General features: G+C 51.5%; 5 protein-coding genes, 3 non-coding genes and 1 pseudogene across 11 annotated transcripts; 5 read left to right on the plus strand and 4 right to left on the minus strand.

Annotated features, from left to right (window-relative positions):
• Window positions 1–3,019: 3,019 nt before the first annotated feature.
• LOC149522080 (uncharacterized) lies at window positions 3,020–18,764 on the minus strand. Its single transcript, XM_089770752.1, is given in 4 exon segments — window positions 3,020–4,241; window positions 4,244–6,244; window positions 16,286–16,486; window positions 18,556–18,764. Coding segments are annotated over 4 exon segments (2,586 nt in total). The 5' UTR covers window positions 18,704–18,764; the 3' UTR covers window positions 3,020–4,005.
• A 6,812-nt stretch (window positions 18,765–25,576) lies between these two features.
• Window positions 25,577–33,706, minus strand: LOC102454365 (E3 ubiquitin-protein ligase TRIM15-like; annotated as a pseudogene). The gene is made up of 6 exons (XR_016347319.1): window positions 33,417–33,706; window positions 32,612–32,846; window positions 32,309–32,331; window positions 31,074–31,189; window positions 29,195–29,254; window positions 25,577–27,977 (listed from the first exon to the last, which is right to left on the minus strand). The product of XR_016347319.1 is annotated as an E3 ubiquitin-protein ligase TRIM15-like (transcript).
• Window positions 33,707–39,413: 5,707 nt separating this feature from the next.
• Window positions 39,414–39,486, plus strand: TRNAF-GAA (transfer RNA phenylalanine (anticodon GAA)). The gene has a single exon. It is a non-coding gene; the product is annotated as a tRNA-Phe (tRNA).
• Window positions 39,487–40,649: 1,163 nt separating this feature from the next.
• Window positions 40,650–40,731, plus strand: TRNAS-UGA (transfer RNA serine (anticodon UGA)). The gene has a single exon. It is a non-coding gene; the product is annotated as a tRNA-Ser (tRNA).
• Window positions 40,732–54,491: 13,760 nt separating this feature from the next.
• LOC102455228 (uncharacterized) lies at window positions 54,492–62,949 on the minus strand. The gene is made up of 4 exons (XM_089770824.1): window positions 62,813–62,949; window positions 59,166–59,350; window positions 57,041–57,154; window positions 54,492–56,731 (listed from the first exon to the last, which is right to left on the minus strand). The coding sequence occupies exons 2-4, from the start codon at window positions 59,302–59,304 to the stop codon at window positions 55,443–55,445; spliced, it is 1,542 nt and encodes a 513-aa protein (XP_089626950.1). The 5' UTR covers window positions 59,305–59,350; window positions 62,813–62,949; the 3' UTR covers window positions 54,492–55,442.
• Window positions 62,950–63,087: 138 nt separating this feature from the next.
• LOC102455446 (uncharacterized) lies at window positions 63,088–79,051 on the plus strand. Its single transcript, XM_089770856.1, has 4 exons — window positions 63,088–63,233; window positions 63,940–64,074; window positions 71,526–71,725; window positions 73,544–79,051. Exons 3-4 carry the CDS (start codon window positions 71,539–71,541, stop codon window positions 74,641–74,643), a joined length of 1,287 nt encoding a protein of 428 aa, XP_089626982.1. The 5' UTR covers window positions 63,088–63,233; window positions 63,940–64,074; window positions 71,526–71,538; the 3' UTR covers window positions 74,644–79,051.
• A 13,180-nt stretch (window positions 79,052–92,231) lies between these two features.
• LOC102456347 (fibrinogen-like protein 1-like protein) lies at window positions 92,232–102,108 on the minus strand. The gene is made up of 3 exons (XM_075914113.2): window positions 102,005–102,108; window positions 94,685–94,786; window positions 92,232–93,047 (listed from the first exon to the last, which is right to left on the minus strand). Exons 1-3 carry the CDS (start codon window positions 102,006–102,008, stop codon window positions 92,413–92,415), a joined length of 741 nt encoding a protein of 246 aa, XP_075770228.2. The 5' UTR covers window positions 102,009–102,108; the 3' UTR covers window positions 92,232–92,412.
• Window positions 102,109–106,257: 4,149 nt separating this feature from the next.
• Window positions 106,258–111,509, plus strand: LOC112543688 (fibrinogen-like protein 1-like protein). Of its 3 annotated transcripts, none has more exons than XM_075914104.2 (4): window positions 106,258–106,426; window positions 108,231–108,371; window positions 108,981–109,067; window positions 110,334–111,509. In XM_075914104.2, the coding sequence occupies exons 1-4, from the start codon at window positions 106,408–106,410 to the stop codon at window positions 110,960–110,962; spliced, it is 876 nt and encodes a 291-aa protein (XP_075770219.2). In that variant the 5' UTR covers window positions 106,258–106,407; the 3' UTR covers window positions 110,963–111,509. The 3 variants fall into 3 exon arrangements, with proteins under 3 accessions (XP_075770219.2, XP_075770217.2, XP_075770218.2); XM_075914102.2 differs by having other exon boundaries at window positions 106,273–106,426; window positions 108,939–109,067; window positions 110,334–111,504; XM_075914103.2 differs by having other exon boundaries at window positions 106,276–106,411; window positions 108,939–109,067; window positions 110,334–111,504.
• A 7,050-nt stretch (window positions 111,510–118,559) lies between these two features.
• Window positions 118,560–118,641, plus strand: TRNAS-UGA (transfer RNA serine (anticodon UGA)). Its single transcript has one exon. It is a non-coding gene; the product is annotated as a tRNA-Ser (tRNA).
• Window positions 118,642–139,103: the final 20,462 nt, after the last annotated feature.

Here is a 139,103-nt window from a genome sequence, read left to right on the forward strand (position 1 = left end):
GGTTAACCAGAACCAGCACGTACCACCTAGTTAGGGTGATGCTTAGCAGTTAACCTTTCACAGCCCTACCGAGAGCCAGGCTCTGGGGCCTGAAGGTTGGCACCCAAAATCGAAACCTTGAATTAAAGGTCATTTGTTAGCACTGGGCCCAGCCCAACCCGGTGCTCTGGTCCTGTGGGTTTCAGGGAAGGTGAAAACCCCTTCCCCACAGCGAGGGCTCCCTCCAGCACAGGAGTCTCGTGTGTCTCTTCCCCAGCAGCTGCAGGCCCCAGGCGTGTCCCTTGAGAGGGCTGGGAATGGGGTGGGGTTGGGGAGGGGGGGGTGTGTTTGTGTGTGTAGAGGGGGGAGGATTTCACAATGTAAACCTGAGATCTCACCATTCTTAAGCTCCCCCCTCCAGGCACTCTGCCATCTGCACTGGAGGCACGAAGAGGGGAATCCCTAGGAGCGCACCGACTGCGTGAGGATGCCTCGTGTCCCCCTTGGGGCTGGACCTTATGGCCCCAGGCAGAACACGGCGCCGTGCCGCAGGACAGGGCGGCATCAGGCAGCTGGCCTGAGCACTGCTGACTAGGAGCCAGCCATGTCAAGGAGATCCATTAACCCCCCCCCCACACACACACACACTCTGCGTCTCCTCCAGGTCAGGGACCACCTCCTGCACCCGATTCTTCATCCCACACCCCACCCCTAAGCCCACAGCCCCAGTCTGGAGCCCTTCCCCAAAACTGGAGCCCCCTCTTGCATCCCAAACCCCTCATCCCCAGGGCTGACTACCCCAAGCCCTTCACCCCCTACAACACCCCAACTCCCTGCCTCAGCTTGCAGCCCCCCCCATATGCCAAAGCTCTCAGCTTCACCCCCACAAGCTGGAGCCCTCTGCTGCATCCGAAACACCTCACCCCCCCCAGCGCCACCCCAAAGCCAATGCCCACAGCCAGCGCCCTCACACCCTCCTGCACCCCACCTACCTGCTCCAGCCTGGAGTGCCCATTTACAGCCAAACCCCCATTTAGAGCCCTTACCCAACCCTTTACACCCACCCCCGCCACATGCTTTCCATGGATGGCATGACGTCTGTTCTGTGATACCGCACCTCCATACTGGTGCACAGAACAAAAGGCATGGACATAAAAATTAGAGGGAACACTGGCCAAGCCCCCCACTTTCCATTCCTCACTCCCGCAAACCCCCCTCCGGGGCTGAGCTCTGCCCCTCACACTGATTCTCTCCCCTCAGCGAATGTGACTCTGGATCTAGACACGGCTCATCCCCAGCTTGTCCTGTCGGAGCATTGGAAAAGTGTGAGATGGGGAGAGACAGAGCAGAAATTCTCTGGCATCCCTGAGAGATTTTACTCTGTGCCCTGTGTGCTGGGCCGGGAGAAATTCATCTTGAGGAGACGCTGCTGGGAAGTAGAGGATGAGGTACCCTGGGATGTGGGGGTGGCCAGAGAGTCTGGGAGCAGAAAGGGAAGGATCAGCCATAGCCATAAGGGGGGATTTGGGCTGTGCAGTGGTTTTGTGTGTGTGTGTGTCAGTTCTGGGCTCTAACCTCCCTGGCCACCCTCCTACCCCTGAGCCTAGCCCCCAGCAGGATCTAGGTTTGTCTGGACTGTGACCAGGGGCAGGTGACATTTATTGATGCTGATGACAAGGCCCCAATATTCCCTTTCCCGCTGGGCTCCCTCCCTGGGGAGAGAATCTGACCCTGGCTCTGGAGGGGGCCAGAATCCCAGCTCAGCCTGTGTCCCTGAAACCAGTCTCATTCCCCCCCCCCCAATGATCTTGAAGGACTCCCCTGTACCCAGACCCTACCCCTCATTTCTATGATATGGCAAATTCCTCCCTTCCTGCAGCCCCAGGCATGGGACAGGGAGGGGGGAATAACACCTGGGACTGCAGAAGGAACAGAGTGACCCTGAGGGGCAGAGGTGGGGAATGAACTAACAGACAGGCTGGGGACAGGCAGAGGTGGGGGTGGCAGGACACAGAATTAATTAATCAGGGTTTGGAGGGTTAGTTTCACCTTTGGACTCTTCTCCCAGTTGCAGTCACAATGGCTGGGTCCGTGTCTAGGGGCAGTGTCAGGCCACCTCCAGGTCCAATCCCAGGCTGGGTTCAGGCCGGAGAGGTGTGCCCCAGCCATGCCAAGTCCAGCCCTGGGTGGGGATGGGGGATGCAGTAGGTGTGGGAAAACTAGCAGTGGCTGGGTTCAAACCAGGTAGGGGAGCCCTGGCCCTGGCAAGGGCCTTGTAGTACTGAGCTCTGTGCAGACTTGGAGCCAATGGACCCAAAGAGTCCCGATTCTGGAAACTCTCAGCATCCCAAAGGCACTGAAAGGACCAGCATGGGGAATGTCACAGCTGTGATTTAATGGGAAAAGGGGCACCCCCAACTGGGTAACTGCATGTCCCTAAGGAACCAGCTGGACACGGTGCCTCCGACAGCCCGGGAGATAAATTACAGGGAACTCTACCTTCCCCTCTTTCCTTGTAACCCTGCTTAGCTATGGAAACCCACAGCGAGAGACTGACAGGCCAGCAAGCAGACCAGCCCTATGGGTTGTATGGGGTTGAAGGGAAAGACGTGACTGGTCAGGGCAGAAATGACAGCTGTAAGAATGAGCTAAAGCCGTTATGTGTGTCCATGTCGCCCACATGTCCCAGCACACCAGCCTCTGGAGTGAGTGCCCCAAACATTCCTGTGGGTAAGGACACCTAGTTGGACAGAGCTCAGTGTGAGTGTGAGGCCTTCAGGGAAAGAGTATTCCTGGGGGGGTGGACGGGGCATGTTGTAACAAAGGCAGCTTCCTTCACAGCCTTTCCTCACAGATCTAGTCATGCACAAGGGCGGCTCTGACTGATCTGAGGAGCCTCGTGGTGATAGGTCCAACTTTCCTGCAGCATAGAGAATTCCTCTAAGGAATTTCAGCAATAACAGCTCGTTTTCTAAACCGCTGTGAACTTTTTCACAGCTGGAATCTTCCTTGTGACAGGGTTTAGGGCTTTGTCTTTAGAGCAAATGCCCTAACTACCACTCCACTGTGGGCATGTCTGTTGTCCTCACTGCGCAGCCAATGCCGCCTCTGGGATTTGTGGGAAGGAAGAATTGTAATCTCTCGGCCCATCCCTACCCAGCACACTCCTGGGTGAATGCCCTTACATCTCAGCAAAGATGAGCTGTGCTAGAAGGCTTTCCCACACTCATGGCACCCTTTCCCAAGGGTTCTCGGAGGTTTAGTAAGGGCTGAGCTTTCACTGAACAGTTCCCAAATTCAGGGCATTTAAAGAGTTCTTCCCTGTGTGGATTCTCCGGTGGCCAACAAGGACTGACCTCCCACAGAGGCTTTTCCTGTCCGTGGCAATTCACAGAGTTCCTCTCACCGTTGGGTTATCCAATGTGCTAGAACATAGGGGCACTGAGTAAAGTATTTTCTACTTAAACATCTGTCATGTTTCTCTCTCGAGATGTTCAAGGGCGTATCAGCTCTGACAAACTTTTCCCACAGGCACAGCAGTTAAACACAGTGTTTCATACAATTTTCCCGACACACCTGTGGAATTAATTTTTTTATGGGCACATCATCTCCACACTGATGTACAGAACAAAAATAATGTGGTGGGCATTCTCAGGGGTTGGATTTTGGGAAAGGGGCTCAGGACTGGGGAACAGGAGGATGTAGGGTAGGGCTGGGGATGAGGGACTCAGGGCTGAGAGAGGGGGCTGAGATGTGAGGTGGGGACAAGTCTCCATTTGGGAGTGTGGGCTGTGGGATAGGCCGAGGATGAGGGATTTGAGGTGCAGACCACGGAAGGCTACATCAGGGAGAGAAGACTGCCACCAGCTATGTCACTCCCAGGACAGCTGCTATTCTGGGGGAAGGGGTACTACTGGGGCTGCAGGATAGCTGACTGTACCCTAGCTGTGGCAGGACCGGACCAGGGTTGAGACCAGCGGGTAGAGGAATCTCTCCCCACTACAGCCCTAAGTGCTTGCATGTCACTTAATAGGCTGCTGCACATTCATATGGCCACGTAGCTAAAAGGGAACTTAGGTTACAGGGTTTCTGTCCTATGTTGATTCTTTGATAGTCAATGAGGTTTGTGTTCCGACTGAAGGTTTTCCCACAGTCAGAGCAGCTGAAGGGTCTCTTTCCTGTGTGGATTCTCCTATGTCTAACAAGGTCTGAGCTCTGAATGATACTTTCCCCACACTCAGAGCAGTTACAGGGTTTCTGCTCTTGTGGACTGTACAATGATTGTAAAGATTTGATCGACAACTGAAACTTTTCCCACAGTCAGAGCAGTTATAAGGTTTCTCTGCTGTGTGGATTCTCCTGTGTCTAACAAGGTTTGGGCTCTCACTGAAGCTTTTCCCACAGTCAGGGCAACTGAAGGGTTTCTCCCCTGTGTGGATTCTCCGATGTCTAACAAGATATGAGTTCTGACTGAAGCTTTTCCCGCATTCAGCGCAATTATAAGGTTTCTCTCCTGTGTGGATTCTCTGATGAATAATGAGACTTGAGGGACCACTGAAGCTTTTCCCACAGTCAGAGCAGCTGAAGGGTTGCTCCCCTGTGTGGATTCTCTGATGTTTAATTAGGTGTGTGTTCTGACTGAAGCTCTTCCCACAGTCAGAGCAGCTGAAGGGTTTCTCCCCTGTGTGGGTTCTCTGATGATTAATAAGATGTGAGTGCTGACTGAAGCTTTTCCCACAGTCAGAGCAGTCAAAGGGCTTCTCCCCTGTGTGGATTCTCCTGTGTGTAACAAGGTGTGAACTCCCACGGAAGCTTTTCCCACAGTCAGAGCAGTTGAAGGGCTTCTCTCCTGTGTGGATTTTCCAATGTCTAACAAGCTCTGACCTTTGACTGAAGTTTTTCCTGCAGTCAGAACAGTTGAAGGGCTTCTCTCCTGTGTGGGTTCTGTGATGAATATTAAGACTTGAACGTCTACTGAAGCTTTTCCCACATTCAGAGCAGCTGTAGGGTTTCTCTCCAGTGTGGATTCGCTGATGAATAAGAAGACTTGAGCGCCCACTGAAGCTTTTCCCACAATCAGAGCAGTCAAAGGGCTTCTCTCCTGTGTGAATTCGCCTGTGTCTAATAAGGAGCGAGCTCCTCCTGAAACTTTTCTCACAGTCAGAGCAGTTGAAAGGTTTCTCTCCTGTGTGGGTTCGCTGATGACTAATAAGACTCGAGTGCCCACTGAAGCTTTTCCCACAGTCAGTGCATCTGAAAGGCTTCTCCCCTGTGTGGACTCTCTGATGTAAAACCAGGTGTGAGCTCTGACTGAAGCTTTTCCCACAGTCAGAGCAGTTGAAGAGCTTCTCTCCTGTGTGGATTCTCCTATGTCTAACAAGGTGTGACTTCTGACTGAAGCTTTTCCCACAGTCAGAGCAGTTATGGGGTGTCTCTCCTGTATGCATTTTCTGGTGCTCAGTAAGGCATGAGCGTCGACTAAAGCATTTCCAACAGTTGGGGCATCTGAAGGGCTTCTCTCCTGTGTGGATTCTTTGATGTACAACCAGGTGTGATTTCTGCCTGAAACTTTTCCCACAGTCAGAGCAATTGAAAGGTTTCTCCCCTGTGTGGCTTCTCCTATGCCTAATAAGGTGTGACCTCTGACTGAAGCTTTTCCCACAGTCAGAGCAGTTATGGGGTGTCTCTCCTGTATGTATTTTCTGATGGTCAGTAAGGCACGAGCGTCGACTAAAGCATTTCCCACAGTCAGAGCATTTTAGGGGCTTTTCTCCTGTGTGGGTTCTTTGATGTTCGATAACAGTAGCAAGTTGACCAAAGCTTTTCCCACAGTAAGAGCAGTTGAAATGTTTCTCTCCTGAGTGGATTTTCTGGTGCAAAAAAAGGACTGCTTTCAGTTTGAAGCTTTTCCCACATTTACTGCAAGTGTAGGGTCTCTCTTGATTGGGTATTTTCTGTCGAATGGCTTTTTTGGTTCTTTTCACTCCTCTACTCCTGTGACTGGATTTACCCTGTCTCTCCACTGCATGGTTTCCCTGCTGCCTTTCTGGGATACGCTGACTCTCCTCACAGGTGTCTCCCTGTTCAGGACTCTGGGAAACATGCCCTTCAGATCTTCCCAGTACCATCCCATGTAGAGCCACTTGCTCCGGTCCTTCCTGCTGAAGTCTCTCCTTGTTGTTCTCACTCACCATCCCATCACCTGCTGGGATAGAGAGAGAATCCAGACTGGAGTCATTCTCTATGCTGGGCTGAAAGGAAAACTCTGAAAGGGGAATAAAAAACAGGGATCACACCCAGATAACGGCTGGGAAAGTTGAATAATCATGAGCTGAGTTCATCCTCCTTCCTCATAACCCCTCCCAAAAGGAGAGTACCCAGTCTTCCATCCCATCCTCCGACTGAAAGGTCAGTGAGACTTGATGAAAATGCACAAGTGACACCTGCCATGAGGACACAGACATTGGTTTCTAAGTCAGTTTAGCTGATGGCTCACCTGTGTGGGTGTCGCTGATGCTCTCCCCTTCCTCAGAGCCCTGCAGATCTGGGTCCCCAGCTCCTCCCCTCGCTCCACCCAAGAGATCCCATGAGCTTTGGAGACTGGAAATCCTGCTCAGGGAGCAATTAACCAAGTGCTGACCTTGTCCATTAAGGTCCCTGCCATTACTGCTTCCAGAGCCAAGATCGGAGTCATCCGCCCAGAAAGGCTCCTTTCCCACCTCCCAGAAACTGGGCTCTGGTTGATCCCAGGACACACTCACCTGCAGTAAAGGTGCATCCCCCCGTGCCTCAGGAATGGGCCGAACTTATTCGCCAGGGGGAAGCTGAAAACTCTGCTGCACTCTCTAGGGTACAACAGTCTCCCTCATGGCCTGTTCCATCCCCCCATCCCAGGGCAGGACAGGAACACACTGCTCAGCAGGGGAGCTCTAGTGAGGGCTGGCAGGTCTGACACTGAGGCCCACAGGCAGGGCTCAGACTGCAGCTGCCACACGGCAGGTCACTAGGACTTGGAGCGAAAGGACCCAGCAGGGCTCTAACTCCCCAACCGCTCTGTACACAAATCCCCCGGCTGGGGGGGCTCAGCTTGCCTGACTCTTTGGCTCACATGCTCTACTTGAGCCAGGAGGAGGCAGAAGAAGTTGTCTGAGCAGTGAGGTGAACCCTTGGGTGGCTGCTTCAGACCCCGCCTACATTCCTCTTCCTGATCCCTGGCTGCCAGAGGCTGGCTGGACCCTGCCAGCTGCCCACAACAGCTGCTGCTCCCACAGCTGGCCATGGCTGCAGCTGAGTTCCCCTTCTGCTGCTTTGGTTCTACTCTGCCAGCAGCAGCAGCGTCATTATGTGGTTCCCCAACCTTCCTCTTGTGACCAGCCCAGCCTGCCACTTGTTCCCTCCCTTTGGCTGCACAAAATCTACCATTTTTTGCATCTCGTGAGCATGTTCCTCATGCCTTCAGCCTGACCCCTTCTCGGACTTTCCGGTAGCGCTGGGAAGAACCCCCCCCCCCCATGATGTTAATAGGATTCAAAAATGACCATGCAGGCTGCTGTTGATACCACTGTTACACAATCGCAACAAAGCTTGTGCAAAGTGTGTCAAGTGCAGTGTCAACGGTGTGATGTGGTGACTCTGCTTATCCTGTCTGTACGTGGGCATCGTTTTTGTACCTCACGTTATGAGCACGGTCCATGCCGCTGTATTTCAAATATGGCTGCTGTTGCGGAAACATCCACAAAGTAGTTTCTATCCAATCCAGCCAGCACATTGTCAGTGGAATATTCAGATTGAGGGTCCTTCAACAAAACTCATGAGCCAGGTGTGATGTAGTGGTGGTGTGTGTGTGGGGGGGGGAAGGTGCTATCCACTCTTGTGACCCTGAATTCACTCTGGTTTTGCATTGACTGGTTGCTGTGTGTGATCCCTACTGCCCTATGCTGGCTGGCAGACTGTGCGTGTCTGTGACACATGGGCAATGGTCCAGCTGCTTCACACCGGCCAGGGGAAAGAGTTTGAACAAAGGAAGGGGGTGGCTGCCTGGGGGGAGTGAGGGTCCGGTGGCTGGGAGAAGGAGCATTCTTGTCTGGGGGAAGCATGGAGAAAGCAGACTAAGTCCAGTACTGGAGGGTTCAGGGGCCTGTAAACCCCTTCCCCCAAGAGGACTAAGGCTGTCTGCCCTAGCTCCTACATCGAGCCTGTGCTGTATCTCGGAGAAGCAATAAATCCTTTTTACTCTACTGCTGGCGGAGAGTCACATCTGGCTGCGAAGGGAGGTGCAGAGTCGGGGGCTCCCCGACATGCCGTCACAGCATGGAAATCTCATCCAATGGACGGACTTTCCCATGGACTTTTCAGCCAGACGTGGGCAATGCCATGACTCGTCAGAGCAGGCAAGGGCACGTGGCCAGCTCATGTGATGCTAAACTCCACCTGGCCCCTGTGCTTTTCGGCTTACAGTGGTGGGGGTTTGCTTGGAACACCGGTGCCCCCAGTAAGCTGCGCAAACGTGTGGCCATGCAGGAGAGATTCACGCGCCGCCCAGCAGATCAGCAGAGACGTCAGCATGTGCTCAGGGGCCCTTCCCCCTAATCTGCACCATCCTGCAGCTACTCCGGGGAGGACTCTCCTGCCACCTGTGCAGAGCGGGGGAGGGCCGGGGGGGGAGGGCAGTGCTGATGTCAGGGTGTCCATCTAGCCCTGTACCTCAACTCCACAGACCAGGGCAGAGGGGACATGGCCTGGCTCAGGAGAACTCCAGGCTGCTGCAGTCTGAACAGCGATGGCCCGACTCTCTCACACGGGCAGTGCTCTGCGTGTCAGATGTCCCCAGCAGCCAGCTCACATGGCCTGTCCCTCACTCTCCCACTCTCCCCCTACCCCTGCCCATGTGCCCCATCTAAGCAGAATGGGGGAGGGGAGACAATAGGGATCACAGACAGAGCAGGATAGCTGGTAGTGTCTTCAACAGGGTTTTTCTCACTAGCTGCTTGCTGTGAGCTCACCACTGAGCTGGGACGGGATGTGTCTCACTGTACCTGTGCCTGAGAACTGGGACACTTAGGACCCGGCTCCTTCGACAATAAACCTGGCCGAGCACCATAGCCCCCAAACGGAGCCTGAGTCTGTCTTTAGCAACCACCCTGAGCTGTGCTGCATGGGCAAGCCGCACGCTCTGCCAGTGCCGCTGGCATCAGAGCCCCAGAAAGAGCCGCCGTAACGATGCTCTGTGGCGCTAGCAGCAATTCACACGGCACTGCAGCAGCTATGGGGAGCAAAGATGATCAGTCACAGCAGCACCTGGGATCTCCAGAGTAAATCGGTACCCCACTGTGCTATTGGGGTGCTTATGTAGGGATAACATATTAATGTATTGAAAATGATTCCCCAAATGGAAGTGACCCCCCATAATTTGTTCCCCACAACTTAAAGTGTTTAGATTTATTATTAATTCTTCTTATTATTATTATTATTTGTTAAGATTGTTAAATGTTTAGATTTATGATTATTATTGCCCCTTTAGAATATAATATATTAGGTCATGTAACTTAGAACTGTTAAAAATATAATCCTAACTGTTAAGAATATAATCCTATGTAACCAGAAACAGCCCCCCCCCCCCTCTGTGCTCCAGGGCATGCTCAAGCTTGTGCAAGGGGCTGCTTGAAATTGACATTGCAGAGATACATTGTAACAATGCATTGTCAAGCCACTAACTCTGCTATGGGAGCCAAGCCCTGTAATTGTCTAAGGGCATTGTTAACTTTACTTAGCAGTCAGAGAATGTTTTAAGCAATACCACCCAGAAACTTTCTGTAACTACAACTTTTATTATTATACAAAATACTGTATGAATGTATGAGAGAGTGCTTGGATGATGAGTGAATGGTTCTGAGAGGTGCCAGCCTGAGAATACAGCAACAAAGGGCTGAAGAAGGCGTCAGGTGCCAGTGCAACCAAAAGGTGTCAAGTGGAGAAACTGGAGGTCCACCCGATGAGATCACTGATGAGCACCTGGCAGCCACCCTGGAGACATCAGCATGATACAGCAATTTCCATAGACTGGCATAGGAAGAAATTCCTATAAGAACTGGACTAAAAATCTATGGAATCAGAGTCCAAGGTTCTGCTGCCAGCCTACCAGGAGCTTCAGATGCGCATCTGATCAGGACTTCGCTCCCCACTACCATCACTTGTGTACAGAGTACCTGGCCAGTATTCTGTCACAAGCAACTTCCAGGCTGGTAACTATACACAGAACTTGAATGAATGGATGTATGAATGAATGGTTATATATATATATATATATATATATATATATACACACAAGTGTATAAGGGTTAAGTAGTGATAGGAATAAGTAGTTAAACAACGTTGTTTGCTTCTATCTTTTCTTTATTTTTTATTATTATCTTTACAATAAATGTGGCTTTTTGCCTTATCCCCCTCATAAGATCCTGCTTGCTTTTATTTGGTACAACATTTTGGTGGAGAATGCGAAAGGGGGAATATTGGTAAAGAGCCCCAGGTATTGTGAACATTGGTGTGCACACAGCTGACTCTACAGAGAGCAGTTCTATTTTTTTTTTCTTTTTCTCTCTTTTTTTTTTTTGGTTAACCAAAGCCTGCTGACCTCCAGAGGGTAGAGGCTTCACAAAAGAGCTCATAGTAAAAAGAAGCTACAATTATTGAAATAATTTAGGCTGTAAATAGAAGCTATGGTTATTCATTGAAATAATCTAGGCCGTGTAAGAAGCTACGATTATTCATTGGAATAATCTAGGCTGTGTAACTAGAAGCTACAATTATTAAAATAATTTAGGCTGTAAATAGAAGCTACGACTATTATTGGAATAATCTAGGCTGTGTAAGAAGCTACGATTATTCAATGGAATAATCTAGGCTGTGTAACTAGAAGCTACAATTATTAAAATAATTTAGGCTGTAAAAAGAAGCTACGATTATTAATTAATAGTCTAGGCTGTGTCACTCGCTGCAAGGGTTCAGGGGTGATAAAGGAAACTACACAAGTATTAAAGATGTTTAAGAAAAGTCCAGGGAAAGCAGTCTCAGAGGGAGGAATAGAGTTTGGAGCTCAAACCTCACCTTTTATAAAGAAATAACACCCTTTAAACAAATCCTTCAGAGATATGGGCACAGTCCTGGGACAAGCCCTTGAAGATGTTTGTAATATTTTGGACCTAGAGGATAGATTGGCACAGTATATCCTCATGTACAGACCTTCTAATGCTGCCAAAGGATATGCAGCAGCAATTTGGCTATTATGGGAGGCATGTAATAACAGTTACCTCCACTTAGCTACCTGCAAAGAAAAAAAAAATCTCTCTCTGCAGAAAAAGCTAAACCCAAAAGAAAAAGGGAAAAAAAAACCCCCACAACTTCAATTTGGCTCCTATGAAACCTGTAATAAGGTGTTCCTCAAATTAACTAATTATAAAAATTCAAATAGGAAACTGCAAAATGTAAAAGCCTCTGCTGCAAAAGCAAAAAGTTGGAAATGTCTGTCCCTCAGTACCCAGACACAGTTAGAGTCCCTTAAGGATGGGTACTGAGAGTTAAAGTAGCACTCTCAAAGTTTTCAGGGATATGCTTAAGGAAAAGAACCAGGAGGTGTGGGGTTTAGTGAACAAGGCCACCCTCCTTGCTAACCTGGTAATGGGACAAAGCCTGTGTCCATGGAAAAGGGCCATTCAGCAAGAAAAACAGGATCAGGCCCAAACAAGCAGGCAGGCAAAAGATAGATTGAAGGCTTTGTGGTAGAACTAAGAAAAAGCAGTAAGTACAGGTACTGTAAATCTAAATTCTTAAAACAATACTTACAAGAAGTAATATCTGAAGCAAGGCCAGTTTTCATTTTAATAAATAAGAAAGTGTTTTAAGAAAGAAAGAAAAAAAAAACATAGAAAAGTTAACTCTACAGAGTCTGGAGGAAATTAAGCAGTTGTGAAAATGCTAAAATGTTATAGGAAAAGAATTCTTGGTTTCTTTGCAGCCTTTCTTAAGGAAAAAGGGGTCCTTTTCCAAAAGAGTGTCTGTAAATAATCCAGGCAAATTTAACTAAAAAACTTCAAGGGGGTTCTATTGGGAACTTAAGTACCCCCAAATGAATAAAAGTGAATGTAATCTTTGTACAGGTATGTAAAAATAGTGTTAGAAATATTCAGAGAATGTATCTGTGTGTAAATATAGTGTAAATAGTAAGTAAGGTTTTTAAGATCCAGAACTCCTGTTTTGTAGGTTAGTAAACTGTTGTGTATTCTTAAAACAAATTGGTTTGGTTTGTTTTCAGTAAAGCCATTTCATACCAAGTTGTTTAATAAAAGTATAGGAAAACTCAGTGAGCATAAAAGAAATAGTTACACCCGATGCAAAAATTAATATGGCTAAATAACATTATAAACAAAGAATGCACATTTTCCTGTGACATGCAATGTATATTGTAGAAGGAGGTAAAAATTGCAAACAAATCAAAATCCTGTGAAGGCTCCAGGAGCCACAACAGGTTGTAATTTCCTTTTCAGGTTGCTGTGTGAGAAAGCAGAACTTAAAGTAAAAGCTCAAAACTGTAAATCTCTGGCAAAAGTTATTGTGTCCCTTTTTAAGACAAAGCTACAAACAGCTTTTAATCTAAAAGCAAGCCAGAAAGTGTCTGTGGTGCAAATGCCCTAGCTGGCAGCACAAACAAAAAAAAATGTTTGCAGGTAAATAAATAGTTTGATTAGCAAACTACCTGAGACCAGAACAAAAAGGGGTCTGCATATGAAAAAAATTTCAAAATGGTTTTAAACACACTGGTCTCAAAGCTAAGTTGTCTAAATAAAAGGCATGCTATCACAGGATACTTAAACATCTATTGGTAAGATCCACAGGGCTACTTGTTATTTGATGCTACTGTTCATAAGTAACCCTGTAATATGTACATGATTTTCTCTTAAAAAAAAAAAAAGAAAAGAAAAGAAAAACCTTTAAAATGTTAAAATAATCATTGAAAACACATCTCACACTTAAAACCCTCCCAGCATTATAGTAATAATGCTTCCTGGCTACTCTCTATTCATAAACCTAACACAGCAGAAACTTACTAACTTAGTCTGCTGTATAAAAGAAAAACTAAAGAACACCTCCTAAATTTAATAATTACACAGTGGGGTAATTCACCCACAAGAAGGGGTACAAACCATTAAAACCTGTTTTGCCTACAAAACAAAAATATTTACCTATAGGAGTAATTGTAAGCAAAGAGACATGAAAGCATATTTGTAAAATAAAAAGAGAAAGTATGTAAATAATAATGCCACCCCCAAAGGGGTAGAAGCATGTTCTTGTTTTGTCTTTCAGAAAATCAAGACAAGATGGTACCAGCTAAATACCCTACAACACCATGGATGTATTGTTGCAACAAAGATTGTTTTATGTTTTGTGTTTGTCTCATGTCTGTCTGTCTGACTAGCTAGTATACTGTGTTAAAGATAATCTGCACTAGGCAGGAAAGGTTCAATAAGCATTAAACATTTTAACTGCATTTAGAGAAACCCAGTGTGGATGGCTGTGGAGAGATCTCAAAGGAACTGAGGGTTGTTTCAGAAGAGGCAGAATCAGCCAGGGATTTGGAGCAGTCTGGCAACCAAGTAACTGGGTATGACCAGCTTGCTGGGCAGTCAGTGTGTTTGGGACAGGAGTATTCCCAGGAGAGGCACACCCAGCCAGGCCTTTTGTCTTTGAAAGAGGGAGCTTTGCATTTAAAACAACAGGGCAATGAGGCAAGACCTATGTGGCCAAGGAAGGCTGCAGATTTTTCAACCTAAAAACCCAAAATTGTCAGCATACACTTGGGATGGATTTGTTCCTGCTACTTATGCTAACTTTCATAACCACTGTACTGCAGTTACTAAGAATGTAACAATGTTCCAATGTGAAGGATTTTGTACCAAAACCCTGGAAATGGTTTAAAAAAAAATTGTACCCAAGAGCACATTGTATGTTCAAAAGCCTTGTAACACTGGTATTTTACTGTTAGTACTTGTAATTAGTGTTGAAGCTTCTCACCTGAGAAAGGGGAATTCCAAAATTGGTGTGTGATGTGAAAAGGGAAACTGACGCACACCACCAATTTTGTTTTCAGGGCTAAATGCAAAGATGCCTACACTATGTGGGATAAGAGCACATACATTCATGCACTGTTAATTGGGTTTCAGACTGTTGCCCAAGCTGCCCCGGATAAAATCACTATTTTTTCTCTCGCTCTGGGCAAAGTCACCTAACCTGGATAAAGAGAATATTTGTTACATTACAATCACAAACACATGTTGCCTCACGATACCTTCTCTTAAACAGATTAAATACAAAGTGACACTACGAGTATACCAGATATCGTAGTGTCAAAAGGGGGAGTATGTAGGGATAACATATTAATGTATTGAAAATGATTCCCCAAATGGAAGTGACCCCCCATAATTTGTTCCCCACAACTTAAAGTGTTTAGATTTATTATTAATTCTTCTTCTTATTATTATTATTTGTTAAGATTGTTAAATGTTTAGATTTATGATTATTATTGCCCCTTTAGAATATAATATATTAGGTCATGTAACTTAGAACTGTTAAAAATATAATCCTAACTGTTAAGAATATAATCCTATGTAACCAGAAACAGCCCCCCCCCCCCCCCTCTGTGCTCCAGGGCATGCTCAAGCTTGTGCAAGGGGCTGCTTGAAATTGACATTGCAGAGATACATTGTAACAATGCATTGTCAAGCCACTAACTCTGCTATGGGAGCCAAGCCCTGTAATTGTCTAAGGGCATTGTTAACTTTACTTAGCAGTCAGAGAATGTTTTAAGCAATACCACCCAGAAACTTTCTGTAACTACAACTTTTATTATTATACAAAATACTGTATGAATGTATGAGAGAGTGCTTGGATGATGAGTGAATGGTTCTGAGAGGTGCCAGCCTGAGAATACAGCAACAAAGGGCTGAAGAAGGCGTCAGGTGCCAGTGCAACCAAAAGGTGTCAAGTGGAGAAACTGGAGGTCCACCCGATGAGATCACTGATGAGCACCTGGCAGCCACCCTGGAGACATCAGCATGATACAGCAATTTCCATAGAAAATTTCCATAGAAGAAATTCCTATAAGAACTGGACTAAAAATCTATGGAATCAGAGTCCAAGGTTCTGCTGCCAGCCTACCAGGAGCTTCAGATGCGCATCTGATCAGGACTTCGCTCCCCACTACCATCACTTGTGTACAGAGTACCTGGCCAGTATTCTGTCACAAGCAACTTCCAGGCTGGTAACTATACACAGAACTTGAATGAATGGATGTATGAATGAATGGTTATATATATATATATATATATATATATATATATACACACAAGTGTATAAGGGTTAAGTAGTGATAGGAATAAGTAGTTAAACAACGTTGTTTGCTTCTATCTTTTCTTTATTTTTTATTATTATCTTTACAATAAATGTGGCTTTTTGCCTTATCCCCCTCATAAGATCCTGCTTGCTTTTATTTGGTACAACACTTATATGGAACAGAACATCTCCCCTGTTCAATGTACGTATCCTTCCCCTGCCCTGTGAACCACGGACATACTATAATAGCTATTGAAAAGACATGGGACCAGGGCACAGACAGGCTAAGGGACTTGACCAAGGTCACACAGGAAGTCTATGGCAGAGCAGGGAATCGAACATAAGTCTCCTGATGCCAAGTGCAGTGCCTGAAATGCAAGAAAAACTCTTCTCACATGTACTACCCCAACATAACGCTCCCAGAACGTGAACAGCCTCATCCACTCTCCTTCAGCCCCAGCATCCAGCCCCTCTTTCTGGCAGGAACCAGCAAGTCACAAATCAGCCACAGGCCGGGAAAGGACGCAGGGAACCGCATCCTCCTTCCAGGGGCTCAGCCCACCGGCACGAGGGGACTCTGAAGGCACTAACAGCAGCTGCACCCAGTCCCAGATCTCTGGTACCTGCCGTTCCTGCCTGGGCCCTTCCACTGACACCTCCGGCCAAGGCACAACACGGGCAAGATGGTGGGGAAGCACATTGAGACCTTGGGTGTGGGAAGAGCAGCACCCTTGCTATGTCCCTCAACCTGTGTCCCCTGGGAGAGGGCATGGAGGGGACAGTCTCTCACACAGGACTCAGGATCATTGGGGCTCATACTCCTGACATCGGGGGCAGGGGACAATGAGGGACCCTGAACCAAACTCAACCCAGCAGCTCCAGAGCCCACCCAGGCTCTGATACCCGAAGGGACAGGAATCCTTACCCAGCCAGCTCACGGCCTCATAATTCTCCTGCATCACATCCCAGTAGAGGGCTCTCTGACCCGGGTCCAGCAGCGCCCATTCCTCCTCAGAGAAATACACAGCCACTTCCTCGAAGGTCACCGACTCTGTCACAGCCATTTCCTGTCCCTGGCTCTGCAGGCCGTGGGCTGAGCTGGAGCAAGACATGGGTGTTCTGCAGCCTGTCGGGGGAGAAGGGTAATTGGAGACATGTCAGAAGGAGCGTTAATCCTCCCCCCTCCAGCCCCACCTGCATTCTGCCCAGACTCTGTTCCTGATGACACACACGGTGAACTCAGCCATTTTAGGCAAATGCTTGAGTCTCGATATTCCATAAGCATCACACACAAGCGAGATCCCAAATCCACATTCATTTCTCTCAGTAGCTGGCTTGAGTTTCAACATTCCTGTGCCTGCAAGAATGGGATTCAGTTCTGAACACCGAGTGTTTCCAAGAAACAAGCCACACATTCTGCTGCCTGAATATGGATATTGATGTCTGAATGCAGGCTGCTATATTAAAAGCCCTTAGTCTTCTTCTATTTATTTACAGAATAGACCTAGGCGTTCACAGCAGGACTAAATTAGCTGAAATTAAGTGAAGTCAAGGGGACCATTCAGATGCTTAAAATTAAGTGCATCTAGTGCAGTGGTTCCCAAACTTTTTGGTATCACGCCCCCTTTTTATTTTTGAAAAAAACCCTCACGCCCCACCCCCCAGTAACAGCAAAACTTGTTGAGAGAGAAAAAAAAAGGAACAGACCAGAGCAGAAAAACAAAAATAGCAACAAAACTTAGGGGAGGGATTTAAAGGGGGGGCTGGGTCGCCTTGTGCCCCCCCCCCCCCGGAATTTCTTCATGCCCTCCACTTTGGGAACCCATGATCTAGTGGATGTTTAGAGGAGGAGATCCGAAGGTTCACAGGATCAGGAGGGATCGTTAGATCATGTATTCTGGCCTTATCTGTGTGACAAGCCATTGTATTTAATCCAGTCACTAAGGAACAAACCTGTATTCCCCGAAGCACATTTAGTACAAAGCCTGTCCAGTGTTGATTTGAAAACACCAAGCGATGGAGAATCCACCACTTCCTTTGGCCAGACATTCAGATGCAAATACATGGGACAGCAAAGTAGTAGTATTAGTTCCTCAATCGGTATCAAAGCTGTCATGCTGTTAAGAATAATGTTTAATTGCACATCTGAGTCAGTATTATAGTCTGTGTCCTCAGAGGTAAGAAAATATCTGTTCTACCAGTGACTAATGAACACTGGCTATTCTCCTGTAAAAATACAAGGGGAAAAGCCAGATATTGCCAAGTCAGCACTGTGCCAGAGTTGCCCACCAGCAAAGAGTTACCAATTTTAAAAAATCCTGGATTTTGGCAACCCAGAACAGTAGGATGGTCAGAAGGAAGAAGACCAGTGTTGTGTGTCATAACAATAGCCTACAGCAATAGCCTATATCAAAATGTGTGACTTTAAAATATGAAATTAGATGTATAAACAAATGAGTAGAAAACCCAACATTTATATATGAAATACATAAAATAATAAAAGAGTAAAATGCAACATTTACTTATTCCCAGAACTGGGAGATCACCAAATGAAATTAATAGGCAGCAGGTTTAAAACAAACAAACAAGTTTTTCTTCACTCAGTGCACAATCTATGGAACTCCTTGCCAGAGGATATGAAGAAGACTGGGACTTTAACAGGGTTCAAAAAGAGCTAGATAGATTCATGGAGGTTAGGTCCATCAATGGCTATTAGCCAGGATGGGTAGGAATGGTTTTCCTAGCCTGAAATGGGTGACAGGGGAAGGGTCACATGAGGATTACCTGTCGTGTTCCCTCACTCTGGGGCATCTGGTATTGGCCATTGTTAGCAGAAAAGATACTGGGCTGGATGGACCATTAATCTGACCCAGTGCTCAGAGTAATAACAACAACGGTTTAAAAAGTAAATGCCTTCAAGGAACAAAACGTTTTAGGAGCAAGGCCCTGCAATTTGGGCAATGAGCACAGCAGGTAGGACGCATTTGCAAACCTCCCTGAAGCTTTAAGCAGACTCAGAGTGGATCAGCGATTCTTTTAGACGCTAACAACCAGGCCTGGCCATGGCAGTGTCTGCAAGGGGCTGTATCTAAAACATTTTCCTGCATCCAGCCCTTTAGCAGGCGAATCCACCTTATCCTGCAGGGAGGAGTTGCCTTGGCCAAGGAGGTACAGATTATTGAGCAAGGTACAGACCTGTCAGCTTTCCGCAGCGCCTGCAAACGGGCTGCGATTCTCTCTCATACAGAATGATTCGGTGCAAAAAGGATCGTGCAGGGACGGAGGGGAAGGGAGGCGAAGAAGCGGGGAGCAAAGGAAAATTCAGCTTCGGTAAAGGAAACATGAATCCCCCGCCTCACATCTTCTCTCCGCTCCAGCCTCGCTCCCTTCAGCCCCATGATCCCCCCCCGCCGCGTCCCCAGCCTTCTCCCCCTGCATCGTCCCATCCCTTCAGGGCACACACCCCTCACCTGCAGCTCAGCCCGAGCCCCAGCGCCCAACGCAGCGTGTGACCGGGCAGCCCCGCCCCGATCTGCGGAGCAGGGGGCGGAGCCTGTGGCGTGGGGTGTGTTAACCCCTTAGCTCCCGGGAGTCACAGGTCCAGGACGGGCAGGGGCAGCCTCAGGGACGCGGAGCGCAGCGCAGGGAGCGGTGCACGGAGCAACCCCTGAAGAGCGGGGCGAGCACGGGCTGGGGCAGGAGCCAGTGACTCCCCGCGCTAGGCGCTGCTGCGGGGCGGGGCTGGAGGCTCCGTCTCTCCCTCCCTCACCCCGGGGCGGGGCTTCCCGGTCACACGCTGCCGCCGCCTCCTTGGCGCCCAAGCGCAGCGGGTCCGGACCGGGGCAGGTAGCGCGCAGAGCCTCGTGTGCTGGGCCAGCTGCACCCAACGTTCTAGCCTCAGCTGCCTCTCGGCATTCCATGCCTAGAGCGTTCTGAGCATGCTCAGTAGGAGCTACGGATGCTGCTGCCCTCAGTCTGCCCTTACGTGGATTCGCACGCTGCTCCCTGCTCTTTACAAGCATTAACAAGGGGCGGCAAGTCGCATGGGCAGGAATTTTCCAGCCTGGGGCAGGGTGATCAATTAACTTTAGGGTGGGCCAGAGCTGGGGCTGGAAGAGAAAAATGGGCCCCCACATCCCGGCTTTTCTGCACTGCTACAGTAGATGGGGCAAAATGCTGTAAGCACCCGGGCTGTGTCTACACTGGCAAGTTATTCCGGAAAATCAGCCGCTTTTCCGGAAAAAACTTGCCAGCTGTCTACACTGGCAGCTTGAATTTCCAGAAAAGCACTGACGATCTAATGAAAAATCATCAGTGCTTTTCCGGAAAAACTATGCTGCTCCTGTTCGGGCAAAAGTCTTTTTCCAGAAAACTGTTCCGGAAAAGGGCCAGTGTAGACAGCACAGTAGTGTTTTCCGCAAAAAAGCCCCGATCGCGAAAATGAAGATCGAGGCTTTTTTGCGGAAAAGCGCGTCTAGATTGGCACGGGCACTTTTCCGCAAAAAGTGCTTTTGTGGAAAAGCGTCCATGCCAATCTAGACGCTCTTTTCTAAAAATGCTTTTAACGGAAAACTTTTCCGTTAAAAGCATTTCTGGAAAATCATGCCAATCTAGACGAAGCCTCTGAGGATTTAAAAGTCTCTAATCAGTTAATACATGAAGACTCATCACAGTTCAATATTTGTCTTGCAGTGATTCCCTGAAATGCATTCCCATCCTTCTAGCCCATTTCAATACTCCTTTACAAATGTTATTTCTATTATGCTCCCTCACAGCTGCTTACAAGCATTTTGACCCATGTTTTGTAGCAGTGAAGAGAGGGAGGGGCTAGCAGGGAGACACAAGGCATTAGCAAAATACAGGACTATGTAGCACTTTAAAGACTAACAAGATGGTTTTAAGGCATTAGGGCAGCTGTACCTTTAAGAGCAAACGGGAAGCTGCCCTGTGCTCAGACACGCGCCTCCCTGAAAGGGGAAATAAAAACCCCTCTCTGCCCCCCTCTCCCAGATTTGCACACTTGGCAGGGGACTGACCCCCTTTGGGTAATTGCTACCCTCTTTGCCCCTCCCTATGTGGGGGCAAAACCCCCGCATAGGGGCTGCCACTGTCTCCCCTCAGCTCCAATCACACAACACCCCCCCCTGCCTGATTTTTCCCTTTCGGCCTCCGTTGTGCCCCACTATAAAGTAAATTGACCTCCCCCCAGGGCAGATAAATTCCTGCTCATAGCCTGCCTATCCCCCTGCTGTGATTTGCCCCTTGTTAAGGCTTGCAAAGAGCCAGGAGCAGCGTTTGAATCCACCTAAAGGCAGAGTGAGGGCAGCAGCTCTTACTGAGCATGCCCAGACCACCCTACCTAGGGAATTCGGAAGCAGCTTGCGTGCAACGCTACGCCCGACTGCGCCTGCGCACAGAGTGAGGGCAGCCGCCTCAGCGGTGGCTACTGCGCATGCTCTGCTGCTGGGGGTGGGGGCCGCTTGCGCAGCGAGCCCTGAGGCGCGAACTCTGAGACCAGCTGCTCGTGTTGCTGCAGCCCAGTGTGTGCGGGGCGTGGGCTGCGATGCAGGGGGATGAGGCTGGGGGGGATCGTGGGGCTGAGGGGAGCGAGGCTGGAGCAGAGGGAAGATGGGAGGGGGAGGGATACAAGTTTCCTTTGCAGAAGCTGCACTTTCCTTTGCGCCCCGCTTCTTTGCCTCCCTTCCCCCAGCACCGCACGATCCTCTTTGCACCTTGTCATGCTGTGCGAGTGAGAATCGCAGCCCGTTTGCAGGCGCTGCAGTGCGGCTGGCAGGTCTGTACCGTGCTCAGCAATCTGTATCTCCCTGGCCAGTAGACCTGGGACATTTGCTCCCCTCTAGGTCCCCTCTAATGCTGCTTTTAATGCCAGTTCTTATTTCTGCTGGCAGCTCAGACCCTCATTCAGTATTTCCCCCCAGCTCAGAGCTGTGTCTTTCTGGGCCTTTTTTCTTTGCCATAGGTCAGTCTCCTCCAGTCCCTGTTCTGACCCCTCACATACTGATAACACCTCTTTGGGATTGCCACAAAACAAGCTGGTCCCAGGGAGACCTCTCCCCTCCATCTCCTGGGCTGGAGACTGATGCACAGAAACTCATTCCTTTACAGCAAGGGGTCTGATTTGTCTTAATTGCTCCAGTGAGGCAAAGAGCCACCAATTATATTGCCAGCTGCCTGCTCCTGGCACATGTAGGCTACGTCTACACTGGCATGATTTTCCGGAAATGCTTTTAATGGAAAAGTTTTCCATTAAAAGCATTTTCGGAAAAAGCGCGTCTAGATTGGCAGGATGCTTTTCCGGAAAAGCACTTTTTGCGGAAAAGCGTCCGTGCCAATCTAGACGCGCTTTTCTGCAAGAAAGCCCCGATCGTTATTTTCGCGATCGGGGCTTTTTTGTGGAAAAGAAATCTCTGCTGTCTGCACTGGCCCTTTTCCGGAACAGTTTTCCGGAAAAAGACTTTTGCCTGAACGGGAGCAGCATCGTTTTTCCGGAAAAGCACTGATGATTTTACATTAGATCGTCAGTGCTTTTCCAGAAATTCAAGCAGCCAGTGTAGACAGCTGGCAAGTTATTCCGGAAAAGCGGCTGATTTTCCGGAATAACTGGCCAGTGTAGACACAGTCCTTAAGAATGTCTTGAGGTTTGTATTCACACACTGAACTATTTGTTTGTCAAATTCCTCCTCATTTCCTGTTTTTGAACTTGTTGCAGCTTCCTGCCCCTCTCTGCTGGTTTCGCTCTGGCTGGATTTTCATTTCCCACAGGGTATTTGTCTGTGTCAAGAAACGTATTTGAATATTTTACTTAGCCAGACCCTCTGCTTTACACACTCCCTTTCTGCTTCCCTTGCTGTTCAGCCTGAGCTGTGCCTGCCTCCCGAGACTACGATTTTTATATACGTAGTGTCCACCTTAAATTACAGACTAAAAGATGTTAGTGTCATTAAGGGTACGTATACACTGCCATACTATTTCAAAATAACTAGTGCTATTCCAAATTTAGTCCGCGTCTACACAGCAGGCCATTATTTCAAAATAGTATCAAAATACTGTCAAGCTTGAGGACTTCTTAACTCTGATTCCTGTAAATCTTATTGTACTCAGGGAACTCAGAGGAAGAGTGCTCTATTTTGAAATAAGTGCTGTGTAGATGCTCCCTATTTCGAAATAAGCTATTTCAAAATAAGGCACACAATTGACGTAGCTCAATTTGTGTAGCTTATTTCAAGTTAAGCCCTGTAGTGTAGAAGCACCGTAAGTTAAGTGTTTTAATCTTCCATTCTCAAGGTATTTCTAACTGTGTAAAAGCACTTAGAAGATTGCTGCATTACAGAACTTGTCACCATCATTCCAAAATAATCCTATTCACCCAATGAGATTGTAAACAGTATATTTACCAAACTCATCAGGACAAAGAAACATTCCAAATGTAGGGTCTGGTGGAACATCCATAGTTTCTGCTGTTCTGCCAGCGAAAAGACGGGTGCTAATTATATGTGCAATTACTCAAGATGCGAGAAGTCATTCTTCCGCTTTATTCTGTGCTGATTAGGCTTGAATTGGAGTATTGTGTCCAGTTCTTGGCACCACATTTCAAGAAAGACATGGAAAAATTGGAGGTTCAGAAAAGAGCAACAAAAATTATTAAAGGTCTAGAAAACATGTCCTGTGAAGGAAGACTGAAAGAATAGGGCTTGTTTAGTTTGGAAAGGAGAAGACTGAGAGGGGACATAATAGCAGTTTTTGAGTATCTAAAAGAGTGTCACAAAGAGGATGGAGAAAAATTGTTCTCCTTGGCCTCTGATGATAGGACAAGAAGCAATGCGCTTAAATTGCAGCAAGGGAGGTTTAGGTTGGACATTAGGAAAAAGTTCCTAACTGTCAGGATGGTGAAACGCTGGAATAAATTGCCTAGGGAGGTTGTGGGATCTCCATTACTGGAGTTATTTACGAGGTGGTTAGATAGATGCCTGTTAGGGATGGTCTAGATCAGGGCTACTCAACTTTGGAAGCCCCAGGGCCACAATAATACAGCACATGCTGAGGGCTGCAACTTAAGTGTACATGCAAGTAGCTTCTTTCACACTGATGAGCATGAATACAAAGATTAAGGCAAGACGACACAACACAGGCCCCATTTAAGTCAGTTCTGCTGATATTAAGAACATGCAATATTTCCCCAATTTCCACCCATATGACATCACTTTTCATGAGCAATGACAGTCCAGGAATTTAACTACTAAACCGCATGTCAATGGAAGACCATTCTATTGACTACATTTTTGTTTTGGCTTCACAACCGTCCAGAAATTGAACTACTAAACACATATCAACCCAAACTGCACTGTAAACCCAAACTGCACTGCAGGCTGCAAAGAAACGAGCCACAGGCCGCATGTTGAGTAGCCCTGGTCTAGACTGTGTTTGGCCCTGCCATGAGGGCAGGGGACTGGACTTGATGACCACCCAAGGTCCCTTCCAGTTCTAGGGTTCTAGGATCCTACTGATCCAATCATACTGCATTCGAACTGTGAAAAATTAACCGCTCATCTCTCTGCCCAGCTCTCTAACCAAAGTAAAAAGAAAGCTGCAAAAGCTGTTCAGCAGATTCTACCCTGTTCACAGGGATTTTCTCGCATCAATCAATGCTGCCATTACTAGGCCAGTGGTGGGAGGGGTGGAGGTGTGGATAAATCCCTGTAATATTATATTTTGTATTAAGATCTTGTCCTTTTAGATCTATCTTTGTTAAGTGTTCTTATAGAATCTCTGGAACATTTCTCCTTGAACTTTGTATTAAGATATATAGATCTTGTAAGAAAAAAAAAATGTCTTTTGAGCTCTCCCCTTTCCTTGATTGCCCTGTTGAAATGAATGAGGCGTGAATGGAGAATGAAAGGGGAGCACCTCCAGCAGTAGTTGCAAGGGTGGAGAAGGTCTGGGAGCCAGACCCAAGACAATACCCGAAAAGTGAGCTCATTAAGGAGACTGGACATACAGATGCCTTGGGAGTCAAGCAGCAAGTGTCTGCCCTTGGAAGAACTCTCTTTGAAGCAGCATTAAGAAAGGCCAGTTGATGACTAACTGGCTGCATGAGAGGGATAAATAGGAGGCATCTTGCAGAGGGACCCTGGGTTTTTCGTCTTGTCAAAATGGGAGCATCGATCCGGATCGGCAGAAGCCCGGCTCCACCCTCTCCCCCATCTAACTCACCTGGCCAGTGCAGTTAGGGGGAGCAACTTTTGGTAACAAGAAGATGGAGTGTGCTTGTGTGTGTGAGAAAGTTCATGAGTGTGATGTGTCATATGCATATGATAAGTATTGATTATTCTATGTGTGATCAATAAATGTGGCATGTTGCCTTATCCCTCTGAAAAAGATCCCGAGTACTTCTTTTAAGTACAACAGAGGCTCTGGGCATTCAGCAAAATGCAGGACAATGTAGCACTTTAAAGACTAACAAGATGGTTTATTAGATGATGAGCTTTCGTGGGCCAGACCCACTTCCTCAGATCAAATAGTGGAAGAAAGTAGTCACAACCATATATACCAAAGGATACAATTAAAAAAAAATGAACACATATGAAAAGGACAAATCACATTGCAGAACAGGAGGGGGATGCGGGGGGGGGGGGAAGGAAGGAAGGTAAGTGTCTGTGAATTGATGATATTAGAGGTAGGGAGAGTGGGATGTTTGTGAGTTAATGGTATTAGAGGTGATAATTGGGGAAACTATCTTGGTAATGGGTGAGATAGTTCAAGTGTTTGTTGAGTCCTTTTTGGAAAGTGTCGAATTTTAACATGAATGACAGTTCAGAGGATTCCCTTTCAAGTGCAGATGGGCATTCAGGGCACCACCAAAATTCCTACCCATCTGCCACCCTTGCAAGCTGCTACCCAAGACTGTGGCGACTCAGGCAGGGCTGCAAAAGCTGGCTGTGTCCAATTCCCACCCCAGGCCAGGCACATGCTCGTCGGCAGGAGAGCTGCAGAGATGGGGCCAGGAGGGAGTGCCCTGAGAGGAAGGGCAGCAAGAAGTGTACATGGTAAACCTACCAGCCAAGAGTCACAGGGGCCCAGAGAATGACATGCTTGTGGGTCCCATGGTGTAAGGGGCTGTACTCAGGGCATTGAATCCTGCTATCGGAGTACAGATCTGAGTGGGATCTTCTGGGGAGAAGTTTGGTGGCAAACCCTGGGTAACCAAAATGCTCGGCTTCCTTAACTGCCCCAGAGTGAGGTTTTTCCCCTCTCTTGGGTGACTGATGCCCAATAGAGTTAGCTGTTTGGCCCAGCTGGTTCTGTGGGGTGGCTGCTGTATGTTGGGGTCCTCGTCTTTAACAGCCTGGCTAGAGATTGAGGGGGGATGAGTTTGTGTCTTGCACTGCTTCACCTGATGCCCACACGTTTGGTTCCTGTATCGGCTGCTGCCAGGCTCTTCCTCTTGCCCCCAGGCTGTTTCAAGGAAGGAGCAGCAGAGCCAGACTTAATAGTCATGGCAGAGTCACAGACTGGAGCCCGACACACCTTCCTCCTCTGGGCATGTCAAGCAATGGCAGGTGAGACTGGCAGGTATCCCGGAAAAACATGCCAGTCTAGACGTACGCTGAGGGTCACAGCCCAGCCCCTTGAAAAACACTCCCTAAGAGCTAAAAGGGTTCTAGGTTTAAATTTGTAACCCTCCATATGCAGAAGGGGGAATAACAATCTGACCCATCCCCCCCGCATTCCAGCTGCCCCCATCTCCTCCTGCCATTTTGTCTCCTCGGGCCAGTCCTGAGCCTATAACCCCAGTGGGGCTGGTGCTGCTGGGGGGAAATACGAGCCAGGGCTCCATGTTGGGGTTTGTGTGACTCTGGGGGAGGCGCGTCGGCTTGGAGAGCAGGGACGTTGGGGACGGCTTGGCACACAGAGCTGCACATGCTGAAATCCCCAGTGAGCCGCGACCTGCTTCTCGGCCCAGGTTCTGAGCCGCCGGGCTCTCTGCAAATGTTCCTACCTACACGTTTGCTGCCGTGGGGCTAGATCCCGACACAGGAAGTACCCTGGCACCTTTGGCCTCAACCCCCAGCCAGTCTCTGGGGCCTCGCTCGGTTCTGCCACTGGCAGGAGACATTAATTGTAGGCGTCGGGGGGGTTTCTTTGGTGCAAACTTTATTATTTACAAACAACGTTGGCACATTCCTGTGCCCTGAACAGGGTAGAAACAAAAAGCAGCCGGCAGCTCCCTTTCCCAGAGCCCCACCTTTGTGTGGGCAGGGAGCCCTGTGCTCTAGTAGCGACTGGAGCGTAGGCGTACGGCTTTATTCTTCCTGTGTCCCGGTTGACATATGAAAATTAGGTTGGCCTGGCGACATTCCTCCCAGCTGTGAAAACTTTAACTACAGCCTCTCCCAGAGGCAGATTTACTGCGCAGATGGGAAAGCCCTTTCTATGGGGTCTGCGTTAGCCCCTCATTTCTACTGTGGTATCGGAGTGAATGCATAATCCCTGATCCCCGGGTCTCCCTCTTCCAGGCGCCCTGCGGGTGCAGAGCCTTCAGCTTCTCCCCAAACCCCAATTCATTAGCTAAAGTGGAGAGGAGTCCTGTGGCACCTTATAGACTAACTGTAGTGTTGGGGCATAAGCTTTCGTGGGCAAAGACCCACTTCATCAAATGCATGTAGTGGAAATTTCCAGAGGCAGGTATAAATATGCAGGCCAGGATCAGGCTGGAGAGGAGGTGGATCCAATCAGGGAGGATGAGGCCCACTTCTAGTAGCTGACCTGGAGGTGTGAATTCCAAGAGAGGAGAAGCTGCTTTTGTAGTTAGCGAGCCATTCACAGTCTTTGTTTAATCCTGAGCTGATTGTGTCAAACTTGAAGATGAACTGTAATTAGCCGTGGCTCTGCCACCCCACAGCTGCCTGGCCCCACATCTGCCCCTGTGGCTCGGTGCTTTCTGGGGTGGGAAAGGTCAGAGGCTGCCCAGAGCTGAGACCTGCAGCTGCCTCCAGGGTTGTCACCGAGACAGCAAGACAGCCAGTGCACAGGGAGACGAGACAGAGACTGGGGTGTGTGAGGCCAGAGTGTCCCCTGGGAGTCTCAGGGACACAGTTGGAGCCGGGATCCCAGCCCCACCCGGAACCAGGGGCGGATTCTCTCCCCCAGGAGGGAGCCGGGTGGGAAAGTGAAGATCGGGGCCTCGTCACCAGCATTTATAAATGTCACCTGCCCCCAGTCACAGTCCAGGCAAACCCGGATCCTGCTGGGGGCCCGGCTCAGGGGTAGGGAGGTTGCAGGGGAGGCGAGAGCCAGGAAATGCTCCCCACACAGCCGCACGGCCCAGATCCCCCCCTCTGGGGTAAGACTGATCTGTCCCTTCCTGTTCACAGACTCTCTGGCCACCCCCACAGCCCAGTATCCCCCATTCCCCACCTCCACCTCCCAGCAATGTCTCCCCGAGGTGAATTTCTCACAGCCCAGCACACAGAGCTCAGAGTCAAATCTCTCAGGGTTCTTGGGCCGTGGCTTCCGTGTGTCCGCCTGCCTCACACCTTTCCGATCCCCGGACAGGACGAGGTCAGGATGAGCCGTGTCTGGATCCAGAGTCACAGTCACTGCGGGGAGAGAATCAGAGTGTGAGGGGCCAAGCTCAGCCCAGGGGGATGCTGGGGCCATTTCTCACCCACCCCAGCAGCCCTGTTGTGGCTGGGACAGGCCTGGGTCCCCGGAAGCTGCCTCTGCCCTCGGCCCCTGAGGCTGAGCCGAGCTGTCACTGCAGTGCCTCACCTGGTGGAGTTGGACCCACTTCATCCGTTTCCTCGCTTGTGTGCAGAGCTTGGGGAGGGTGCTACTTGGGGAGCGGGTATCGGTGCAGCCGCCTGGGCGGGAACTCAGCCCCAACGTGGGTGTCAGGAATGTGTGTGTATCACATCAGCTGGGGATCCCCCTGGGAGTTCCGGAATCTTGGTCACATCAGCTGGGGATTCCCCCCCGGGAGTTCTGGAATCTTGGTCACATCAGCTGGGGGTCCCCCCGGGAGTTCTGGAATCTTGGTCATATGTGGTGGGTGGGTGTGTGTTGCGGGGGGGGAGGATACGAGGCTCCAGAGCCCGTGACCTTCCATGGCTCTGCCCCACTTTTCTTGCGACTGAGGCCCCACCCCTTGGCCAGACTGGGAGCCTTGGCTGCTGTGGAGAGACTCTGACTCTCTACCTGGCCTGGGTCAAGATCCAGGGGCCTTGAGAGCAGCCCCCAGCCCACGTGCCTGCTCCCTGAAGTGCCTGCCCAGGGCAGGTGGAGGGTCCAGGGCTCTTCAAAGCTGCCCAGGCTCAATGGGGACCTGACCAGCTCTGCCTTCCAGCCTGGCCAAGGCCTGGGAGGAAGAGGCGCAGAGGTGAGACCACTGGGAGGGACCAGCACAGGGAAGAGGCTGCCTCTGCCCCAGGCAGGAGCTGTATTTCATTGAGGGCAGGGGGTGGGGGAGAGAGCTGATCAGATGCCCCACCACAAAGCGCAGCCCCTGTCTGCAAAGCTCCAGCCCCGCCCAGGGCTTGCAGCTTGTGGGGTCACAGCCCCCAAACTATCCTCATGTTAAGATGTAGGAAGGCTACTTCTTAAAATGGGCAGGCCACAGGCCCCCTGGTCACATGTGACCCTGTGCCTCTGGGTCTCCTCACTGGTCAGTGAGTTAGTTTCAGGGCTGAGCGTGGCACGGTCGCTGTGGGTTTGGTTGGTAACTTTAGCTACAATCTCAGGAAAATGCTTTCACTGGAATTTTCTCTTCTTTTAAAGACATTTAAATATTTAATTTAATCTCCACTTGAAATCTCACCCTGTCTGAATGCTCCTAGGGATTTTCCTCTTGCTCCCTCCAGGGCAAATGGCAGAGTGTCTGGTGGGCAAAAGGATAAAAAGGAGGTGAGATTTCAGGCTCTCATATTTATAACAGCATCCCCCTCCACACAGACTGCATTTAAACTATGACAGAACAGGCTGGCTGTGTCTAGACTGGCCAGTTTTTCCAGAAAATCAGCCGCTTTTCCGGAAAAACTTGCCAGCTGTCTACACTGGCCACTTGAATTTCCACGAAAGCACTGACTTCCTACTGTAAGAAATCAGTGCTTTTTGCGGAAATACTATGCTGCTCCCGTTCGGGCAAAAGTCCCTCTTGCGCAAAACTTTTGCGCAAAAGTCCCAATGTAGACAGCTGAGATTTGTTTTCCGCAAAAAAGCCCCGATTGCGAAAATGACGATCGGGGCTTTCTTGCGGAAAAGCGCGTCTAGATTGGCCACGGACGCTTTTCCACAAAAAGTGCTTTTGCAGAAAAGTGTCCATGGCCAATCTAGACGCGCTTTTCCGAAAATGCTTTTAATGGAAAACTTTTCCATTAAAAGCATTTCCAGAAAATCATGCCAGTCTAGACGTAGCCACTGAGACAAACACCGGTATTTAATAATAGAAGATTTCTGGGTCTCTTGTGCGATAGTCTAGACTAGAAGATTTAGCCAGCGCCACTCAACTCCTTAACTCAATTCATTGTTGTGGGTTTATTATTGAAATAAAATGAAAATGTACATGGTGTGGAGAAAGTGAACAAGGAAAAGTTATTTACTTATTCCTGAAATATAAAAACTAGGGGTTACCAAATGAAATGAATGGGCAGCAGGTTTAAAACAAATAAAAGGAAGTTCTTCTTCACACAGCGCACAGTCAACCTGTGGAACTCCTTGCCTGAGGAGGCTGTGAAGGCCAGGACTATAACAGGGTTTAAAAAAGAGCTAGATAAATTCATGGAGGTTAAGTCCAGTAATGGCTATTAGCCAGGATGGGTAAGGAATGGTGTCCCTAGCCTCTGTTTGCCAGAGGGTGGAGATGGAGGGCAGGAGAGAGATCGCTTGATCATTACCTGTTCAGGTCACTTCCTCTGGGGTACCTGGCATTGGCCACTATTGGCAGACAGGATACTGGGCTGGATGGACCTTTGGTCTGACCCTTCTTATGTTCTTATGGTTCATTTAAATCATTGCTTGGGGGCTGAGGCTGGGGGTGAGGGGTTAAGCAGGCAGGATGCCCCAGACAACCCCAGCCATCTCTCACTGCAGCCACTTGGGGCCAGGCAAGAAGCCTCTCTCCATGGCTTCTGCAGCTCCTGGTCTTCCCTAAATTGTACCTAGGTGGTAGGAGGCTTGGGTTTGGAACAGTCCTGGGGGCCATGCCCTCAGACAGCCCCCTACACCTGCCTGGTGATTTGCTTTGTTTTCTGGTTTTCTGAGAAACAATCCCATTCTGGGCACATCCCATTGTCCTGGCACAACCAAACCCTGACCTTGCTTTAAGGGGTGGCAAGAGGAAGCTGTGCTCCGAACTGGCTGGTCCTAGCTCTTACTGTTTAGAAGGGGCTCTGTGACAGGCTGGGTGCAGGTCTAAGAAATGGCCTTTCATTGACGGCTTGTCGTTCAAGTCATTCAATCCATGTATGGAGAGCAGAGGAGTCAGTAGCCCACCCTAAAGTTGGAACCCCTGACGTCATGCTTGAGGGCTGCTTAAAACAGAGGCAGCCTTGGTTCCAGAGGCAGCTCTGAACTGTGCCAGAGTATGGGCTACTTCCAGGCAGGGGGCCTAGCCGCTCTGAGAACCAAGCCCTGGGGCCTAAAGGGCAGCCCTCAAAATCTAAACGGTCACTTTCTCCTCCTTGATCCCTTCTAGGTACCTTTGAACTCCCTCAGACTCTCCGACAGGGCAGTTGCTTTCTGGGAGAAACCACCGATTCGTTTTTCCAGCTCAAGAGAAATCTCCTCGGGCTGCTGGAACTGCCCCGTCTCACACCTGGAGAGAAACAATGTCACAGGGTGATACTGCACTGAGTGACTCACTTCTTCAGTTCTGGCTACCGAGTCACTGCTCTCATGGGCTTGGAGTTAGAATCTCTTTGCTTCTCCCCTGGCCATTCAATCTTCCCCTCAACGGATTTCTTACGCTGTGTCTACATTGGCATGATTTTGCGCAAAATCTTGCCGCCTGTCTACACTGGCCATGAGTATTTGTGCAAGAACACTGACGTTCTACTGTATGAAATCAGTGCTTCTTGTGCAAATACTCTGACGCTCCTGCTCAGGGATAAGTCCTCTTGTGCAAGTGTTCTTGCGCAAGACGCCAGTGTAGACAGGTAACATCAATTTCTTGCGCAAGAAAGCCTGATGGTTAAAATGGCCGTCAGAGCTTTCTTGCCCAAGAGAGCGTCTACACGGGCACGGATGCTTTTGCACAAAAGCAAATCTTTCGCGCAAAGGCACATGCCAGTGTAGACACTCTCTTACTCAAATACTCGAACGCAAAAACTCTTGCGTTTAGAGTATTTGCTCTAAATCTTGCCAATCTAGACGTAGCCTTAATATTCTTGAAATCTGGCCTGGGGAGACCAGCTCTGGGGACAAAAGGGGAATTGAGACTCCACGGCCAGCTCACGTGTGGGCCTCCAGGCGCTGAGGAACAGGAGGTTCCCAGGGGAAGGGCTGTGGGAATCTGCCCGCTCGGAACAAGACTGAGACACCAGCTCCCCCCTCCCCAGCTCATGCCACACAGGTCTCCAAACAGCCCTTGGGCGGGAAAGACTCTTGACCCTTACTGCCCTAGGCTGAACGGTGCCCAGTGCCCAGCAGTGACAGGCCCATGTTCCACCCCCACAGTCCCCAGGGAGCCAGTCCCCAGGGAGGCAACAGCTCTAGGAAACTCCTGAGGTCAGACTGTGCCTCTGAATGGAGAATTCCAGAGTCTGCTGTGCCAGGGTGAGACCCTCAGGTTGAAGCTGATCAGGGAGATTTGTGGCCAGCCTGTGCCCTTCCCCTCACATCTGGCTGTAGAGCCCTGGGGGGATGTGGTGCTCACATCAGCTCCAAGCTCCTTCCCAGAGTTGGGCAGCGTGAGGGGGGTAAGGGAGCCACATACCTGCTCAAAGCACTTCTGGCATCCTGGAGGGGAGAGAGAGAAAAAAAAGAATCTCAGCCCCATCGGACACACACAGGGGCTAGAGAAGGGATTTCACAAATCTGTGATTCCCCTGAGCGAATGGGGCTTTGCCATCTCTAATATCTCTGTGCCTGTAGCTCTGCAAAGCACAACAGTCACTCACATGTCAGCAGTGCACACGCCGAGTTACACCCAGATCTGACGGCTGTGACCCTAGTGCGTGTGATTCAGGAGCCTCCCTTCCCTGTGCGTGGAGCTGGGATGTTTCTCCCTCAGTCTCACCTGCAGGAATTCACACGCTGGCTGCTGACACTTCCCCTCCAGCTCCCTCCCCGATCAGCTGGCTGAGACAGGAAATCTGCGCGGAGAGTTTCCGGACATTGTCAGCCTGGAGCCTCCCAATCTCCTCGTCCAGCTTCTTCAGCTGGGCCAGCAGCAGTCGCTCTTGAACCTCCAGGAACTGCCGCAGCTGCTGAAACTCGGCCACAATCCTCTGCCTCTCGGTTTGTGTCTGATTCTGGATGAAAACAAGGAAAGGGCTGGTCAGGGGCATGAATGGAGCCCGGGGCCCTTTCATGGGGAGCTGAGTGCGCAGCAGGGACAACTTCTTGGAAAACCCTCAAATTTCTGACATTTGACTCTACTCTGTGGGAACAAGGCAGAGGAATCTCTCGAGCTTCCCCTTCGGCCCCTGGGTCCCTCTGAAAGGGACGGTTCCCTGCCCATCGTGGGCAGCGTGTTTTGTTATTCATGGGTTGTAGGAATTCACAGCCAGAGCAGCAGGAGTCAGGACTCAGCCCCAGCCTGGTAGAGATGCCAGGGGACAAAAAAGAAACAAAAAAGTTAGTGCACCAAGTGGCCAGACCCAGCCGACAGCCCTTCACGGGACCATTCAGCTGCCTGAGGGAGGATTTCTGGGAAAGTCACATTAACTCAGCTGAGGGCCTGTCCACACGTGGATCTAACCCAGCAATCCATGGTCTTGGAGAAACTCACTCTCCCACTTTTCCCAAGGCCACACAGGAGTCTGCCTCCAAACGGCCCTCCCCCTGTCTGCCCCAGCCCCTTCATAACCACAGGCACCTACCAGATACTCCTGGCTTCTCCTCTCTCCTGTCGCTTTCCATCCCAGTAGCTTTTCTCTCTCCTCCCTCAGAGTCTTCAAACGGGCCTGAAATTTCTCCTGAAGAAACAGACATGAGTGGGGAGGTTTCGTGGGGAGGAGTGAGGAACGGGGCATTTTTCCATGCAAAGCCAAAGTGAGTGTTGGTCCCAGTCGCTGTGTGACAGCCGGGCCCACCAAGGAGATGAAACCTTATTAATGGAGACAGGGGGTGTGACCAGGAGCAGCCTGAGGCCAGCTGCGGCAGCTGGTGCCCCAGGCAGAAGGTGCAACCGGCGCCCCTGCCTGCACGGCCGTCAATGGCTGTGACGTAATCAGGGGGCACCCCCGGCGCCCCGTGACATCATCATGGGGCGCCGGGGCCGGCGGCGCCCTAGGCAACTGCCTAGTTTGCCTAGGCTCACAGGCCACCCGTGAGTGTGACATCATCTGATCTGTTACCAATTCAGAGTCTTTTTAGACGGGTCTAATTAGAGAGCGATCTCAATTATCACCCAGCTTTATGGGTATCAGTGAACTGATTAGTGGCACGGCATGCAACAGGCTGTGGATCATACTGGGGGTGAATTGGGGTGCATCTAGATCACTGTTTTTTAAGCATGGTACGAGTACCCTTAGAGGTACGCGAGAGAAGTCTAGGAGGGTACGTCAGCACAACTGAAATGTGGAGAAAACTGAATTTTTGTGTTAAGTTTTACAGTGCTTTATTATTTTTGTAATTTTTACACCCCAAAAATTTCATCACCTGCCCGGCTACAATTACCGTATTTTAGCAAATATATCCCGCACCTGAATATGCCCCGCACCCGAATATACCCCGCGATTTTTCCAAATGGAGTAAAAAAAATCTTGTATACCCCATGCACGAGTATAACCAGCAGGGTTTACAAGACTTTTCTGTGCCGGGGGGGATATTCACTAATTTACGGTGCCGGGGTGTGTGTGTGTGGGGGGGGGGGAATTAGCCAGCCTAATTCCCCCTGGTTCCTGCAGGCACTCACTGCCCCGGTTCCTCCAGCCTCCGGGAGGAGGAGTGCTTATCCCCCTGGTTCCTGCGCAGCCGCAGGAAGGGACAGGGGAGTTCTCATCTCCCGGTTCCTGCACAGCCGTCAGCCTCCAGCCTCTGGGCGGGGAGCGCTCACCCCCCTGGTTCCTGTGGCTGTGTAGAAACCAGGGGGGTGAGCTCTCCCCCACTCGGAGGCTGCGCAGGAACTCACCAGGTGAGTTTAAAAAATTTTGTATACCCCGCACCTGAGTATACCCCACGGGGGAGTTGCGGGGTTTGTAAAAACGCATATAACCCGCAGGTGATATGCACTAAAATATGGTAAGTTGTTTAAACAAATGTGCTGCAATGGTAGAAAAAAAATTTGTGTGTCTGAAAACTGTAGGTACCGGGGGTACTTAACAAACATTTTTTTTTAAAAAGGGGTACTTTATAAAAAAAGTTGCGAAACACTTGTCTAGACTACATTCCTCTTTTGAAAGAGGAATGCAAATGAGGGAAATCGAAAATGCAAATGAAGTGCTGGTTTACAAATCTCGCGCTTCATTTCCATAATCTCTTCCGATCTCTTTTTCAGATTTAAAAAAAAAAGGCGTCTAGATGGGGTTCTTTTGGGAAAAAACCAACCCTTTTTTCGAAAGAACCCTTATTCCTGAAAAAAAATGAGGTTTACAGGAGTCTTTTGAAAAAGGGTTTTTTTTTTTTTCCCCCGAAAGAACCCCGTTTAGACTGCTTTTTTTTTTCCAAAAAAAATCTCTTCCAAAAAAGTGATCAGAAGAGATTATGCACACGAAGCGTGAGATTTGTAAATCAGCGCTTCTTTTGCATTTTCGATTTCCCTCTTTTGCATTCCTCTGTCGAAAGAGGAGTGTAGTCTAGATGCACATTTTGGTGTTTGAGAAGATTTAAATCCCTACGCGACACACTTCCCAGAAGCCACCAAGGTTTAAACATGGGTTGGGAATTCAGGCCCTGAGGCCCTGCGGGCTGCACGGGTTGGATAGAGCTGGTCTAAGCACCAAGGCAAACTCCACAAGATACAGGGAGCCGGGAGATACAGGGAGCCGGGAGATACAGGGAGCCGTGAGATACAGGGAGCTGTGAGAGACAGGAAGCCGTGAGATACAGGGAGCTGTGAGATACAGGGAGCTGTGAGAGACAGGAAGCCATGAGATACAGGAAGCCATGAGATACAGGAAGCCATGAGATACAGGGAGCCGTGAAATACAGGGAGCCGTGAGATACAGGAAGCTGTGAGAGACAGGGAGCTGTGAGATACAGGGAGCCGTGAGATACAGGGAGCCGTGAGAGACAGGAAGCCGTGAGATACAGGGAGCCGTGAGATACAGGGAGCTGTGAGATACAGGGAGCTGTGAGATACAGGGAGCTGTGAGATACAGGGAGCTGTAAGATACAGGGAGCCATGAGATACAGGAAGCCGTGAGATACAGGGAGCTGTGAGATACAGGGAGCCATGAGAGACAGGGAGCCATGAGATACAGGGAGCCATGAGATACAGGGAGCCGTGAGATACAGGAAGCCGTGAGATACAGGAAGCCGTGAGATACAGGGAGCTGTGAGAGACAGGGAGCTGTGAGATACAGGAAGCCGTGAAATACAGGGAGCCGTGAGATACAGGGAGCCGTGAAATACAGGGAGCCGTGAGATACAGGGAGGCTCAGCCAAGCGGACAGTGTTGCCTGGCACCTGTGCAAAGTGGCACTGGCAGGTGGGGGCTGGGAGGTGGGAAGGGAGCTCCACAATCCCTGACCGGACGGGGCCTCGGGTGGAAGGGGCAGGGCTGGGGGCATCCAGTCCTCACTGCCCCCCTGAACACTTTCCTGTGGTGATGTAAAGGGCCCAGAGCCCCGTCCGGAACCACTGTGGTAACGGTGGCAGCTGGAGTCCCGGGACCCCCAGAACCTTTCCCCTCTCCCATACTCTGTTTGCAGCCGTGCAGATGCAGTTTGTCTGGCTTTAATCTGCACAGTGCCAGCTGGGTGGGGCTCTGTCCCTGTCCGGCAGGGACTCAGCCCTGGACACGGTTTTGTCCAGTGCAAAAAGGCAGGAGGAGGCCGAGGATGCAGCAGGACGCCGGTGAGGGAGGGGGTCAGGAGGGAGGAGTGGCCCCTCCATGCAGAAAGATGCAGGTGGGGACGGTCTCACAAAGGCAGGGACAGGTGCTCTGAGGCCGACCGATACGGGTGAGGGTGGGCCTGGGCGTGTCCTGTGTTCTGGGGACTGGTCAGTGACTCCCCTAATTGAGCAGTTCTGTTAAGCACAGTTGGGGATTGCCCCAGCGCTGCCACTAAAAAGGTTTAGGACAACACCCTCGGGACCGCCGCTCCATCCCCGGTACAGCTCCTGGCAGCAGTGCATTCTGGGAGATTCCCAAAGGCTGCCTGGTGGGGCTAACGAAACCACGTTGGCTGGTCCGTGGCCACCCGCGCAGATCAGACTGGCACTGGGCAGTTCCGGCCTGGGGTTAATTTTGCTCCAACCCAGTCGGATCCCAGTGGTACCTGGCATGGCCCAGCACTGCCTGGAGCCCTGTTGTTGGCAGACTCAAGGCAGTTGGGGTCCCACCCAGCATCCAGCCCAGCGACCTCCTCTAGTGCCGGCTGCAGTAACCTCCTCTAGTGCCAGCCGCAGCATCTGAGTTTAGTGCCTCATGGAGCAGCCCAGGAGCTCAGCATCCCAGTCGGAAACCTCTTCTCCCTGCTGGGCCTGGGCTGTTATCACGGCGTCTTTCCCGCCTAAGGGCTGCACTCCATCACTACTCAGTGCTGCTAATGGGGCAGCGTGGCCTAGTGGTTAGGACACTGGCTTTTGGCCTTGGAAAATTGGGGAGGTGTACCCAGCTCTGCCACTGACTGCTGAGTGGGCTTGGACAAGTCACTTCCCCTCACTGTGCCTCAGTTTCTCCTCCCACCCTTTGTCTCTCTTGTCCAGTTAGAGTGTAAATGGCTCAGGGCAGGAATTGTCCCTCACTGGGTTTTATGCAGGGGGCCCCACAACTGAGGTCAGATCTCATCTGGGGCATGTAGGGGCTGCTGGGATGTCAACAACGACAATAAACACTGTGACACCCTTGAGAACAGCTTCCCCTTCTCCAGCCTGCAGGCAGCTCTCTCAGGCTACGTCTACACTGGCATGATCTTGCACAAGAACTCTTTTGCAGAGGAGTTCTTGTGCAAAAACTCTTCCAGAAGAGAGCGTCTACACTGGCATGTGCCTTTGCACAAGAGATGTGCTTTTGTGCAAGAGCATCCATGAATCCATGCCAGTGTAGACGCTCTCTTGTGCAAGAAAGCTCCGATGGCCATTTTAACCATCGGGCTTTCTTGCGCAAGAAATTCATGTTGCCTATCTATACTGGCCTCTTGCGCAAGAACAGTTGAGCAAAAGGGCTTATTCCTGAGCGGGAGCGTCACAGTTCTTGTGCAAGAAGCACTGATTTCATACATTAGAACGTCAGTGCTCTTGCACAAGAACTCGCAGCCAGGATAGACAGGCAGCAAGTTTTTGTGCAAAAGCAAGTGCTTTTGCGCAAGATCGCACCAATGTAGACTACCTGCCAGCCCTGGGAGCTACCTGGCTCCCACCTCTACCCTGCCAGGGCTGCAGCGAGTGCCAGGCTTAAGGAAAGCAGGACAAAACAGGTAAGGCTAGAACTTTGAGTCTTCCAGTAGCATCACAGGTAAGATGCTGGATTCTACCACTAAGGCTCATGAGTTCAAATCCCCCCAACTCCAGGGAGGTGTTACAGTGGGCTGAAGATCAGCAGGATAAGGCACCTTGGGGTGGTGAGCTACATGAATTGTGTCATTTATTTTGAAATAGTTTATTTCATAATTTGGCACTGTCTACACTGCACCAAATTTAGAAATAACCCGCTAATTGGAAATGTCCCTTGCTCCTCATGAAGGACGGTTACAGGGATGTCGGAATAGCGAGCCTGTTTTATTTTGAAATAACGGTCTTGCTGTGGAGATGGGGGAAAGCTATTTTGGGACACTCCGGTATCCCGAAATAGCGCTGCAGTGTAGACATAGCCTCACAGACTGGCCTGCAGCCCTTGTCAGTCAAACCTCGCCGATCATTTCACAGCTCCCGGTCTGCAGACAGTTGCCACCGGTCACTGCTGGGAACCGGGTTTGAAAAGGATTCAGCGGCTCAGAGAAAACTTTCCCACATCAGACAAGCTTAAAAACTTCCTCTGCTGCCTTTTTCTGGCCAGGCTCGGGTATCATTCATTTGTGTAGCGACTTTCCTGCAAAGAAGGCTGCACATGGCTGAATGATGCAGTCAGATCTGTCCATCAAATGCGAAGTTATTATCCATTACACAAGTATCAGAGGGGTAGCCGTGTTAGTCTGAATTTGCAAAAACAGCGAGCAGTCCTGTGGCACCTTCTAGACTAACAGATCTGACGAAGTGGGTCTTTGCCCACGAAAGCTTATGCTCCAATAAATCTGTTAGTCTATAAGATGCCACAGGACTTCTCGTTGTTTTTACCTGTTAAACAAGAGCTACTCAACTTTGGAAGCCCCAAGGGGCCACAAGGATACTCACAGCACATGCCGAGGGCCCACAACTTAAGTGTGGTTCCTTATAGAAGCTGGTATGTGTGAAAATGCCCCTTTTACTTCCAATCGCCTCACCAGGGTGAATGTTTGGCAGGTAGGACCCAGGGCCAAGTGGCAAAGAGAAGGCTGGGTCCTCTTACCACCAGGGTCTCGCTGCCCATCTACTTCCCTGCCACAGGCGGCCGCAGTCCCTTTTAGCCAGTGGGACAGTGGGAAAGGAGGCAGGAATGGGGAAAGTAGAGAGTCAAGATGAGGGAGGCAGGCAAATCTCGTATTGCTTTGTGGGCCACTCGCAGTAGCGTCTCGCTTTTGTGCTACGGCTGCGAAAAACTTCTCTGAGAAGTGGAAGTAGCTGTAACCACAGCTGCCAAAGTAGCTCAGTTGGGAGAGCGTTAGACTGAAGATCTAAAGGTCCCTGGTTCAATCCCGGGCTTTGGCAGATGTTTTTCTTCCTGACGCTGAGCCCCTGTTTGGCTCCAAAGCACAGAAGGGTGTCCCAGATTGGCCTTGTCTGCCTTGCTGCTGCACCTGGGACCCAGTAAGTCCTCTCTTGCTCTGCCAGGGGAGGAAAAAAGAATTTCTCCTTTAAGAAGGAATCAAATCAGCCATAGCAGGCTCTCTTGTTAAACAGCCATTCAAGGCCTCCACTCTGCCGGCTGAGCCACGGAAGGGCATCGAGGGGCGCAGTTTTGTGCAGGTTGGCCCATCTGCAAGTGTCAGGGCAAATGCCACCTGTGTGGGTGGCATCCTAGGGGAGGGGCAGAAAAACCCACCCGCACAGTGGGTTAACACGTGGGCTTCACATGCAAAAGGACCCTCGATCCAAACCGGGCAGAAACACTGTGTCTTGTTCTTGGCAGCTCCCCTTTCTGCCCTGGCAGGCGCTGCTCCGTCTCCCACTGGCCTTGGTCTGGCATTCCCGCCACCTCCTAGCACCACAGAAAGCCCCTTGGTGAGATCCTGGGCAAGCTAGGGGCCTCAGGCCTGTCACCGCTTGAAGCTTGTGCCTTGGGCTCCTCTGTCCTTGGAGGCCGGCTCGTCCAGCTGTCTCCTATGCACTGCTTGCCAAAGGAGGGGGAGTAAAGCAGGAATGGAGGGGAAGAAGCAAGTCCCACTGAGGCACACAGCTCGGGCGCAAGCCCCAGTGCAAAACCTGCAGCTGGGCCCGTGTCGCCCACCTCCGCACAAGCTCAAAGGGGACGAGGAAGCCCTGTTGCCTCAGGAGGGGGGAGGGGACAGGGGGCCTCGTCTCTCACAGCCTTGCCTTTTACTTCCAAGCCGGCAATCGCAGGTGCCCGGGGGCTCCCTGGCCGGCTGCAGCCCCTTCCTGCTTCACGGCCAAGGTCCAGGCAGCTCATTGGGGTAGGGGGGGAGAGGGTCTCAGTGTGGCTGTTGCCACAGGCACAAGGTGACCAGATTCTGCAACACTCACAGGCCGCACAGGAGGGAGCCGGTTTGATGCTTCACCCGACAGCCCAGCAATGAACCCCCCGAACACCCTCTGTGCTCTGGGAGCTGTTAGAATTCTGTGTGGCAGGTGACGTCCACACACGTGGATTATTGACCAGTTTCCCTAGTCCCGGGGGCCTTATTTAGCTCACAGCTGTGATGGCCGAGTGGTTAAGGCGTTGGACTTGAAATCCAATAGGGTGTCCCTGCGCAGGTTCAAATCCTGCTCACAGCGAGGCTGGTGTTTTGGCCACAGCCCTAACCAGAGCAACTCAGCCCCCGAGACCCTCTCCACGTACTCCCCATCCCTTTCTGCTCCTTTCAGACAGATACCTGGGATGGTGCCTCCTGCCAGGGGGGCTGATCCACTCCTGACTGTGACAGAAGCAGCGTGGGCTGGAGAGCCTGCCCTCTTATGGCTACAAGAGTTTGGGCCATCAGGTCAACCCAATGGAAGCATTGGCAAGCAAGACGAGAGCTCTGCTAGGAGCATCTTCTCCTTCCACTGATCCTTGGTCTTTGTGCCAAGATGTGTGGCTGGGAGCCAGGACTCAGGGCCCTTCCCCAAATATACGTGTGTCCCCCCTCTGACCCGCTCACACTGTCTGGCTGCCTCCAGCATGGGCTGAGCTCAGGGGCCATGTGGGTGACCTGTCCTGCAGCTGTGACAGCCCCAGCCTATCACAGCTACCCCACTGAGGCTGCGTCTACACTGCAGGCTTCTTGCGCCAGAAGTTTTTGCTGAAGAGATCTTCCACAAAAACGTCTTGCACAAGAGTGTCTCCACACTACAAAAGCGCACTGAAAAAGCGAGGTGCTTTTGTGCAAGAGAGCGTCCAGACTGCATGGACGTGTTCTCGCAAGAAAGCTCTGATTGTCATTCACAGAATGGCCACCAGGCACCTGTGCTTCTTCTGATTGGCTGTTTTTGTGCAAACCCATCCCCACCCCGTTTCCTGTCCACACACACCTTTTTGCACAAGAGCGTCTGCGCAAAAAGGAGTTATTCCTCAGCGAAAGAGGAATATCCATACGGAAAAACCCCCTGTGTCTAGACTGGCAAGTTTTTCCGCAAAATCAGCCGCTTTTCCGGAAAAACTTGCCAGCTGTCTACACTGGCCGCTTGAATTTCCGCAAAAGCACTGACGATCTCATGTAAGATCGTCAGTGCTTTTCTGGAAATACTATGCTGCTCCCATTCGGGCAAAAGTTCCTTTTTGCACAAAAGGGCCAGTGTAGACAGATGAGATTTGTTTTCCGCATAAAAAGCCCCGATCGCGAAAATGGCGACCAGGGCTTTTTTGTGGAAAACCGGGTCTAGATTGGCACGGACGCTTTTCTGCAAAATATGCTTTTGCAGAAAAGCGTCCTGCCAATCTAGATGCGCTTTTCCGAAAATGCTTTTAATGGAAAAGTTTTCCGATAAAAGCATTTTCGGAAAATCATGCCAGTGTAAACGTAGCCCCTCTGTTCTGTTGATTCACTGTACATTTTCTTACGCAAAAACGTGCTTGAGGTGTGGACGCTCCGCCAGTTTGGGAGCAAAAACTCTGCAGTGTAGACAATGCCTGAGCCAGCCAGACAAGAGACCGAGCTCCATTGGGCATCTGACACCCAGCAGGTGGCATAAAATGCACTTTGGTGAACCTCAGGACAAGGAAGCCAAAGTACATGGTGTGAGGGTTTTGTAGCAAACCAGCACGTCCTATGGAGATTTAAACACAGATTGCAGGAGCCAGAGTTCTGAGCCCTGACCCTTACACCATGGGACCTACAGCTGGTGCCTTTGGTGGGCACCTGTGATTCTCAGCTCTCAAGCTGGCCCTTCGCACTCCTGGCTTCCCTCCAGCTGCTTCATGTCTCTCTGTCCTGCCCCAGCTCTGCTGCTTTCAGGACAAATCCCGTGTTAGGACCAATCAGAATCTGGGGTCAGTGCTGGTCCATCCTACTTGAGATGTGTCTTATACAAAACTCTTTTGTTACTGCCCAGTCCCCAAGATTGGATCAGACGCAGCGATATTTGGTACATTGGCTGCTGCCCATGCTGGCAGAGAGCTGTCCTGTACTGGACCTGCAGTTCATCTACCTCCTGGAGAGGCGGCAGGTCTGTGAGAGGGAGAAACATTGCGGGTGGGTGTCCAAGCCAGGGCATTTACCTGCACGTTTAAAGTTTAAACAAACCTCATTTTGAACCCCTCTGGTCTGGAAATAGAAATGGAGCTTCCTGAAGATCCGTGAGTCAGCAGTATATCAGCTCTGTGGGTATAGCTCAGTGGTAGAGTATTTGCTTGCAAATCTAACAGTCCTTGGTTCAAATCCAAGTTCCTCCTTTTAAAAATTAGTACCTTTAATGGAAACATTTGCTTTTCCAGTTTTGTCACATTCTAGATTTCCATTGTTTGAGGATTCTGAAAATGGCTGCAAACCCTTAATGTTTCTCTGTGCCACGAATGCACATAAACCAGGCAAACCTGTCCCTCAGCCGAAACCAGTTCAAACCTGCTCTGCGTCTGGTTTCTATTTCCATCCGTTAAACAAGGGTGTGATCTAAAAGCCCACGGGCAGGTCCTTGGTCTCCATGGGCTGTGCTGTGGCAGAAGAACAAGAACTACATCTAGCGGGGGAGGAATGAACTAGTTTGTATTGCCTGGGGTGGGGAGGAATTGCCATGATATGGGACTAAAAAATCAACTGGAAGTGGGCAGGAGCCTGTTACAAAAACACACCAGGCACCTTTATCAGCCTGCCTGGGGCATATTCCTCTGTGCTCACAACATACATTGGGGCTCTAATTAAAGGCAACCTGCCTTTAACACAGATCATTCATTAATCCGTGTGACTGTCAGGTGCTTTCATACGGCAGCTGTTTAAATAAAATGTGCTTCTATTTCACAATCAGCAGCAGAGTCTCTGTGGCTGTGTCTAGATTGGCAAGTTTTTCCGCAAAATCAGATGATTTTTGCGGAAAAACTTGCCAGCTGTCTACACTGGCCGTTTGAATTTCCATAAGAACACTGACGATTTCATGTAAGATCGTCAGTGTTCTTGCGGAAATACTATGCTGCTCCCGTTCGGGCAAAAGCCCTCTTGTGCAAATCATTTGCGCAAGAGGGCCAGTGTAAACAGCACAGTACTGTTTTCCGCAAAAAAGCCCCGTTCGCAAAAATGGTGATCGGGGCTTTTTTTGCGGAAAACTGTGTCTAGATTGGCCACGGACGCTTTTCCGCAAAAAGTGCTTTTGCGGAAAAGCATCCTGCCAATCTAGACGTGATTTTTCCGAAAATGCTTTTAACAGAAAACTTTTCTGTTAAAAGCATTTTTGGAAAATCATGCCAGTGTAGACGTAGCCTGTGAGTATACCAGCAGCAGGGCTGGTAGTGTCTGCATCTCATTGCACCCTTAGGCCACCTCTTCACTCCAGGGAAGATCACCGCTGCTGTGATTGATCTTCCGGAGTTTGATTTAGTGAGACTAGCTGAGACTCACTAAATGGAACCCAGAGGGCACCCCCACCCATGTGCAGTACTCCTGCTCTTTGCTGTCCACGTACTCCCACTATAAAGACACCGCCAAGCTCAACAGAAACAAGCCAACTCCAGCTATATATCGAGGGCTGGTGGGAAGAGCAGACACATTAGTCAGGCACCACTGGGTGCTGCATCCCTCACCTCCACCCTACCTGGCTGGTGCCTTGGCCAGCTTAGCCATGGGGCTGCTCTCTGGGACTTTTCTCCCAGCTGCTCCCATTGCCCATCACCAGGGAGGTGAAAAACTTCATTTCTGCAGGAGCAGCACTCTCAGGGTGCTGACATCCCCAGGGGATCACACAAGGGCATGTATCACTGCCTCTCCTGTCCCAGCAATTGCAGTCAGAGCCCTGCCTTGCCAGTGCCAGTCCTAGCATCCTCTTCACCCGCTCCAGGCATGTGGTTTCCTTCTTTCCACTGCTCCTCTCCAATCAGCCTTTTCCTGAACCAGCAGTAACACAGGTGGCCAGGGGAGGCCTCTTCTGTGTCCCAGATGAACACAGGAAAATGTGAGCAAAGGCTACAACCAGGCACTACTGGGAGTTGAACCAAGGATCTCCTGTTCACTAGGCAGGTGCATTAGCCAGATAAGCCACAGTGCCTGCTGCAAAAGAGGGTCTGTAAAACTATTCTAGTTTATGGTCCCAGACAACACCAAGGGGCGTGGTGCTTTCTTCTCCTCTGGCTGGCTGGCAATGCAGATCAGATGCCTTTCTGGGGTGTGCTTCGGTGCAAACCTGCTGTGCCACACAGGAGGCTGCTGATATGCAGGGAGGGGTCAGATTAGAGGATCTAACTGTCACTTCTGGCCTTAAAGTCTGCAGATTGCATGTGGCACCTTGAGCAGCCTGTGAGGTTCCCTAGCCCCAGAACCTTCGGTGGTCTGGACTGTCAGTGTCAGCGTCGTCTGGTCAGGGTCGTCCTGGCGCGCTCCTGACAGGACCTCTACTCCGTTGTTAAACTTTCGGCTGCGTGCGTAACAATGGGTACTCCCTTTATCTAGAGTGTTAGACCCCGTGCACTTGGGTCAACACAGGAGATCTCTGAGAGGCCCCAGAAACGACAGATGCAGGCAAGGTTTGAAATCAATCGAGCAGGTTTATTGTCAAATGCGAAGCTCTACCAGTTGGTAACAGAGATCAGTACAATGTTACACCACTGGGCACTATGGCCCGCGTTGACAAGGTACCAACACCGGGCAGGCCTATTGCCATATAACAGATATTAACAGCAGTTAGTCAAAGTTAAGCTACTGTGCACTCTGTAAGTTTAGGCAATGACACCTGCCGTTCAGGTGCCTAGTGCACCCCCCCCCCCAAGGTCGGCCGGAGAGCACCCTCTGTGGTGTCCTTTTATAGACAGGTACAAACAACTTACATCATTTCTTTACGCACCAGGTTACCACCCTCTGTTGCCTAGTTACCACCCCTCACCTTATGGAAGGGGGACTTACTTACTATCCTTCATGCTGTCAATTCCGACCTGGTCCTGAACCTAGGTCGGTCTGTGCATTAGTTTTTAGGGAGTTTTTGTACCAAGACATTTCTTATTAAGATGTTCCATTACTCCCCTTTGGCTTACAGTCTGTACCCAGTGCCTCCCTGTGTCCTTCCATGCTCGACCTAACTTACACAATCGCACAGTTATCAATAGGGCCTCTTTCTTGGCTCCTGTTACTGAACCAAAGTCTTGCTCACTAGATTGCAGGCCTGTTGCTGTTTTCATGTTATAGGCCTCTATTTAGGCCTGCTGACTCCATGTTACTGACCTCAACTTACTACAGCCCTGAGTGGGGGTGACACAGGGGGAGCAGCTCAAGCATGCCAAGGGGCTGGCCATGAGCCTTGCAAGGCCACATGACATCACAAAGGCCTTTTGCAGCACCTCAGCTCATTGGTTGAAGGTGGTTTGGGAGGCAGTGACCTCACAGAGCGTTTGTGACAACATCCAGGTGGGACAGGGGCAATCTCAGAGAGAGCTCCACAGCTTGGTTGCCTGGAGTCTGCTTTTTGATGTTTCCCCGGCAGAAAGAATTGAGGGTCACATCTGCCGGTGTCTCTGTGGAGTTCTTCACCTTTCTCAAGGACAGTGTGAAGGGGTTTATGGGCAGGCAGCAGGCAGCATTACAGAAAGGGGCAGTCACTGAACTGAAGAGAGCTCTGTGAGAAGCAAGGGAAATGACTGCAAACACCAAAGAGGGTAGGATTCAAACTCATGCATCCAGAACACAATGGATTAGCAATCCCACACTTTAACCAGTTGGCTACTTCATTTGAACTATAAGGCTACGTCTACACTGGCATGATTTCCTGGAAATGCTTTTAACTGAAAAGTTTTCTGTTAGAAGTATTTTCGGAAAAAGCGCATCTAGATTGGCAGGATGCTTTTCCGGAAAAGCACTTTTTGCGGAAAAGTGTCCGTGCCAATCTAGACGTGCTTTTCCGCAAAAAAGCCCCAATCGTCATTTTTGTAATTGGGGCTTTTTTGCGGAAAAGAAATCTCAGCTGTCTACACTGGCCCTTTTCCGGAACAGTTTTCCGGAAAAAGACTTTTGCCTGAATGGGAGCAGCATAGTTTTTCCGGAAAAGCACTGATGATTTTACATTATATCATCAGTGCTTTTCCAGTAATTCAAGCGGCCAGTGTAGACAGCTGGCAAGTTATTCTGGAAAAGCGGCTGATTTTCCGGAGTAACTGGCCAGTGTAGACACAGCCTAAATGTCTTTTTTTAAACAACTCAAAGTCAGTGCTGCTGGGAAACTTTGTGCCACTCACTGGCTGGCCAGAGACACCCAGGCTATGTCTACACTGGCGGGTTCTTGTGCAAGAACAGCCATTCTTCCGCAGAGCGTCCACACTGCCCGCTCGCTCTTGTGCAAGAATATTTACAGTAAAGCGTGGGAAGAGAGGGCTTCTTGCACAAGAGCAACGCTCTTTTCTAACAAGTGTAAGCTCTCTTGTGCAAGAGCTCTTGCGCAAGAGGGCAGTGTGGACGCACGGCAGGGGTTTCTTGTGCAAGAAAGCTCTATGGCTAAAATGGCTATCAGAGCTTTCTTGCGCAAGAGAGCGTCCACACTGCTATGGATGCTCTTGTGCAAAAGCACATGGCCGCGTGGACATGTTCTTGAGCAAGAGTTCTTGCACAAGAACCCTTGTGCAAGATGTTCTTGTGCAAGACTCGCCAGTGTAGACATAGCCCCAGAGTGAGAAGGTTTTGGCTTTTCAAAATGTTCCCTGTGCTATTTGTACAAAGCTCAGTGTTGTTAACAAAACTCCAAACATCCCCTGGGTGCCCAGAGATGGGTAGGCTAGTCACAGTCTGTCTTGCAGTGTTCTCTGCAATGAGAAGATGCTTGTGGAGCATCAGTGGGGCAAGGGAGGAAGGCCCAGCAGCCAGAGGGTTTCAGAGATGAGCCTTTACTGACAATATCTGTCTCTGTTCTGATTTCACCATATGGTGCAATACTGGCACCTACAGCAGTATGGATGGGGGTCCCCAGACTGGGAGGCAGATGGGACAGTTTTGAACCTGCATATTGGAGATGCTCAACCCTCCAGTGAACACCCCTGGGGCGGCTCATTCCAGTTCTACTCGGCCTGGCTTGGCTTTGTCCTTAGGCAATGTCCACACAGCACCGTTATTTCGAACTTACGCTACAAGCAGTTATTCCCACATAATGTTGAAATAACGGTGAGCTGGAGGACTTCTTACTCTGACTCCTATTAACCTCATTTTACAAGGTGTAAGGGAAGTTGAAGGAAGAGTGCTTTTTCTCAGACTTCCTGCTGTGCAGACAGAGCCAAAAGCTAAGTTAAGCTATTTCGACTTAAGCTACACAATTGACGTAGTTCAAGTTGCATAGCTTATTTTGGCTTTAGCCCTGGGCTACGTCTACACTGGCATGATTTTCCGGAAATGCTTTTAACGGAAAAGTTTTCCGTTAAAAGCATTTTCAGAAAAGCACATCTAGATTGGCAGGACGCTTTTACGGAAAAGCACTTTTTGTGGAAAAGTGTCCGTGGCCAATCTAGACACGCTTTTCCGCAAAAAAAGCCCTGATCGTCATTTTCGCGATCGGGGCTTTTTTGCGGAAAACAGTACTGTGCTGTCTACACTGGCCCTTTTCTGGAACAGTTTTCTGGAAAAAGACTTTTGCCCGAACGGGAGCAGCATAGTTTTTCTGGAAAAGCACTGATGATTTTACATTAGATTGTCAGTGCTTTTGCGGAAATTCAAGCGGCCAGTGTAGACAGCTGGCAAGTTTTTCCAGAAAAGCGGCTGATTTTCCGGAATAACTTGCCAATGTAGACACAGCCCTTCTGTGTAGATGTGCCCTTACAGTGCGTTGTTAGAGGGCTGGTGCCTCTTGCCTCCTGGTTCTTCTCACCTAAACAGAGACCCACACTAGCAGAAGTCTGCAGGTGCAGATAATTTAATGTTTACTGGGTGAGGTTCCAGAAAGTACAATTCCAACTTCCTTCTTCCTTTTGGCTACCCTGGAAAAGCTCTGCTTCATCCAAGGAATGCTTCTGCTTTTTCGGAACAGTTTCCATAAAAGCAGACACGTTCTTTCAGCATCCCTGTATTCCTCATTGTATGAGGAATAAGGGATGTTCCATAAGAGGAGGTTTTTCTGAAATTTGGTCCTATGTAGACAGGCCAAATTTTGGAAAAGCCTCTTTCGGAAATAAAGCTGAAAAAGAGACGCAAATTGAGGTTCACGATTTGTGTATGTTTTTCTGATAGAACTCTGCAGTCTAGACATAGTTTTTGTCCCAACTTAGTTCCTGTTTGCCCCCAAGGAATAATCTCAGCTCCACCTTAACCGATCATTTCACAGAAATTAACTCACCAGTCCTAACATAACACAATTACCTAACTAAACATAGCCCACCTCCTTAATTAGTTTTAACCCGCAAAATTAATTATCCAGGAAGCCAAAACAATCAAAGAACCAGCCATAGGCCATACAGATAAACAACAGAGAAGTGGGGACCATAAAGAAAAAAAACAGTAAAGAAATGAGCATTTCACAACTACAAGTGTTGATAGGTGAGTTCTTGTCAGACAGAAATCTTCTTGGCTCTCTCCTTCATCTGGAGATGATAGCTTGGATCGCCTTGCCCCCAACCCCAAATTGTCTTATTTCAGTGGGGCTGGTTTGGGACCTGAGGACATAACTGTCCATGTCCTGTCTGGCTCTGGCTCAAAAGCAAGGCTTCAGACGGTCATGAGGAGAAAAGGCCCATGGTCAGATGGACGGAGATTTCAATTGCTTGTTTCTACCTCCATCACCAGTGAAGCAATAAAAACGCCCCAGTACTTCATGTGTCGACCTTCCCAGACAGGCCAGAGGATCACTACTAGGGTTGCCAGGTATCCTGTTTTGAACAGGACCGTCAGGTTTTTGAGCTTTCTGTCCGGGAAACAAATTGAGAAAATACCAGCTGTATAAATGTCCGGTATTTTCTAATTAAGTAAGCCAGGGCAGAGCGAGTATTATTCTCCCACCCTCCAGGGCCGATTCACAGCTTCCAAGGACAGCGCCAATTTCTACCTGTGCACGGACAGCCTGAGAGTGGAGGACAGCGCCGTGTGTGTTACTGTGCCAGAGACACAGCAAGAGGAAACTAATCTGGGCTCAGACACAAACCCTGCAGGCAGTAGAGGCTTGGTGGCTGGTGAGGCCAGTCCACCTCGTTCTGTGCAGGGCTCAGTGGGGCTGTGAGCCAGGCCCCCACCGTGTCCCGCTGAAGGGAGAAGCGGAACCCAAGGGCAGGCCGGGGTGATGCTGAGCCCGAGGTGCAGGTGACTTAGCTTCCTGCTTTAGCTTCCTCTTCCTGCCCCGTTCTCCTGCCAAAGACTCCTGCCTCCAGCCCTCTGACCCCAAGCCCTCTGAAAAATGAGAGGGTGGGAGGCGGGGGATTTCTATGCGTGAACCCCCAAAACAGAGCCACAGGATGATCTCGAGGGACGTGAGGTCACCTCTCTCCTCCCGTCGGTGAGAGCATCCTCAGGATCCCACCGCCCGGGCGCTGCACAGCCCGTGGGGAGGGACCGTCGGATGTTGCTCCCTAAGGCCGAGTGTAAAACACAGCGCACGAGTGTGTCTCTTATAATGGGGGGCCAGAGCAGGGAACCGAGCCTGGCCATGCTGGGTACCAGGTGCATGATTTGCCCCTGAGTGATTGTAGCCAGACAGGAACCCCCCGTCACACCCATTTTTGCTTGCCTGAAGCATACAGGGCACACAGAGCAGTAAAAGCCTTGAACAGAAGGCCCGGATATGCAGGCTGCTGCTGTGACCGTGAATGGCTGTAAACAGAGATATGCCAATTGCTGACCAAGAGGCTGCCGAGGAGTGCCCTTGACTGAAACCCATATTGATACGAACACACAGCCATCTGGGGGGGAGGAATCTCTCGCCCAGTAAAAAAAATGTCCAGTACTCACAATTTAGTTCTCTCTCTTGCAAGTGTAAATTAAGTTGAAACTTGTTTGTAAGAACTGGCGTCATAAAGACGGACCAGTACAATTTGGCATTTTAGATAAGAAAGAGGATACGGGCCCCTATTGGGTATAAAGATGGGTCCAGCAGCACACTCACTTTGAGTGTCAATCTACCATCTATCTGCTGGTCGGGTTAGGTGTTTGACCTCCTGAGGTTCCACGGGGACACCCACCTCATATTCGTCTTTCCTAGGAATTGAGGGACCAGCCCTGGCTTGACCCGCTGGAGTCGAGAGGCACAGAAGGGGGTAAAAATTGTACCTGGATGTGGTCCTTTGTCTTAAGTGTACACATAGACTTAGAGCTCTTTAAAGATTAAGCTGTCACTTGGTACCATTATTTCTATTTTCTATCTTTATTTTCTTTGTAACCATTTTTAAGATCTGTATTTGCTAGCAGTTAAGAAATAGAGCAATAGCCATTGTAACCATATGATTTATAAGCTTCTTTAATAAACCTGAAACTGTTTAAGTTTTAACCTGACTCCTTCAGTTGCTGTAACAGAACCAAGCACAATTTAAAAGAACTTCAGCAGGTCATAAGGGACAGGTATAGGAAGAGCTTGGGCGTTTTGGATCGTACCACTCCCAGGTGGCAGATCCGTTGGGGCATCTCTCAGTCTTCCCTAGACTGTCTGCTGCGAAGGGATCCTGTATCCTAGCAGCTGAAATCTGAGATGTAATAAGCTCTTCCTATAAACTCTGGGGCATGTGTCAGCCTGTTGGCTGCCCTCCGCTACGGGACCCCGGTCCTAGTGGTAAAGTCACAGAAGTTAAACCTTTTCTCGGTCACACACACACACACACACACACACACACACATACACACACGACCGTCGGCTGACAGTGATCCTCCCTCGCTGCCTTCTGCCCTGTCTGAATCCTCGGGCAATAAACTTCCCATAGCATGTATATATATTTTTTGGTTGACAAATTTTTATCAAGTGTGTCCGGTATTTTTGTTGAAACCATCTGGCAGCCCTAATCTCTGCTCTAACCAGGCCTGCGCTGAGCTAACGGCCCTATGGCCGCCTGGCCTGGGCTCTTTGCCTTGGGGGCCTGGGCTCATCCTTTGGGGCTACAAACTGCAGGGAGACATTTGGGCTCAGGCTGGAGCCTGGGCTCAGAGTCCCCCTCCCCCCTGGAGGGCTCAGGGCCTGGGCTCAGGCCGGTAGAGCTGCATGGCCATTTCCTAGCCCTGCCGCCCCAGCCCACGAGCCGGAGCCAGCTGAGCTGGGCTGTTAGCCAGGGGCCTGGGTGTGCCACGGGCAGTGCAGACAGTGCCGTGGGCTCCTGAGGCTGGGCCGTGGGCTGTAAAATCACCGTGCGCGGGTCTCGGCTCAGGCTAGCTACTGGCTCTGGGTCCCACAAGGTGGGGAGGGCATTGAGCAAGTGTCCATGGGAAGAGCGCAAGGAAGTATTGCCCCGGGCCCAAGGGCATTTCTCCATGGGTCTGGCTGCGCTGGGCAGGGGCATTCACATGGCCTGCTTGCAGGCGTTAGTTCAAAGTGATTTTCCTGCTCACATGTGGTGCACAATGCAGCTGCCAAGCTCCGTGTAACTGAGCCTCTTGCAGGTGCTGTGGCTGTGTCTAGACTGCAGGGTTTTTTTCGAAAAAAGTAGCCTTTCTTCGAAAAAACTTCACCTGCGTCTAGACTACAGCCGCGTTCTTTCGAAATTAAATCGAAAGAACACGGCTTTTCTTTCGATGGCGGTACTCCTCATTTCACGAGGAAGAACGCCTTTTTTCGAAAGTGCTCTTTCGAAAGCAGCCCCTTTTATACCCCTCTGCTGGGTCCTGATTGGCTGCTGCAGAGATAGCCACTCTATAGTGCCTGGAGGACCTCTTCTCCACTCCTCTTAGGCTATGTCTACACTCGCGGCTTCTTGCACATGAACATCTTGCGCAAGGGTTCTTGTGCAAGAAGTCTTGTGCAAGAAAACGTCTATACTGCCATGTGCACACTGTGCTTTTGCGCAAGAGCTCCCATAGCCGTGTGAATGCTCTCTTGCACAAGAAAGCTCCAACGACCATCTCTGCCGAGCATCCACACTGCACTTTTGAGCAAGAGCTCCTGCGCAAGAGGACTTACACCTGTTAAAAAAGAGTGTAGCTCTTGTGCAAGAAGCCCTCTCTTACCATGCCGTACTGTAAATTTCCTTGCGCAAGAGCGGGCGGGCAGTGTAGACGTTGTGTGGATTCTTGCGCAAGAATGGCCATAGTTGTGCAAGAAGCCGTAAGTATAGACATAGCCTTGCTGTGGTGCAGTAAGGCTGCTGGCCTCCTGTAGGGAGTGTTGGGGCCTAGTCCAGCCCATCACAGTGCCCTAAACACCAGTCAAATATGGGCATTTCCCTCTCTGTCCACCCCTAACGACTCTTGAGATTTATACACAGTGGAACGACTTCACTGGCACAGATTGAGGAACCCACATCAGATTAGCTGATAGCTGTGAGGCTTGGGTACTTGCCTGAGGGGTGGCAGATCTCTGTTCTAAACCCTTGGGCTAGGTCTTACACTGGCGCGTTCTCTCGCAAAAACTCTTTTGCGGAAGAGTTCTTCTGCAAAAGCTCTTCCAGAAGAGAGCATCTACAGTGGCATGTGCTTTTGTGCAAGAGCATCTATGCCAGTGTAGTCACTCTCTTGTGCAAGAAAGCTCTGATGACCATTTTAACCATAGGGCTTTCTTGCGCAAGAAATTCATGTTGCCTGTCTACACTGGCCATTTCTGGAAGAGCTCTTGCACAAGAGGGCTTCTTCCTAAGTGGGAGTGTCAGCATTCTGGTGCAAGAAGCCCTGATTTTATACATTAGAATGTCAGTTTACTTGCGCAGGAACATACAGCCAGTGTAGACAGGCATCAAGTTTTTGTGCAAGAGCGGCCGCTTTAGCGCAAGATCGCACCAGTGTAGACACAGCCTTGGGCTTAATTACAGGAGGGAGGACTTGAAATGGTCTTATACATCCTGGCTGAGTATCCTGACCACCAGCCAAAATGTTCTAAAGAAGATTCCCACATTGCAGAGTTAGGCAGCCTCTGAAAACATCCCTGTTGTCAGAGAATCATTTCGCTTCTACAATTCATGAGTTGGAAGAAGTCTTATGCACCTATTTCCATAAAAGGGTCATGCCACACTGGCTAATTTAAATGGCTCCCCATGTAATGTGCGGAGATTTAGAGATCCAATTCTAAGGCACGTATCCCTCCTCATGCATTTAATAAGGAACATTGTCACATAATTCAGTCTTTACTGATCCCACTGCCACTTTTCAGAGATTCTACAAACAAAAAAAGGGGCATCTGCAGTACTCAGTGTCACAAAAAAAATAGCAGAGGTGAATGAGAAATCACAGCAGACAAGAAAACGATGGGCTTAGGTATGTAACATCAAATGTACATGAAGTGACTGAGCATAAAACATTCAGATTTCCCAACAAGTCATATTCAAGTCCCGTCATAATGTGAGAATCTTATCTCAGCCCGTTGCTCTGCATGGCTCTATTTTTGGACGGATGTTTCATTCCCTACTTTAATAATCGTGCATGTTCTCACTACATGGCCAATGCAGGCATACCGGACGCTGAGATTTGTAGGGAGAATTGTATTCTCTTGGTCCATCCCTAACCAGCACACTTCTGCTTTGTGTGGATACATCTACACGACAGAGGAAGATTGAAGCTGCCACTGTCAATCTTCTATGGTTTGAATTACAGATTAAGGGAATGTCTACATTGCATTAATGGCCAAAGACAGACAAAAATGGAGAACCTTCATTGCAACCCTACACGCCAGCGGGCGTAATAGGCATTAACTAACTACATTGCATCCCTCCTTCGGGAGAGGAATGCAAATGCAGACAAGTGAAACTGCAAATGAAGCGTAGATTTAAATTTCCTGTGCTTCATTTGCATAATTGCAGCTGGCTGCTTTTCTAAAATAGTGTATTTCGAGAAAAACGCAGTGCATGCGGGGTTATTTCGAAAAGAAACCCTTCCTTCGAAATAACCCTTTCTCCATAAAAAATGAGGTTTAAGGGTTATTTCGAAGGAAGAGTTTCTTTTCAAAATAATCCCCTGTGGACCGTGTTTGCTTTCTTGAAATAGGCTATTTTGGAAAAGCGACAGTCCATGATTATACAAATGAAGCATGGGAAATTCAAATCCGCACTTCATTTGCAATTTCGCTTGTCTGCATTTGTATTCCTCTCTCAAAGGAGGAATGCAATGTAGACACACCCTAAGACAATTAATTTGAACTGAGCGGGCACTTGTCTCTGCCAATAACCCTCATTTCATGAGGAGTAAGGGAAATCGAAGGAAGAATGCTTTTCCTTTGACTTCCTGCAATGTAGTCCTGAAAAGTAATAGGTGTAATGGCATTGCGCAAGAGGGTTTTTCTTGCGCAAGAAGGGGCAGTGTAGACGCTCCTTCTTGCGCAAGAGCCTCTTCTGAAAAAAAATGGTGGCTCATTAAGAATGCAAATGAGGCTCGGCGATATTCCACACAGCCTCATTTGCATATTTCTGCCACAAGAAGCTGCGAGTATAAACATAGCCTATGGGTGTGAGGGCTCCAGTTGGGAGTGTGGGACCTTGAATGGCCAATCATAAGGGGGTTGAGGTGCAGACCATTGACAGTCTAAAGTAGGGAGAGAAGACTCCCAGCAGCTCTCTCTTCCCCAGCCCAGGTGCTGCTGTGAATGGGAGATGGGAGAGGGGCATCTCTCTCTGCCATGGCAGCTCTGAAGCAGGGGGCATGGGACAGCTGACAGTCCCCTGGCCATGGCAGCTCTGGGCTGGGGTTGAGACCAGTGGAGAGAGGCATCTCTCCATGTCACAGCCCTAAGTGCTGGTGTAACAATTAATAGGCTGCTACCTGGCCACATGGCCATGCAACTTAAAAAGGAACTCAGGTCATAGGGTTTTCTCCTGTGTTGGTTCTTCGATGTTCAGTGAGGGTTTTGTTCTGCCTGATGGCTTGGCCACAGACAGACGAGTTGAAGGGTTTCTCCCCTGTGTGAACCTGCTGATGTTTAATCAGGTGTGCGTTCTGACTGAAACTTTTGCCACAGTCAGAGCAGTTGTAGGGTTTCTCCCCTGTGTGAGTTCTCTGATGATTAATAAGATGTGAGTGCTGACTGAAGCTTTTCCCACAGTCAGAGCAGTTAAAAGGTTTCTCCCCTGTGTGGATTCTTTGATGTTTAATTAAGTTTGCACGCTGACAGAAGCGTTTCCCACAGTGAGAGCAGTTGTACGGTTTCTCCCCTGTGTGGGTTCTCTGATGACTAACAAGATCTGAGCGCCCAGTGAAGCTTTTCCCACAGTCAGAGCAGCAAAAGGGTTTCTCCCCAGTGTGGGTTCTCTGATGTATAACCAGGTGTGCATTCAGAGTGAAGCTTTTCCCACAATCAGAACAGTCAAAGGGTTTCTCTCCTGTGTGGGTTCTTTGATGTATAACCAGGTATCCATTCCCACTGAAGCTTTTCCCACAGTCAGAGCATGTGAAGGGTTTCTCTCCTGTGTGGGTTCTCCTATGCCGAACAAGATCTGACCTCTGTCTGAAGCTTTTTCCACACTCAGAGCAATCAAAGGGTTTTTCTCCTGTGTGGATTCTCTGATGTGCTATCAGGTATCTGTTCTGACTGAAGTGTTTCCCACAGTCAGAGCAGTTGTACGGCTTCTCTCCTGTGTGAATTCTCCTGTGCCTAACAAAGTCTGTCCTCTGACTGAAGTTTTTCCCACAGTCAGAGCAGTTGAAAGGTTTCTCTCCAGTGTGGATTCTCTTATGTGTAATCAGGTTTGAACTATGACAGAAGCTTTTCCCACAGTCAGAGCAGATGAACGGCTTCTCTCCTGTGTGGATTCTCTGGTGTACAATCAGAGCCTGTCTCCATTGGAAGACTTTCCCACAGTCACTGCAAGTGTAGGGTGCCTCTTGATGGGGGATTTTCTGTTGAACAGTTTCGTTGTTTCTTTTCACTCCTCTGCTCCTGTGACTGGATTTACTCTGTCCTGCCCCTGCATGGTTTTGCTGCTGCTTTTCTAGGCTACATTGACTCTCACAGGTTTCTCCTTGCTCAGGTTTCTGAGAAACATGCCCTTCAGAGCTTCCCAATAACATCCCACGTGGAGCCACTTGTTCTGGTCCTTCCTGCTGAGGACTCTCCCCATTGTTCTCACTTACTGTCCCATCACCTGCTGGGATAGACAAAGAATCCAGACAAGTGTCGTTCTCTATGCTGGGCTGAAAGGAAAACTCTGAAAGGGGAAGAGAAAATAGGGAACACAGCCAAATAATGGCTGGAAAGGTTGAATAATCATGAGCTGAATTCATCCTCCTTCCTCACATCCTTTTCCCAAAACGAGGACCCAGCCTTTCCCCGCCCCCACTCTGACTGGATTTGAAGACAGGCTGAAAGGGCAGTTAGACTTGACAAAAATGCCCATGTGCCACCTGCTATGAGGACACAGACATTGGTTTCTGAGTCTGTTTAACTGATTACTCACCCGTGTGGGTGTCGCTGATGATCTGCCCTTCCTCACAGCCATGGAGATCTGGGATCTGCAGCTCCTCCCCTCGCTCCACCCAGGAGATCCCATGAGCTTTGGAGACTGGAAATCCTGCTCAGGGGAGCAATTAACCAAGTGCTGATCTTGTTCATTAACTTCTGTGCCATTACTACTGCCAGAGCTAAAACCTAAGTCGCCCACCCAGAAAGGCTCCTTCCCCACCTTGCAGAGACGGGGCTCTGAATGGTACAAGATCCCACCATACACCCACCTGCAGTAAAGGTGCATCCCCCCCTGACTCAGGAATGACCCCGCTGATTCGCTGGGGGAGCTGAGTTCTCTGCTGCACTCTCTAGGGTACAATTCAGTCTCCCTCATGGCCCGTTCCATCTCCCCCACCATCCCAGGGCAGGACAGGAACACACTGCTCAGCCAGGGAGCTCTAGTGAGGACTTGCAGGTCTGACGCTGAGACCCACAGGCAGGGCTCAGACTGCAGCTGCCACATGGCAGGTCACTAGGACTTGGAGAGGAAGGACCCGGCAGAGCTCTAGCTCCCCAAGGGCTCCGTCCACAAAGCTTCTGGCTGGGGGGGACTCAGCTCGCCCTGCTCTTTGGCTCGGATGCATCAATGGAGCCATGTAGATGAGGGCTGTAGGCAAAGGGAAATGAAGCCGCGATTAAAATAATCGCGGCTTCATTTAAATTTACATGGCTGCCACGCTGAGCCGACAAACAGCTGATCAGCTGTTTGTCGGTTCAGCGCCTTAGTCTGGATGCTCCCGTGCCGACCTGAAAGCCCTTTATCGACATCCCCGTTATGCCTCGTAGGATGAGGTTTACCAGGGATGTCGATAAAAGGCTTTCATTTCGACAGGGGAGCGTCCAGACTAGCGTGCTGAGCCAACAAACAGCTAATCAGCTGTTTGTCGGCTCAGCGCGGCAGCCATGTAAATTTAAATGAAGCCGCGATTATTTAAATCGCGGCTTCATTTCCCTTTGCCGAACAAACAAATCTACATGGCTCCGTCGACGGAGCCATGTAGTTTAGACATACCCTCCTTGTGCAAGGCCTCTGCCTCGCTGCAGGGCCCACTCCCCGGCATACACTTGTGACAAAGTGGGGGACTTGTGGGGGACTCAAAGGGCTTGCATGCAGAAGGGAGGCACTTAGCGTGTCCCTGTAGGCTGCTGGTGTAATGAGGTGAGAGGAGAGAAAGTCTGGGGGCCAGAGAACACCTCCCAGTGCCTCCCCTCCTGCCGTAGCTGTTGGCAGAGGTGTGACCTGCCCTGCATCTCACCCAACTAGCACTGGGCAGGGGCTCCTCCCGGCTGAGGAAGAGCGTTTCACTGAGCAACAGGAGGGCCGCGCGGAGCCTGCTGCGCCCTTCTCCCAGAGGTTCAGCCCACTGGCACAAGGTAGGGATGTGAACTTATCGGTTAGCCCTATCGACAAGCTGCATTCCCCTCAACCCCCGCTGCAGCTGTGCAATATTAGGACAGTCCCTGGCCCTGCGGGTCTCTCACCTGTCAGAATAACTTCCCCCTACTGCGGCTCTGCATTGTAAGATTCTTCGCACGCTGGCTCCCCTGTCCAACACGATGCAGAGGGACAGTGGGGGAGGTTATGCGGGGACCCAGCGCGAGCCAGACTGACCACTGTAACTGCCTAACCTTATCGACTAATTGAGTAGTCGAGTTGATACAAAAAAGAACTATCGACTACTCAATTAGGAAAGTAACTGCATTTTTACATCCTTAGCCCAAAGGGTACCCTGCAGGCACTAACAGCAGCCAGATCCAGACCCACAACTCTGGTACCTGCTGTTCTTGTCTGGGCCCTTCCACAGACACCTCCGGCCAAGGCAGAACAGGGGCAAGGTGGTGGGGAAGCACATTGAGATCTTGGGTGTGGGAAGAGCAGCACCATTGTTCTGTCCCTCAACCTGCTTCCCCTGGGAGGGGATATGGAGGGGACAGTCTCTCACCCAGGAGCCAGGGTTATTAGGGTTCATACTCCTGACATTGGGGGGCAGGGAACAATGAGGGACTCTGAACCAAACCCTACCCAGCTGCTCCAGAGCCCACCAGCTTCTGGTACTCGAGAGGACAGAAATCCTTACCCAGCCAGCTCACAGTCTCATAATTCTCCTGCATCACATCCCAGTAGAGGGCTCTCTGACCCGGGTCCAGCAGGGCCCATTCCTCCTCAGAGAAATACACAGCCACCTCCTCGAAGATCACCGGCTCTGCCACAGCCATTTCCTGTCCCTGGCTCTACAGGCTGTAGGCGTGGGTGTTCTGCAGCCTGTCAGGGGGAGAAAGGCAATTGGAGACATTTTAAAAGGGGCTTTAATCCTTTCCACACTCCCATTCTCCCCAGACTCTGTCTCTGGTGACACACATGGTGAACTCAGCCATTGTGGGCAAATGCTTGAATCTAGATATTCCATAAACAGCAGACACAAGTTGGATCCCAAATCCATATTCCTTTCTCTCAGTACTTGGCTTGAGTTTCAACATTCCTGCACCTGTAACAATGGGATTTGGTTCTGAGCACCCAGTGTTTCTGATAAGCCAGCCACATATTCATCTGCCTGCATTTAGGCTGCTTTATTTAAAAACTCTCATTTTCATCCATTTATTAGCAGCACAGACCTTGGTTCTTTCATTTCACAGAGACTATATAAACCCTTTCCACAACAGAGATTAAATGAAGTTAATATGACTATTCAGATGCTTATTATTAAATGTGTGCTGAGTGTTTGCAAGATGAGATCCTAAAATTCATGGGATCAGAACATAAGTTTTGCCCATGTTCCTGTCTACCGACTTTGGCCATTGCCAGCTGCCCCAGAGAGAATGAACGCAACAGGTAATCATCATGCGATCCCTCTCCTGTCATCCATTTCCAGACAAACAGAGGGTACGGATACCATTCCTACCCATCCTGGTTAATAGCCATTGATGGACCTAACCGCCATGAATTTATCTACCCTTTTTTTAAACCCTGTTAAAGCCCTTGTCTTTACAACATCCTTTGGCAAGGAGTTCCACAGGTTGAATGTATGCTGTGTGAAGAAAAACTTCCTTTTGTTGACTTTTCCCCAACAAATTATGTTCATCTATGTGTCTGACAACTTTGTTCTTTACTACAGTTTCAAATAATTTGCCCGATACTGATGTTAGACTTACCAGTCTGTAATTACCAAGATCATCTCTAGAGGCCTTTTAAAATATTGGCCTCACATTAGCTATCTTCTAGTCATTAGGAACAGAAGCTAATTTAAAGAACAAGTTACAAACCACAGTTAATAGTTCTGTCATTTTACATATGAGTTCTTTCAGAACTCTTGGGTGAATCCCAGCTGGTCCCAGTGTCTTGTTACTGTTAAGTTAATCCATTTGTTCCAAAATCTCTAATGACACCTCAATCTGGGACAGTTCCTCAGACAAGAGGAGTGGCGGGAAGCAGCATGACCCAGGCCGCTGCTAAACAAATGTGGGGTTTACAGACATTGATGAACATGCATTAGCTGTTCCCCTGCAGAGACACAGTGAAGAGTCACCTCTGGTGAGGTCAGCACTGTGCTCTGGACGTTTGCAAAAAAGAGAGAATTCATTTTAAAATCTCTGGATTTTGGCAACACAGAACAGTAGGACTATCAGAGTGAAAAGCACCATTGGAATGTATTGTAATAATAGATGTAGCGCTCACAGAAATGATGATGCAGATTAGAAGTACAAATATGAGAAAAAATCCTAATATTTACATATGCAATAAAGTAATAGAAAATTCAAATGTGTACCTCAGTGCTTGCAGAATGAAGAATTATTATAGAAATATGGATTTTGTAATAAGTTTTCAGGTACAAAATTATTTTCGAAAGTATCTCAGTGCTCTCACATTTAAAAATCCGGCCTGTAGTGCATATTCAGGAAGCAAAATCTATCCAAGTAGCCGGTGATGTGAAAAAACACAGGTGCTACATCTACACTGCAGGCTTCTTGTGCAAAAACTGGTTTGTGGAAGTGCAAGAACTGGTTTGCGGAAGAGTTCTTGTGCAAAAAATCTTCCACAAGAGCGTGTCCACACTGCCATGTGGTTTTGTGCAAGAGCATCCATAGCAGTGTGGACGCTCTCTTGCGAAAGAAGGCTCTGATGGCCATTTTAACCATAGGGGCTTCTTGCGCAAGAAATTCATGTTGCCTGTCTACACTGCCCTCTTGCAGAAGAGCTCTTGCACAAGAGGACTTATTCCTCATAGGGAGAGGAATAACTCTTCGGGAAGAAGCCCTGTGTTCCGACAATACTGTAAATTTACTTGTGCAAGAACGCTCATGCAGTGTAGACAGCCAGTAAGCTTTTGCACAAGAACAGCTGTTCCTGCACAAGAAGCATGCAATGTGGACACAGCCTAGGGTTAGAATGACCATATTTCCCTATGCTGAATACCAGACACCTGGCAAAACTACTGGTACTCAAGTGAGCTCAGCCACAATCAAGCAGAACTGAGCAGGACAAAGGTTCAAATTAACATCAAATGCCTGTGAAACATAATGGTTACATCTAGACTACATCCCTTTTTCATAAAAGGGATGTAAATTAGACGTATCGCAATTGCTAATGAAGAGGGGATTTAAATCTCCCCCGCTTCATTAGCATAAAAATGGCTGCCGATTTTTTTCCGTAAGGAGCTTTGTTGGAAAAAAGTGCCAGTCTAGACACTGATCTTGTGGAAAATAAAGCCTTTTCCGAAAGATCCCTTATCCCTCTATGAAATAAGGGATCTTTCAGAAAAGGCTTTATTTTCCGCAAGATCAGCATCTAGACCGGCGCTTTTTTCCAACAAAGCTCCGTGCGGGAAAAAAGCGGCAGCCATTTTTATGCTAATGAAGCGGGGGAGACTGCGTCTAGACTGGCATGATTTTGCAGAAATACTTTTAACGGAAAAGTTTTTCCGTTAAAAGTATTTCCGCAAAAGCGCGTCTAGATTGGCATGGATGCTTTTGCGCAAAAAAGTGCTTTTGCGTAAAAGCATCCGTGGCCAGTCTAGACGCGATTTTGCGCAAGAAAGCTCCGATCGCCATTTTAGCCATCGGGGCAAGAGGGCTTTTTCCCCGAGCGGGAGCGGGAAAGTATTTGCGCAAGAAGCACTGATTTTGGTACATTACCAAGTCAGTGCTCTTGCGCAAATTCAAGCGGCCAAGTGTAGACAGCTGGCAAGCTTTTGCACAAAATAAATCTTGCCAGTCTAGACGCACCCAATGACGGTGCAGCTGGACCCTTCTTCTCTTGAAGGCTTTAGGGTTCAAAAGGGAGAGGGGGGGACACTCCACCCCTTACACCTCTCTCACACTCCCCTCTCCTGGCATCACATCTCCCTGGGGCAGCACATGGGCAGGGCCACCCCAGTGGGAGATGCAGGAGGGGGGGGGGCTGCAGGCCATGAAGAAGCAGAGCAGGGCGGGGAGCAGCAAGGGGGGGGATGCAAAGGGCGGGGGGAGGGGTCAGCAGAGGGAGCAAGTCACCGACTGCCACCTGGCACCTGCCAGGCACGGACCAGCCACTGCTGCTGCAGCGTGGTCCGTGCGGGGTGGGGACCTGTGGGCGGGCGCTGCGGGACCAGCTGGGGGAGCAGCCACGGGACCCCCGCGGGATCTGGCGGCAGCAGCAGCTGGACCCGCCCCTGCGAGGGGGGGGGGAAGGCCCCACCCCCCAGCAGCTGCCGCCGCTGCCCCGCCCTTTGCGCAGGGCGCGCCCTCTCACCTGCAGCCTGCGGCGCGGCCCGGCTCCGAGAGGCGGCAGTAGCAGCAGCAGCAGCCCCTGGCCTGGGGAGCTCCGGGTCTGAGCTAAGCCCCGGCGCTGGCTCGAGAACGGAGTCACTGACCCGCTGCGCACGCGCGCTGTGACCCCCTCCCCTCCCCGTTCCGTAACGCTCTGGCCGGGTTTTCTGCGCGTCCCCCGCCAGCCGCGCCCAGCCCCGGCTCAGGCCCCGCCGCGATTGGCCCCCTGGGCGGAGCCCGCAGCCGCGTCTGACTCCGCCCCCCAGCATTGCCCCGCCCCCCGCGCGTGAGCCGCGCGCCCTGAGGGGGGCGGTTGCTGAGGGAGAGTCCGTTGGTGCCGTTACTCGCCGCGCGCGGCCGCTTCCGTGGAGCGGGAGGGGGCAGGAGGCGTCAGAGGGGCCGAGGTGAGGCGGGGAGGGTGGGGGCAGGTGTGTGTGTGGGGGGGGGAGGACGCTGAGGCCGGGGGCAGATAAATCGCTGGGCGGGGGAGTGTGGGCGGGGGCAGGTGACATGTCAGGTGGGGTGGGAAGCTGGGGGGGGGGGTACTGAGGCTGGGGAAGATAAATATCTTGGGGGGGGCAGCAGGGGGAGGGAGGGTTTTTCCCTGGGACCCAAATCAGTGGCTACTTGGGGGGGGGGGAAGGTGGCTCCTTGTCAGACCTGGGGGGGGGGGCAGGGGGGGAATTAATGGAGATTGCCTATCTCCTAGACCTGGAAGGCACCTTGAAAGGTCATCGAGTCCAGTCCCCCCCTGCCTTCACAGCAGGACCAAGCACCATCCCTGACAAATTTTTGCCCCCAAACCCTAAATGGCCTCCGCAAGGATTGAACTCACAACCCTGGGTTTATGCTCAAACCACTGAGCTATCCCTCCCTTCCCAAGACTTATCTCTTGCTGTGATTCCCTGAATTGCAACACCCCCCCCCCCAATAGTGCTTTTTAATAGTCGCTTTGTTCCTTTGCAAGTGCTTGAGCCCAAAACGTGGGGGCTTTTGTTTAAATCCCCAGACAGGAAAAAAAAAATCACCTGTGTTTGGGGGGTCTGGGGGGGGGGGGGTGAAGAAAGGGGATGATCTGGATTTTTGTTTCTTTGTTTGTTTCTTTCACAGTTTCCTAGCTGAGTACTAAACAAGCCTCCCCTTAGAAGCCCTCACACAGTGTTTCCGGTGCCGTAGAGACAGGTCGAGGTCGTCTTAATACAGGTTCAACCTCTCTAGGTCGGCACCCTTGGGACCTGCTGGGAGGTCAGTGTTGTCTAGCAGCATCACCAGCATTCCCATTGCTTGCTGGGCTCTGAGAAGACATTTAGGGGCAAACTAGAGGAAAATCACAGCACAGAACCCTGACAGCCAGGGAGGATGGCTGTAAACAAACTTTATGGGACCATGGGAAACTTGGTCACAAGTGATAAGTGGACATTGGGCTAACAAAAATCATGCTGGACCACAGATGTTGCCAGACTAGGGATGTGAAGAACTAGTCATCCCCTTCTCCCCTTGCTGCTTCTATCAGACAGGCAGGAAGGGGGGAAGTAAGAGGGGGTACTTCGAAGCTTGGGGCCAGACCCCGGGCTCCACACCCCGGGCTCCACGTGGCACTGCTGCTTTGAATAGGTGCGTGCAGTCCAGGGCCAGCTGGGGTGTCCCCAGGCTGCACGCAGCATTTCAAAGTGGCAGTGTTGCACGCAGTCCAGCGTTATCAGGGGAGTCCCCAGCTGACCCTGGGCTCCACATGGTGCTTTTGCCTGTGAAGTATAGCAACAGCACTAGGGCTGTAGCTATACTTCAAAGGAGGAAGTGCCCTATTAACTAATTGAATAGTCGATGAAAAATGCGTCGACTCTTCGATTAGTCAATTACACCTGGCATTGGCCACTATTGGAAGACAGGATACTGGGCTAGATCAACCTTTGGTCTATCCGGTATGGCCGTTCTTTTATACCTCTGTTCACTAATTGGTCCTGCAAGACTCAGTTATTTTTATTGAGTCTTCTCTAAAACATTTTCAGACTGTCACTATCTTTTTAGGTAATGTGGTAACATAATTAAATGCCAAAGTTGCTATTGTACCAGAGCCATTTACTGAAGGATTATTACTTCCATGGTCTGTGATGTGTTATCTTCAGCCCAAGATCAAATTGCCCTTTTTTTTTTCAAGGCAAACTCATATCTAGTTTATTCTCCACTACCTTCTCTAAAAAAAATCTCATGCCGCATTACCGCTCTTTGGGTTTTTATCCCAGGTTGAATATCTGACTTTTAGATTATTATTCCACAAATGCAGTTGCTGCTCTCCTCCAAGGTGAATCTTATTTTATTTTCCATTCATATTTCCAGCCTCTTTGCATCTCTTTGCATTATTTCTCTGTCCTAAGTGGTGTTCACAAATCCTCCTAATTTTATTTGCAAATTTCATCAACATGGTCGTTTCTTCCTCTTTTAGGTCATTACTACAGATGGCAAATAAGGCTTCATTCAGCAAAGTGCTTGAGCATACACTTAAGCCTGAAGTGATTTGCTGAATAAGGAGGGCTGAAATAAAGCATGTGTCCAAGGGCAGCTCTGAACTGTGGCCCAAGGCCTCAATTCTGCAATTTACATGAAGGTGTAGTACCCTGTGTTTTTACAGAGCCCCACTGCAGTCAGTGTTGCTCTGTGTAGCCACAGGGGTTCATCTGCACATTGGAAATTGTAAGGCTGGGCCTAAATCATGACCCATCACCAATCCTTTAATACAGTGGTTCTCAAAGTGTGGTCTGCAGACCACTAGTGGTCCGTAGCCACCTCCCAGGTGGTTCACAGAAAGAGCTAATCCCCCCCCCCACCCTTCTCCCCCACAGGGGAGAGCCCGTGCTGGCTCTTTAGCCTCATGTCCGCCAAGCCCCGACACCACCAGACCACTTCAAAAGAGAAAGAGACCAGAACAAGTGGCTCCAAGCTGCATTTCTTGCCTCCCACCTGCCTAGCTCAGCTGGAGGAAGGGCAGCATAATCAAGGGCTTTCCCCCAGGGTGGCGGGAGGGAGTGTAAAGAGAGCCCAGCCCAGAACAGCAGCATAATCAAGGGCTTTCCCGCGGGGGAGGAGGGGGCAGTGTAAAGAAAGACCAGAACACGCAGCTCCATGCTGTGTTTCTCGCCTCCGTCCTGCCCAGCTTGTGGAGGGAACTCCTGCTAATGTCAGGCTTTCTCTGCTGCTCTCATTGGCTGGAGTTGCAGCCAATGGGATCAGCAGGAGACTTTATTTGGGACTCACGAGGATGTGGAGCGAAGTAAGCAGCTCCCCTCATATCCAGACCCTGCATTCCAAACCCCCTTACTCCGCCCATACCCCCACACACCCAGCTTGCTCCAACACCAGGGCTGGGCAAAAGATGATCTGCGGGCCAGATCTGGTCCACCAAGCAGCCAGGTCTGGCGAGAGCCTCAGCCGGGTCCCTGCCTGCCCTGCCCCTGCTTGGCACTCAGGAAAGATGCTGCAAGGCCACATGTGTGTTTTTGAATGCTGAGAGTCTGGAGGAGGGGAGACAGGCTTCTCATGCTGCCCCCATACCCAGTAGTTCCCATCGGCTGGTTTTGGCCAGTAGCCGCTGCCTGTTTGCAGGACAGGCAGCGTGGAAAGTGAATCTCCTTCCTCATCTTCCTGGGGCTTACAGCTTTAGGTTCCAAATAGTATATATGGCTTCAGCAGCTCCCCTGAGCAGGTACTGGGGCTGGAAGGCAGGGACCCTGGCTAAGGAACCTGCTGTGCTGCTGGCTGGGAGCCAGGTAAAGTCTCCCAGCCAGAGACTGTCAGTGGCACCCCAGACCCTCCCTCCCCTAACCCTCTGCCCCTTACCCCATGTGACCCAAATGTTTTGCACCCCTGCTGCAGCCCCCATGCACCTTCCCAGACACTGCATCTCCTCCTATGCCCTATCTCAGGTTACAACCCCCTCCCAGACACTGCACCCCAATCCACAATTCCTGGTCACAGCCCAAACCCCTGCGCCCCTACCCCAGGTCACACTCCCCTCCCAGCCCTTGGACCTCACTCCACTCCATTGCCTCAGGGCACAATCTTCTCCTTCACTCAAACATCCTTCCAGATCCCACACCCCAAGCCCTTTTCTGCACCCAGCCTCCATCCCAAACCCCTGCACCTCCTCCATTAATAATGGAAAAGCATGATCCTCTATCAATTACCAAATTCTTGGAGTGGCCTCCCCATCAAAAGTTATTGCCCACCCCTGCTCTGTACCTTCCCTCCTGGCCAGACACCTTACCCCATGCCTGCTACTGCATCCGCTCTTGCTCCTGCACTCTCCCTTGCTCCTGTATCTCCCCGCCACCCCACCCCTGGCCAAACACCTACCCCCACCCTGCTCCAGCATCCACCATTGCTCTTGCACCCTCCCTCCCGGCCACACACTGCATTCTCCCTTGCTCTTGCTCCCTCCGCCCCAGCCAGACACCTTATTCCCAGCCTGCTTCTGCACCCTACCTCCCACCTAGACCTCACATCCTGCACCCCATCCCTATCTCACACAGAATGAGGGCAGGACCCTCAGCCGCAGCTTCTGTGCATGCTTTGCTCGGGGGCGCCTGTGCAGCACACCCTAAGGAGTGAACTCTGAGGCCAGCTGCTCATGTCACTACAACCCAGTATGTGGGACAGGGGCTGGAGTGGGATGGGGTAGGGGGACTCTTCAGGAACCAAACTGCCTGCGCTGGTGTGGAGAGGTCACACAGGGGTGGAGGGTGTTGTGTGGTTTGGCTTTTGGATACGAGAGGAGCCAGTAAAAAACACCTCAGCTAGACTCTTGTTAACTTTATTATGCACAGAGTAGTAAAGGAAAGCAGTGCAAAGTTACATAGATCTATTTCAATACACAGGATAGTTATCACAGACAATAATATAACACCTACACCTTGGACAATACACAAGATACTTAATTTTCAGGATAGGGATATACGTATACTTAGCTCTATAAATCACACACCGTTCCACTGCTAAGACCGTACAATTGTCAGATGGGAGGTCGTGGCCTCATTGTTTCCCTACGTGCAGAGGCGTCCACAGTGCATCTGTGGGTAGGAACAGGCACAGCTTCTAGTTGCAGCAAGCAAGGTAGTGGGGACCCTTTACCCAATCCCTTCCACTGATTATCTTTTTTACACCTCCTTTTCTAGCAAAGCGAGACCTGGTTGTTCTAGTAAAATCTACCAATTGATTATGTATTGTATATGCCCGTATTTGGGATACATCCTGCTATTCAAACTATACTATACTTGATTGGTAGTTCTATGGCTGCATCAGTGATTTTCACATATTAGAAATGTTATGTACCAGTACCAGGTTTCTCCCAGTAATCTTGGCATGGTTTCACTATACCAATACTCCCTACACACTGTTGTTTAAGGCACTCCTGATGCACCCCTCCTCCCCAAGCCTGGCTTACGTGCCTACTTGCACTAGGCTTGAATCAGGCCTGAGTTTGCTTTGTTAGAAGCCGCACTTTGGTCAAGGCATCCATCACTAGTCCGGTTAAGGCAGGGCTGGACAATGGAGACATTATTATTCTGGTTAAGACAGCATTGTCGAGGCTCCCCTACAGAGGGAAACCCAGGAGAGGGAGGGGCAGAGGGGATGGAAGTGTCAGGGGGAAGGAGGCATCTTCACTGTTTGCAAAAATGGTGAGTGGGGCAGATGTGGGATGTTCCCCATTTCCAGGGGGGAGCATCTCAGGGCCGTTTCCCAGGGCTGTCATCTGAATGGCACAGTGTCTCCCAGGGACTGGCCAAGGCAGCTCTTCCCTGCTGGGTCAGGTGGATTCACCTGTTAAAGGGCATAGATGCAGTGAAATGTTTTAGATACAGCCCCTTCCAAACACTGTCATGGCCAGACCTGGTTTTAGGGTCTAAAGAATCCCTGGTTGGTTTCTGTGTCTGCTTAAAGCTGACTGGCTCACGCTATGAAGCAAGGGTGGGAAACCTGTGGCTTGGGAACTGCATGTGGCCCCTGGATTGCCTGGGTCTGGCCCCCAAGGCTCAGGGTCCCCTCCTGGCTTTCTAGCCCCCCCTGCAACTCCCCATAGGGTTGGAAAACATAAAATCTACTGGGCTGGGCCCCCCAAGGCTCTGGTATGTGGAAAATATGGGGAGTGTCTTTCTGCTTCTCAGTTAGGGGCCACATCTGTGAGGGGTCTCTCACTTGTGTGCAGCCCACTACTTGATTTTTCTGTGGATCGGTGGCCCCCAACCCGAAAAAATGGGAAGTTGACGTGTGAAATCGCAGGGGAGGCAAAATCTTTCCAGCGGACAAACCGACCGCATGGATGGGAAGGATCACACAGCTGGCTGAGGGGCCAAAGGACAAAATTAGGACAGGCACTGGGGTTAAGAATAGAATCTGGGCACTGCTACTAAAAAATCTCAGTGGGGGAGCATTTGCAGTGTTTGTAAAAATATGGCAGAGAGGGACAGGATGGGGATGGGGGAGCCAAGTGCCCACTTTCCAGGGTTGTGTTTATGGCCAGTGCCTCCGCCCTACCTGAGAGGATGGACTCTGCGAAAGGGGATTAGATTCAGTGGCTGGGGATTGCCTATGTGAGCTGCTGTTTTGCTTCCTACCTAGCATCCTAGTTAGGGCAAGCCATGTTCCAGATTTAAAGGGACAGTGCTGGATTTAAGCCCTGCTGCAGGTGTCCTGACTTTCTTAAAAACAGGCAAATTATCCTGTATTTTCTCTCTTCCTCTCCCTCAGTACAGGCAGATCCTGCTGCTGGTCAGACCTGTTCTTGCCAGCAGCCTGCCCTCCAGCAGAGAGTGTGGGGTCCAGTGTCTGGTCCCCTTGCTGGTCCATCAGCGTAGCCTCTGCTGGGTGCTGCTGGGAGTCCTCTGTCAGTCAGCAGAGCCTCCATTCCCCTGTCCCATTTCTGTCCGGACTGACTGTGCTACCAGCAGCAACGGCTGGTCAATGTGTGCAGGTGCCAGGTGGCAGCCGGTGGCTTGTTCCCTCTGCTGCCCGCCCGTTGGCCCTTTGCATCCTCAGCAGCAGGACCTGCCACTTGCTGTCCTCTCCCTGCTCTGCCCCTTCATGTCCAGTAGCCCTCTGCTCCTCCATATCCCCCTGCGGAGCACAGCCCTGTCCATGTCAAAGCAGGCTCTGGTTGGGAGGTGCTTACCTAGGCATCTCCCAGCCAGCAGCTCTGCATGAACCTGAAACAGGCTCCCCTGCCTGTGTGTGTGGGGAAGAGGAGGGGGGATACTCCATGTGGCTCTCCTCCAACACAGGGAGGGAGTGGGTGAGGAAGAGTAATTCACTGCCCCGCCTTCAGCAAAATGTCTCAGTGCCTATTGGCTGGAAACTGGCCAATGGGAGCTTGGAGATTTTTCTAGGGGGCGGGTACAGTGCACAAACTTTTCTCTTTCCTGCCCAGCTTGCAGAGCAATTAGCAGCCTGATGTTTAAAGTGGCTGCAGCTGCTCTGTAATAAGTGTGCTGGCGAGACAGCCCCGGGCTGGATCTGGCAGTTTGGTGGGCAGCATCCGGCCTGCCAGATGCCTCTTGCCCACCCCTGGTCTAGTGGATAATGGCTCTGTGAAAATCAATAACTGAAAGCTGAAGCCAGACAATTTCAGGCTAGAAAGGAGGCACAGATGTTTATTTGATAGGGAAGAGGAGTAGCCGGTGAAACAAAAGGCCAAAGGAGGTGGTGGATTCTCCATCTCTTGATGTTTTCAAATCAACATTGGACGACTTTCTGGAAAACATGCTTTGGGGAAATAGAGCTTTGTGCCTAGGTAACTGGGTTAAGTGTAATGGCTTGTGCCACAGAGAAGGTCAGATTGCATGACTAAGGATCTCTTCTGATCCCATGAATCCATGAATTTTAGAATCTCATCTTACAAACGCTCACCACACGTTTGACGATAAGCATCTGAATAGTTGTATTAACTTCTTTTAATCTGTGTTGTGGATAGGGATGTTAAATATTGGTTAACTGAATAGTCAAGTAATGTCATGAATTCTTATTGGTTACTCAACTATTCTGTAGTCCCTGGGGCTGGGGCCAGCAGCCAGTGCTCTCCAGCCCCACTTCCAAGGAGCCCCCTGCCACTTCATGAGGCAGCAGCGCAGGGTACTAGGCAGGAGCTGGTCCTCGAGGGCAGCCAGTTTAAAAACCAGATAGAGGCACCAGCATGGGGTGGCAGAAACTCCTGTTTAGGGGGTGTCTGAGCACCCAGACCCTGCCTGCCTGCCCAGCTCTTGATACACTTAATACACTTTAAATGCAGAGCCGCAGCGGGGTTAGGTCCCTCACCTGGCGTGAGACAGGACTGATCTGGGCTGCTGGCCAGCCTGCTAAGAAATTTACTGGCAGGTAGGGGGTGGGGAAATATGTTTAATCTATAGAATGAACCTATAAGCTTTTGCTTATCAATTAATCGGCTACACTATTACATCCCTAGCACTCAGAACTGAATCCTATTCTTTCAGGCTCAGTAATGTTGAAACTCAAGCCAGGTACTGAGAGAAATTAATATAGATTTGGGATATAATTTGTGTATGCTGTTTATGGATCTAGACCCAGCGTTTGCCCAGAATGGCAGAGGCTAGCATGTGTGTCACTAGGGAGGGAGTCTGGGGAGAATGGGGGTGTGGAAAGGATTAAAGCCCCTTCTGAAATGTCTCCATTTGCCCTTCTCCCCTTTACAGATTGCAGAATGCCATGCCTTGCTCCAGCTCAGCCCACGGCCTGCAGAGCTGGGGAAAAGAAATGGTTGTGACGGAGCCGGTGACCTTCGAGGAGGTGGCTGTGTATTTCTCTGAGGAGGAATGGGCTCTGTTGGACCCGGGTGAGAGAGTCCTCTACTGGGATGTGATGCAGGACAATTATGAGGCTGTGAGCTGGCTGGGTAAGGATTCCTGTTCCCTTGGATATCAGAAATTGGGTGGGCTCTGGAGCATCTGAGTTGGGTTTTGTTCAGGGTCCCTCATTGCCCCCTGCCCTCCATTGTCAGGAGTATCAGCCCCAATAATCCTGACTCTTGTGTGAGAGACTGTCCCTTTCAAGGCCCTTCTGGGGGAAACAGGTTCAGGGACATAACAATGGTGCTGTTTTTCCCATACCAAAAGTCTCAATGTGCTTCCCCACCATCTTGCCCATGTTGTGCATTGGCCGGAGGTGTGAGTGGAAGGGCCCAGGCAGGAATGGCAGGTACCAGAGTTGTGGTCTGGGTCCGGCTGCTGTTAGTGCCTACAGGGTACCCTTGTGCCAGTGGGCTGAGCCCCTGGAAGGAAGGTGCAGTTCCTGAAGTCTTTTCTGGCTGTGGCTGTTGGTTCCTGTCAGTGAAAGGGGCTGGGTGTAGGGACTGAGGGTTAGTGCCTCTGTTATTAATTGTGAAATGAGCTCTTTTTGAACTTCAGACGCTGTACTTGGTGTCGGGACACTTGTGTTGAATTCCCTGCCCTGCAGCAGACTTCCTTTGGAAGCCCAGGGCAGGTTACTTAGAGTGACTTAGGAGTATTGGGCAGGTTCAGCTGCAGGGCCCTACTGCTGACCTTGGGCCCCTGAGGTAGTCTCAGCAGGGCAGCATGACACATGCCTTCCCTGCTCCTCCCCATCTCTGAGCTGAGGAAAAGATGTGCCTCTACTGTCGCTAGCCTAGCTACCCTCCCGGAAGGACTCCACAAAGACAACATCCTCCTACAGGGTATTCTTACATCGCCAGCAAACCGGCCTGAGCTGCTGTTCTAGAAGGGGCAGGTCACTGTTAAGGATGTAAGAAATCTTAGCAGTTGCACAACTATTTGATGGTCCCTGGGACAGGGCTGGTGAATACTTAACAAGATTAGCTGATATGCTTAGGCTTGTCGTTAATCATGAAGTCAACTACTCATTGACATTTCTAGCTTGGACAAGTCAACCATCCAATCAAAGAGCAGGGTGAGCTGAGTCCCCCAGACAGGAACTTTGTGGACATATCCCTTGGGGTCCTTTCTCTCCAAGTTGTAGTGACCTGCCATGTGGCAGCTGCAGTCTGAGCCTTGCATATGGGACTCAGTGTCAGACCCACGGCCCTCACTAGAGCTCATCTTCTGTCCTGCCCTGGGATGGGGGGATGGAATGGGCTATGAGGGAGACTTAGTTGTACCTAGGAAAGTGCAGTAGAAAGTTCAGCTCCCGCTGAGAATCAGCTGGGTCATTCCTGAGGCGGGGGGATGCACCTTTACTGAAGGTGGGTGTATTGTGGGATCTTGTACCATCCAGAGCCTAGTCCCTGCAAGGTGGGGAAGGAACCTCTCTGGATGGGCGACTCCGATCCTGGCTGTGGAAGTAGTAATGGCAGAGACCTTAATGAACAAGATCAACACTTGGTTAATTGCTCCCCGAGCAGGATTTCCGGTCTCCAAAGCTCATGTGATCTCCTGGGTGGAGCGAGAGAAGGAGCTGTGGATCCCGGATATCAAGCGCTCTGAGAGAGAGGAGAGCAATCAACTAAACTGAGTCAGAAACCAATTTCTGTGTCATCCTAAAGGGTGTCTCGTACATTTTTATCAAGTCTCACTGACCCATTGGCCTGTCTTCAACTCCAGTCAGAGGGCGTGGGGTGGGAGTTGGACTCTCTCCTCCTGGGGAAGAGTTGTGAGGAAGGAGGATAAACTCAGCTCATGATTATTCAACCTTTCCAGCCGTTAATGGGTGTTTTCCCCCATTTCTTTTCCCCTTTCAGAGTTTTCCTTTCAGCTCAGTGCAGAGAATGACTCCTGTCGGGATTCTCTCTCTAGCCCAGCAGGTGATGTGACACTGAGTGAGATCAATGAGGAGAGTCATCACAAAGGACCAGAGCAAGTGACTCAACATGGAATGTTATTGGCAAGCTCCAAAGGGCATGGATCTCAGAGACCTGAGCAGAGAGAAACCTGTGAGGGTCAGTATAGCCCAGAAAGGCAACAGGGAAACCATCCAGGGAAGGGACAGGATAAATCTAGTCACAGGAGCAAAAGGCTAAAAAGAAATACAGAAGCTATGCAACAGAAAATTCCCCATCAACAAGCACCCTACACTTACAGTGACACTGCAACTCCTATTGAACATCGAAGAACCCATGCAAGTGAGAATCCCTTCACCGGCTTTGACTTTGGGAAAAGCTTCAGTGCAAGCTCACTCCTTGCTGGACATAGGAAAATCCACGCGGCGAAGCCCTTTTTCTGCTGTTACTGTGGGAAAAGCTTCAGGAGGAGCTCACATCTTATTAGTCATGAGAGAATCCACACAGGAGAGAAACCCTTCAACTGCTCTGACTGTGGGAAAAACTTCAGGGAGACATCAGCCCTTGTTAAACACAGCAGAATTCACACAGGGGAGAAACCCTTCAACTGCTCTGACTGTGGGAAAAACTTCAGACACAGGTCAGACCTTGTTAAACACAGCAGAATCCACACAGGGGAGAAACCCTTTTACTGCTCTGACTGTGGAAAAAGCTTCCATAGGCGTTCACATCTTACTAGTCATGAGAGGATCCACACGGGAGAGAAACCCTTCAACTGCTCTGCCTGTGGGAAAAGCTTCAGGGAGACGTCAGCCCTTGTTAAACACAGCAGAATCCACACAGGGGAGAAACCCTTCAACTGCTCTGCCTGTGGGAAAAGCTTCAGGGAGAGGTCAACCCTTGATAAACACAGCAGAATCCACACAGGGGAGAAACCCTTCTACTGCTCCGCCTGTGAGAAAAGCTTCAGGGAGAAGTCGACCCTTGTTAGACATAGGAGAATTCACACTGGTGAGAATTCACACATAGGAGAATTCACACCCTTCAACTGCTCTGACTGAAAAGCTTCAATACGACATCACTCCTTGTTAAACATAGGACATAGGAGAATCCACACAGGAGAGAAACCCTATAGCCTTTGTTCTCTTTAAGCTTGGTGACCAATTGGCCATGCAGCAGCCGATTAAGTGCCATGCAAGTATTTGGGGCTGTGGTGGGGAGAGATGCCTCTACCCACTGGTCTCAGTACTGGGCCAGATCTCCAGTGGCCTATCCCGCAGCCCCACATCTGCCATTGCAGGGAGAAGTACGTATTTCCTCCCTCCCCTTCCACAGCAACACCTGAGATGGGGTGGAGAAAACTGGTGGGAGTCTTTTCTCCCCAGTATAGCCTTCTTTGGCTTGCCCCATAACCCTTCCATCCTTGGCCCGTCCCAGAAATCACACCGGCAGCTGAAGCCCTCACTCCTCCACAGCTCAAGCTTCTCTCACCCCTGAGCCCCTCATCACCAGTCCCACCTCAGAGCCAGCCCTCCCACCCTTGCTCCCAAACTCTGTCCCAGCCCTGAGCCACCTTTGCACAATCCAAGCCCTTGAGCCCCACTCCTGCCACCTGAACTTTGTTCTGTATGCCAATATGAAGATGTCGCATATCCCCTCCATATTGGTGCCTGTAACAAAATTCATTCTGCACACATGTAGGGAAAAATTAGGTGGAACACTGTGTACAATTGCTCCGACTGTGAGAAAAGTTTCAGAGAGAGGTCAGGCCTTGTTAGGCATAGGAGAATCCACACAGGAGAGAAACTCCTCAGCTGCTGTGACTGGGAAAAGCTTCAGTAAATGCTTACACCTTATTGCACATCAGAAGTTCACACAAGACAGAGCCCATATAACTGCTCAGACTATGCTCAAAGGTTCATTCGGAGTGCATACCTCCTTTAACATGTCAGAAGAGAGAGGTAAATGCTGTAGTTCAAGCAAAGAAAGCTTTAGTCATTGTCACGCATTGTATCACAGCCAAGAATCTAAAGATATGAGAGACCTTAATAGTGATATAAAAGGTTTCTGGGGCCACTGCTCAGAAGGTCAAATTGCTTAAAGAGAGGGCTACTTACAGCCCAAGTCTGGTGGTTCTCCATGATAAAGTACACCAACTCAGTCAGAGAGCACTTCTGTTTGCCACAGTGGCCAACAAGAAGACACACACGCAATCCTCTTAGACCAGGGGTGTCCAAACTTTTTTCAAAGAGGGCCAGATTTGATGAAGTGAACATGCGTGAGGGCCGACCATTTTGCCTGACATTCTTTGAACCATTAAAATTAAATGCAAATTAACTATTTTATGCAAAGTTTATTGCAAATGGCATACTTTTCATTTCGTCACATGGATGACAAATCTAAACAGGTGTTAAATCACTCTGCCTTTCATATCTGAAGGCCAGATGGAAAAAAAAATCCAGGAAGCTGAAATATATGTCAGGAACATTGTAAAGTACATTACATAGTATTGGTAATAAAGGTTGTCAACTTTTAAGTTCAAAAAATATGAACAGGAACATAACCCCAAGTATACATGTTGTGTCCAAATATATTTATAACTGATTTAGACCAACTGACATTAACTGAGATTTTACAATGTATTCATCTCAATACATATGGATTCGTTGGGGGCCATAAAAGATAGATATTGCCAAATTACCTGGGGGGCCGTATTAAACCAGAACACGGGCCGCAATTGGCCCGCAGGCCGGACTTTGGTCATGCCTGTCTTAGACACAACAGCTTCTCCTGTGTCTGAACCACTACCACACAATACACAGAGGCGAGGTTATGAAAACCAATCTCACCAGATCTGAACAGGTTCTCCTTATCCCAAAGGGCCAGCCACATTTCCAGGTCAATTTATACCTTAGATCGTACCTGAAAGAACACACTGTGCCAATCCTTTAGAATCTAAAATCAAAGGGCTTATTAAGAAAGAAAATGTTGAGAGTAAAATTGTTAAAGGACACGAGTTAAATACACCATTTATAATGTTCCTGGTACAGGCTTGTGACAGAGATGGAATAAACTATCTTAAACACCTTTGGAATGCATCCTTTGAATATATCAGTCCTTTCATAGCAAAGATGCTCCTGAAGTGATGAGCTGGAATGAAGTCTGGAATGAAAACAAAGATGGATGAACCTCTAGGGCCCTCTTTATACCCTTGTCCATGTGGAGGGAATTCCATTGTTCTCCTTGTGTGAAAGTACCTCCCAAAAAGGATTTTGCAGATGAGCAAGTCACCTGTCCATTTGTGACTTGGTCCTTTTTAGGCAAGCACCCATGGCTTACATGCTGGCGTGAAGGTACACAATGAAGTCTTCAGCTGTGGATTAGCACCACTTTAGATGCATTGTATTGCTATTTGTTTGACTAGCAACCTTTTCACTATAGGTGTGTGAAACTTGTTGATAATTTCCAAGAAACAAACATGAAATACAGGTACAGAGCCAATACTCATACCTTTGAGTACAAAAATGATAGACACACGTGAGCAGTATAAACAGTCAGGGAATCATAAGCTTTCTGTAGCCATCTCACTTGACCCACTTTGCATAAGATTTGGTGCAAGCATATGATTGATAGTGGTTGCAACAATGTTATGCATGTCCATAGTGTCTGATAACATCACACCTATGAATTTGCCCGGGGTAGGGAAAGCCTCTGTTAGAAGTCAGTCTTTGTTGTTCACTAGAAAATCCACACAGGGACAAAACCTTTAAATGCCCTGATTCCTGCACCCCCATGAAATCATAAAGTTCATGATTCTAAGGAATGATAGAAGGGAGAACAGCAAAATAGAGTCAATGGATTTAAGGAAGGCAGATTTTGGTAAACCCAGAGACCTGGTAGGTAAGGTCCCATGGGAAGCAAGACTAAGAGGAAAAGCAACTGAAGAGAGTTGGCAATTTTTCAAAGGGACATTAAGGGCTCAACACAAGCTATTCTGCTGCGAGAGAGGATAGAAAGTATGGCAAAAGACTGCCTTGGCTTAACCAGGAGATCTTGCATGCTATAAAAAGTGGAAACTAGGACAGGTTACAAAGGATGAATATAAGCAAACAATACAGGTATGCAGGGGCAAGATTAGAATAGCAAAGGCACAAAATGAGCTCAAACTAGCTACAGGCATAAAGGGAAACAAGATGACATTCTATAAATATATTAGAAGCAAGAGGAAGACCAAGGACAGGGCATGCCCATTGTACAGTGAGGAGGGAGAAACAATAACAGGAGACTTAGAAATGGCAGAGGTGCCATTCGGTCTTCACCAAGAAGTCTGATGAAGGAATGCCTTACATAGTGAATGCTAGAGGGAATGTGATAGGTTTACAAGATAAAATAAAAAAAGAACATGTTAAAGATCACTTAGAAAAGTTAGATGTCTTCAAGACACCAGGGCCTGATGAAATGCATCCTAGAATACTCAAGGAGCTGATAGAGGGGGTATCTGAGCCTTTAGCTACATCTTTGAAAAATCATGGAAGTCAGGAGAGATTCCAGATACAGTACCCATCTATAAAGAAGGAAATAAGAACAAGCCAGGAATTTACAGACCAGTCAGTTTAACTTCTGTGCCAGGAAAGATTGTAGAGCAAGTAATTAAGGAATTGATCTGCAAATATCTGGAAGAAAATAAGGTGATAGGTAACAGCCAGTATGGATTTGTAAAGAACAAATCATGTCAAACCAATCTGATAGCTTTTTTTGATAGGATAACAAGTCTTGATAAGGGAGAAGTGATGGACTTTAGTAAGGCATTTGATATGGTCTCGCATGATCTCCTTAGCCTCTGAGGATAGGACAAGAAGCAATGGGCTTAAACTGCAGCAAGGGAGGTTTAAGTTGGACATTAGGAAAAACTTCCTGTCAGAGTGGTTAAATACTGGAATAAGTTGCCTAGGGAGGTTGTGGATCTCCATGTCAGGAGATATTTAAGAGCAAGTTAGATAGACATCTTATCAGGGATGGTCTAGATGGTCCTCGGTCCTGCCATTAGAGCAGGGGACTGGATTTGATGACGTCTCACGGTCCCTTCCAATTCTCGTGTTCTATGATCTTATCAGTAAACTAGGCAAATACAACTTAGATGGGACTACTAGAAGTTGGGTGCATAACTGGCTTGATAACCGTTCTCAGAGAGTAGTTATTAGTGATTCATCATGTTGGAATGGCATAACAAGTGGGATTTCGCAGGGATCTATTTTGGAACCAGTTCTGTTCAATATCTGCATCAATGATTTAGATATTAACATAGAGAGTACACTTATTAAGTTTGCAGATGATACCAAGCTGGGAGAAAGATTAAAGAAAGTCACCTGTCTCGTAGAAGAGGACAGTGCTGCTCTTATGGCTCTAGAGCAGATGAGGTAAAAGGCAAGATTTTTCTACACCAGCTTTTTCTCTCTGAATTGACCAGTTTCTGAGCAACCCTATGAGATGCTCACCTAATGGTCAGCATAGGTGCCTGAGACTGGCTACAGCTTCCTCCCACTCTGGCCAAGCTCTCAGAAGGGCTCTATGTGATGCCAACTAATCAATTTGCAGGCACCGATGGCTGAGCATGCCGCTTCACTGCATGTTCTGGGATGTCCTTGCCCTAGACTGTGCCATGTGTTGGAAAGCGTTTGGCTCCTTCCTATCATGGAGGTGGTCTCTACGCACCCTGCTGCTGGCGAAGTTGGACCTCGGTGCTCTGAGGAATTGGTGCTTAGCCTTGCTACTCAGTGTGGACTCTATGGGCATAGCAAATCACAGCGATGTAAAGTGCCAATGTAAATGCAATCCCAGCACTGTGAACTACTCTCCTCCTGGAGGTGTTTTATCTAGAGCAGTGGGAGACTCACCGTTCTGCTGTGGATCAGAGGGATTTCTATGGAAAGGGAAAGGAAAATGAGGAATAAATGAGCAGTTGCAGAATGGAGAGAGGCAAGTAGTGGAATACCCCAGAGCCACTTTGATAGTCTTGTGGTCTTATGTCTGCCTCCAGTGCCTCCCAGTTTTCTGATACAATGAGCAGCTTGCTGCCCTCCCTCAGCAATGCATCCTCCAAAATCTCTGGCACAAGATCCTTACGCCTCTAAAAAGGAGACATACCGATCTTGTGGGAAAAGGGATTTTTACACAAAAAGAAAATGTCCACACTGCTTGTTTTTGCACAAAATCCCCTATTGCAAAAATGGATTGACAGAAAATATGCAAATGAGATTGTGATTCATGCAAATGAGTCCCTTATTAACATACTTTTTGCCGATAAAATTCGTTGGGTAGACGTATCCTCTGAGAACTACAGAGATCTCCTCAGCTCCTGAGAGCTGGTCTCTGCAACCAGATCTACTCCATGTCCTGAGAGTGGAGACCTCCTGCCTGAACTCCTCTTGCACAACCCCCATCTTGTGGCACAGGGTTGAAGGTTCCTTGGGTGCCCCAGAGGCTGGTTTTGGCTGGTGTCACCAAAGTCAGTGACCTTAGTCTGGAACATGGGTGGCAGGACTGGATGGATCCTAGTCTGCTTGCTCAGTATATAGCACTGTTGACCCGACATATCCTCCACAGTGGGATGTCAGGGCCCTGTTGCATCAGCTCCTACCCATCACTCTGAACCGCCCATTTCAGTCGACTCCTGTTGAGAATCTCCGTCCCATCCCCAGAGAAGCTCTGCACACTCACATTGCCCCGAATCGTTCCCTTCGACTTGTGTCCTGACCAGACACACGCTGACTGGATGTGCTGCCGCCTCCTCAGGATGAGGAGCTCTGGGGGGCCTGCCTGTGTTCCGCCTTCATTCCATGGCCCGCCAGGAATTGGAGTTGGCTGGGCTCTGTCATGGAGCACGGGCATGGTGCTGACTCAGTTTTCAGCCTTCCCTGGCCCTTGTTTGTTCTGGGCAAGAGGGCAACCTAGGATCCAGGCTTGTCTGTATCCAAAGTGTGCCAGGGTTACAGCCCCTTTTCGGACTCCCCCAGAACCCCTTGCTGAGACACTTCCTGCTCTTTTACCTTCACATTTGTATTGACTCACTGCCCACATATGGCCCCACAAGTCTTCAGGCCTCCTCATCTGTGGCCTCCTCACTCTGGTAAAGAAGGCCGCATATCACTGCAGGACGAGGACATGGCAGGCGGTGTGTCCTGGGACTTGGGTCACTACAATTGCATCGTGAAGCACATGTTATTCCAAACCATCCTGTTCAGTGTCCAGTAACCAGCACTCAATCTCCTGACACAGCAACATTGGAGGACTGAAAACAATTTGATTGGGGGAAAGAAGTCTCCAGAGGTTGTATGAGACATAACACAAGAATAGCCATACATTCCAATTTGCAATGTTAAGGATTAAGAAAACACAAAAGTTTGGCAGGGCTATAAAAGCTCCTGCTCTGAGGCATGAGCCATTCTCTAACAGATGAGGGTTAGGACAGCAACTTCTCCCATGGACAAGTGATTACATCATTGTTGACTAGGATTTTTTTTCTGCATGTCCCTCTGAAACATCTGGAACTCATGAGTGTTAGAAACAAGACACTGGGCTAGATGGAACTCTGGTTTGATTCAGTCTGGCAATACTTCTATTCACAGATTAAAAGACCAGGGCTATGTCTACACTTGCAGCTTCTTGCCTCAGAAGTATGCAAATGAGGCTAAGCGTGGAATATCGCCGAGCCTCATTTGCATACCTAATAAGCCGCCATTTTTGAAGAAGAGGCTCTTGCGCCAGAAGGAGCTGTCTACACTGCCCCTTCTTGCGCAAGAAAACTTCTCTTTTGCAATGCTGTTATTCCTGAAAATAATTGGCATAATGGCATTGTGCAAGAGGGGTTTTCTTGTGCAAGAAGGAGCAGTGTAGACAGCTCCTTCTGGTGCAAGAACCTCTTCTGCAAAAATGACGGCTCATAAGGTATGCAAATGAGGCTCGGCGATATTCCACGCTTAGCCTCATTTGCATACTTCTGACTCAAGAAGCCGTGAGCGTAGACATAGCCCAGAAGGGACCACATTATCATATTGTCCGACCTTCCACATAACACAGGCCACTAGACACCCTGAAGTAATTCCTGTTTGAAGCAGACGGGATCTTTTAGAAAAAATCCAATCTTGATTTTAAAATTGTCTGTGAAGGAGAATCCACCACAGGCCTTGGTGAGTTGTTCCAATGGTCAACTACCCTCACTATTGCAGATCTGCCCCTTATTTCCAGTTGGAAAATCAGAAGAACTGAAGAGCTACAGCACTGACTGGAAACTGAACCCTGATCAACTATCTGTCAGGCTCCATGCTAATTGCTACACTGCCAATGTTCCTGGTTTTATACTGAAATATCCTCTATTTAGCAATAAAAATAGTCTAAAACCATTTACACCAGTACATCTTGGGAACCAAATACATACAAAAAATTAATATGTGCAGTAATGAGCGACTGTACCAATAATTAAGAGTAATTAAGATGCACAGTAATGATGGACCAATAATTAAGAGCAGCCAATGCACACAGTAGATGGTAATTCAGAATTTCAGACAACAGAGGGGGCATTGTGCTTGATTAACAAGTTTAAAAGCAGTAGCAACAATGTAAGGCTATAAATACAGCTCTCATCTGATGAAGTGGGTCTTACCCAGAAAGCTCATGTTCTGATCCCTTTGGGGGAGTGGTTTTCCTGGAAGCAGAGCCCAAAATTGAATTTTCTCTGGACCCGAAGAGTTTCAGTGTCTGTAGTGCCCTGCAAGGGGGCAGTGATCTCAGTTCTGTGCCTTGGCTGGGGGAGACCAGCTGAGCCGGTCCAGCAAGACAGGGTGGTGAGATGCTCCAGAGAGCAAGGAGGTGAGTGTCAGTGGCTTTGTCAGCACTCCACTAAGCACCCCTCTTCTGTGACCACACCCCATCACACTACTATTGTAGTTTGAAAACCACTGGTCTACACAGCCCTTTGCCTCCAGCAAATTCTCCAGGTGCTGCACAGTATTGGATTGAAGTAGTGTGCTGTGTGCAAAAGCATAGAGTAGGCTGCATATGAAACACTGATGCCAAATGAACACTAGGGAGAAAGGGGCTTCTTGTTAAAAATTCAGCACTGAATACCACGAGTTTCATAAAGATCGTGCCTGATTCTTTGCTATGAGGCAAAGGGCTTGTTCTCACTTCCCAGGTGCTCTGGTACTGAGACTCCGTGTGGTCACGAGAATCACCTTTTTCTTTCTTTAATCTTACTGTGGCATTAATACAGTCCACTTTTCCCATGCAGCTGCAGTGGCACCCCGCACAGCAGGTCCTATCCAGAGTGGATTACTCAGCCAGGCAGGCTTTTTAAGGTTCCAATCAACCTGGATTTGTGGTTCAAAGAGATGCACAAACCCAAAGCCAAACTCCAAAGCAGGCTCTGCTGCAGGAGCTGGAAAGTGACTGGCTTTGGGCAAACCATGGCAAACAGCATGTCAGCCTGATTTTTCCTTGAGCACAAAGTTAGGCAAATTAAACATTATTTTTAAACATAAATCTGTAAGACAAAGGAGTGCTTGGGCCCAGCAGCTTGATGTTCTGCCAGGACTCGCTTTTTGGGAGACCTCTATAACCAGGTTAAGTCACAACTGAGACCGCCACATTCTTGGGACCTCGGTAGGATGTTCCAGCCAGTGGCTCCCCAGGAACAGCGGTCAGCAACCCAGGATCCGTGGCATGTCCAGGCGTCAGCCGGGCAGCCATGAGAACAGCTGCAAGGCCTTATCCAGCCAATAGTGACCGTGATGTGGGGAGATCACCCTGCACTGACTAGGGTGACCAGGTGTCAAGTTTGAGACCAAGGTCCCCAGTCCACAAAAATAGGAGGGAGGGGATTCTGGGGGGTGGTTCAGGGTCAGGGAGTGGAGGTGTAGACAGGAAGTGGGATTCCCATGGGTGGTGGTCAAGGAGAGGGGAATGGCAGGGTTGGCTAGGAAGCAGAGGCCAGAGGTGGTGATCACAGGGCATGGCAGGTGGAAGAGCAGGCTGGGGTCCCAAAGGGGCAGTCAGGGACCTTGGAGTAGAGGGGTTCACTAAGAGTTGGGGATGTCAGAGGGTCGGGTGCAGGGGGGATTGGCTAGAGGGTGGGGGGCCAGGCCACGCCTGACTCTTTGGGGAGGGGACCAGCCTCCCTGAGCCTTCCCTACCCAGCCCTCCATACGGTTTCTGTACCCGATGTGGTTCACAAGCCGGGAGTTTGCCCACCCCTGAACTAGCCCCACTCAGAGCTCTGCAGGTGGCTGCTGAGGATGGTGTGAGGCACCCCTCCCCCGCTGCTATCTGGTCCCCTTCTTGGGCTCCTTGTGTGATGGGACACAAGCCATGGCACATGCACCTGTCGCCCCCGTTGCTGGCACCCAGGAGTTCAAGTTCTGGGTATCCCTGTCTCCAAGTGCGGGGACAGGCAGGGACGCAGTGAGGGGGGTAGGGCAGGAGGTGGGATGGAGAGGGATGCAGTGAAGAGAATGGAGGCAAGAGGTGGGATGGGCAGGGACGCAGTGAGGGGGATGGGGCAGGAGGTGGGATGCGGTGGGGGTGGGATGGAGATGAGCCTTCTGAACGCTGGAGTGGTGCTAGTTCAGGGGTTGGCAAACTTTTTGGTCTGAGGGCCACACTGGGAACAGAAACTGTGTTGTGGGACAGGTAGGGAAAGCTGGAGGAGGCTGTGACATTCCCCCCACAAGCCAGGCATGGCCTGGCCCATCCCCTATCCCTCGCTCCTGTCCCCTGCCCTCCAGGACCCCCTATCCAATCCCCATCTGCTCCCCACACCTGAGGAGCCCGGTCAATGGCCAGCCCTGCTCCCTGTGCTTCCCAGGAGTGGTTCTTCCCCTGCCCTGACCCAACCAATGGGAGCCACACATGTGGGCAGGGGGTGGGATAGCACATGGCCCCCCCACCCCAGCCTCCCCAATACTAAGAGTCAGACATGCTGGCAGGCTGCGCAGGGGCTGGCAGGGAGCCTGTGGAGCTGCAAACCAGACATTCAACAGCCCGGCCAGCGGTGCTGCCTGGTGCCTCCAGGATCCCTTTTGGGCCAAGTGTTTCCAGTCCCAAACCGGACACCTTCCTCCCTCGTCCTTTCCCGTCCCTCGCCCTGCCTCCATCCCCTCACTGCCTCCCCACCTGCCCCTTTTAACTCCTGCCCCCCTCAGCTAGGGAGACCCTAGGGGGTTCCAGTGTATGAGAGGCTCAGATTTGGGGTCAGGTGGTGCAGGAGTGTTATGATGCTGCAGTGAGACGGGGCTTTGGCCCCAATTGGGGAGATGTTGGCCAGGGTTCATTTTTAAATAAAATATTATGTCACACTCAAAAGGTTTTAGCATTGTCTTTATATAGGAGAGGGGCAGGGAACCTGTTTTGAGTCAAAGGTCACTGACCCACAGAAAAGTCAGTTGGGTCCACACAAGTGAGATGCCAAAAAAACCATCCCCCCCCCCAAGCCTCACTAATGCAATCCCAAGGATGCTGGTACAGCTGGCAGGGTGCTGGAGCCAGGGACAGGGTGGTGCTGGGTGCTGCAGTGGATGGCAGGGTGCTAGGTCCGGGGACAGGGTGGTGCTGGGTGCTACGGTGGGTGGCAGAGTGCTGGGGACAGGGACAGGGTGGTGCTGGGTGCTGCAGTGGGTGGCAGGGTGCTGGGTCTGGGGACAGGGTGGTGCTGGGTGCTACGGTGGGTGGCAGAGTGCTGGAGCCAGGGACAGGGTGGTGCTGGGTGCTGCAGTGGGTGGCAGGGTGCTGGGGACAGGGTCAGGGTGGTGCTCGGTGCTGCAGTGGGTGGCAGGGTGCTGGAGCCAGGGACAGGGTGGTGCTGGGTGCTGCACTGGGTGGCAGGGTGCTGGGGACAGGGACAGGGTGGTGCTGGGTGCTACGGTGGGTGGCAGGGTGCTGGAGCCAGGGACAGGGTGGTGCTGGGTGCTGCAGTGGGTGGCAGGGTGCTGGAGCCAGGGACAGGGTGGTGCTGGGTGCTGCAGTGGGTGGCAGGGTGCTGGAGCCAGGGACAGGGTGGTGCTGGGTGCTGCAGTGGGTGGCAGGGTGCTGGAGCCAGGGACAGGGTGGTGCTGGGTGCTGCAGTGGGTGGCAGGGTGCTGGAGCCAGGGACAGGGTGGTGCTGGGTGCTGCAGTGGGTGGCAGGGTGCTGGGGACAGGGTCAGGGTGGTGCTGGGTGCTGGTGACAGTGTTGGTGGGGGCAGGGGACAGGGTACTTGTGGGGGGTCTGGGCAGGGGACAGGGGCAGCTGGGACCAGTACCTGGCAATCCTGCAGCACCTCTGGGAAGTGTGCAACTGCACTCCCCCTCCCCAAACAGCTGGCGTGTGAGCTGCCTGAGCAGCAGGGGCTGTTACACCCCAGCAACTTACCTCTGCAATGCCGTCCTGCGAGGAGGGGGGAGGGCGCGGGGAGCCCCGGGAAAGCAAAGCTCTGTCCCCCCGGGAGGAGTCGTCAGCACAGCACTGTCACCCTTGTAAGCCCCGTCATCTCTTCCAGCTCCCTCCTCAGTTCTGCACCCTCCTCCTCCTGCCCTGACTCCTGCTCCCCCACCTCCCTACCCTGAGCCCCCCCATCAGACCCTGTGCCCTGAATCCACCCTACTGCCCTCTCTCTATCACCTTCTGCTCTGAGCTGCCCCCACAAACCTTCCAGCCCCATGTCCACACATCTTAACCCCTACCCCTTACCAAGAGTCCCCCATATCTCTGCCCTGACTCCAGACCTGCAGCCTTATATCGCCTTCCACGGCTGTGTCTAGACTGCATCCCTTTTCCGTAAAAGGGATACAGATTAGACGCATCGCAATTGCAAATGAAGCGGGGATTTAAATCCCCCCCGCTTCATTTGCATAAACATGGCTGCCGCTTTTTTCCGGCTCGGGGCTTTGCCAGAAAAAAGCACCGGTGTAGACAGGCATCTTTCGGAAAATAAAGCCTTTTCCGAAAGATCCCTTATTCCTCTTAAAATAAGGAATAAGGGATCTTTCGGAAAAGACTTTATTTTCTGAAAGATCCCCGTCTAGACTGGCGCTTTTTTCCGGCAAATCCCCAAGCCGGAAAAAAGGGCAGCCATGTTTATGCAAATGAAACAGGGGGGATTTAAATCCCCGCTTCATTTGCAATTGCGCTGTGTCTAATCGGCATCCCTTTTACGGAAAAGGGGTGCAGTGTAGACACAGCCCACGTGTAAATCCATTCTGTGCTTCATCCAGAGGGACATCAGGTGGGCTCAGGAGCTGTCCTGCTGCCTCTCTCCCTCCAGCAGCTTCACACTGTCGCGGGCTCTGTGCCGACTACAGTTGCGGCTGCGCTCGCTGTAATTGGACAGGGATGTTTTCAAGCAGCCAAAGATTTACTCAAGAACAGAATGAGCAGGATTTAAAATGATCGTTATTGTTCCCTAGTGCCCCCTTCCAACAACCGAAACCCTTGCGCTTTGGGGATTAACCAACAGATGACTGATCTGGTAGCTGCTGGCAGTGGAAGGCTACGTGTAGACTGGCATGATTTTCCGGAAATGCTTTTAACGGAAAAGTTTTCCGTTAAAAACATTTTCGGACAAGAGCGTCTAGATTGTCACGGACGCTTTTCTGCAAAAGCACTTTTTATGGAAAAGCGTCCGTGGCCAATCTAGACGCGCTTTTCCGCAAAAAAGCCCCGATCGCCATTTTCGCGCTCGAGGCTTTTTTGCGGAAAAGAAATCTCAGCTGTCTACACTGGCCCTTTTGCGCAAAAGTCTTTCGGAAAAAGACTTTTGCCCGAACGGGAGCAGCATAGTATTTCCACAAAAAGCACTGATTTCTTACCGTAGGAAGTCAGTGCTTTTGTGGAAATTCAAGCGGCCAGTGTAGACAGCTGGCAAGTTTTTCCGGAAAAGCTGCTGATTTTCTGGAAAAAATGGCCAGTCTAGACACAGCCGAAGTGTATTGAGTTGAGATGATGGGGATCAGGTGTGACACAATGGGGATGCTAGTCACTCTTGTCGTCACTGTCAGGAGCGGCTCGAGGAGAGCTGCCGGCATCTGGCGCCCTAGGCGGAATGCGCGATCGGCACCCCCGCCTCCATAGCCCTCAATGGCGTGACATCATCTTTGTGCACCGCGTTAAACGTGGCGCCCTAGGCAACTACCGAGGTTGCCTACGTCCATGGGCCGTCCCGGTCACTGTATTCACTCTGTGGGTTTGCCTTGTTGATTTGTATGTGATTCGACTGTCCTGCGTTGTTCTGTAGTAACTCTCTGAACTAAGGAGGGGGTGGGGTTGCCTAGAGGGTTGGGACCAGTTGCGAGTTGTGTGAGTTTAGTTTTTGAGGCTGGCTGAGGGAAAGGGGAGTCTAGCTGGCTTGAGGAGCCTGGCTCTGGGGCTCCCTCTCCCCAAGATGGATTGTACTGAATGCTCCTGGCTCCTGTAACAACACGTCTGTGCTCCGCTGGGTCCCTGTGAACCGATAAACCTTCTGTTCTACTAGTTTAGAGAGACACGTCTGACAACGGATGGGAGTGCAGGGCCCGGTGACTCCCCCACACTTTGTGACACCACGTACAGTGACAGGGGAAATAGGGTGTCCTGGGGACGTGGCTCTGGAATACCTGGACAAGGAAGGGGATTAATCTGCGGGGAGTTTCTCCGGGTCGCAGAGAATTTTCTGCTTGCTGTGACACGGGTAACCCACATGGGTGTGCGGCTCCCTGAGAGCAACGTGGGGCTGAGGAAGCTGCGTGGGGCAGTGCACACGGTCTTGCAGAGGTGTGTGTTCCAGATGGAAAATGCCTCTGAGAGCTAGTACCAGGGGTACTAGCACCGCCACACCATACCCACACCTGGAAGGGGCCAATCACGATTCTCATTTGACCTGCTCGTGTCACAACGGCAGGGGCTGTGGCTGAGCAATATTCCCTGCCCAGGCCTGGGTGCTACTAGCTGCAAGTGCTGCCTTGGCTGCCCTAGGTTCTCTTCCAGGAGAAGAGCCTTATCTGGGGGGAGGCTGTATCAGGCCCGCCCGGAGAGGCAGGCTCCCAGGTACTCTGCTGGGGCTGATAAGGCTCCTTAGCACAGCTTCCCTCCAGACAAATTCCAGCTCCAGACACCTGACAGCTCCATAGCAGGGCAGCATTCCCAGAGTGCCTCAGGGTGGGGGCAAGGGAGTAGCACCTGCCTCCCCCATAGGGCAGGTGCTGGAAGTGTTAGTGAACCACACACCTACTGGGTGTGGGGCACTGACCCATGAAGCGGCATGTAGACCACTTACAGAGAGGCTGTGTCTACACTGGCCACTTATTCCGGAAAATCAGCCGCTTTTCCGGAATAACTTGCCAGCTGTCTACACTGGCCCCTTGAATTTCCGGAAAAGCACTGATGAGCTAATGTAAAATCGTCAGTGTTTTTCCGGAAAAACTATGCTGCTCCCGTTCGGGCAAAAGTCCTTTTCCGGAAAAACTGTTCCAGAAAAGGGCCAGTGTAGACAGCCCAGATTTCTTTTCTGCAAAAAAGCCCCGATTGCGAAAATGGCGATCAGGGCTTTTTTGCGGAAAAGCGCGTCTACATTGGCACAGACGCTTTTCCGCAAAAAGTGCGTTTCTGGAAAAGCAGCCTGCCAATGTAGAGGCGCTTTTTCAGAAAATGTTTATAACAGAAAAGTTTTCCGTTTTAAGCATTTCCGGAAAAGGGTGCCAGTGTAGACGTAGCCAGAGAGTATGCGTTTGCTCTATGGCCTTAGCTGAGATCTGGTTGGGATTACACTAGCGGGGCAGTGGGTGACCCCATGGTTTGGGGAGGCGAGCTACCCCAACTCTACCCAGTGTCCCCCAAGGGTCCGTCCTAGGACCAATCCTAGTCAATTTATTCATAAATGATCTGGAGAAAGGGGCAAGCAGTGAGGTAGTAAAGTTTGCAGATGATACCAAACTGATTAAGATAGTCAAGACAGAAGCAGACTGTGAAGAACTTCAAAAAGATCTCACCAAACTGAGTGATTGGGCAACAAAATGGCAAATGAAGTTTAATGTGGATACGTGTAAAGTAACGCACGTTGGAAAAAATAACCCCAACTATACGTATAATATGATGGAGGCTAATTTGGCTATGACAAATCAGGAAAGGGATCTTGGAGTTATCATGGACAGTTCTCTGAAAATATCCACACAGTGTGCAGCGGTGGTCAAAAAGGCAAATAGGATACTAGGAATTATTAAGAAAGGGATAGAAAATAAAACACAGAATATCTTACTGCCCCTGTATAAAACTATGGTACGCCCACATCTTGAGTACTGTGTACAGATGTGGTCTCCTCACCTCCAAAAAGATATTTTGGCCTTGGAAAGGGTTCAGAAAAGGGCAACTGAAACGATTAGGGGTTTAGAACGGGTCCCATATGAAGAGAGGCTAAAGCGACTGGGACTTTTCAGTTTAGAAAAGAGGAGACTAAGGGGGGATATGATAGAGGTCTATAAAATCATGAGTGGTGTGGAGAGCGTGAATAAAGAAAAGTTATCCATTAGTTCCCATAATATAAGGACTAGAGGACACCAAATGAAATTAATGGGTAGCAGGTTTAAAACTAATACGCGAAAGTTCTTCTTCACATAGCATGTAGTCAACCTGTGGAACTCCTTGCCAGAGGAGGCTGTGAAGGCTAGGGCTATAACAGAGTTTAAAGAGAAGCTAGATAAATTCATGGAGGTTAGGTCCATAAAAGGCTATTAGCCAGGGGATAGAATTGGTGTCCCTGGCCTCTGTTTATCAGAGGCTGGAGATGGATGGCAGGAGACAAATTGCTTGATCATTGTCTTTGGTCCACCTCCTCCGGGGCACCTGGTGCTGGCCGCTGTCGGCAGACAGGCTACTGGGCTAGATGGACCTTTGGTCTGACCCAGTACGGCTGTTCTTATGTTCTTATGTACCCCTTTCACCCAAGGCCCTGCCCTGCGTGGGTGCTGCTGGCTTCTACCTCCCCCATGCAAATGGCCCAATGGAGCCTCCCTATACATACTCAGCAGGGCCAGTGGACAGGCTGCTTGGGCTGTGCTGAAGGTCCAGGAAGGGAGTGAAAAGATGCAGGTTTTTTTGAGGGGTGGGGGACTCCTCCCTCCTCCCCCCAATCTCCATCCCTGTTGGCAGATCACCTGGGCCTGTGTCAGGACCCACCTTTGGGCTGCAGCCCACAGTTTGGAAACCCCGCCCTGGGGAGAACTGCCTGAGTACAGCTACCTTGTTCTTTCCCCTCTGGCACGTGCACCCTCCCCCAGCTGTTAACATTGCCAGTGGGCAGCATTGGGGCAGAGTTAGCCCTTTACGGGCAGACGGAAGCAAAACGAGCATTGGGTGTCAGGCTGACAAGTCAGGACGTGGGAGCAGGCGTGTACCCTGTTCTGGGTGGAGTTAAAGCTCCCTTGACATAGCTGGGAGGAGGCATCTTCACTTAGCACAGCCGGAAGGAGGTTTCACCTAGAACAAGCCGAGAGGGTCTGAGCCGAGGAACTAGTGCCAGGTAGGCACAGGACTAGGCTACTGCTCTGAGGAGGGGCATGTGAGCTGGGAGCAACGCAGCCCAGACATGGAGGCAGAGCAGGAAAACTGCGTGAGTCCATGAGCATGAGGGACAAGGAGTCCTGTGGCACCTTATAGACTAAGGCTGTGTCTACACTGGCGCGATCTCGCACAAAAGCGGCTGCTCTTGCGCAAAAACTTGCTGCCTGTCTACACTGGCCGCGTGTTGTTGTGCAAGGAAACTGACGTTCTAGTGTATGAAATTAGGGCATCTTGTGCGAGGACTCTGACGCTCCCGCTCACGAATAAGCCCTCTTGTGCAAGAGCTCTTCCGGAAGAGGCCAGTATAGACAGGCACCATGAATTTCTTGCGCAAGAAAGCCCTACCGTTAAAATGGCCATCGGAGCTTTCTTGTGCGAGAGAGCATCCACACTGGCACGGATGGTCTTGCGCAAAAGCACATCTCTTGTGCTAAGGCACATGCCAGTGTAGACGCTCTCTTCTGGAAGGGTTCTTGCGCAAGAACTCTTCCGCAAAAGAGTTTTTGCATGAGAACGCGCCAGTGTAGACGTAGCCTATCAGATGTACAGGAGCATGAGCTTTCGTGGGCAAAGACCCGCTTCGTCAGATGCCCGTGAGCAGGGTGTGTCTCGGACGCACTGGAGGCTTGGAGCTGAGAGCGGGGAGGCGGTTCTGTTATTGGTTCCTCCTTGTGTCCAGTGAAGCAGACGCGTGTATGTTCCTTGGAAATAAACAAGATTGCCTCAGTGGGAATGGCAGACTCCTCTGGCCTTCATCTCCCCGAACACCCCCAGGGCCCAGGCAGCAGCAGCGTTATCGTGTAGCTTCATTGCATGTCTACCAAATGCACCTGGCTTGGAACCCAAACTCACTGGCATCAGGCGTGCAGGGCTCAGCTGGAAAGTCCTGGCTTCCTGTTCCTTCCCTGGAATCAGTTGCTCTAAATGCAGGTTCCTGATTCCCTGCTCACTAATGCCGAGGGGAAATGGCAGGGCTGGGAGGAGCAAGGTAAATGTGGGCCTAAGGGTTGAGTGACATGGGTACAGCGGGGGGGGGGGGGGGGCTCCCTTTACACACAGTAATCGCCCTCTGGACATCATTAAACACCCAGCCAGGGGCACCACTCAGAGTTTATTACAGGGATCTACCAGGCAGAAGCTTACAGGGAATGGGATGAAGAGAGCAGAGGCACTGCAGGGCCTAGAGAGGGTCTGGAGCTCCGTGCCTGGGCTCATATTGTTGCCCTTCTCCGTGGCGCTGGCTCCCGGGGAGGAAGAGCTTGCCCCGCCAGCCTTAGCACACGTCTGTTGGCTTCACCAGGATGAAGGAGGCCTTGCACTCCCCACTGCTGCAGAACCCGGCCCAGTAGATGTAGCCTTTCGCATTCAGCAGCACGTTCTGGCACTTGTCGTACCACCAGCCTCCGTAGCTACTTGCGCAGTTCCCGCTGGCTTGGTCCTGGTCGCGATCGTGCGTGCTAAACTTCATGTTGTCGTGTATGCCCCCCTTGCCGGCGTGATAGGTGGTGAGATAGTCCTCGGCATCCCCCAGGTATCTGCCCAGCCGCAGCGGGTACCCGCTGGCCTCATCCTCCACGCGGAAGATGTCGTACTCCGCAGAGCGGGTGGTGTTGGATTTGTCCACCACGACAAAGCGGACCTTGTAGGTGTTCTGATGGGTGAGCAGGAACAGGTACTCGTTGCCCATCCAGTAATCGTTCTGCACATTCCCAAAGCCGTACTTGTAGGTGCTCCAGGACTCCCGCCAGGTGATCTCTGTATTATGAGAATTTCTCTGCACCACGGTCCAGCCTTTGCCTTCGGTGTCCATGTCACACCACACCACCTGCGGGGGAGAGCCTGCCGGCTGGATGACATAGATCCCACTGGGGCTGTCTAGGGGGATGCAGCTGCAGTCCCTGGGGAACCCTGAAATGCCACAGACAGTGGGGTTAAGGGGCGGTTGAAAGAGAGAGCCAGGGGGTTCCGAGACAGACCCTAAGTATTTCCCAATTCTACAGGCTCTGCCCTGGCCACAGCATCCGGCTCCAGCTGGCAACCTTTGTTTTGTGTGAAATTAGTTTCTTCCCCTGCTGGTTCTGAAGAAATCCTCCCAAAGAGGAGTCCGGGGTAAGCCCCGGCCCTGTCCCCTCCTGGAGTCTGTGCTGCGGGGGGAATCGATCCAGCTGGGGCTGCTCCCCCCATCTCCGTGCAGACTGAATTGGGAAACCGACACGGGCCGGGGTAAATGGGGCTGGCAAAGAGCGGAAGGGAGACGGGCACCAGACGGCCCTTGGCATCCAGTCTGCTCTAAACACCCTGCTCTCGCCGGTGCCTTGGAAACTTCCAGCCAACGTCCTGTTGCGGGGCTTGGAGGGGTGCCCAGAACTGGCTGGGTACAACGAGAACACCGTGGTAATAACGGCCCCGCCCCTCCCTACGGTCCTCCCTTGAGCCTGAGTCCCCAGCTCCCCTTCCCCCCCAGGTCAGCCTCCCTGTGTGCCCCCCCAGCCCCTTTATGTGCCCCTCACGTCTGGCCCCTCCCCGTAGCTGAGCTGAGGAGGAGGAGCTGCTGAGCACTACAGGGGGCTGCCAGTGGGGCCGGCTGAGACCCCTGCCTTCCTGGGCAAGCCCCTGGGCAGCCCCCCCCCCCGAGCACTACTAGCCCCAGGTAGCTCCATGTGCAGCCTCCTCTCTGCTCAGGTTATCAGCTGGTCCGTGGTGGGGGGAGGTGGGGCCAAGGCAGGGTGAGGTTTGAGCAGCCCAGAGCCCAGGGGACGCTGATGCCTGTGCCCTCTGTCACAGAGGCGGCTCTGGAGAGCCAGGGGACTCCTCGGTCAGGCCGCTTTAGTGTAGGGGGGGGGTTACACTTGGTCCTTGATGGTGAAACTGAAGCGTAGCAATCGGCCAGTCGGGGGATTGCACCCTGGTCCCTACAGCGGCTCTGCCCTGAGCTGGTTCTTCTGCCCCTCCAGGCTCACAAAGCGAAGCAACAAGCAGCAGCTCCCACACCCCAGCTGGCCCGTTCCCAGGGGCTGGAGGCCTCCAGAGGGGGTGGGCCTGCTGCACGGGGAGGACTCCGCTTCTCTTGGGGCCCTGCGCTGGCGGAGGGTGGCTAGACGGCACGTTCCATGGACACGTGAATGCAGGGATTGCACACGGGCCAGGCCGACATTAGAGGCTTTTTTCAGAAAAGAAGAACGTGCTCCGCACTTTGCGTAGCTTTTTCCGATTGCTTTTCCAGAAGAGGCTTTGCTGCCATTTGGCCCCATTTAAAACAGGGCCAAATGGAGGAAAAGCCTCCTCTTTCGGCGGAGCCCTTACGCCTCCTAGAACGAGGTACACAGGGCTCCCCGAAAGAGCCTTTGCTCTTTGGCAAAAAAAAGCAGAAGAGCAAACGTGTTCTCTGGATGCAGCGAAGTTTTCCCAGGATACCTCTGATATCCCGGGAAAACTCGCAGTTAAGATGTCCCCTGGGAGGGGGGAGAGGAGCATAATCAGGCCCACGAGACCCTGATCTTGAATGTGGCTGATGCTAGGTGCTCGCCGCTTGGTCCTCTACTCACCTTTCTTGTCTTTTAGGGCCCCAGTGCCCTGCATGGGGGCTGTGCAAAGCAGTGTCAGCACCGACAGCATCAAGAAACGCAGGAGTGAGTTGGGCTGGAACCCTGCAAGGAACAGAAACCACTGGACATGAGACAAGGGTTAGGTAATTGACCACTGAGGTCATGGATTTCAGGAAGGCAGATTTTGATAAGCTCAGAGAACTTGTAGGTAAGGTCCCATGGGAAGCAAGACTGAAGGGAAAAACAACTCAGGAGAGTTGGAAGTATTTCAAAGGGACGTTGTTAAGGGCCCAAAAGCAAACAATTCCGCTGTGTAGGGCTGTGTCCAGACTCCATGCCTCCGTCGACGGAGGCATGTAGATTAGCCAGCTCGGAAGAGGGAAATGAAGCCGCGATTAAAATAATCGCGGCTTCATTTAAATTTAAATGGCTGCCCCGATCTGCCGATCAGCTGTTTGTCGGCAGATCGGGAGAGTCTGGACGCGATGCCCCGACAAAGAAGCCTTTCTTCATCGACACAGGTAAACCTGGTTTCACGAGGCTTACCTGTGTCGATGAAGAAAGGCTTCTTTGTCGGGGCATTGCGTCCAGACTCCCCCGATCTGCCGACAAACAGCTGATCGGCAGATCGGGGCAGCCATTTAAATTTAAATGAAGCCGCGATTATTTTAATCGCGGCTTCATTTCCCTCTTCCGATCTGGCTAATCTACATGCCTCCGTCGAAGGAGGCTTGTAGTCTAGACACACCCTAGGAAAGATAGAAAATATGGCAAAAGACCAGCTTGGCTTAACAAGGAGATCTTGCATGATCTCAAAATAAAAAAGGAGTCCTATAAAAAATGGAAACTAGGACAACTAACAAAGGATGAATATAGGCAAGCAACACGGGAATGCAGGGGCAAGATTAGAAAGGCAAAGGCACAAAATGAGATCAAACTAGCTACAGGCATAAAGGGAAACAAGAAGACTTTTTATAAATACATTAAAACCAAGAGGAAGACTAAGGACAGGGTAGGCCCACTGCTTAGTGAGGAGGGAGAAGCAGTAACAGGAAACTTGGAAATGGCAGAGATGCTCAATGACTTCTTTGTTTCGGTCTTCACCGAGAAGTCTGGAGGTGTGCCTAAAGTAGTGAATACAAGCAGAGAGAGGGTAAGTAACACAACGAACAAGTTAAAAATCACTTAGGAAAGTTAGATGTCAGCAAGTCACCAGGTCCTGATGAAATGCATCCCAGGATACTCAAGGAGCTGATAGAGGAGGTATCTGAGCCTTTAGCTATGATTTTTGAAAAATCATGGCAGACAGGGGAGATTCCAGAAGACTGGAAAAGGGCAAATATTGTGCCCATCTATAAAAAGGGGAATAAGAACAACCCAGGAAACTACAGACCGGTCAGTTTAACGTCTGTCCCAGGGAAGATAATGGAGCAAGTAATTAAGGAAATCATATGCAAACACTTGGAAGGTAATAAAGTGATAGGGAATAGCCAGCATGGGTTTGTGAAGAACAAGTCATGCCAAACTAATCTGATAGCTTTCTTTGATAGGATAACGAGCTTTGTGGATAAGGGAGAAGCGGTGGATGTCATATACCTAGACTTTAGTAAGGCATTTGATACGGTCTCGCATGATATTCTTATTGATAAACTAGGCAAATATAACTTAGATAGGGCCACAATAAGGTGGGTGCATAATTGGCTGGATAACCATAGTCAGAGAGTTGTTGTTAACGGTGCTAAATCCTGCTGGAAAGGGATAACATGTGGAGTTCTGCAAGGGTCTGTTTTGGGACCCATACTGTTCAATACCTTCATCAATGATGTAGATATTGGGATAGATAGTACGCTTATTAAGTTTGCAGATGATACCAAACTGGGTGGGGTTGCGACTTCTTTGGAGGATAGGGACATAATTCAAAATGACCTTAGCAAGTTAGAGAAATGGTCAGAGGTAAACAGGATGAGGTTTAATAAAGAGAAATGCAAAGTGCTCCACTTAGGAAGGAACAATCAGTTCCATACATACAAGATGGGAAGCGACTGTCTAGGAAGGAGCATGGCGGAAAGGGATCTAGGGGTCATAGTGGACCACAAGTTGAATATGAGTCAACAGTGTGATGCTGTTGCAAAAAAAGCAAATATGATTCTAGGTTGTATCAACAGGTGTGTTGTAAGCAAAACTCGTGAAGTCATTCTGCCGCTCTACTCTGCACTAGTTAGGCCTCAGCTGGAGTACTGTGTCCAGTTCTGGGCACCACATTTCAAGAAAGATGTGGAGAAATTGGAAAGGGTACAGAGAAGAGCGACAAGAATGATTAAAGGTTTAGAGAACATGACCTATGAAGCCAGGCTTCATGAACTGGGCTTGTTTAGTTTGGAAAAAAGAAGATTAAGGGGGGACATTAGATCATCAGTGTTCTTGCGCAAATTCAAGCGGCCAGTGTAGACAGCTGGCAAGTTTTTCCGCAAAAGCAGCTGCATTTGCGGAAAAACTTGCCAGTCTAGATGCAGCCTACATGTATAAATAATAAGATTAGTAAACTAGAGTGACTCATATTGAAATAACAGGTCTCACAGAATCTTGGTGGAACGAGGATAATCAACGGGATGAAGTAATAACCAGGGTATGAAATATATTGGAAGGACAGAACAAGTTGTGCTGGTGGGGGAGTGACACTACATGTGAAAGAAAGCATCGTATCAAATGAAGTAAAAACCTTAACGGAACTAATCGTACCATCAGATCTTTATGGATACTAATTCCATGCTCTAACAATAAGACTATTGCAGTAGGGATATATTACTGACCCAACTGACCAGGACGGGGATAATGACTATAAAATGCTCAGGGAGATTAGAGAGAGACCATAAAAATAAAAATCCTCAATAATAGTGGGGGAGTTCAACTATCCCGCTATAGAGATCTTAAAAGACAGCTTCTTGGACAAGCTGGTTCTGGGACACACGAGAGGCGAGGCAGTTCTTGATTTGGTCCTAAGTGGAGCGCAGGATCTGGTCCAGGAGGTTACTGTAGCTGGACTGCTTGGAAAAACTGACCACAATATAGTTAATATAATTATATTTTTCCTCCCTGTGGTGGGAAAAACATCACAGAAGCCCAACACTGCGGCGTTTAATTTCAGAAAGGGGAACTACACAGAAAGGAGGAGGTTAGTTAAACAAATTTAAAGGTACAGTGCCAGAAGTGAAATCCCTGCAAGCTGCATGGAAACGTTTGAAAGATGCTATAATAGCTGCTCAATTTAAATGTATGCCCCAAATTTAAAAAACAACAAAAACACAGTAAGGGGACCCAAAAAGTGCCACTTACTAGCCAAGTAAAAGAAACAGCGAGAGGTAAAAAGGCATCATTTAAAAAGCAGACGTTAAATCCTCGTGAGGAAAATAGAAAGGAGCATAAGCTCTGTCAAATAAAGTGTAAAAATGTAATTAGGAAGGTCAAAAACTATCTGAAGAGCCGCTAACCAAAAACTCAAAAAGTAATCTCTGTCTCTCTGGGGGCGGGGGAGGGAAATGGTTGTGGTTGGCGCAGATGCGGGCATGGCCGCGAGGGGAGGGGAAGGGGCAGAGAGAAAAGGCCAGGGCAGCCAGGGGTGGTGGGAAGGAGAGAAAGGCCAGGGATGCTGCAGTCTGGCCCTTCCCAGGATTCCCCCACCCCCAGAGAGGGGGTTGACACATGTAACAAGTAGGAGGCGCAGCCCCCTAGTAGGTATAATAAAGCCCTAGGGCTGTGTCTACACTACAGGGCTTTTGTGCAAAACCAGCTGTGTTTGTGCAAAAACCCGCGGAGCATCCACACCTCAAGCGTGTTTTTGCGCAAGAAAATGTATAGTGAAACGGCAGAACAGAGGGCTTTTGGCAGTGTAGGGCTTTTTCTACAAGGCATAACGCCTTTTTGCACAAGAGTTCTTGCACAAAAAGGTGTGTGTGGACGCCTAACAGGGGTTTCTTGGGCAGAAAGAGCCTATCAGAAAAAGCACAGGTGCTCCAATGGCCATTCTGTTAATGGGCATCAGAACTTTCTTGCACAAGAGTGTGCATGCAGTGTGGATGCTCTCTTGCGCAAAAGCACCTTGCTTTTGCGATGTGCTTTTGCGGTGTGGACACGCTTTTGGCACGAAGTTTTTGCGAGAGATCTCTTCTGCAAAAAGCTTCTCGCGCAAAAACCCTGGACTGTGTCTAGACTGGCAAGTTTTTCTGCAAAAGCAGCTGCGTTTGCTGAAAAACTTGCCAGCTGTCTACACTGGCCGCTTGAATTTGCGCAAGAACACTGATGATCTCATGTAAGATAATCAGTGCTTTTTGCGGAAATACTATGCTGCTCCCGTTCGGGCAAAAGTCCTTTGCACAAAAGCTTTTGCACACAAGGGCCAGTGTCGACAGCTCAGATTTGTTTTGCGCAAAAAAGCCCCGATGGCGAAAATGGCGATCGGGGCTTTTTTGCACAAAAGCGCGTCTAGATTGGCCACGGACTCTTTTCCGCAAAAAAGATCTAGATGCCAATCTAGATGCTCTTATCCGCAAATGCTTTTCACGGAAAACTTTTCCGTGAAAAGCATTTGCGGAAAATCATGCCAGGCTAGACGCAGCCCTGCTAACCTGCTGGCTCTGCCCATATATGGGTCGGGGTTGTTTCTAGAGAGACATTCCTTGTTGTTCTCAGCAACCCAGCCAGCTGGAAAGTAGGGGAATGAACTGCAGAATCTCAGCCATTCACTTGCATAGTGGGAGAGGTTAGGAGATTTGCCCCAGTCTCTTATTTAGGTCCACGAGGTAACGAATGTGTGTGCAGCAGGGATCTCCAACCTTTTTAAGCACCAGATCACTTTTTCAATTTAAGTGCAATGTAAGATCTACCTCAAACCCAAATCCCCTTGCCCCACTTCCTTCCCGCCCCTTCTTTGAGGCCCTGCCGCTGCTCCACCCCTTCTCGGAGGCCTCCCCCTGCTCACTCCATCCCCCTTTCTCCCCAAATCTCATTTGCTTTCACCAAGCTGGGGGAGGGAGAGAGGGTGCAGGCTCTGGTCTTCAGCCAAGGAGTTTAGAGTGTGGGAGGGGCTCCGGGATTAGCCCAGGGTGGGGGATGGGGTGCGAGCTCTGGGAGTTTGGCTGCAGGGGGACTCACGTCTGGGGCAGGAGGTTGGGAGGAGGTTCAGGGCTCGGACAGGGGTTCAGGAAGGAGGCCCTGGCTGGGCTCTGTTTGATTGAGATGGCTGCTGGGTGGTGGAGCAGTGGGGCTAAGGCAGCCTTACTCCTGGCCTGGCCCTGCACTGCTCCTGAAAACAGCCGGCACGTACAGCAATGGCTCCATAGTGCCATGTGCTGCCCTGCATCTACAGGTACTGAGCCCACAGCTGCTCCTGACCACGGTTCCACGTTCTTGACCAAGGGGAGCTGCAGGAGCCGTGTCTGCAGGCAAGGACAGCGTGTGGAGACCCCCGGCTCTGCCTCTCTCAGGGGCTGCAGGGAGATGCCAGCCACTTCCAGGAGCAGCAATTAGCACCGGGATAATTAATCCAGCTGCAACAGGTTTGGCATTTTAGAACTCACTCCTCCAAGAATTAAATCGAAGCATAAGAGCAAAATGAAAATGAGGAAACGCACCCACCAGTCAAAACCCCCAAATAAAACACTTTGCAAGCAGTAAAAGTAGTGACAATGATCCCTAGATATGTGCTGGGTGGGGAGATGGGCGAGGGACAGTGTGTGTGTGTGAGAATGTCAGAGACGCACACGGTGTGAGAGTGACAGAGATTTGCACTGACAAGCTCCCTCCACCCCCTTCTCTCTGACTGGAGACAAGGTGCAGGAGTGGGGGGAGGCAGGGACACCCTGACAGCAATGCCCCGTCTCTTCTCCCTCCCACACCCTGCACAGCAAGCAGGAGGCTCCCAGGGGGGCAGCTCCAAGGCAGGGGGCAGGAACCTCATGACAGTGGGTGGAGGGGCCACTGAAGTGCCAGCGCTCGGTAGCTTCCTGGCCAGACCAGTCAGGATCCCCTGTCAGAGGCTCCAAGATCTATCGGTAGATCCCGATCGACTGGTTGGTGACCGCTGCTGCAGAGAATGTTTTCAGTGCTCGCTGTCAAGCCTGTTTCAGTGCGGTGTTGCCAAGAGAGAAAGTCAACAGCTAAGGCCTGCCAGTAACCATGACAGAAATCATGATGGAAATGAATTAAAAAGAGAAAGAGAGAGAGAGAGAGAGAGCAGGGTACATCAGTGGTGCGCAACCTGTGGGTCGTGGCATTTTGATCCAGCCGGCCGGGGGCCCCCCGGCGTGCGGCTCATGAATGAAAAAAGCTTGTGCATCCCTGGCGTACATGGCACATGGAAAAACACGGTTACGGTAGAAACACGTCTTCATAGACATATTTCATTAGAACTCTCAGGAAATGTCCCAGCCCAAATCGTTCTGAGAAGCTGCCATCAGTGTCAGGTTTCATTGCGAGAGAGCTGAGTCGCCCCCGGCAGGCGAAGGGCTGAGGCTTTTGGAGGAGAAAGATTTCAGTGAGTCTCACAAGCCAGGACTAAAATGTTTTGACTGAAGTGAAATAACAGTCTGGGGTCAACCCGCCTTCAAAACACGCTCCCCATTTCTTGACTCTGCCCTCTAGCAGCCATTGGCACCGAGTAATCATTGCGGTCTGGTGGGAGGGAGACTGGGCTTAACTCAGAGGGCCTGAGTTCTACCTGTGACCATGCTCTGTGCCTTAGTTTCCCCTTTTGTAAAATAGTGCTTATGTTAGATCCTTTTTATTCTAAAGTACTTGGGCCACAATCCCCAAGGGGACTTGGGGCAGGGAGGGACGATTCCTGCCTAGGGTCCAGCAGCAAGCTGAGGAGGGGACCCCCACAAGGCTCTTGGTATACCATGGTCTGGGGGGGACACTCTGTACCAGCCAGGGGTCACTGCCAGACTTGTCGCTAGCCTGGCTTACCCTGCAGCATGCGCTTGCTGGGGGAAATGCTGCCCCGTTTCAAAGAAGCAGCAGCGTGTACCTCACTGTGCCGGTCCCTTGGGCCTTGGCCTGTAGGCCTGTGGAAGCAGAGGGTGCACCAGGGTTCCCCTCCCTCCCATGCACCTGTCGGAACTGGGGAGCGGAGCTGAGAAGAGCGCAGGCTGCCCACTCCGTGCCAATAGCTGCTGCCTCTGGGCAGGTTCCCGAAGGCTCCTGGAGCCCCGGAGGAGAATGCACTTGCCCACCGCACCTCCCCATGTGCCAACACCGCCTGCAGCTCTGGCCTCATCCCCAGGTTCCGGCCCCCCGGGAAGTGCTGGGCATCTCAGTAAAACTCACCCATCCCGAGGCTGCAGCTGAGCGGAGTTAGCAATCGGCAGTGTCCTGTGTCCACCTCCGAAAGCGGAGCTGGGATGCCCTCCCTTTATGCAGAGAGCACCACCCCACACCCAGCTTCTCTTGCTGCTCCAACTGCTGGCGCCCAGCCTGGCCTGTGGGCCGGGGGAGCCCCCCTGGCACGCCTGCCCCTTCTGTATTTACTGCAGATACCAGCTCGCTTGGGCTCCCCCATTCCCAGGAATGCCAGGATTTCGGAAAACAGGCCGGGGTCAGCCAAGGATGAATGTCTCGGCAGGACTCAGCGGCGTACCGCTGCCTTTCGGACACAGAGAGCACGAGAGGGAGAAGATGAAGCCAGTGGAGATGGTGGGGATGGGGGCTGTGCAGTACGTGATTGGGAATGTGACACTTGTGCCAGGCGATTAGAAGCAGCAAGATTCAGGGTCTAAGGGCTCCTCTTAGCATTGCGAACCAGAACCAGCTGGAAACCTCTCTCCCGGAGACCTGGGGAACTAACCCCCACACCCCTAAGAGGCGGCTCCCCCCTCAGAGGCCCTCGCCTGCGAGGAGGAGAGAAATGCAGTGTCGGGGGGAAACACCCTGCGTTGGACTGAAAGTTCTGGGTCCTGTGAGTGCAAAGCCCCCCCTGCAGTGTACGGCGCAGCAGATTTCTGCCTCAGTTTCCCACCTCGAGGTGAGACAGTCCAAAGACCAAATATCCCTTTGGTGCACCCTCCCCTTTCCCTCAGCGCGCCCCACACCTGGTTCACTGGCCAAGTTCAGCCGAGTGTCCAAGAGTAGAGGGCATTTGGGCGGGTTCAGCTTCTGTCCCCAGGAGAGAAGGGGCAGGCCAGGGGGCCTCTGCTCAGCCTTGCTGCTGCCCCATGCTGCCACCTCTGCCTTCAGCTGCTATGCCGCGCTCTGTGGGGCCTCTGGCCTGGAGTGAGTCCAGCTCCCTGGAAACCCCCTTGTGCTGTTTGCTCCACTGCAGCCCCCATGCCACCAGCTCAGAGCTGGCAAATGTCATTGCAGAGCCTTTGGCCATGACCTTTGAAAAGTCGTGGAGATCGGGAGAGATCCCGGATGACTGGAAAAAGGCAAACGTAGTGGCCATCTGCAAAAACGGGAAGAAGGACGATCCAGGGAACTATAGGCCGGTCAGTCTTACCTCGGTTCCTGGAAAAATCATGGAAGGGATCCTTAAGGAATCCATTTTGAGGCACTTGGAAGAGAGGAAAGTGATCAGGAATAGTCAGGATGGATTCACAAAGGGCAAGTTGTGCCTGACCAATCTGATTAGCTTCTATGATGAGGTAACTGGCTCGGTGAACGTGGGAAAGTCAGTGGATGTTATATACCTTGACTTTAGCAAGGCTTTTGATACGGTCTCCCACAATATTCTTGCCAGCAAGTTAAGGGAATGTGGATTGGATAAATTGGACGGTAAGATGGATAGAAAGCTGGCGAGATGGCCGGGCCCAGTGGGTAGTGATCAACGGCTCGATGTCAGGATGGTGGTCGGTTTCTAGTGGAATGCCCCAAGGTTCAGTTCTAGGACCAGTTTTGTTTAATATCTTTATTAATGACCTGGATGAGGGCATGGATTGCACCCTCAGCAAGCTTGCAGATGACACTAAGCTAAGGGGAGAGGTAGATACACTTGAGGGCAGAGATGGGGTCCAGAGTGACTTAGACAAATTGGAGGATTGGGCCACAAGAAATCCGACAAGGTTCAACAAGGACAAGTGTAGAGTCCTGCACTTGGGACGGAAGAATCCCAAGCATTGTTACAGGCTGGGGGTCAACCAGCTAAGTAGTAATTCTGCAGAAAAGGACCTGGGGGTTACAGTGGATGAGAAGCTGCATATGAGTCAACAGTGTGCTCTTGTAGCCAAGAAGGCTAGTGGCATATTAGATTGCACTAAGAAGAGCACTGCCAGCAGATCCAGAGATGTCATTATTCCCCTTTATTCGGCTCTGGTGAGGCCACATCTGAAGTATTGTGTCCAGTTCTGGGCCATCCACTACAAAAAGGTTGTGGACGCATTGGAGAGGCTCCAGTGGAGGGCAACCAAAATGATGAGGGGGCTGGAGCATATGACTTATGAGGAGAGGCTGAGGGAGTTGGGTCTGTTTAGTCTGCAGAAGTGAAGAGTGAGGGGGGATTTGATAGCAGCCTTCAACTTCCTGAAGGGAGGTTCCAAAGAGGATGGAGAGAGGCTGTTCCCAGTAGTGACAGATGGCAGAACAAGGAACAGTGGTCTCAAGTTGCGGTGGGAAAGGTCCAGGTTGGATATTAGAAAAAACTATTTTACTAGGAGGGTGGTGAAGCCCTGGGATGGGTTCCCTAGGGAAGTGGTGGAGTCTCCATCCCTAGAGGTGTTTAAGTCTCGGCTTGACAAAGCCCTGGCTGGGTTGATTTAATTGGGATTGGTCCTGCCTTGAGCTGGTCCCTGCCACGCTGCAGCCTTGCCACTAGAGCCAGGAGGGTGCCACGGGTCACAGGGGAAGTGGCCCAGGGAACAGAAGGCAGTGGAGGGAAGTAGAGGGGCAGGACAAGGCTGCTGCCCGAGAGACCCTGTGTCAGGGCCATAGTAGTGGGTGGGCCTGCCCCCACCCCTTTTCCCCCTTGTACTGTGTCTAGCCACCATTGCTGCGTGGCCTGGAAGGATCGTGGCTTGCCCCTGAGGTCAGGGGCTAGACTGAGGCTGCCGTTGGCCACGGTGGCAGCCTGCTGATGCCCCCTGGGAAGGAGCGAGAGACGATTGGGGTGGGCACTGCTGATGGGTTTGCTCCACTGCAGTGTCCTGAAGGGGACACAGTGGTCTGGGAGAGATGCGGGTCTGGAACTGGAGCGAGGAGGGGAAACAGCAGCCAGAAGGCAGTGCCCTGCGGATGAAAGGATGAATTCCCCAGATCTGCCGGCAGGAGGTGCTGTGGTGCTGAGTCCCACCCCATGACAAGAGGATTAAACTAGATTCGTTTAGCAACTGCCAAAGTCTCTGCTCCATGTCATCGCCTTCTGCTGATTCAGCACCTTTGCCTGCCGCCCCGGGTGTGTGTCCCGCTGGCTTTTACATAAGGGCTGTGTCTAGACTGGCCAGTTTTTCCGGAAAATCAGCCGCTTTTCCGGACAAACTTGCCAGCTGTCTACACTGGCCGCTTGAATTTCCGCAAAAGCACTGACGATCTCATGTAAGATCGTCAATGTCCTTGCAGAAATACTATGCTGCTCCCGTTCGGGCAAAAGTCCTTTTGCGCAAAACTTTTGCGCAAGAGGGCCAGTGTCGACAGCTGAGATTTGTTTTCCGCAAAAAAGCCCCGATCGCGAAAATGTGGATCGGGGCTTTTTTTGCGGAAAAGCGCGTCTAGATTGGCAAGGACGCTTTTCTGCAAAAAGTGTTTTTGTGGGAAAGCGTCCTGCCAATCTAGACGCTCTGTTCCGAAATTGCTTTTAACGGAAAAGTTTTCTGTTAAAAGCATTTCCGGAAAATCATGCCAGTGTAGACACAGCCAAGGTGCATAAGAGCGAGCACAAACCCGGGAGAGTGCTTGTGAGTTACGGCTGAGTTGTTGGAGGTGTTCCCAGGCAGGCAGGGTCCTGGCTGGGACCGAGAGAGCAGGAGCTAGTCCACTAGCAGGAACAGCTGCGCCCTGTCCGCACGCCTTGTGACCGTCCAGCCAGCATGTCACACGCCACTCAAATGTGCGACAAGGGGAGGCCTGGATTTCCTTGCATGTCAATCACGTTTGCCTGGCGTGATGTGCAATGAACATTTGATCATTTGGAGACCAAGTTTGGGGGGCGGGGAGGGGGGGAGAACCCAGACCCACTCAAGCAGGCCCAGACCCACTCAAGCAGGCCCAGACCCACTCAAGCAGGGATTGAAGGGTGGAGGGAGAGATGCATTTTCCTATCTAGAAGTCAATGCCCATAAAGCATGGGGGGAGGGGGGGAGGGGTGGCAGCTGCAGCACCTCACTGCCCTGCCTCCCACCTTTCCTCTGCACTGTAACGTGCAGCCCACAGTTGGCTCCACTGGCATCTCTGACTCCCAGCAGCACCCAGGCGAGCCGTGTCCGCCCTGCCCTGCCCTGCCGGTTCCCCCATAGGGAATGGTTCCAGGGAAGAGCCTTATCTGGGGGGAGGCTGTACCAGGCCCACCCGGCCAGGCAGGCTCCCAGGTGCTCTGCAGGGGCTGATAAGGCTCCTTAGCCCAGCTTCCCTCCAGACACCTGACAGCTCCACCCCAGGGCAGTATCCCCAGAGCGCTGCAGGGCGGGGGCTGGGGAGGAACAGCGCCTGCCCCCCCCCGGTACAGCAGGTGCTATAAGTGCCAACCCCATTCTGCCTCTGCTAGACGCCTCTCTACCGATCCGGGGACAGACGTGCCGTGGGCAGGGATGGGTAAGGGCCGCCTCGGTGAGTCAGGGCCTGTGGGGCGGAGCTGGGCCCTGCTGCTCCGCTCTAGGGCCGGGGACGTGGGGGTGGGACGCTGGGATTAGAACCCACCAGCAGATGTGGGGCTGGAACCCAGCGTGGGGCGCTCCCCTCCCCCCGGGGCGGCGAGGAGCAGAGATGCCTGGCCTGAAAATTACGCACCCTCCGGCTGAGCCTCTGGGGCAGACACAGCAACTCGCTCCGGGGCCCGGACAGTCTGCAGAGCTGCCTCCTCTGCGGCCCGTTCAGTCCCGACCCCCCCGTGGCGCGGCCCAGCAGCGGAACGCGGGCGCAGTGACTGGCAGGGGGACAGCGACCGGGGGGGCCTTGGGGGTGGAGGGAGCAGCAGTGACACGTGCACCAAGCGCCCTAGAGAGGTGGGGCAGGACGCCGGGCGGCTGCCCTGCGGGTCACTGTCTGGCAGGACAGAGCTGGAGGGGCTCCCTGCACGGTGCCTGCTGCTGCAGCTTGGCCATGGGCCCCCAGAGCCACTAGCCCAGCTGGTGAGTGTCAGGGCTGGCGCCTGCCTGCTGCCAGCAGCCCCCGATTCCCTGAAATCCTGGCCGCCCTCCCCCCACCTTCCTGGGGCCCTGAGTGCCCCTGGCCAGCCCCCTCCCCCGACCTTCCTGGGGCCCTGAGTGCCCCTGGCCAGCCCCCTCCCCCGACCTTCCTGGGGCTCTGAGTGCCCCTGGCCAGTCCCCCCCCCCCGACCTCCCTGGGGCCCTGAGTGCCCCTGGCCAGTCCCCTCCCCCGACCTTCCTGGGGCCCTGAGTGCCCCTGGCCAGTCCCCTCCCCCGACCTTCCTGGGGCCCTGAGTGCCCCTGGCCAGCCCCCTCCCCCGACCTTCCTGGGGCCCTGAGTGCCCCTGGCCAGCCCCCTCCCCCGACCTTCCTGGGGCCCTGAGTGCCCCTGGCCAGTCCCCTCCCCCGACCTTCCTGGGGCCCTGAGTGCCCCTGGCCAGTCCCCTCCCCCGACCTTCCTGGGGCCCTGAGTGCCCCTGGCCAGTCCCCTCCCCCGACCTTCCTGGGGCCCTAAGTGCCCCTGGCCAGTCCCCTCCCCCGACCTTCCTGGGGCCCTGAGTGCCCCTGGCCAGTCCCCTCCCCCGACCTCCCTGGGGCCCTGAGTGCCCACCCAGGACCCTGTTCCCTGAAGCTCTCAGTGCCCACACAACCCTCAGTCGCCCACCCCCAATGTTTCCTCTAATTTTCTGCATCCATGTGTGGAATAATTTTGATGTGCACCCAGGCCTGTGCGGATGTGCACCAGGAGTAGAAACACATGCTGTGTGCGCTCTGCCCGTCGGCTGGGCAGCGTTGGAATCTCTCCTGGGTGGCTACCGAAGTGCTCCGCCTACAGCGAACACTGGCCTGGACCCTGCCCCCGGCCTGCCCCCCGGCTCTCGGTTCCCACCTCGCCTCTGCTCAGAGCCCTGCTCCCCAGGGCCTTAGTGCCCACCCAGCCATGGTCCCCATTTTCTCTTTTCCCCCCACTCTTCCCCTCTGCTCCAGTAGTGCCCCTGGCATAGGGGGTCTCTGTGGGGCAAGCGGCTGGAGCATTTCTCCAGGGTAAATCCCAAGCTCGCCTGGGCCTCTCCCCCTTGTGGTGTCTGTCCCAATGGGGCCAATTCCTGGCGTCTCCTCTGTGCCCGAGGGGCAAGGGCAGCGGTGTCAGCTTGTGTGGGAGCCAGCTCTGGATCGCACCGGCCCGTGGCAGCGGGAATTGGGAGCCTGGCTCCTCGGGGGCAGGTTTGCGTTCCCAGCGTCTCCCCCGCTCTCCCCTTTTGCAGCTGCCTGGATCCCTCGTCTCCTGCTCCTCGCCAGCCTCTTGGCCCTGCCAGGCCCGGGGCTGGCCCTGGAAATACACAATGGGAACATCTTCAAGGGACCCACCCACAGACTCAGGAACCACCCAAGGGCCCTGATGGCAGGTGAGTTCTATCTGCTCCTCCGGCCCTCTCAGCCGCCACAGGGGTCCCTGCCGGGCCTGGGGGCCCAGCACAGCTCCGCTTGGCTGGCATTACGCGGGGCTGAAGCCACTGGAGGAAATGACACTCCGAGCTGCGGGCGTTCGAGGAGGGAGGCAGGTGGTGGCCCAGGGGGCTGGGTGGTGGCAGATCAGGGAGAAGGCAGAGGGTGCTGGCTGCCTCGGGCCACAGAGGTGCATGGGGAAGGGGGGCAGGTGAACACAGCCCTAGGGAGAAGGTGGCAGACGGGAGGAGGCGGGAGTGCCCTGGCAGCACGGCGACGGGCGCTGTGGTAACACCCAGCTTGAGCTGGGCAGGGCCAGGCACGGCTGCGTGGGAAGGAGGCTGCTGCAGAGCCAGGGACAGGACTGGAAGCTGCAGGCTGGTGAGTGCAGAGCCAGGGGCATGGCTGGGGAGTTGGGAGGCTGCATTTGGCCCGTGCTGGAAGGGAGCAGAGCCAGGGAGGTGGGAGGGGGGAAGCTGCAGAAAGGGAAGCGGAGGCACCACTAACACGTTCCACCGCGGCCCCAGGGAGACTGGCAATGGGCGCTAAGGAACCCTCCCATCACCCAGCTCTCCCCGTTCCTGCCCCTGCACACGAGGGCGAAGGAAACCCGCGGCAGCGCAGAGACAGTGACCTGCAGCTACCGGAAGGCTACGGTACGTGTCTCCCGGGCTGGCCCTCCACACGCCCTGCAGAAATGAGCCACTCGGGCAGCCTCTGTCTGAGGGGAGGGGCAAGGTGCCGGGGCGGTGTGCTCACGCCTGGCCCCAGGGGAATCCCAGGCATCACACAGGCCCCGAGGAGCAAAGAAGCGGGTGGCAGATTTTAGGTTGTGAGGGAGGTGGCTGGCAGTGGCTGGGTCGCCAGCACCCGGTGCCCCAGGGATGGAGCTGGTCCACAGGGGGGAGGAGAAGCTTTGGCTGCGAATTGTGTGTGTGGGATGGGCCCATGTCACAAGTTTGTACGGGCCTAAAGAAACGATGCTTGGGTGCTGGCTGGGAGCACACTGGGCCGTCTCTCCCACTGCTGCAGGTGTGGGGAGGTCACGGCAAAATGCTTGCAAGAGTATTTGAGAGTTATGCGGGGGGGGGGGGAAGGAGGAGGGGGGGGCTTGTCTTGTCCAGTGCACAGGCCAATGTTAAAGAGCACTTGGCCCAGCCGTGAGCTGAGGCTGGACTGGACCTGCTGCTGTAAGATACATTTGCCCCAAGCCATACGGTGCTGTTGGCCTGCAGTGTCCAGCACATTGTAAACACCTCTAAGAAAGCCCCTGCAGGTCATGCAGCCGGGTCTGATTGTCTTCCAGGATACACACAAAGGGTATGTCTACACTAGGCCCCTAGTTCGCAGTAGGGAGGCTAATGTCGGCATTCCAAGTTGCAAATCAAGCCCGGGATTTAAATATCCTGCCCTTGATTTGCATCTTCCTGGCCGGTCGCCATTTTTTAAAATTTACAAGTCCAGCCTAACTGCCTGCGTCTACATGCGGCAGGGACCCGGTAGTTCGAAATAAAGCCCTTGTTCGAACTACGTGTTAAACCTCATTCCAGGAGGAATAACAGGGAGTTCGAACGAGGGCTTTAATTCAAAATACCGGGTCCCTGCCGCGTGTATATGTGGGCAGTTAGTCTGGACTTGTAAATTTCAAAAAATGGCGACTGGCCAGGAAGATGCAAATCAAATGCGGGATATTTAAATCCCGGGCTTGATTTGCAACTTCAAATGCCTACATTAGCCTCCCTAGTTTGAACTAGGGGGCTAGTGTAGACATTGTTGCAGCGTTTTGAAAATGTGCTTGCAAAGGGCTGGCGTGTCAGAGCAGACACTAGGGTCGGAGATGCTCTGGAGGGGCCCGTTCTCACTGGCTCAGGATGGGATGAGCAAAGCAGGGTGAGCTCCAGCAAACTCTTCCTTGTGCACAGCCTTTCCCAGGGACTGCAGCGAGATTACCTGGAACAGGGTCAGTGGTGTCTTCGTTATCCAGCCCGCCGGACTCCACCAGATCGTTGTTTCCTGTGACTTGAACAGCACCAGTGAAGGCTGGACAGTCCTCCAGAGAAACCGGCACAACACACAGCTCACCTGGTCCGAATCGTGGAGCACCTACAAATATGGCTTTGGCGACGTGCACAGTGACTACTGGCTGGGGATGGAGTACATCTATCAGATCACCAAGCAGAAAGTCTACCAGGTCAGGTTCATCATCCACGATTCCTCTGGCACCATGAAATATGCAGACTACAACCTCTTCGGTCTGGAAGATGAGTCCAAAGGCTACCGGCTGCGTCTGGGCTCCTACTCGGGGACTGCAGGGGACGCCATGACTTCAAACAGTGCTAGTTCTGTGCATGACAACATGAAGTTCACCACGAAGGACCTGGATCAGGACACTTACAGCGGGAACTGTGCGTCTAGCTATGGCGGGGGTTGGTGGTACTCGGCGTGTTATTCTGCTCGACTGAATGTCAAAGGGAGCATCACTTGGGGCAGTTTGTGTTCTGGGAACTGCCAAGCCTCTGCCATCCTCATCAAACCAGCTTCTTACTGCTAGTTGCCCCTTCCCCACCCTGCAGTCTGCAGCGAGGCCGGGCCTTGCTCCCCGAAAGGAGGGAAAGGGTTAGCCTGGGGCACAGCCAAACATCACCCCCATGGGTGCGGGGGGAGAAGTATCATGGTTCATATTTATCCAGAATGGGGCAACTTTCTCTTTTCTTTTCCTCTTCATACTTTGTAAGCTCTTCTCTACTGGGCCTTGTGCTTTGCGTTGGCTGGATTTAGTTATAGTCACAATCAGAGCAATCCTTTGCAAAGCTGCCCCGGGGAGAGGAAACGCGCTTAGCCCCACGGGGCGCTGCAGTGTTGTCTGGGCAGTGTGCCGTTCCGGAGCTCACTGGCCTGGAGGGATCCAGACGCACAGAAGGAGTTTGACAGACACACGCGCGCTGCTGCTGAGTCGGAATTAAAGCGTCAGAATAAAAAGGCATTTTGAAAAAGTGGGGGCCTGGTTCTCGTGCCACGTCCTCTCTGCTGTGCTCCCTGGGCAGCAGAGTGTGTAGAACCCAGCCCAGTGTTTGCAGCCTTCCTGCCTCGGGGGAGTTGGTCTCCCAGACCTGGCTGGGCTAGTCACCCCCAGACTTTGGCTCCCACAGATTCCTCGAGGGGAATTTTCTGCAGTGACCTAGCAGGATTTTGGAGCCAGGCCTGCCCGTCTGGAGACATCTGGGTAGGTGTAACCCAGGTCTGAGGGGCCCTTTAATAAGGTGCCCAGAAGCCAGTAGGTCTTAGTACAAAGCTAAGTGGTAGCAGACAATTTTCCGTTGGCTTCAGTGGGCTTTGGATCAGGCCCCTACTGCACGGCTGCTGCCTTTCCCCGTCGCTCCGGGCTCCCGTCCACGTTGGGCCTTTCCAAGGGGCCGAGGTGCTGAGGCTCGTCTCTCGTCTGACTGCTTCCGCGCAAATTCCTTTGGGGGCCACTTCTCCTGGGCAACCCCTGGCTCCGAGCCCCTGGCTGGGAGCTGAGCAGAGTCCGACCAGAGGAGGGGAAGAGGCAGGAGCCTCGGGGGAGCCGCTGAGCCCGAGTCAGTTTTGGCTGGTGCTGGTGACAGGTCCCTGTGGTGCCGAGTGCCGGGCGGATGAAAAGCTCTTAGCATGAGTCGGGGTGACCCTAGGACGGGGGGAGGCAAGTCCCCAGCCCCAGCCGTTCTGCCTGAGACCCTGCCCCTGCCACCTAGGGCCCCTCCATAGCTGGGCAGCCCTCCTCCCCGAACATGGGCTGACAGTGGTAGAGCACGTGTGGCCTGTGGTTCTACCCCTCCGGAGCACCCCAACCCCCCTACCCCATCCTGGAAACCCCTCCCACACCCGAACTCCCTCCTGGAGCCTGCACTCCACCTGCCCCCCAGTCTCCTGCTCTGATCCCCACCATACACGCCAAGCCCCTCGTCTCTGGCCCCACTCCAGAGCCTGGATTCCCAGGTGGAGCCCTCAACCCCTGCATCCCATGCCCGGTCCCAGTCCAGAGCCCCGTCCTGCACCCCCAACGTCTAATCCCTGGCCCCACTCCAGAGCCCACACCCCACTCCACAGCTCTCCCTCCCTCCTGCATCCCAACCGTCTGCCCTGGGCCACGGACGCTTACTGAGGGTGGAGGAGAGTGAGGGATGGTGTGGGAGGAAGGGCAAGGGGTGGAGCAGGGCTGATCAGTTTGGTGCCATTCGAAAGTTGGGGTCATTTCTGAGAGCAGGGGACGAGGATGAAGGTGGGTCGTGTCTTGTGGTCCCTGCAGAGAAGCAACATGCCAAGCAAGTTCCCAAACGCCCTCAAGAGAGCCCCGAGCATTAGACGTGGGGCCATAAGACGTATCCTGCAGCTTCTCTTCTCTGCAGCAGCGGCCCCGTGACTTCATGCAGGGCCGGATTAAGGGGTGGGCTAGCCGGGCAGCTGCCCAGGGCACCAACCTACGGGGGGCGCCCGGCTCCCGGCAGGCTGCAGCGGCCACCCGGGGCGGGAGCTTGTTAACCCCCGCAGCACCTGCCAGCAGCGCCCTTCCCCCCGTGGCCCGTGCACCCAGAGGCAGGGCCGTGCGCCCTGAGGGCGGTGCCGTGCACCTGGGACCCAGGGGGCCAAAATGGCTCGGGCCGGCCCTGACTTCATGGGCAAGGAGAATTCAATTTGCTCAGGCCAGACCCTCTCCTCATGCAGTCCAAGGCCGTGTCTACACCCCACAGTGTTGTCCCCTCACGGCAGCTTTCAGCAGCCTCGCCACAGGGAGCGCACGTTGCATTGCACCCCCTGTGGCTGGAGCGCCCCTGCTCCCCACCTAAAGCCCCTTGGCGAGAGGTGCGGCGCTTAGGGCAGCATTGGCCACATCTTCACTTCCCGGGAGATCAGTGCAGCCGCTGGGACTGGGAGCTCTGCCCATGGTCAGGGACGAGGCGGCCGGTCACTATGAATTCCCTCGCACGCCCAGCAGCTCCGGCTCGGCGGCTTTGTTTGCTGGAGGCTGCGGCCTGTGGGCGGATCCAGCTGCGCTGTGCTCTGCCCCCCAGCCAGGGGCTGCAGGGGGACTCCAGGGCTGCTCCGCGAGCCGAGGGGCTCTGACCTCCACCTTGCTGGGTGGCAGCTGGCCCCTCCGGCGGGCTCTGCCCGCATACAGCAGGGGCAGCGTTCGGCTCCGCTCTTCCGGACAAAAGGGACCCGTGGCCTCGGGCGCCCGTCAGAATCCCTCCTCTCCCCACCCAGAGGGATTCTAGCCACCACCCACGAATGATGCAAACTCCTGCTCTTTGCCCACTAGCTTTATCCAGGCCGCGTCCTCCTCCTGCCCCCTCGCAAACATCAGCGCAGTCAGGGTGACCCCTCCCCAGCCGGTGGCCAGGCTTTGCCCGGGGCATTCCCAAGGGGGCACTCTCAAAAATAGGGGCCCCACGCACAGAACTGGGTCTCCTTGTACCCAGCGTCCCAGCCCTCTCCCCCTGCTCTCCAGGGGATGCAGCAGAGAACATGGTGCTATTTAAACCAGGCGCCGCCTTGCTCCTTTAGCTCCTCCCCTCTCCCGTCATGGGTGCCCTCGGAGCGCTCACGGTTCCCCCCCCTCGTCAGCTTCAGGGCTGGCACCTTCCACCTGCCTCCGAGTTTTGGTGGGGGAGGCCAGAGTGGACTCAGCTGATCTTTGTGGCCCCAGTGCAGCAGCTTCACATCTGGTGTCCAGACCGACTGTCTCGATCCGCTCACCGATTTGCGATGCCTCTGCCTGGGCCAGGTAGAACCGGGCAGGGGGTGTCCTCCCGCTGGAGCCCCTCCTCAGCTCCGGGTTTGGGAGCCCTCCGGCTCACCTCGCTGGCCAGGCAGAGCTTTCCTAGGAACCAGACAGGCTTCAGCAAGGGCTGGGCTTGGCTAAAGAGAGACGTTTCCCCCTACGAATGCAGCTGGAACCTTCCACTCCCCTCCAGTCATCTGGTGCACAAATCCTGGACCATCTTCTGCGGCTAAAGCAGTGAGGACTTTCGCTTAGTGAGTGCGATGAGCGCGCCGACCTGAGATATTGGCTTTTCGTCCCCCTAGGCAGGGTGCCTGGGCTTTCCCTTATGCACCGGTCCAAGGAATCCCTACAGACTCATTGCACATCGCTGCCAGTCAGCTGCATGCCACCCTCCTGGCCCTTAAACTTAGTTTTCCCTTCTCTTTTGGGGCCCCCTCTGTAAGCTCTGGCACTCTGGTCTGTGCATCATTTAGCAACCAGAAGAGTCACCTGGTGTTGCCTGGGTTGACTGCTCCCTAAGGGTATGTTGGGAACTGCTGGTGTACTGGGCCATACTCAGGGCTTTGACTCCTGCACTCTGAGTTCAGATCTCGGTGGGACCTGCTGGTGACATGTTGGCTGGTTTGCTGCCAGGCCTTAGTAAGCAACAGTTTTGGTTTCCTTGTCTTTAAATGCCCCAGAGTGAGACTTTGCCCTCCTGCCAAATGTGAGACACAATCTTGACCCTCCTCAATCTCTAGCCAGGCTGTTAAGTTCTAGGGCCCCAACATACAGCGCCCCCCCCCCCCGAACCAGCCAGGCCAAACACCTAACTGTAGTCAGCATCAGTCCCCCAGCGGGGGGGGGGGGGGGGACGACGACGACGACTCCCTCTGGGGGCATTTCAGGATAAGGAATCCAAACGTTTGTATTTCCAACAATCAGCATCTCACCTGGAGCCTCCCACTGAGCTATGAACTCAGCTTTCAGGATTCGAAGCTCTCAGTTCGGCCCGTGACACCGTGGGGCCATCACACCCCTAGGCATCTGTGACTCTCGCCAGACAGCTGCCAACCTACACTCCTTGTTTCCCTTCAGCTATTTTGCCTCTCAGGACCCTCCCTCCTGCCCCATCTCTGCAGCTCTCTTCCTCGCTGAAAACTCAACCAGCCCCTGTTGCTTCTGTTTCCAGCTGGCAGGAGGGAGGGTGACATTGCTCTGAACACACCTCCGCAGGTGCCTAAGACGCGCGCTTGGAGAGCCCTGCCTACCCAGACTGTGTGGCCTAAAGGAGAAGGTGTCTGACTTTGGATCAGAAAAGTGAGGGTGCCAAATTTCGAAATAAAGCGCTAGTCTGAAATGTCCCTTAACCCTCATGGAATGAGGATTACAGGGACACCAGAATAGCACACCCGTTATTTCAAAATAGTAGGCGTGTTCAAAAGATGTGAAATAGCTGGTTTGGGATACTTCCAGTATGCTGAAATAGCTCCACAGCATAGACATACTCTAAGGCTACGTCTACACTGGCCCCTTTTCCGTAAGGGGCATGTAAATTTCACCTATCGTCGTAGGGAAATCCGCGGGGGATTTAAATATCCCCCGCGGCATTTAAATAAAAATGGCCGCCGCTTTTTTCCGGCTTTTAAAAAAGCCGGAAAAGAGCGTCTAGACTGGCCCCGATCCTCCGGAAAAAGCGCCCTTTTCCGGAGGGTCTTATTCTTACTTCTTCTTTGAAGTAAGAATAAGACCCTCCGGAAAAGGGCGCTTTTTCCGGAGGATCGGGGCCAGTCTAGACGCTCTTTTCCGGCTTTTTTAAAAGCCGGAAAAAAGCGGCGGCCATTTTTATTTAAATGCCGCGGGGGATATTTAAATCCCCCGCGGATTTCCCTACGACGATAGGTGAAATTTACATGCCCCTTACGGAAAAGGGGCCAGTGTAGACGTAGCCTAAGAGTGCGTCTACACAGAAAGGTTTAACTCGAAATAAGCTATGCAAATTGAGCCACATCAATTATAGCTCATTTAGAAATTGGGAGCATCTTCACAGCACTTATTTCGAAACAGAGAGCTCTTCCTCCAACTTCCCTTGCTCCTCGTACAATGAGGGCTAGAGGAATCGGAGTAAGAAGTTCTCCAGCGTGACCGTAGTTAGACGTTATTTCAAAAGAACTATGTGCTATGTAGACGTGGACTAAGTTATTTTGAAATAACGCTAGCCCTTAGGCTAGGTCTGCACTGCACAGTTATTTCAGAATAAGCGCTTCCGGAATACTTATTCTGAAATAGCTTATTTTGAAATTGCACATCTAGACCAGTGGTCCCCAACGCGGTGCCCGCAGGCGCCATGGCACCCGCCGGGGCATTTGTGTGTGCTGACAACCTGGGCCAGCCCCGCCCGCGGCACACAGGAGGCGCGGGCCCCAGGCGCGCGACACGCACCGGTGCCGGGTGCGCGGCGCATGGGCGGCCCCAGCCCCGGGGCCAGCGCCGGGTGCAAGGGCATCCCAGTCCCCTGGCGTGCCCCCGGACGCGCGGCCCCGCCCCCAGGCGCCCGGCGCGTGAGTGGCCCAACCCCCGGGCGCCCGGGAGCCTCTAAAGGTTGGGGACCACTGATCTAGATTGCAGGGAAAGCCTCAAAATTAGTCCGAGGCAGGCTTCCTTTCTGTAGATGGGCTATCTCAATTTTGAGCCCCACGAGGAATAACTTCGAATGGCCCTGGTGAAGGGCTATTTTGAATGAGCAGAAGTGGCGTGTCTACACACGCCTTATTTCGGAAGAGGCGTTATGCGTCGTAGAATGAGGTTTACAGAAGTCAGAATAAGCTGTTATTTCGAAATAACGCTATGGCTGTGAAGCCTCTCACGGAGTTAGTTTGGAATAACGTCCATTATTCCGAAATAACTTTGTTGTGTAGACACATCCTAAGTGTCCCCATCTCCATTTGCCCTTACTGAACTTCAGGTCAGGGCCCCTAATAATCTGTGTAAGGCTCCTAGCAGGGCCCAGGAGGCATTGAGAAGCACAAACTGAACATCACTGCCTCCTAGTGGTGGGCTTGAATCTCCAGCTTTTTGCTGAGTAACCAAAGGCAGGGACCCACAGACACCCTGGTAGGAGCAGAGGCACTGTCTAGTCCAGGGGTGTCCAAACTTTTTTCAAAGAGGGCCAGATTTGATGAAGTGAACATGCGTGAGGGCCGACCATTTTGCCTGACATTCTTTGAACCATTAAAATTAAATGCAAATTAACTATTTTATGCAAAGTTTATTGCAAACAGCATACTTTTCATTTCGTCACATGGATGACAAATCTAAACAGGTGTTAAATCACTCTGCCTTTCATATCTGAAGGCCAGATGAAAAAAAAAATCCAAGAAGCTGAAATATATGTCAGGAACATTGTAAAGTACATTACATATTATTGGTAGTAAAGGTTGTCTGTCAACTTTTAAGTTCAAAAAATATGAACAGGAACATAACACCAAGTATACATGTTGTGTCCAAATATATTTATAACTGATTTAGACCAACTGACATTAACTGAGATTTTACAATGTATTCATCTCAATACATATGGATTCGTTGGGGGCCATAAAAGATAGATATTGCCAAATTACCCGGGGGGCCATATTAAACCGGAACACGGGCCGCAATTGGCCCGCAGGCCGGACTTTGGACATGCCTGGTATTGGCATTTTATTCAGTTTAAGTCATTAAGGGCGCCTCTAGACAGCACCCTTCGGTCGGAATAAGCTACGCAATTTGCGCTGCACAAATTGCGTAGCTTATGCCGAGTCTAAATCAAAGAGCTTATTTTGAAATGTGGCGCTGTGTAGACATATATAAGGCACTATTCTGACAAATCCCTTGACCCTTGTGGAACGAGGGTTACAGGGACACCAGACTAGCATGCCTGTTATTTCGGGAAATAGCGGGCGCATTTAAAAACGTGGCGTTACGATTCCGGGATACTTCCGGCATCCCGCAATAGCAATGCAGTCTAGACCTACCCTAAGAGCAGCAATTCCTCAGCCCAGCCTGTGGCGTCTTTTCTAGTGACTGAGGGAAAGCGTCTCCTCTCTGGGTGCGACGAGACAATTTAAGGGCAGGTAACAACCTGGCTGTGGAAAACAAAATATTTTTGCAAAGAAATTTCATCCACGCAGATTCAGGGTGTCAAAAATCAAACCTGTTTAATACTCTTGGGAGTGCCTGACAGAAACTGTTGCAACTTAAACGTTCCCACCCGCTCAATTCCCCGGGTTCTGTCCCTGCCTCTGGAGGGTTTATTGTCTGCTGGTGAGAGCGAGCCTGAGAATTGTTGGCTTTTCTCTCTGGCCCTGCCCTCATTTTGCTGTGTGACCTGGGGCAGTTTCCTTGATCCTGGGGCCCTAGTCTACTCACAGCTGTGATGGCCGAGTGGTTAAGGCGTTGGACTTGAAATCCAATAGGGTGTCCCTGCGCAGGTTCAAGTCCTGCTCACAGCGAGGTCTGCATTTTTGGCCACAGGGCTACAGAACCCCTGAGACACTCTCCACACCCTCCCCATCCCCTTCTGCACCTGTCAGAGAGATCCCTGAGGTCTCAGCCCCTGCCACTTGCCTGGCACCCCACAGCTCAGCCCTACCCCTGGGGGCTGCTCTGCTCTGCTCTAGTGTGTGGCAGGAGCCGGGCAAGAAGCTGAGCTCAGTCATTTCCATCCCCCCAGTGACGCTGTGTCACAATGCACCACGCAGCACGGCACGGCCGGGGGTCCCTCTCCCGTCGGGTGTCTGTCTGGCGGCTCTTCCAGCTGCAGCTCAGGGGCTGGGACTTGGGCTACGTGGAAGCATCTAGCAGACATAGGTCCCCCTGTATCGGCTGATCTGTGCACGTCGCTGCCAGGCTGGCCTGCGGGGGTCCCAGAGCCCAAGTCCCAGCTGGGAGGGGAGGGGGACTAGTTGGGGCAGGGCACCCCCCACTGGCTGGGAGATCTGTGCTTTGATCTCAGTGACCTGTGATCACACGTCACCTCCTCCGACGCCGCAACAGCCTTTACCTGGTCTCATAGACTGTCCCTCCCCGGCTACCCCAAGCTGCCTGGACACCAGGTCAGCCTGCCTCTGTGACAGAGGGCCTCTTACACTGAATATCACAGCAGGAGTCAAGGGACGCCCAGCCTCCCAAAGCCCAGCCCCTCTCCTCAGGGAACAGCAAACCCCAGGCTGCCGGAGGCCTGGAGGCAGAGCGCTCCACGTTGTGTCTGCTCCCTGAAGGCAGTGCCCTGGCCAGTGGCAAAGCTCAGAGCCTATCCCACCCGGCAGGATGCTCTGAGCTCCCCGTGCATGGGAACAGCCCCACCATGTGGCACTGGGAGACAATTCCCGCCCACAGAGGGCGACTGGGCGGCGCCATGGGGCAGGCTGAGGAGACGTAGAAAGGGTTGAAATACGGTCAACGGGCGCACACGGCTTCCCCATCCCCCTCGCAAAAATGACTCAGCGTCTCTTTGCCTGGTTGGCGCTCCCGCTGGCTGAGTTTTGCCAGGATAGTTCAACAGGGAATGGCAGAAGCCGTGTCCGCTTGTTCCGTCCGCTACCAGGGGGCATTTGGTTTTCTCTTGGGCTGTGTCCAGACTCCATGCCTCCGTCGACGGAGGCATGTAGATTAGCCAGCTCGGAAGAGGGAAATGAAGCCGCGATTAAAATAATCGCGGCTTCATTTAAATTTAAATGGCCGCCCCGATCTGCCGATCAGCTGTTTGTCGGCAGATCGGGAGAGTCTGGACGCGATGCCCCGACAAAGAAGCCTTTCTTCATCGACACAGGTAAACCTGGTTTCACGAGGCTTACCTGTGTCGATGAAGAAAGGCTTCTTTGTCGGGGCATCGCGTCCAGACTCTCCCGATCTGCCGACAAACAGCTGATCGGCAGATCGGGGCGGCCATTTAAATTTAAATGAAGCCGCGATTATTTTAATCGCGGCTTCATTTCCCTCTTCCGAGCTGGCTAATCTACATGCCTCCGTCGACGGAGGCATGGAGTCTGGACACAGCCTTGGAGTCCCCATACAGGAGCCGCTTCTGTCAACGCTGCTTTGAACTCTGGACTGTTGTTCTCTGTGTTTCAGAAATGGCTTTGCTGATGGGGGGACGGGTGTCATATCAGCTGCCCAGGTGCGGAAGGGAAAGGAGGGTCCAGAAAGAGGCGCTGGAGAAACGTAACAGGATGAAGCGGGAGTTACATAAGCGAGGGATGGGGAGCAGCAGAGTGTAAAGGAGCAGAGAGGGAGAGAAGGGAAAAGTGGGGCGGGAAAGGGGAGGAAACAAACAAATGTAACCCACACACCATGGCTATGTCTACACTACGGCTGTGTCTAGACTGGCCAGTTTTTCCGGAAAATCAGCCGCTTTTCCAGAAAAACTTGCCAGCTGTCTAGACTGGCCGCTTGAATTTCCGCAAAAGCACTGACTTCCTACTGTAAGAAATCAGTGCTTTTTGCGGAAATACTATGCTGCTCCCATTCGGGCAAAAGTCCCTTTTGCACAAAACTTTTGCGCAAAAGGGCCAGTGTAGACAGCTCAGATTTGTTTTCCGCAAAAAAAGCCCCAGTGGTGAAAATGGCCATCGGGGCTTTTTTGCGGAAAACCGCGTCTAGATTGGCCACGGACGCTTTTCCACAAAAAGTGCTTTTGCGAAAAAGCGCCCGTGCCAATCTAGATGCTCTTTTCCGAAAATGCTTTTAACGGAAAACTTTTCCGTTAAAAGCATTTCCGGAAAATCATGCCCGTCTAGACGTAGCCCACAGGTTTTGCCAGAAGAGGCAATGCAAATGAAGAGCAGATTAGCATTTTCTCCCACTTCATTTGTGTAATTTCTTCCAATCTGTTTTTGCACAAAAACAAGTAGCGTGGATGTTTCTTTTTTGCCCTCAACCCGCTTTTTGCGCAAGATCCTTATTCCTCAAAAAAGGAGGCACTTAGACTGGGAAGAGCAAGAGTTAAGAACAAGGGAGCTCTACAGCGTGTGCTAAGAGTCATTTGTCTTTGTAGTTCAAGCAGTTGAGATACTGACATTAGGTTCTAAAGGACCCAGGTTCAAATCCCCTGGTAGCAATTATAAGCACAAATATTAAAGCTTAAACTCAGGGTTTGTCTATACAGCAGTGGTCAGGCTAGATTGTATTAGGTATGTTAAATATCAGTTTACTGAAAAGTTGATTAACCTCACAAATTTTTATCAGTTATTTGATTATTCTATAATCCGTGTGGGTGGGGCTGGCAGCCAGTGTGATCCAGCCCCAAACTGGAGGAGCCCCCTAGCACTCACCGCTGCTGCCTCTGATACAGAGGCAGCAGCGTGGGATGCCAGGTGGGAGCTGGTCCATGAAGGCAGCCAGCTTAAAAACCAGCCCCCCTTGCAGACAGGCTGCCTGCTGTCCCACACTGATTCTTCTGAACCAGAGGCAGCAGCATGGGATGGCAGCAGCCCCTGTCCAAGGGGTAGGGTCTGAGTTCCCGGACCCAGCGAGAGCAGGAACTGTGCAGAGTTACCTGCCCGCCTGGCTCCTAATACACTTTAAAAGCAGAGCCGCAGTGGGGAACAGGTCCTAGACTCAGACCCAGCTGCTGGCCAGCCTGCTGAAAAATGTACTGGCAGGGCGAGGGGAAGAAATGCGTGTAGTCTATAGCATTAACGGATAAGCTTTTACTTATCGATTAATCGACTGCACTATGACATCCCTAGTTTGTATCCCAGAAGCTTGCGCAAACTGCCCCCTTGCTGCTACAACATCACGGCTATTGGCCAGGTGTTTTCTGGGGTGGGGGGGGGCACACTGGTACCAAGCTGGGAACCCCTCCTCCCAGGGGCTGTGTCCATGCGCCTACAATCCAACAGGTCATTCTTCTGAACTCCCAGTGAGGTGAGTGGCCAGAGCCACACCCAGTCGTGGTGTGAAACCACAACGGGCGGGGGGGAGGGAAGGGGGGAGCTAACCACACTGAGCGATGCCAGTAACACTGGTTGTGTTGCCTTGGCTGTGTCTTGCTGAACTTCCAGCCACGGGCTCCGGGGGCTCCTAGGGGTGAAGGACAGAGGCAGCTGGGAGCAAGGTCTTAGTGAGGCGTGAACTTGGAGCTGAAGGGGGATTTTAGGGCCAATAGTCTCAGCTTTATGACGTTGCAGGTTAAAGAGCCCAGCCCGGCCCCTTCAAACAGCAGCTAAGAGCTGGAGAGAGGACTAGTTTTAAACATTGGAAAACTCCATAGACAGAAGTGAATCCTACCCATCCCCCACTTCCCACGTACCCCATCCCAGCTGCCCCAGTCTCTTCCTCCCATTTTGTCTCCTTGGGCCAGTCCTGAGCCCATCCCAGTGGGGCTGGTGCTGCTGGGGGGAATATGAGTCAGGGCTCCAGTGGGGTTTGTCTGACTCTGGGGGAGGTGCGTCGGCTCGGCGAGCAGGGACACTGGGGGCGGCTCGGCACACAGAGCTGCACATGCTGAAATCCCCAGTGAGCAGCGACCTGCGTCTCTGCACAGGCTCTGGGCCGCCGGGCTCCCTGCAAACGTTCCCACCTGCATGTTTGCTGCCATTGGCTGGATCCCAATGCAGGTGGTACCCTGGAGCCTTTGGCCTCAGTGTCTGGGGCCTCGCTCGGTTATGCCACTGGCAGGAGACACTAATTGCAGGAGTCGGGGAGTTTCCTTGGTGCAAACTTTATTATTTGCAAAAAAAAATCCAACAATTCCTGTCTTCTGAATATGGTAGAGAGGAAACTCCTGGAAGTCTTTTCACGCGGCGCTTCACCTCTGCTTTCCAGGAAACCCTGGGCCTGAAGCCAGCTGTCTCTCAGCCTCGTGCCAGGATCACACGCAGAACTACTTCCCTTGGCTCTCTGCCTCGCACACCCAAGCCGCCAGCCAGTCCCTCAGTCCCTGTGTCCCCAGCCAGCTCCAGGGAAACCCCTCTGAGGCCTGCTCCACACTTACACTTAGATTAACCTCGCGGTGTCGCTCGGGGCTGTGAAAAAACTTGTGCCCTGTTTGTCACAGCTAAATCAACCTGACTCCGATGCAGACAATGGAATTCTGACGTTGACTTGGCTACAGCTGTGCAGAGAGGTGAGTTAATTAGAATGGTAGAAAAATCAATTCGGTCAGTGTAGGAGCTGTAAATTCTGGCCACTCCGTTCTAGTGGCTATTGGGATGGATGGACCCTCTTTCCTGGTTCTCCCTCTCCCAGCATTGCAGCTGGGGCAGAGTCTCCAACTTCCTCCCGGAACCCCAATTCATTAATCCCATATCCATCCCTTTTACAAACAGGTGCGCTGTGGTGGGACACGACTGAGAATATTTAACTCAGGACCAACTGCTGAGAAATTGGGCAGCCACAGCCTGAGGCTGGTGATCCTCCTCTTACAGGACACAGCAAAGCAGTCACACAGAGAACTTCTATTTTGCCACACTGGCTAACGAGGAGTCTTACAAGTGGTTCTCTCAGATACTCCAGGTCCTTTATATCAGTGTTTCTCAACTAGTGGTACGGGGACCCTTAGGGATACTTGAGAGAAGTCTGTCGGGGGGGGGGGGGGGCGGTACGTCAACACACCTGAAATTTGGAGGAAACTGAATTTTTGTTTTCAGTTTTCCAGCACTTTATTAGTTTTGTACTTTTTACACCCAAAAATGTCATCACCCGCCCGGCTACGATTAAGTTGGTTAAACAAATGTGTTGTAATGGTAGAAAAAAAAGTGAATGTCTGAAAACTCTAGGTACTGGAGGTACTTATAATCTTTTTTTAAAGGGGTACTTTGTAAAAAAAGGTTGAGAAACACTGATTTATATTACCACCAGGAACACTGCCTGTAGGGACCAGTCGTTATGAAAACCAGTCTCATCAAATAAAAGGTTCTTCCAAACCCAAAGGGCCAGCCACATGCCCAGGCTACTATATAACTCAGATTTTACACACACACACACCCGCCCCCAAACCATGTAGCGGCAATCCCTTAGTATCTAAAATCTAAAGGTTAATTCATAAAAGAAAGAAGTAGAGGTGGGAGTTAGAACTGGTCAAAGAAACCAAATGCATGCCACAATTGCAAAGTCCTTGGTCCAGGCTTGTAGCAGTGATGGAATAAACAGCTGGCTCAAGTCAAATCTCTCCTTATTCCCTCCAAATCATCGGAAGGATCCCTCAGTCCCTTGGTTCGAATGTTGCCTTCATATGCAAATTTGACACCTTTAATCAAGGTCTGAACAAAGACTTCACTTGGATGGGTCGCTATGTTCAATGCCCTAATGACATCAAAAGTTAATCATCGGGCACTTCAGCCCACTCTATTGGCCTCATTTAGCACAGACACTCTAATTAACGAGTTTTTTCCCCCTTCTCTTTCCCTCCCCATCCTCTCCTTTTCTGCTATTTATTTGTAACTCTGGACCCCTTAAACTCCATTCATCTGAGGAAGTGAGCTGTTCCCACGAAAGCTCATGATACCAGCTACATTTTTTGTTAGTCTCTCTGGTGCTGCAGGAACATTCATTGTTTTTTAAGTTTTATCACCTAGGCTATGTCTACACAGCAGCGTTATTTTGACATAACGGCTGTTATTTCGAAATAACATAGTCTGCATCTACATCGCAAGCCGTCGTTTTGACATAATATCGAGCTGGAGGACTTCTTCCTTCAACTCCTGTGACCCTCATTTTACGAGGAGTAAGGGATGTCAGAGGAAGCGAGCTCTTTCTTGGACTTCCTACTGGATAGACAGCACCAAAAGCCGAAATAAGCTCTTTCGACTTCAGCTACGCAATTGACATTGCTCAAGTTGTGTCGCTTATTTCGGCTTTAGCCCTGCTGTGTAGACATGCCCTTACAGACCAACATGGCTACCCCTCTGACACTTCAGACTAGTTAGTTCATGGTACAAACAATATTTGCAAAGATCATTAAATGGTCCACCAAGACCCTCCGCAATTTTCAAGTGGTCTATGCAAAAAAATGTTAAGACTACAAAAACAAAGTACCTCCCTTCATTTTCATTTCCTTTGGACTGCTTATAATACAGAATGGTTTTAAGGTATGTTTGCAATAAGCTTTAGTGTGTTGGAACTAGCCATGCATCTTATTTTAAATTTGCAAGTTTCTTTGCTCTGCCACTTACATCCTACCGCTTGCACTTCATAAAATCACTTTTATTTACTGTCAAGCCCAGTGTAAATAATTGTTACCTGGGGGAGGAGTCAGAGTGTACATTCCCCCTTTCATTGTTAAAGGGGGCTTATCTAAATAATTCATTTGGGGTTCTGATCCCTTTTTGGGGGTGGGGGAGGGTTTCCCGGATGCTATGCCTGAAATTATATTCTCCTTAGACCTGAATGGATTCAATGTCGGTATTGCTTTTTCGGGGTGGGCGGTGATTTCAGTTCCGTGCCCTGGCTGAGGGAAGGCCATGAGATCTGGCCCAGCTAGACAGGGAGGTGAGAAGCCCTAGAGAGCACGAAAGTGAGTGTTAGTGGCTTTGTCCATTGGGAAACACCCCCAAGGGGTCCTCTGTGACCGCAACCCCGTCACATGGCAGGTGGGGGATGGGTAGCATTATTACTTTCACTTCTGTCTACGGAGTTTTACGATGTTTGAAACTAACATCATTTCCCCAGCTCTTATCTGCTGTTTGAAGGGGCTGGGCTGTGATCTTTCGGCTGCAAAGCTGTAAAGCTGAGAACAGCGGCTATAAAAATCACCTTTCGGCTTGAAGTACCTGGCAGAGCACTGGGCAGAACTTCCGCTGCTCCTCCGGCTGAAATATCCTGGCAGAACTCAGACTGCGGGAGCACAAACCAGGCAAAGAGACTCTGGGTCGGTTCTGGGAGAAGGACGGGGAAGCTGTGGGTGTGGTTTTCTGGAGACTCCCGAGCTCAGATCTCACCCGGCGCTGGTCCCGGACGAGGTAAGGATGTTAAGGAAAGGTTAATTGACTAGTCGAGTAGTCGATGGAATTTCCATCGACTACTCGACGAGTCGATAGGCACTTCCGCGTTCCTGCTTTGAAATGTACAAGAGTTCCCGCAGGGGCTGTTGCACATTTCAAAGGAGGAATGCAGAATTCGGTGTGCAGCCCGGGGCCAATGGGAAGTCCCGCTGACCCCGGATTGCATGCGGGTGCCAGCTTTGAAATGTACACGAGTCCCCAGCAGGGGCTCCTGTGCATTTCAAAGCAGCAGCACCAGCATGGAGCCTGGGGCCAGCGGGGGACTCAGAGTCTGCCGCTGATCCGGGGCTCCGTGCTGTGCTGCCAATTTGAAATGCCACGCGGAGCCGGGGTCAGCGGGGGACTCCCCAGCTGATCCCGGGCTCCCTGCAGCCTTTCAGAGGCACCCGGGATCAGCTGAGGAGACCCCAGCTGGCCCCAAGCTCCACGCACGGCAGCGACCTTGCTGCCATTTTGAAGTACTCTACCTGATAGAGGCAGCAAGGGCGGGGGGATCAACTCTAGTTGACTGACTATCTGATAAGCATTTGCTTATCGGCTAGTCGACTCATCCACTAGTCCTTAACACCCCCAGGATGAGGCTGCCCAGACATACAAGGTAGGACCCACTCTGGATGCAGGTTAATTCTGTACGTCCTTGTTCAGACTCTGGCTCTCCGAGTCCCGGAATTGCCTCCTTTCCCAGATTTTCTCCCTGATCTCTGGTTCCACCTAAATCTGTCCCCGGTGGGCGCCTCCGCTGAGCAAGTACAGGGAGCCCTGGTGCTTGTGCTGACCCAGCCGACCCCGAGGGCTGTTCGGAGACCTGCGTGGAATGAGCAGGAGAGAGGGGAGCTGGTGTCTCAGTCTAGTCCCTGGTGGGCAGATTCCTACAGCCCTTCCCCTGGGAACCTCCCGTCCTTTGGAGCCTGGAGGCCAACAAGCCCAGAGACTCAATGGCTACGTCAAGACTAGCATGATTTTCCGGAAATGCTTTTAACAGAAAAGTTTTCCGTTAAAAGCATTTTGGGAACAGAGCATCCGTGCCAATCTAGACGCACTTTTGCACAAAAAAGCCCCGATCGCCATTTTCGCCATCAGGACTTTTTTGCGGAAAACAAATCTCAGCTGTCTACACTGGCCCTTTTGCGCAAAAGTTTTGCACAAAAGGGACTTTTGCCCGAACGGGAACAGCATAGTATTTCCACAAGAAGCACTGATTTCAGACAGTAGGAAGTCAGTGCTTTTGCGGAAATTCAAGCGGCCAGTGTAGACAGCTGGCAAGTTTTTCCAGAAAAGCGGCTGATTTTCTGGAAAAACTGGCCAGTCTAGACACAGCCAATTTGCTTTTCATCCCCAGCTGCAGACGGGAGCTGCACAATATCAGCTGGAGCTGCAGAGGGAAGGCTGGGCTGGCAGAGCTTGTGGTCCACCTGTTCTCAGGCTGGCAGAAGCAGAGGGATTCTAACTCCATCCCATGGGAGCAGCAACGTGCACTGAGCACAAATCATCAAGGGTCACTCAATGCAGTCTCACATTGTGACATTCTTTCTCTCCAGCTGAGAGACGGGGACGATCCAGCAGCAAGTGGAGCTTCCTCCAGAGCTGGGCTTGAGACTGACACGTTAGTTTTGCCGGAAAACCGTCGCTCCAATGGAGACTCCAAGGGAGGACGAAGGAACTGAGAGGGGAAATTGGGGTGAGCCTCTGAGGCTGTAGGAGGGGAAGGGCTCTGGCTGGTTGGGTCATAATTAGAGGCCAGATCGATTGAATGAAAGATGGAAAGGGGAGAAACTGAGCAGGAGTAACAAGGTGCAGGTGTGAGGACACCTCCCATGGTACAGTGTGGAGAGTGGAGCTGTGGGAGACATTCGGCTGGAGTACTGTGTCCAGTTCTGGGCACCGCATTTCAAGAAAGATGTGGAGAAATTGGAGAGGGTCCAGAGAAGAGCAACAAGAATGATGAAAGGTCTAGAGAATCTATGAAGGAAGGCTGAAAGAATTGGGTTTGTTTAGTTTAGAAAGGAGAGGACTGAGGGGGGGCATGATAGCCGTTTTCAGGTATCTAAAAGGGTGTCATAAGGAAGAGGGAGAAAACTTGTTCATCTTGGCCTCTGAGGATAGAACAAGAAGCTATGGACTTAAACTGCAGCATGGGAGGTTTAGGTTGGACATTAGGAAAAAGTTCCTAACTGTCAGAGTAGTTAAACACTGGAATAAATTGCCCAGGGAGGTTGTAGAATCCCCATCTCTGGAGATATTTAAGAGTAAGTTAGATAAATGTCTATCAGGGATGGTCTAGACAGTATTTGGTCCTGCCATGGAGGCAGGGGACTGGACTCGATGACCTCTCGAGGTCCCTTCCAGTCCTAGTATTCTATGATTCTATGATTCTATGGGTATGGGGAGTCCCTCTGATGCTCAGGGCTCCAGGAACATGGAGCTGTCTCTGGTCCTGCAACGTCTTCTTATAGACCTCCATAGCCTGTGATTGGCTGGTTTCTCTGCAGCCACCGTAGCCTCCTTGGAATTCTTCTCTATGGTCTTTCTCTAGCCTTAGGGCCTGATCCCTCCTGCCTTAGGCAAATCCCAACTTAAATCCCTGAGGAGAACTCTCACCCCACTTAAACGGTGCATACGGTGTCTCCACTACCGGGAGAGGAGCAGCCCCAACAGGGAGAGCTGGGAGCTGAATTTCCCCTGGGCGGGGAAATAAGAAATTACTAAAGTGGGGTTACTATTACCCAGGCTGAGGAACCGCCGTGACTACTCAGCTCAGCCTCAAGGGCCCAGGACAAAGGCAGCTCCTTGGGATCCAGACTTGTCCCAGGCAGAGCAGGGCTGCTGGGGAGGGTGAGAAATGGCCCCAGCCTCCCCCTGGGCTGAGCTCTGCCCCTCACGCTCTGATTCTCTCTCCCCAGCCAGCGTGACTCTGGATCCAGACACGGCCCATCCTGACCTCGTCCTGTTGGAGGATGGGAAGAGTGTGAGGCGGGGAGACATGCGGCAGCCACTTCCCACCACCCACGAGAGATTTGACTCCGAGCTCTGCGTGCTGGGCCATGAGGGATTCACCTCGGGGAGACATTGCTGGGAGGTGGAGGTGGAGGATGGGCGGCACTGGGCTGTGGGGGTGGCCAGAGAGTCTATAAATAGGAAGGGATGGACCAGCTGTAGGCCTGAGGGGAAGGTCTGGGCTGTGGAGTTGTGGGGGGATCAGTTCTGTGCCCTCCACTGCCACGACTCTGCCACTGAGCCAGGCCCTCCACAGGATCTGGGTTTGTCTGGACTGTGACCAGCGGCAGGTGACATTTTTCAGTGCTGCTGACAAGACCCCGATTTTCACTTTCCCAGCGGGTTCTGTCTCTGGGCAGAGAATCCGACCCTGGTTCCGGGTGGGCCCGAGATCCCAGCTCACCCTCTGTCCCTGAGACGGGGGCAAAGGAGCAGGGAAAATCATCCCATGATGGGCCCTGAAATCAGACTCTGTAGCCTCACACAACGAAGATGTTTATGAGCTCCTCCTGTACACTGCCTAGCACGTCCTCTCTAGGACCCTGCAGGCGGCTGCCGGCCTCAGCTCTGGGCAGCCTCTGGCCTGTCCAACCCCAGAGAGCACTGAGTGAGCGAGGCTGAGAATCGGATCTCATGGCCCAGGGGATCGTGCAGCCTTTGGTCCTCTATGGTCCAGGGAGACCCTGAGGATCCTGTTTCAGACAGCGTTACAGAAACCACCCTGGCTCTCGGTGTGGCTGGGATCCTTCCTCAGACTGTGTCCTTGAGACAAGCAAGGTGGGGGAAAGGGATGTAATAATGTAGTTGATTAACCAATTAACCGATAAGCAAAAACTTATCGGTTAATGCTAAAGACAACACACATTTCCCTCCCTCACTCCCCACCAGTAAATTTTTTAGAAAGCTGGCCAGCAGCCTGGCTCAGTCTTGGCTCACACTGGATCCGGGACCTACCCCCGTTGCGGCTCTGCATTTAAAGTGTATTAGGACCCGGGCGGGCAGGCAGGCAGGCAGCCTGGCTCAGTTCCAGCTCACACTGAGTCCGGGCGCTCAGACGTCCCACCCCAGACAGGGGCTGCTGCCTCTTTATCAGAGGTCGCAGCAGGGGCGTCAGGCAGCCGGTCTGTGAAGGGAGCTGGTTTTTAAACAGGCTCCCCCGTGGACCAGCTCCTGCCTGCTACCCTGTGCTGCTGCTTCTGAGACAGAGGCAGCATTGCTGAGTGGCAAGGGGGATCCTCAGGAGTAAGGCTGGAGTGCACTGGCTGCTGGGCCCGCCTCCAAAGACAATAGAACAGACGGCTAACCGATAAGAATTCGTGAGGTTACTCGACTATTCCATTAACCGACATTTAACATCCCTAGTAGGGAATAGCTCCTTGGGCACTCTGAAGTCGGCTCTTCTAGCTTTAGAGAATCATAGAATCACAGAACACTAGGACTGGAAGGGACCTCGAGAGGTCATGGAGTCTAGTCCCCTGCCCCCATGGGGACTGGACTCCATGCCATGCAGTGGGGCTGGTTCATATGACCTTAGGCTGCCCACATTCTCCACCAAATTTATTACCCATCTTATTCTACCCACCTTTAGCCTGGCGCCCGCTGCAACTCCAGGCCCCCAGCAGGATCTGGGTTTGCCTGAACTGTGCCCGGGACCAGGTGACATTCATCAGTGCTGATGGGACACCAGCAATCAAACGGTGTGACAAAGGCTTGCGAGGGGGAACGGCGCTGATCATAAGCGTGAGATCGTTTCTCTTTCCCTTGTGGCTGCTCGGACCGGTAGGCGGCACTTGGGGCACGTTGTCCCAGATTTTTCTCGGCAGCCGAGAGGGCTAGAAACTTGTACTGCTTGGAAAACGAAGTTGAGGGTCTCGCCTCATCCCATGCTTCCTGGGGCCTTAACACACCAAAGGGAAGGAGCCGTGGGAGGAAACCAAGAGAGGCGGCGACGCTGCTGGCACTAAGACCCGTTTACACTGAGGAAGAGCAGACGTGAATCAGGCCTGTGAAATGATGACTCCAGATTAACAAAGTGTTTAGCCTGTGAAGCGTGGGTGGGGGGCGGTATAGGCTGAGCATTCTCAAACCGTCTGATGTGTCCCTACCCCCACTCTGTCCCCAGTCAGCCTCCTGCCTGTGACCAGTTCCCCCCCCCCATTCCTTCATGATGGCGACACTGTTGGGGGTGGGTGGGGTCCATATTTTGTCTGCCTGCTGGGCACGGGGTCGGGGTGGAGCTTCTACCATGCTTCCTGCCCTGTACACTGAGGCTGGTGGTACTGTGGGGCTTGGGGCACATGGAGGATGGAGATGGCTGTGAGGTGAGTTGCTCTGGGTGCCGTTGAGGCAGGGTGTGGGCAGGAGAGGGGTGGCTGGGGGTTTGCCGACTTCAACGACTCATTCACCCACCGTCCATGCTGTGAATTGAAGAGCACTAGGCTGGCAAGGGCTGGATTTGATCAGTAGCAGGTGAGAAATGTGGGTTTTGTTGCATACCTGCAAACCAGTGAAACGTTATTGTTGGGGGGTGTAAGGGTAACTAAGGGACCTCGGTAGCTGTGACCATGGTAACGGAGCGCAGCCCATACAGGCTCTGCTTTTGCTGATTTACAGACTTGTTTTGATCCCTCCTTCCCTGCCGGCTCAAGATGGGGATGCACGTAGCTGTACCTTTTAATGCATGCTCTGGGTGTTAGCAACACTATCTTTCTTCCCCCGTTATCCACTCCTTATGTGCGCTGACGCACACATTCAGGGTCACAGAGTCTTTCCTCCTTGTATATTGCTGATTTAAGGAGTTTTATGATGTGAGAACGGCCGACAGCCACTCAAAAGCTGTAAAAGAGTAAACAGGGACGGGTATAATTCTATTAATCTCATGGTAATGATTACGGATTATATGAGTGTGCACATTACTAAATTAGGGTTTAAGAGGTGATATAATTCGTAAGTGTATTTACATAATAGCTAAGATAAAAAGGTGAACCTGTGTTTAATTTGTTGTTCACATGGATCAAGATTTTGGGGGTCCGAGGCGGAACAAGTATCTGCAATAAACAAGCCTCATTATTCCTTCTGCTTTTGGGTCGCCTGTTCTTTTCTAACAATTATTTCCTTCTATGGTCATCATAATGCAGGGAGACACAAGAAAACTCATTGGCGTTTGATTTAAGGAGAGTTACTGTGTTTGTTTTGACATGCGATGTTCCCGATCTGGATTTGAATGGTTGCAAAGTTTAAACTTTCTGAATGTCAGGGTCCCCAGTCGTGAAGTAATAATGGCCTGACACAACCCTTGTCTGACCCCCCGCTAATTTTCCACAACTGTGAAAATTTACATTGAGAAAAAAGTAAAAATTCTGAAAACCCTTTCTTCTGTGCATCTGGGAACAGTTTATTTAATAAATAAACAGAAATACTTAAAAAGAAATCCCCATATTCTCTCTCAAACTACAGCTGTGAGTGCTACCAAGACTGGCTGTCCCCCCCCCCCCTTAGACACACGGCCCCTACATCTGCAAGCTCATCCCCACAGAGGGATGCTGATGTCGAAGTGAACACAGGTGACTTGCCGTAGCACTCAGGAGGTGCACCCTTTCTCCTTCCACCGATATTGCCCGTAAGCTGTGCACTTGAGTGATTCAAATGAAAAAGAGATTCAAATGCCACCCACCTGAGTGCTCACACCCAGGGTTTTATTTCTGTTGGTGGTGCACATTCGTACATGCCTCAGTGCACATAAAATTTATTCCGCACATGGATGGAAAAAATTCGAGGGGACATTGCCCTGCGTCCCCACCAAAATGTTACTTGCGAAGTGGGCTGTGTCATGCTTGCCCAGCTGCTCCCAGGGCGGAGCTGAAGCTGAACCCTGGTGCATCTGCTTCTGGGGTCTGGGCATGTGGGCCCACCCCCGGGGTTGCCAGGCAGCCACCACATGGCCCCAGCCCCCGCTCCAGCCCTTCCCCAGAACATGAGAGGGGAGACCCCTCACAATCCTGGACATGCCGGGGGGTTCAAACCACAGCCTGGTGGCCCCCCACCTATCCCAGGACATGCTGGCTGGCTGCAATTCACAGCCTGGCCACCCCATCACCCTCAGGACAAACTGGGGGGGGCCGTGAACCTCAGCCTGGCAGCCTCCTCCCCCCTCCAAGAGACGCTGGAGGGATGCAGGAGCCCCATTCCAACTCCAGGAGACATAGCAGGGGTCGAGTGGGAACCGCAGACCAGCATCCCCCCACCCCAGGACACACGGGAGGAGGGCCAGACACCACTGCCTCCCAGAGGAGACACGCAACAGAGCAGGTGGAAACCTCCATCGGCCCCCTTCCTGCAGAGGAGGTGCCAGGAGGCTCCAGAAACTGTCCCCCCGCTCCCCACCCAGAGCAACACCATCTTTGCCACCGCAGGCAGCCCTGATAAGCGCCCCCCAGACCTCCCAGCCCCCCACCACCCCTGCCCTGATTCCTACACCCCCCTCTGCACTAAGTCCCACCACCTACTCAACCCCCCGCACCTCTCATCTTTACCCCCCCACACACACAGCTCCCAGCCCCTACTCTCACTCCAGCACCCTCACTCCCTGTGATTAAAAAGGTGGGCAGGATAAGGCATCCAGGGAAGGTGGAGGTAGTAGGCTGGGTCCTCCAGTGGCCTCGTGAATAAAGCACTAGAGTGTAAGGCGTGGGGGGAGTGGGTTCAACTCTTTCCATCCCTAAGAGCTGCTAGGTGCCCACCTCTACCCTGCCAACACTACAGCTGGTGCCAGGCTGAAGGTGGGCAGGATAAAGCAGCTGGGGGCAGTGGGGTGGATTGTCAGGGGGCCTCATTGATTACTGCCTGGATTCTTCCACCCCCACCCTCCCGAGTCCTGCCACTTCCCTGAGCCCACATGGTGATTATGGGCTCAGGATTGGCCCAAAATGGCAGGAAGCCACAGGGTGGGTAAGATTGTTACTTTCCCTTCTGTGTCTGGAGCTTCATGATGTTTACAATTAATATTCTTCTTTCCAACTCTCAGCTGTTGTTGTACATGTGTCGGGCTGTGTGATCCTTACGCTGCAAAGCCATAAAGCTGATAACAGTGGCTGTAAAATCACCTGTCAGCTCAAGCTTAACAACGTGGTTCTCACGTTTTATGCCTCGTCGCGTAGCACACACCAGATCCCACTGATCTCCACCGCTGTTACTCTGCTGGCCTCAGGCCAGTGGCTGGATGTTCAGAAAGCGCAACCAAACCAAGGCTCCTCCGCTCACCCAGTGTCACGGACGGCACTCAGTGGGGTTAGCTCCCCCCGGTTATGGTTTCATGCCAACTCTGTGGCTGTGTCTAGACTGGCCAGTTTTTCCGCAAAATCAGCCGCTTTTCCGGAAAAACTTGCCAGCTGTCTACACTGGCTGCTTGAATTTCTGCAAAAGCACTGACTTCCTACTGTCTGAAATCAGTGCTTTTTGCAGAAATACTATGCTGCTCCCATTCGGGCAAAAGTCCCTTTTGTGCAAAACTTCTGCTCAAAAGGGCCAGTGTTAAGACAGCTGAGATTTGTTTTCCGCAAAAAAGCCCCGATCGCAAAAATGGCGATCGGGGCTTTTTTGCAGAAAAGCGCATCTAGATTGGCACGGACCCTTTTCCGCAAAAAGTGCTTTTGTAGAAAAGCGTCCGTACCAATCTAGACGCTCTTTTCCAAAAATGCTTTTAACGGAAAACTTTTCCGTTAAAAGCATTTCCGGAAAATCATGCCAGTCTAGACGTAGCCAGCGTGTGGCCTCTCAGAGAATCGTAGAACACTGGACCTTAGAAGGGGCCTTGAGAGGTCATCGAGTCCAGTCCCCTGCCCTCATGGCGAGACCAAGCACTGCCTAGAAACTCTAGATCATCCCTAGCCTGCTCTTAAATGTCTCCAGAGATGGAGATTCCACAACCTCCGCAGGGAATTTATTCCGATGTTTAACCACTTTGACGGGCAGGAGGTTTTTCCTAATGTCCAATCTATCCCTTCCTTGCAGCAGTTCAAGCTCACTGCTTCTTGTCCTGTCCTCAGAGGGCAAGGAGAACAATTTCCATCCCGCCTCCCTGTGATACCCTTTTCGATACCTGAAAACCACTATCATGGCCCCTCTCAGTCTTCTTTTCAAAACTATACAAGCCCAATTCCTTCAGCCTTGCCACATAGCCCATTTTTTTGGACCTTTAATCATTTTGGTTGCTCTTCTCTGGACCGTCTCCAGTTTCTCCACAGCTTTTTGAGGCCTAATCAGCGCAGAGTAGAGTGGAAGAATGGCTTCTCAGGTCTTGCTCACAACACTCCTGTTAAGGCATCCTAGAATATATTTGCTTTTTTTGCAACAGTGCCACAATGCTAAAGCATATTTAGTTTGCGGTCCCCTATGACCCGTAGATCCCTTTCTGCCGTACTCCTTCCTAGACAGCCACTTCCCATTCTGTATGGCTGTGTCTACACTGGCATGAATTTCCAGAAATGCTTAAAACGGAATACTATTCTGTTTTCAGTTTTTCCAGAAAAGGAGCGTCTACATTGGCAGGATGCTTTTCCAGAAAAGCCCTTTTTCCAGAAAAGCGTCTGTGGCCAATGTAGACGCGCTTTTCCGGAAAAGAGTCCCGATCGCCATTTTCGCGATCGGGCTTTTTTCTGGAAAAGACTACTGGGCTGTCTATACTGGCCCTTTTCCGGAACAGTGTTCCAGAATAAGGACTTATGCCCGAGCGGAAGCAGAATAGTTTTTCCGGAATAGTGGCTGATTTTGTACAGTAGAGCATCGTTGCTTTTCCGGAAATTCAAGGGCCAGTGTAGACAGCTCGCAGCTTATTCCGGAAAAGCGGCTGATTTTCCGGAATAAGTGGCCCAGTGTAGACACAGCCTAGGTGTGAAACTGATCATTCCTTCCTAAGTGGAGAACTTTGCATTTGTCCTTATTAAACTTCATTCTATTTACCTCAGTCCATTTCTCATTTGTCCAGATATTTTTGAATTATGACCCTGTCCTCCAAAGCACTTGCAACCCCTCCCAGCTTGTATCATCTTCAAACTTAATGGCTGTGTCTACACTGGCCACTTATTCCGGAAAATCAGCCGCTTTTCCAGAAGAACTTGCCAGCTGTCTACACTGGCCCCTTGAATTTCCGGAAAAGCACTGACGATCTACTGTAAAATCATCAGTGCTTTTCCAGAAAACTATGCTGCTCCCGTTCGGGCAAAAGTCCTTCTTCTGGAAAACTGTTCTGGAAAAGGGCCAGTGTAGACAGCACAAATTTCTTTTCCGCAAAAAAGCCCTGATCGTGAAAATGACAATTGGGGCTTTTTTGCGGGAAAAGCGCGTCTACATTGGCACGGATGCTTTTCCAGCTTCTTCTTTGTCAACAGAACTGGGTCCCTGCGTCCACACTTACCTTTTGTCAGCAGAACTCTGTCAACAAAGGCGTTATTCCTCGTAAAAGGTTTACCGCTGTCGACAAAACTGCTGCGTTCTGTCGACTTACTGTCGACATAACGCGGTGGTAGTGTAGACGCAGCTATAGTTTTGTCAACAAAAGTCCACTTTTGTTGACAAAACCTTGTCGTCTAGACACACCCATAGTGACCTGGGTGTGTGGCTGGTCCTTTGGGTTTGGAAGAACCTTTTATTTGGGAGGACATTGAAGGCTCAGCCCCAGCCGTAAGGCTGGGAGAGGGAGACCCGGGGAAGACGGGAGTGCACATCCATCCCAATAGCCACTAGAAATGAGTGGCAGGCATTTACATCTCCTACACTGACAGAAATGATTTTTCCCCCCACTGTTCTAATTAACCCATCTCTCTGTGCAGCTGTAGCCAAGTCAACACCAGAATTCCACTGTCTGTGCGGGGTGTCAGGTCGATCTAGCTGTGACAATTACGACAAGTTTTTTCACAGCCCTGAGTGATGCTGCGAGGTTGATCTAAGTGTAAGAGTGGAGTAGGTCTCAGAAGGGTTTCCCTGGAGCTGGCTGGGGACACAGGGAGAGAGAGACCAGGTGGCAGCTTGTGTGTGTGAGGCAGAGAGCCAAGGGAAATAGTTGTGCATGTGATCTGGCAAGAGCCTGAGACACAGCTGGCTTCAGGCCCAGGGTTTCCTGGAAAGCGGAGGTGAAGCGCCGTGTGAAGAAACTTCCAGGAGTTGCCTTTCTCCCATATTCAGAAGACAGGAATCTGCGGATGTTGTTTATAAATAATAAACTTTGCACCAAAGAAACCCCTGACTCCGACAATCCGTGTCTCCTGCCACTGGCAGACCTGAGTGAGGCCCCAGACACTGGCAGGTGGCTGAGGTCACAGGCACAAGGATACATCCAGAACAGAAGGGCTAGATCCTTGGGTGGTTTGATAGATAAGGTGCCAGCCTCCTCTGCCAGGGGTGGTGGCTTCAAATCCTGCCAGCCCCCCTGAGCTGCTAGGCACCAACCTCCACTGTGCCAGGCTGGGGGGCAGGATAAAGGCATCAGAGAAAGGAGGGGTAGTGGGCTGGATCCTCCGGTGGCCTGACAGATACGGCTTCACTCTTTGGTGGTGGGAGTGGTGGGCTCAAATCACCCCAGCCACAGGGCACCCATCACCACCCTGCCAAGGCCGCACCAGGCTGAGGGTGGGTGGGATAAGGCATCTGGGAAAGGCGGGGTGGAGGGCTGGGTCCTCTAATGGATAAGGCTTCTATCTCTGGAGCTGGAGGGGGTGAGCTCAAATCCAGCAAGCTGCTGGTCACCACCTTCCCAGGGCTGCTGGAAGAGGTGCCAGGCTGAAGGTGGGGAGGATAAGGCCACCGCAGGTGTGGTAGGGAGGGGCGGGTCCTCTGGTGCCCTCACAGACAAAGCTTCCTGTCACACCTCACAGGTTGTGCTCCCCTCTTGGTCCCAGAGCAGGACCCCCCGTCTCTCGTGCAGCAGTGCACTCCTGGGAAGTCCAGAGGCAGTGAAGACAGCCCTTTCTCAGGGAGCCCACTCCAGTGCAGTGACCTTCTTTTGGGGTCCCCACTCTCACCAAGGGCTTCAGCGGGTGCCAAGCTGAAGGTGGGGGGGCAGAATAAGGCATCCAGGAAGTGGGCTGGGTCCCACAAGAGCTTCCAGGTACCCTGCTTCACATTCCAAGGGCTGGAGCCAGAGGGCAGGTTAAAGGTGGGTAGCATAAGGCAGCGGGTCGGTGTGTGTGTGTGTGCTGGATCCTCCCATGGCCTCACAGATAAGGCACCTCCCTCAGAAGCCTGGGGTGGTGTTCTTGAATCCTGGGAGCTGCCTGGCCCCAACCTCCACCCTGTCAGGAGTGTAGCAGGTGCCAGGCTGAAGGTGGGTAGAATAAGGGCATCCAGGGAAGTTGGGGTGGTGGGCTGCATTCTCTGGTGGCCTCATGAACATGCCACCTGGAGCTGGGAGTGGTGGGTTCAAATCTGACCCCAGGTCCAGAAGCTGCTGGGCACCCACCTCCATCTTCCCTAGGCTCCAATGGGTACCAGGCTGAAAGTGGGCAGGATATGGCATCTGGGGGAGCAGGGTGAGATGCATGGGAACCCCCAGGAGCCAGGTCAATAGTAGGTAGAAAAAAGGCAGCTGAGCAAGGTGGCATGGTAGATCTGGTCTGCTGACAGCCTTGAAGACAAGGGGCCTACCCTTGGAACAAGGGGCGGTAAATTCAAATCCTGCCAGCCCCACATGCTGCCTGACTGCAGAGGTACCAGTCTAAAGGGCTACAGGATAAGGCATTCAGGGATGAACAGTGGCCTCACAGACAAAGCACCTGCCCCCAAAGCTGGGGGTAGAGAGTGCAAATCCCCCCAGGCCCAGGAGCTACCAGGCACCCACTTCTACCCTGCAACACCAGCAGCAGGTGCCAGGTTGGGGAACAGGGGCTGGGTCCAGTCCTCCAGTGGTCTCCCAGAAAAGGCACCTACCTGTTTCCTTTATGAAGTCAATGTGGAGATCCCTTAAACATGTTTCCAATTTTCAAGAT

This window comes from Pelodiscus sinensis, chromosome 19 (assembly GCF_052426305.1).
Source record: "Pelodiscus sinensis isolate ZL-2025 chromosome 19, ASM5242630v1, whole genome shotgun sequence".
NCBI classification, from domain to species: domain Eukaryota; kingdom Metazoa; phylum Chordata; order Testudines; family Trionychidae; genus Pelodiscus; species Pelodiscus sinensis.

Coding starts and splice junctions, on each gene's coding strand:
- LOC102455228 (XM_089770824.1), bottom strand. CDS start 59,304: ATGGCTGTGGCAGAGCCGGTGATCTTCGAGGAGGTGGCTGTGTATTTC. Junction 57,155..59,165: donor TGAGACTGTGAGCTGGCTGG/GTAAGGATTTCT, acceptor TCCCCTGAGCAG/GATTTCCAGTCTCCAAAGCT. Junction 56,732..57,040: donor CATCAGCGACACCCACACGG/GTGAGTAATCAG, acceptor TGTCTATCCCAG/CAGGTGATGGGACAGTAAGT.
- LOC112543688 (XM_075914102.2), top strand. Junction 108,372..108,938: donor CCCAAGGGCCCTGATGGCAG/GTGAGTTCTATC, acceptor CCGCGGCCCCAG/GGAGACTGGCAATGGGCGCT. Junction 109,068..110,333: donor GCAGCTACCGGAAGGCTACG/GTACGTGTCTCC, acceptor CCTTGTGCACAG/CCTTTCCCAGGGACTGCAGC.
- LOC102456347 (XM_075914113.2), bottom strand. Junction 93,048..94,684: donor GGCCCTAAAAGACAAGAAAG/GTGAGTAGAGGA, acceptor GTGGCATTTCAG/GGTTCCCCAGGGACTGCAGC.
- LOC102455446 (XM_089770856.1), top strand. CDS start 71,539: ATGCCTTGCTCCAGCTCAGCCCACGGCCTGCAGAGCTGGGGAAAAGAA. Junction 71,726..73,543: donor TGAGGCTGTGAGCTGGCTGG/GTAAGGATTCCT, acceptor TTCCCCTTTCAG/AGTTTTCCTTTCAGCTCAGT.